Genomic DNA, 144,179 nt, shown 5'->3' on the forward strand with positions numbered 1-144,179 from the left:
CAAGAGTTTTCCCAAAAAGCACTGCTTAACGTTAAAAGAATTTCAGCTGAGACAGTGGTTAAAGAGGCTCTGAGTTTTTGTTTGTTTGAAGAAATGCCACTAATATCGTTCCTGAAACACTAAACAAGTGCCTGCTTGAGTTCATCTCTCATCTTTATCAGTCTCAGTAGTTCGCCTTTGGCTTTTTTTCATTTCACATTTTCATTTCCAAGCCTAAGCCAGACCCAGCCAACTGCTTTACCTACTCATGGCCCAACTAGCATTATTTTAACTTATCCGAAACTATGTATCTCAGGCCTTCTTATCTTTTGGTCCTTACTTCACTTCCTCTTTAAGCTAAGTTGTTTTGATGCAACTTTACCCTTGGAGTTCAAGCTCGAAAGAATTATTGAACCAAGGAAGGAAGTTGCATCACCCACAGAGTCAGAAGAGAAATGGAAATGTACCAAGGCTCCCAGGGTAAGAGGAGGGCAGACTGGGAGGACTTGCATGTAGGCTGCAAAGCTTCTTAATTTCTGCAGTATTGGACTTAGTGCATCTCACATTACCTACAGATTTATAAAATCATCTCGGAGGACTGCCAAGCTCCTGTCACTGCCTTCCCAGGAAAACTGACTCCTGACTGATAAAAGATCTACATCCCATAAATGTGTAAATGAGTGATGATCTCACTCAAAATATGGATACTCTTTCCTGAAGTAAACATCTGAAGTATTTAACATGCTACTGACACCTGCATTGATGGCATTAAAACACAGCACTCTGTGGTGCTAATGCAATAATCTCTTCAAATGTTGAACTGAAAAGCAATACTTGAATCAGCGACAATAGTGCAATTGCATTAGCAACCCACAGCAAAGAAGGATTTAATATATATATACATACATACATACATACATATATATATATATTTACACCACGTGGCACCTCTTAGAAGTTTTCTATTTGATCTGGAACACTGACTCTCTTTAACACCCACAACACAATAATCCATTACAAGTTACACATCTATTTGGTTACTAGGCTAGGAAATATTGAACAGCTCTTTCATACCCACTGACAAATTAATCTTTAAATTCCAGGAAAACATTCATTACTGGAATGGCTCTGGACAAGATTTGGTTTCCTTTAGCAATTTTTAGCATGTTTTGATTGTATGTGGTCACGCATGTGTACTAAAGTAAAGTGATTATTTTTCATTTTGATGGGAGCAACTAGTAGGCACCCAAGAGGCTTTTTTTTGCCTCGTATCAGCTAAAAGTATGTGGTGAAAGGGAAAAAACGTATATACACACATATAGACTGGGTCCCTGAAATCTTATCAAAGCATAATGTAACACACAACCACTTTTTTTTTTTTTTTTTTACTCTTCATGCTTAAACACTCTTAACACTCTTAAAACACTGTATACAAAATTCTGGATCTACTCTTACGTAGTAAGTTTGACATTCACTCTTTATGAAATGTGATCCTATTTCTATTAAATTGTGTATTTCATTAGTCAATAGTAAATTGTAACAGACATGAATGGAAACAAACTCCTATTTTTGAAGTTACCACAAGCAAAGCTTGTATACATACTGCATAACAGATAACAGAAGTTATGGCTTTAAAAAAATATGCAGTTGTCTAGTATTTCCTGTTCACATTTAATTTCAGACTTTACTTGGAATCCACAATCCGTTCTAAGTAATCCATGTGAAAGCAATACAGGCAATATGAAAAGTAAAACCAAAAATGAAGAAAAAAAATTGTACTTCTCTGTTTCCAGTTGAGCTTTTTCTGCCTGAGTCCTGGCGTTTTGACATTCTTGTCTCAGTCTTTCTATTGTTTCCTTCAGCTTCTGATTAGAATCCAACAAATCATTTTCTGACTGAGAAAGTGAAGCAACTTGGAGTTGCATGTCTTGAATTTGCTATAAAAATGAAATTTTTCCATTTGAGAAGATATGCAAATAACTAACAATTAATTTTGAGATACTGAGAACAAAATGCAGACACCAACTGGCTGCATTAACTTGCATAAACCTATCTCATTTGTTCCCTTTCTCCTTACTTAATGGCTTCTCCAGAAGTTTTACAATAAATTACTATTAGACAAGGAAGAAATTTTCTATTGTGGTTGAAATAAGAAAGAGAAAGGAAGACAGGAATCTTCAGTCTTTCAGTCTGAGAAGTCCAATCTCTGCAGTCAGCACACAGAAAGGCTGATTGTTCCCCTTTCCTTTTCCTCTCCCCACTCACAGATACCCCAGTTTCTAGAGTGGAAAAGAAAATATTGCATTGACCTTCAGGTGCACGCAGGTTCCAGATGACTTCAATGCACACCCATATTGTTACCTACTAGGTAACAGTATGGGTGAGCAGGAGTTAAAAGAATTAGGTTTTATTTCCAACACTGCCATCAATTCACTTTGTGATAGAAATATACCACTTTGCACCAGTTTATTCATTTATCAAACATCTGTTAAGCACTTGAAGAACCTCAGATGAGAGATGCAGTATAAATGCAGAGCATTACCTAGAAACAATTTATAAGTTTCCATGGAAACTGAATCTCCAGTTAAATAGTGCATAACCGTTTTCAATATACCAGTCCATAAACATTCAGCTTTGAAATCCTTGATACCTAAAAACTGCATGGAGAGAAAAGCTGTAATCCATTTATGAAGGTCCATAAAAGCATGACTGATTCGTGTACACTTTTTTTTTTTTTTTTAAATAAAAATATATATATGTCTGTTGAATACATTTTGTCCCTTGGGGGAAAAAAAGCCTTAAAAATTCAATTTGATCTTCAAATGCTGGACATGATCACTGCAGGAAAGACTGTATTTCTCTATAAAATATGACAATGCAATAAACTCTTACCTGTTTTAGATCGCCACTTTCACGTTTCTTCTCTTCTAGCTCCTCTGCCTGCATAGCTTGCTGTTGAATTTTTAATCTAAAAATTGTATAAAATACAATTATTTTAATCTAATTAAAATACTGATGTTAGAAGTCAGTAAAAATCAGCCTGTCAACAAAATATATGGTATAAATATTTAGCAGCCTTTCAAATTAAGTGATTAAAAATCTATTTTTATTGATTATTAGGCTTCATATAGGATTAAGAAATAGGTTATTTGTTTGTTTTTTGTAGTATGACTTTTATTCGTTTCCTCATACTGATCTTCATATAAATACTGTAGCAAACCAACTTCAATGAGAATTCTAATAACCATCTCAGAAAGATATCGTATTAGGATTCCAGTTTGCCAGTTGATGATATGGTGCTATCGTGGAAAGACAGACAGTTCATTTTAACACTGTGTTTTTCCGAGCAGCCAACACGGACCAAGTTTTAACAAAGGTAATGCAAATTTACTTCTTTAAAATGTTCATTAAAATTGTAATTTTTGTTAAGGTTTGGATGAAAAATGTTAACTCTTTACAAACAGCATATTTTTTTCTACTGCCATCTTTTTACACACTGCGCATGGTCATTTGTTTTATTTACCATAATGAACAATTATGCACCTGTAAATAGTTAACTTTTATACTGACTACTGTAAAGAAATTATGGAAAAAATTGAGAAATTTGTTTTAAGGTTAGAAAAAACACTACCGCAGACGTTGAAGTTCCTTTTTGCTAGATTCTTCTGCCAGCTGTACAACACGTAGCTTCTCTTCATACTGATCCTTTTCAGTTTGTCTCCAAGTATCTTGTTCCAGTTTCATCTTCTCTAGATCAGCTAATCTGTTCTCAAGTTCTAACCTGAGATATTAAACAATATTTACCAAAGATCATGACAAAGTGCCAAGAGTTTATTACTAGGAATGACATTTAAATAAGTTACTCAAAACATTCTTCCCAGCCCTTTTAGAAGTTGAGCAATTAATCAACAAACATACTTTTCATCTTGTAAGGCTGCAATTTTTTCAAAAACTTCCTCTTTAGCAGCTTGCACTTTACGAATTAGCTCTCGATCCTTTTCTACTAAAAGCACTTTATGACGCTCAACAGCTGCCTTAAGAATTTCATTGTCTGACAGCAATCCTACAGTATACATTAAAAAAAAAAAAAAGTTAAAATGTCATTATTGATATCAACTTGATGAAATCCATTAATAGCATAACTATAAATTGCAAAAAGGGAACTAAAAATCAGAATTCACATCATTGAATGTAAATGAATGAAGGAAATTAAATGACAGATAAAAGAGAGAAGACATTTCGTGTAACAGCAACATTTCAGAAAACTTTTGAAGAGTGACCATTGCACTGGAATCCTTATACAAATGTAATAGGTGGTATTATCATAGATTTAAGTTCGAAAGTTATTTCTAGTACACAGTTGTGTATGGCTAAAAAAGAGCCCCACAATAGCTAAGAAAAGGTCAAGCAAGATGTGTTATTTTCACAGAGGACATTACATTTACAGAAACCAGTAGCAGGTTACCATTGAAATTAATAACCCAGCTACAGCAAATCTCCCATTTTAATCCAGTCATATTACCAAATTCTTCACTTCTACAATTGTGACTCCACACAAAGGAACAATGGATGCACATGGTAAAAGGCATCTGGGTTCCACAGGCAAATAGGTAGACAAGTTATAACAATAACTCCTGGTTATTTAGCTAATTCGGTGATACGAGTCGGATTCCACAGGCAGCTTCAGGTTGGTTCTAATCTTGTCTGTACTTCACATTTCATAGGGTCCAACATTTTTAGTTTGCAATAATTGCATTGTTGATACAGAAATCAGCACTTAGTTGCTCTTGGGATACTTAACAGTAAAACAAACCAACAGAAATAACTGTTCCAGGAAGAAGAAGGTACCATTTTGAGATTATGGTAAATCAGGGAGGACAGTCCACTTAAAAGCTGTAGAGTGATTTAAATTAGCAGCAACTGGTACTAGAAAGCTTTGTTCTTCTCACTACAGAAGAATATTACACATTGCCTACAGGCTCAGATATATTAGGTAGTTTAGACCATTGCCTATTTTATTTAAAGAACAAACTAGAAATTAGATTTTGTTTCACATGACAGCCTAACCCATTTTTTTTTTCCATTCCATGGATTCAGAAGCAGAAAACAAAACACTGAAGCCTTATAATACATTAAGGTTTCAAGCAGAGTGCAAAAGGCTGTAGAATTAGACAATAGAGGAAAAAAATGCCCTAGAAGGGACATGATTTGAAACAGATTACGTGCAATTTGTATCACAAATCCATTAATTTACATAAATGCAAGTTGTTCTGTAACTGTCCTTCAAAACCTGTGTGACAGATCAAGTGATAGGACACAGTTCAGATAACAAAATTCATTTTTTGATCTATCACCTAGACCAGAAGCAGAAGGTAAAGATTGCCAGGGAATGTTTAGAGGAAAAATAATTGAAGTATTCTAACTGAAAGTTATAAAAGAAACCACCAGAAATTAATTGCACATTTTACCATCCATTTCACTTTGAATCTTGTTTCTCTCTCTTTCTGCTTCGCTTTTTGTTCTTGCTGCCTCCAGTTTGACATTTGTTACTTCTAATTTGTGTGAATGTTTAAGTTCCTCTACCTAAGAATTAGAAAAATAAAAAATCCACTGAAAATAAATACGTATGTATTTGCAGCTCAAAGTTTGTCAGGCGATACTTTGCTAACAAGAAAATCTGTGAAATAAGGGTAATTACGCTTATTTTAAATACACCTTTGTAAATATTTTTCCATCTACTCCTTTTCTGAAAGCCATTCTAGAATATCCAGCCTTGCAGATAATTTTTAAATGGTGCTTATATGGATACTGCAGCACTGCATCTATTGACATGATCTGTTTCCCCAAATGATGATTGGTATTATTACAGGCTAATGGATGTATTATCAGTTATCTTGAAACACAAGGTTTGCATATTCCCTGACGAAGACATTAAAGTGCCCAAATACACTATCCATTCCGGGAAACAAGCTTTCTGACTACAGGCACGTATTTCATCTTTAACCAGCCAGTTATTACAAGCCAGTTTATTACAAGTTACTACAAGTCTAAAAGATACTCTTTACAAAGATTTGCACAGAAACGTGCAGGATTGCCTACAAAAACTCAGTTTCTGAGCAAATACTAGACATAGACATGAACACAGACATAGACATAGCTCCAAGCTAGCCTGTGACCATTGGCATATTTTTGACAAGACTACTCATTTGAACTCTCTTGCTATGACACTGAACCAATATTGCATAAGACCCTGATGCCTCACTAACTCAGGCATTAGCATGTCAGTTTGCTCATACCTCACTTCCGACTAAAAATCTCTGAGTCAAACTAAAATAAAGTTAAATGTAATCTCCCTGGAGTAAAACAAAGCAGGGATATGCAAAACCAGGGTATCCATTGCTTCCCCTAAGTCATTTCAATTTGATAACCACTTATCCCTTAATCACCCTTGACCTCCTGGAGTGCTACACTACTTTCAAAGTCAAAGTCTTCATAGATTTAAAGTGCATTTTAAATCAAATACTTCTCTGCAGCTAAGACATGCACATCAAACAGCCTCATAAAAGCAGTCTTAAGAATATCAAATCAAAGACAATTACTGCTTGCACAAAAACTTTTTTTTTTTATAGTTTAGGCATTCATACACAGTAATTACACGGTCAATGAGAATTAAATACCTAGAGGAAAGCACTTATATTGAAAATCCATTCACAGTGACAAACGTAATTACAACCTGCTAGCACATGCAAGTGGCAAAAGGTTAAGAATGACATAGTAGCTTATTAAGTAACTACATGGTGGATTTGGTTGCTTATATATGATGTTGAGAACATCTGAGGGCAACTTGGAAAGATTTAAGGTGGCTTTTTTAAGGCACAGATTCGCAACACAAATGCATGCAATTGTTCAGCAATGAGTATGAGTGGGTACAGAAGTGTTTGGGGGGACAGGGATGTTAGTATATAGAAATTATTTCCTACTTTCATCCCTTCAAGAAACATAATTTTCTCCTACTTCTGCAGGTGTGCAGAGCTGTAAAACTGAGAACACCAGATGATACAAAAAGACTGGTGATGATTAGATATTCTGATAGGCTATTGATTTTAAAATGTTTAACAAAGAAGTTTCTTCCTCCAGTTTATTTTTCATTTAGACAAGCTTGAGACACTAAAATACCAGCAGATCCTATTCTTACGGGAAATCTGAACTTTTTAGGACAAAGGATCAAAATGAAATACTTCACATTCATAAATGTGTACTGTGAAACACGTCTTAAATGAAATCCGAGGTTGCTGAAGAACAACTATGGAAGAAAGTGAAGGGTTTTTTTTCCTGTATGGTATCTTTTTTTTGAGAAATATTATGCCAATGTTGTCTGTCATACCCATACAATGCACATGTCAGTGTTAATTTGGAGAATATTTAGAAATACAGGATAGCTTTGAGTCAACACAGAACTTAAAATAGTTCTGCATTCAACTATATATACGAGACCAAAACTACTGGCTTTACAGTTAGTTCAGAAATAACTAAAGCCTTTCTAGTAGACTGAGAAAACACAGGACATTAAGTTTGCTAGCAAAAACTGACAAATGTGTTAAAAATGATCATCCAATATTTTCTGCAGAAAGGGCAGAATGAGAAATAGCAGAATGCTAACATTTATCCAGGTACCTGTTTCATTAGGAATGAAATATGAGTGTGCTGACTCAGATTTACATAAAGCAATAAAACTATTCTGCAACATTTGAAGGTAAAACAATTTACCAATGCTTCAATTTTGCTTATTCATTCAAATAACCACATACAAAATTACATAAAGGTCTGTCTTTTGTACATTATGTAGCTGAGGAGTAGATGCAACCAGATAAAACTCTGAATCTGGCATCCATAACAATCTAATTATTCTGAATTACTAAATAGCGATGCCAAGTTTCTTATTAAGCACTTTCAGGTTTTCCCTATAGTAGAAGTCTTTTGATTATTTTTTTTTTCACCTAAGTATTTTTCTAAAAATTTCTCTAAGGTGTTGAGAAAAGGCATAGAAACAAAACAAAATCCCTTAGATACGGTGCTGATCCAACTGCTAAGACACTCAAACTTTGTAAAACAATAATCTACTTGAAATGATACAATGCAGCGTTGTACAGAAACATTTCTGTACAAGCTATGCTGACATCAGCCCAAGGGGAGGGCTACACAACTGTCCCACTTCTAGCACAACCTAGATCTCAGCAGTGATTCTGATGCGGATTGCTGCCTCTAGCTAACATAGCCTGCTCCAAGGATACTTAAAAAATAATTAATTAATTAAATAAATCAACAAGCCATACCTCGACTTAAAGAAAGGAAAATAGTATCTATTTAGAGCTCCATTGCACTTTACACAGGTTATTAAAAAAAATAAAAATAAAAATATTCATGGGTTAGAAATGCTTTTTTGCAGTCAAAGAAGTCTGGCTATGTTCATGAGTATTAAAAACCTGAAGACACCTCTTTGAGCACTGTTATGTTTAGAGAAAAGACCTAGAATATAAAGTTAAAAAAGCATAACCTCAATCTTTAGAGATGTTCCTAGAGATGAAGTTTTTCCTGTGAAGTCACATTCTATATTTTCCAAGTGAAATTGGGGAAAAAAATTCCAAGCCTACTTTAAGTCACTAAAGAAAAATGTTGTTATTTTATTCTTAATGTAAAATATGAACAGAAACTTAAACATGATATGAAAAATGTATATTTAGAATATCATAATAGCACTTACTTTAGCAGTTAAGGAATTGACTTCTCTTTCAGATTTGTGAAGTTTGCTAGTTAAAAGAATGTTTTGTTCATGACTCATCTGCAATTCCTTCTCAACTCGATCAATCTGTTGTTCAGCTGACTTCTTTTCTGCCTTGAATAAAGGAGGTGTTTGTTACATTTTTGGAGCAAGGCTGTTTCTAGCTACTCACCTGCCTGTTTCCGTTGATCTGGGCTTCAAGATATTGATGACCTTTCATAATAATTATACCTAAAAATATTTAACTTCTGGTCAACAGCACGTGGTTTTGTACTTTACTCAGAAGTAACAAAAGCTTTTATTAACACTGCATGCACAGAATCACACACATTGTCAATCCTACTTGAAAAGGCAGAGCTTAGTTAGGAGGCAGTGCATATTCCTACCCATGAATTCCTGCTCGGCTCTAAACACCGGTATCACCGGTGTGTAAGTATTATAGGCTCAAGACCGTGAGATTTACTAAAGTATCAAAAAGGCAGTATAACCTAGGATTTCACCTTACTTTTTCCAAGCTAAATTTCCTATTTCTGGCAGGGTCTTTTAAAGTTTTCTAAATGAAGAATATCGTGACACTTTTTAAGTTGGAATCAGAGTACTTGACAGAGATTCACTGCATTTTGTTACAAGTGTATATAGCACTTATAAAGTAAAAAGGAAAATGAACCATGCATCTGTATGTTGCAGCTGTCCAAGAAGTCTATACAGAAAGACTCACTACCTAGACAGGTAGCAAGACCTGAAGACCACAGACGAGGAATGCAGAGGAATCCCAGCAAATATAACTGTTCAGAAATACCAAAGGTTCTTCAAAGGGTAAGCAAAAGCTGAGAACCAAATAATTATGGTAATATGTTGGAGAACGGAGAGACACAGGTAGATTGATTAAAAACAAAAGGAATTTTTAAAAATTGAAAATTTACTGTAGCAGATTATTAACACCTTGTCACCAGTTTCTAACTCCAACTAAATGACAAGTGCTGACTTGAACACCTTTTTGGCTGCGTATATGGTATTACTCAAATGTTGAGAAGGAAGATCAATTAAAATCTCTCAGGTAAGGTCTCCACCTTCCCAAAGCTAAATTGATAGTAAGACTGCAATGTACTTGCACCTTACTTTTAAATCTGAAATTTACAAATTCAAATTGTGGATTCAATAGCAAAATTATCAGTGACCTCAGTGACAGTTCTATTAGGTTAAGTGTTATTCTCACTCCTCTCTACAAGGAGACAAAATTAAAAAATAAAAAAAAATAATAATCTTACCTCTAGAGACCTTGTCAGAGTCTGCATCTCAGCTAACTGTCGGACTTGTATTCTTTGAACACTTTCTGCTTGTGCACCACAATTGTCTCTTTCAGCTCTTAGTTCTGCTACTTCTGCCTCTAAGCCTTTTAATTTCTGATACAGTTGTGCCTTTTCTCTGGAGAGTACCTCCACACGCTTACTGTCCCTCGTGGGATCAACACTCAGCAGCTGATTACGGAGTTCTTCTTTATCTTTCTCCAGCCTTGCAATCTGATCGTTGTTAATTGGAAAAAGAACAGCCTTTATATTGATTACGTGTCAGACAGCAACAAATACAGTGATTGACAATTCAGGAAAGTGCAGCAGTGCACATTTAAAAATTATGAAATTATATTTGCATTTGTATTCTCTCAAAATAGGACAATCAACAGCCCCAGTAGTCAGCACCTTTTTTGGCTTTAATTTTCACTGATAAGGCTTGTCCTCAGATGTCCGTGAACCACCTAGCAATCTGTGGAAGTAAAGCAGTACTCAGAGTAGAGGAAAAAAAAAGTTAGGGATCATTAATGCACTGGACACACATTAGTCGTTGGAATGCCCCCAAGCATTTTGAAGGAACTTGCTCATATCATCACAAGGCCATTCTCTATCATCTTTGAGAGGTCATGGCAACCCAAGTAGGCTCCGGAAGACTGGGAAGAGGCAGATGGCACACCCAGCATCAAGGGCAAAAGGGTCAAGAGGGAGGACCCAGGTAACTACAGGACAATCAACTTCACATCAGCCTCTGGGGCGGCTGTGGCACAAATCCTCTTAACATTGATTTTTAAACACATGAAAGACAAGACAATGGGAAGCAGGGTTTATCAAGGTCAAAATTTGCTCAGCTTAGTTCTCTCCTTTCTAGGACTGGCATTGCAGAAAAGGAGAGCGAAGCAGATCTTGTAAAAAATTGGTTTTAGCAAGGCTTTTCATGCAATCTCCCATAATCTTCCCTCTCTCACCAAATTGGTGAGATATGGGCTGAATAAACACGACGCACTGGGTGGAAAATTGGATGGCTTAAGGTGTGGTGATTAGTGATGCAAAGTTCAGCTGACTACCTGTAACTGATGGAACCTTTCTGGGGTCAGTATAGGCTCCCATACTGATTGATGTCCCTATCAACGACCTGGATGACAGGAGTGCACGTTCAGCGAGCTTGTGGGTGACACTGAACTCAGGGGAATGGTCAATATGCTTGAAAGAAGAACTGCTCCTCTGACTGAAGGAATGTGCTGACTGGAACCTCAAGTTCTACAAGAGCAAGTACACAGCAACATATCTGGGGTGGAGTAACCCACCACAGCTGTACAGGCTGGGGGCAGCTACCTGGGAAGCAGCTCCACAGGAAGGCAGCTGGGTGTCCTTGTGGACAGTTGCAGCATTAGGCAGCAGAGCACCCCTGCAGCAAAGACAACCAACTGACTCCTGGAGACTAACAAAATCACCATTCCTGGGGGTGTTCAAGGTTGGACGTGGTGCTTAGGGACATGGTTTAGTGGGTGACACTGGTGGTAAGGGGATGGTTGGACCAGATGATCTGGGAGGTCTTTTCCAACCTTAATGATTCCATGAAAAGAATAGCCAGCAGGTCCCCAAAAGTGATCTTCTGCACCCTTCCAGCAGTTTTAAGGCCACAGCTGGTGTACTGTGCCAAGAATTCAACATAGTCAATGTGAACCATCCCTGTCAGACAGAAAACAAAGCAAGTTCCCAAGGCAGCGTGATAGGTATGAACTAATCTTGAGACTCTAACTAGCAAACACTATAAATATATAGATCCCAGAGTTTCAAACTAAGTTACAGTGGCAGAACGTTCTGTGCAGACCGGGGGCAAATGAGTAAGAAAGTAAGGTGGAAAAAGGTTCTCTCCATACTTGGAGACCACTTTCCCAACTCTGATCTGCAGCACTGTATTTATGAATTTAATCAGTGCTTTCTATGGAGCAATGCCAAATTCTGCAGCATATACCCACACAATCCCTTTTATGAACAGATCGAAGAGTTACTGCATGACATGTCCAAGCCAGCATTTAGGAATTAAGATGTTTTTGTAGTACCCTTGCATTAAATGGCAGGGGAGGTTAAAAGGATTCTAAATAAGTGAAACTAGATTATATTGTGCCCTGGGCTCCATCCAGGTAATTCCATGTTCTCTAAGCATGCTGGTTTGCAGCAGGACTAGCACAAAGCCAGCAAGCCCACAAGAGAGGCAGGCTGTAAAGCAGCACGGTGGGTTAGCTCTGTGAAGGACAAGTGTTCTGGTTTTGATGCACCACACTTGTGAATTTGGACTGATTTGAAAGCAATGATTGCCCTTGATTTGTACCTCATGTTGGGACTAATACATTCAAATCTAGCATCTTGTGATATACTCCCAGACAAATACTTAAATGAATATGCAAATCACATATGCAACACTCATTTACACAGCTGCATATATTTAAAACACATAAACTGGCAATTTATTTAGCTACTCATTTCAAAGTTCAGTTCTGAAACAAAAAACTTATGGATTGTTTATTCAAGAGTTAACACAACTGAAATAAAGATACCAAAGTTTTTAGTATCCTTTCAACGATCATTGTCCTGATCCCACATAGTTTCAAATTGTATCCTTGTCCTGTCAACAGTATATTCTCTTCTTTTGTGATCAGTTGCCATGGATATAGTCATAGAATGCTTTGGGTTGGAAAGGACCTTAAAGATAATCAGGGACACCTCCCACCAGCCCAGGCTACCCAAACCCCCATCCAGCCCGGCCTTGAGCACCTCCAGGGATGGGGCAGCCACAGCTTCTCTGGGCAGCCTGTGCCAGGGCCTCACTACCCTCTGTGGGAAGACTTTCTTCCTTAGATCTAATCTAAATCTCCCCTCTTTTAGTTTAAAGCCATTACTCCTTGTCCCATAACCACACTCCCTGACACAGAGTCCCTCTCCAGCTCTCCTGTAGGCCCCTTTAGGCACTGGCAGGCCACTGTCAGGTCTCCCCGGAGCCTTCTCAACAACCCCAGACCCCTCAGCCTGTCCCCACAGGAGAGGTGCTCCAGCCCTCTGATCAGCCTCGTGGCCCTCCTCTGGACTTTTTCTAACAGCTCCATGCCCTTGTGCTGGGGGCCCAGAGCTGAACACAACACTGCAGGTGGGGTCTCAGGAGAGTGAGGTAGAAGGGGACAATCACCTCCCTTGTCCTGCTGGCCATGCTGCTTTTGATGCAGCCCAGGGTACAGTTGGCTTTCTGGCCTGCAGGAGCACGTTGCTGGCTTGTGTTGAGCTTCTCCATCAACCAACACCCTCAGCTCCTCCTCCTCAGGGATGCTCTCAATCCATTCTCCACCCAGCCTCTTCCTGTGCTTGGGATTGTCCCAACCCAGATGCAGGACCCTTGCACTTGGCCTTGTTGAACCTCATGAGGTTTGCACAGCCCCACCTCTCAAGCCTGTCCAGCTCCCTCAGGATGGCGTCCCTTCCCTCCAGAGTGTCCCAGCACACAGCTTGGTGTCATAAGCAAGCTTGCTGAGGGTGCACTCCGTCCCACTGTTCATGCCACTGAGAAAAACATGAAGCAGCCCTGCTGCCAACACCAGCCCCTGAGGAACACCATTCATCATTCATCTCCATTTGGACACTGAACTGTTGACCACAATTCTTTGAGTGTGACCATCCAGCCAATTCCTTACCCACAGAGCGGTCCACACATCCAATCCACGTCTCTCCAATTTAGAGACAAGGATATCATAGGGGAGCACATCAAATGCTTTGCACAAGCCCAGGTAGTTGGTCTTCCTCATCAGTTGCTCTTCCCCTATCCACCAGTGCTGTAACCCCATCTTAGAAGGCCACCAAATCTGTCAGGCATGATCTGCCCTTGGGGAAGCCGTGTTGGCTGTCACCAGTCACCTCCTTCTTTTCCATGTGCCTTAACATAGTTTCCTGGAGGATCTGCTCCATGATCTTGCTAAGCACAGAGGCAAGACTGAATGGCTTGTTGTTCCCTGGGTCCTCCTTCCTTTTTCGCTTTTTAAAAATGGGGGTTATGTTTCCCCTCTCCCAGCCAGTGGGAACTTCAGACTGCCACAACTTCTCAAATATGATGGACAGTGGCTTAGCAACTTCATCCGCCAGTTCCCTCAGGACTTGGGGATTCATCTCATCAGGTCCCATGGACTATTGCACCTTCAGGTTCCTTAGATGGTCCCAAACCTGAGCTTCTCCTACAGTGAGAGGTTCTTCATTCTTCCAGTTCCTTCCTTTGCCTTCTGGGACTTCAGCTATGTGCCTAGAGCTCTTGCCAGTGAAGACAGAGGCAGAAGAGTCATTGTGTACCTCAGCCTTCTCCATATTCTGGGTAACCAGGTCTCCCATTTTCTGCTTTAGTTTGGCCAGAAGCTCCTTTGTTCAACCATGCAGGCCTCCTGGTGTTTTTGCCTAACTTCCTCAATTTAAAAATTTAAGTTTCTATCACTTGCTCATAACTTATTAATTTAATGTCTCAAATTCTATCAAAAATATGATTTTAAAAAAGCATTTAAATGACAGCCAGTAGCTTTACTTATCAGAAGGCAAGTCTACTCTAACTTATAATAGCACAAATGATATTGCAACACATCACCAAACAAACCTACAGAGACAGCCTTAGGGTTAAGTCATTAAAGCGTTTTGAGAATTACAAGATCAGAAACAAATATTACATTATGAAATTATGTCAAACTGATAACCCCTCAAGTGGTTTTGTCATCAGATACAATTTAAACTAACATAATCCATGTACCTCTGCCTCATACTTTATTTTCTTCTCTTCTAAAACACGTGCGTGTTCTTCCTTTTGATGTTCAAATTCTGACTTCAGAAAAGTATGTTCATAACGAAGTTTGTTATATTCTGTTCTGTATTTTTCCACTTCCTGAGTGAGACAAAAAATAAATCAGTCCAAAGTTTTCAGTTTTATTTCTCTCAAACATCCATGCGATGCTCCTGTCACTTCGTAAGTTTCATTTGTAGACATGAATCCCTCCCTCTCCCTTTTCCAGGGTTTCAACCTCCACTGCCTCAGGCAACAGTAGCAAACAGTACCAGCCAGCCAAAGGAAAGTCCTATTTTGCTCCCCCTTCAGTTTTAATTTCCTAAGGTTTTTAGAAACAATTAAAAACTGGTCATCACTACTCTAAATGAAATAAAATACTACTAAATACTCTATACTTACATTTTCTAGTTTCCGATAACGTTCTGTCATAGGAGATTCCAATTCCTGCTGTATTTGTGCTTTTAACAGCTCTAACTTCTGAGGAGTTAGGACCTTAGGACAGAAAGGTATCATAAATAACCAGTCTTATTCATTTATTTACATTGTGGCAGGCCAAATATCCAGGAATAAAGTATTTCAAGCATGGCTTTAAGAATTTCGTTTTATTTTCTGTTTTTCTAAAGAATTTTCCAATGGTAGCTACAGAAGAAATGTGATATTAATGATCTAAAAATATTCTGGGAAGATAATAATGTTGACATTTAAAATGTCAGCATTCACTGGTAGAAGTAATACAAATGTCAATCAGTGTCTGGGGATCCTTTGTTAGATGCTGTGTTTGTTTCCTAAGAACTACGTCCTGCATTAGTTTAGGGAAACAAGCAATTATAGAAAATGTCATCCAAATGATCTTAAATGTTTTTGGTAGTTTTTTTGTTTGTTTGTTTGTTTCCTTTTTAGGATGAAGAAAGTTGCCACCGTGAAGAGAAACAAACACCTACTTCTGTAACCACTTATGCTACAAGGCATCTAAGTTATCCAACAGGGCAGACGATTTTCCCCATAGCAGGAACAGAACATGCATGGACAGAGACTGAGGATCTTACTATTAACATAGTACCTAACAGAATTTAGAATATTTAATTATACAAAAACAATTTCATCCTATAGTCAGTCACTCTAAGGAAGAAACATTCCTCAGATCGGGCAGGTTTCAAGATAGCTGAAATAGATTCAAGACAAATGTATGCCTGTTACAGAAACATAAACATGGTCCTGTTCCAGGACTGAAATACACATTAAACTCTACTAGTAAATTGCCTCACCTGCATCTTCAGTCTTTCCAACTCTTGTGTTTTACCCAACAACTCCTCTCTGTATTCAGCAAGGAGAAACTGGAATTTTTCATGTACAGTCTGCTTTTCAACCAACAACCGCTTCAGTTCATCTTGTAATTTTGTATATTCCTCCTGTAACCTGTAAGTTAAAATATTAATTTGGAGAGTAAATCTAAAATAAATTTAAGCTCAGAAACCTCATCTTCAGATGCAAAAATAAGAATATCAAGTTAGAACTAAGAAGTTAATACCCTCATCCTGTAACATATTGAAAACTTATTCCATATTTACAAACATATAATGTACTACAGAAACCTCACCTACAATATCTTAAGGTATTTTGAATTGTGTTTTTCTGAAGTGAACAATACTGAAATATGTCCTTAAATACACAAACAGCTAACACACACAAACTCCCTTCTACCTAAGATTTTGCTTCATCTTTTAACAGCTCTAATGAAGAAACCTGTTTAAAATACTGTACCTTATGTGTTCTGCCTTTAGAGTTTGATAATTTGCTTTATGGTGCTCACATCGCATTTTTTCATCAATCAGAAGTTTTTGTAATTCTTGTGAATTAGCCACATCACCACTCCCAGCCATGGGAGGAAGGAGACTGCCCAAAGCATCCATTTTACAGTGACTCTTCACGATGGGTATTGAGAGGACAAAAAAATGAACTTATTACAAATCTACATCGCCGTGCACCTTTTCAGCTGACATCCCAGGAGATCAGGTCACCTGACAGAAATACAAACCCATGTAGTTAGCAATCAAGTACATTCACACTTCAAAGACTTCACATGCTACTTTTGCTTTCAATACAGAAGAATCCTAGCTCGGCTGTAACTCACGTTAGAAATCCCCTACTGAAAGGGCCACTCTTCTCTGCTCCTTCTACCTGCCCTGAGGTGTAGTAGCTGTCCTAGGGACACAGCATAAAGTTAAATCTGGAGATTATTTGAGCCAATACAAAACAAGCATCTTTAGCCACCAGGCCACACAAAATGTTATTTTTACTTGCGCTGCACACTAAGAATCAAACCATGATGTTAATTATGCCCTGTTAACTAGGATTCAAGCAGGGGTCACAGACATCAGATACGAAGTAGTAAAAGCTGTTTGTATCACAGTCTGTCGCACTATCCTAACACACTGCACTGCTCCACACACCATCGCATCACCCCGAACAGGAGATAATGCTCACTGGTGAGCTCCCATCAGGCCACTTCTGGAAGAGTTACGACTTAACAGGCTGGTATCTTCCAGATTGTCCAAAGTTCACCTCCGAAACACATCATTGATACATGTCACTTCTAGTTTTTGAAGTTTTTCTGGTGGTTTTGTGTGACCTTTCCAGCAAGAGTTTTGCTAAATGTGATAATCTCAGATGGGTGTGAGAAAGCTGCAGATTGCCAGATGCTGAGAAATGAGGAAGTATTATAACATGCGCCCCATCGGCTCTTCTCGATATTAGAAACCAGGCACTGCCTGAGACTGGTTATTGCTGGTGCTTCTAAAGGATCTGGGGGAGGGAGGACTGCAACTGAATTTTAGGGAAGTTATAAAGCTTTGAAACCAGCTACCCTGACATTTTGGGCTTTCGGCAGTACTGGACTGGTGCCTAAGAACTCCGTATTTGCAGTGGTATGCAAAAAAAAAAGTCAAATCTCCAGCATCACTGCAACTAGCTAGCCTCCTTCTGGAACACAGCTGAATACATAACGCTTTCTAGTATTCCACTCTTAACATCTCTCATGGGCCTACCTTAAGCACTCACCATTTGATTCTATAAACCCTGAGCTACAAGCGAGATGAAAATTATCTTCCATACAGATAAATAAGCACGGCACATTTAGTGCCCATTTTCTTCCTCCACTACTAGGATGGGGAAAGGTGAGAGGAAAGTGTCCCAATACCAGCACAGGCAAGGTGGCAACAGCCATTTCTTTTATCCTGCTTTACTCACATTTGCTGAGAGGATAAGGAGGAGGAGATGCTTCTGAAGCAGCATTATAGATACAAAGACTCCAGAAAACATGGTTGATTAGTTCTCAGAAAACTCCAAAAAAAAAAAAAAAAAAAAAAAAAGAATGGAAATGCAACCGTTTGTAATTTCAGCCCCAAGCTGCTGAAGGTGGGAAATACATCCACTCCTCACAGCTTTGGCTACTATCAGAAAGTCCAAAGATTATAAAGCAAAACACATATCCAGTTGTGTGCGCATCTGTGGCTTACAAATCCGTTTCACACATTCAAAAACCTAAGCACTATGTAGTTAAGGAAGCAAAACTATTTGGGCTTGCAGGGACATCTAGTGGCAAGCTTCAGGATTTACATTCCCAGTGATGAGAGAATCTACAGTACCAGAAATTTCATTACTTTGTAAGACCTCTTTCCTTGAAATCATTGAAGCAACTTGTGATATTTAGCCTACACACTTTCTTACAATAAAATTAAATAAAATACCTTTCTTTTTTTTCTTCAAAAACAAAACGAGTCCTCACAGAGCTGCAAACACTCACCATTGTCTTGGCCCTATAGAGTAAGTACCCTACTAACATGAATCTCTTCTGTTCTAGTGGCACCTTCTCATAGTCAATGATTAGACCTAAAATATTCTTCAAAAAAAAAAAAAAAAGTGTAGTCTTGCATAATTAAGTAATACTTTACAGGAACACTAGTTAAAACTCCTTCCCTTGTACACCTGTTCAAAAAGGTAGAGAACCATAAAACACGCTTGAAAGAAACTAAAACCCCAGCATATCTAAAATTAATTCTCCACCTATAACATAACATAAAACTTGGTAAATTTACAAAACTGCAAACTTGTATCAACTGCCCCGAATCCATACTATGCAATCTTAACATTATTTTGTGCAGGTACACAAGGGAAGGTATTGGTACAGAGTCCTGAAGCTCATGTTTTGCACACTTAATACCTGAAATTACATAATATACATATATCTATATATTGATATTGGTTAATATTTTTGGTAGAATATCCAGTCAAGTGAAGTAACTCGACTACATTTCCAAGAGTCACCTTTGTTCTGCCTTTCTCCTCCAAAGAGCTATTTTCATACACAAAGAAACACTTTTTAAAGACGTACTTTACATCTCTCTCCTTTATATCCACACATCATGAAAGGACTTTTCTTCCACAAGATTTTTCAGCTACATTATTTTAAATTTTGTTTTCTACAAGCACTTAAAATTGTGAGAAAACTTGCATTTAGAGAAAAACATGAAGACGTTGCTATAATTTCTGACCACCGCAGCCTCCTTCTCGCTTCCCTGGCATAGCCCAACTCCAGGACTCCAGCATGCACCAGCCTGGGTGACACAACTCACTCACGGCTCTTCTTTGTGTCCTCTGACCATGCTAACACGCATAAATTTACCATGGTCGAACATTAAACAGTTAAATTAGATGGTACTCTGAATGTAATTTTGCAACGACTGCTGCCACATCTCATGGAACAATAAGCTATTTGTCTGGAAGAATAAGCGAGACACTCAAAGGAAGAGCAGAGCCTCACCAAGTGATTCCAGACACTACTGCTCTGCTTAAGGGTCTGTGGAGTCGGAGCAGATAAGGAGCTAACAAGAAACCGTAACCCACTTGACAGCTCCCTGTCACCAGGAATGAGAGGTTGCCTTCGTCCTCCCTCCTTCATCCTTATTCCTGGAACTGCCATTCATCAGACCCTTCTATGAGCTGCTTTAACTCAAGAAGCCAATAGTTAAACGAGCAGAAAACACTCAATAGTTTCTTTTTCTGGTGAGGCCAGTGAGTCATTCCAGCATAAGGAAAAACCCAACAAGCCACAGAATCAGTGAAAGTAGGCAGCTGGTACTGGCTTGCACAAAGAAACGAGGAGACAAATAAGGTGGCGGAAGGAGGAGCACGCCTCTCTCCTTTCAGGAGCAGAGAACTGTCACATCAGGAGTTCAGACCTTCATGTGGTCACAGCCTTGGGCTAGACACTCGGCTTTTCAACAAAGTTAGGTTAAATTAGCCCTACCTTAAATGACTATGCAACACACCCAAGGTCAAACTTCCCATGAACACCGAGAAAAAAAAAAAAAAAAAAAAAAAAAAAAAAAAAAAGCAAAGTTATCTATCATTTGAGAAATTAGATTGTATACTGCTCTAACAGTTTATATTTTACATTTTGCAATAGCCAAAGTAACCACATTTAAGAAATAAGAAATAAAATAAATAATAATAAAATACAAAATAAACTGGAAAAAAAATCAGCAAAAGGTGAAAACCTTTATCATAGGAATCTCTATAATCTGGGTAACTGCTCAAACATCACTGTTGAGAATCCAGTGAAAATAAACACTGTTTGAGCATGTCTAAGTGCAGAAATAGGAGAACACCTCTATGATTTATAACTTATAAAAGACAGTCTAGTTTCAACTGTCACTGCTCTCACAACGCTGTTTAACGTACATGTGCCAACAGCCAGGCATATCAGGGTACACCTGGTCTGGGGGGAGGTGTCCCTGCCCCTGGCAGGGGGTTGGAGCTGGGTGATCCTTCAGGGCCCCTCCCAACCCAACCCAACCCACCCTGTGACACGGGATTTTGCAGTGTTATCTTCATGCATGGCAAACGGAGTTACTCTTGCCATTTCTGCCTTATGCTAGAAATAGGGTTATTTTTGTTAGATAAAGAAAACAAACAGGGTTATAAACTAATCCAGGATTAAAGGTTTTGCTTTAAAAACATAGTAAGCCAAGCTGCTAGCACAAGCCACTGATCAAACTGAAATTTGTCACAGGAGTTACATCTGGTAAGTCTCCTAGATGCAGTCCACAACAATTTGTCTGCATACACCAGGTAGGGTTTGTTTGTTTTTCCCATGACAAGAGACCCTTAGATACAGACAAGAAACTTCTCACTAAAGCCTCATTCAACATTGCAGCTGGGGTTAGAGATGCAACAGCTCGCAGCCTGCCGCACACAGCTGTACAGCCCACAGCACTTCCCCTGCTGCTGACAAGACTTCACACTGACTCCAAACCGGCGGCGTTCAGGCAGGACTTACTCCTCACCTCAGCCTGCGTGCCCTACACGGCTCCTACAGGCGAACACGGCAGCATTCACCCCGCCGTGCCCATGCAGGCAAAGCCCGTGTGAGGAAGCGGAGCCCGCGGCCGTTGCGTTGCCGTTGCGTTACCGTTACCTTCCCCGCCGCCCCCGCGGGGATCCCCCTGCGCCCGGCGGCCCCCGGCCGGGAGCCGTTTAAAAATGGCGCCGCCGGCCCGAGGGGCGCGGGGCGGCCTGGGAGCAGCGCGCGGGGCGCGCGGGGCGGTGTCGCCCGGGGAACGGCCGCGCGCGTGCGCGGAGGCGGGAGGGGAGCGGAGGGAAGGGGAGGAGAGCAGGAGCCGGCCCGGCCCGGCCCCGCTGCAGCCCGGGGCCGTGTCCCCCTGTGAAATCCCCTAAAAGGGGACGTGGGCACCCAGGCCAGCACAGGCACACTCCTGAGGAGATGAGCAGTCCTCTAATAAGGATTAAAAACGGCTTCCGTGCTGTTGTGGAGTGCGGGTGTTAGCGATGACCCCCGCAGGAAAAAGAGAGAGGAGAAAAAATGAAATGAAATGAAATAAAATAAAGTAAAATAAAATATCATAAAATAATATAAAATAAAATAGCAGTGTATTAAGGCAGACGGTATTGTGCATGGACCCGGAGCCCTGGTTCCCCCGTCACAGCGGCTGTAAGCTGCAGGGCGAGGATTGCACATCGGGATCACACTGCCGCCATCCACAGCAAAGTACCATGAGAAATGTCGTCAGGAATCAGCATGAGCTCAGGGGAGTTTGGTGGGAGGACACATGGGAGAAAAATTTTAAAATATAAAATTATCTAGGTAACTAAAATCAGCAGACAGGGTTGGGTGTTTATTGCCAGCAAAGCTGCTCAACAGCCTTACAGTTACCATCTCCCTCCCCATCTCACAGCTGTGCAAGAAGCAGTACGGAAAACCTGCTCCTACCTCTGATTGCTTTTACTATAATGCTGCTGTAGGGACTCAGATGGGCCTGGCCTGGGAATCCTGCAGAGTGCAGGGGAGGAGGAGTGAAAGCAAGGGACGAAGGGCACAAGGAGGAGATGGCTGGGGGAAGAACTGGCAAGCATGGGACTCGGGAACACAGCAGAGAGGCAAAAGGGTCAGACAAGAGATGAGCCTAGAGAACAAGAGGGAGAAGCAGCTAGAAAATGAAAATTATATAGTACAAGGCAAATGAGAAATGTAAAGAGCAATAAGTAAATATGAAAGGGAAACAAACTGTTGGGGAAAAAGGGGGACACATTGGTGTGCGTTTGTTCGTTTTCTCTTTGTGTCAGTCTGACTCTGCTAATGAAGTCAGTGCCTAAAGGAAGCAGGAATAATAAACACCCTTATAACATATTGAATTCAGGCAGTAGCACGTTCACCTCTTGGCAACATCACCCAACACTAAGGTTTTTCATAGGAATAGAAATGTATGCGGCTACAGATGTCAATAGCTTATTTTACAAAAAAAAATAAAAAAATATTCTCTTTAACATACACAAATTAAATGCACTGTGGGGCTCAAGTAAAAGTACAGATTTCATTTAGAGACTGTCAAGGTACTTGGTTGATACGGTTAGAGGTTATTTGTGTTTCTTTGCATGTCATCTCAAATTAGTTCTGGATAGATCGGCATTTCACACAGCAGCAAGGTTCATCCTCACACAAAGAAAACAACACACAAAGAGCTGTTAAATCAGTGGGGAACCCCAGGAAAATATTTAGAAGTGGTTTGCAGATACACTCTTTGGAGAAAGATAGATAATATTTAGGTATGGTCAGAAAATGTCTTGATGAATTTATAGGCTTGTTTAGACTTCCTTTCTGGTTTACTTGAGCAAGCTGAAAATAATTGCTAGATTAGATAAATCCTCATCTTCTGTCACACAGTGGCATATCTTTAGAAAAGGATATTGCTGTTATGCACATATGCTGCTGTTCATACCTGTAGTTTAATCCATGCTTAGTTTCTGTCACCTTGACCTGAATCCAACCTATCAGGACAGAGGCCAAATGGGGGATTAGTGCTAGGAGTGCAAGCCCCGTCGGCCTCTGAGTCAGCAGAGCCTGAAAGCATGTAAATGCTATCATCATCCCATACAATTGTGTCAGAGACATCTGTGTCCAAGTAGCATGCTGTTTGTGTTGGAGAGCTAAAACTGTACGTAGTTGTGTGGAGATTGCCTGACAAAAATAATACTTTGGCATTGCAAAATCAGAAGATGAAATTGCTTTTAAATGCAGTAGTGATTGCACAGAGGTGTTCTCTACTTTTCTGTTCAGCATGTACATAGACTCTTGTTTATACAACACTGACCGTCTGCCTCCTTCCCCTCTAACCGCTTGTCTACACATGTAGCTATGGTAAAAAAGGATGTTTCCCAGATGAGTACCAAGTTATTAAAATGGTATTCTAAAAAAATAAATAAAAATAAAAAAATAAAAAATGCAGATGGAATTTATTGGTCTGCTAAGAGATATCGCATTTAAGTACATTGTACTCATATTACGGGCTTCAGTTCTGACTGAGCTTTCCTTTCCATTAGATTGGCTCCATTCTAGCCACAACTAAAGAGTTTTTCCAAATTTTACACATACATTGTGGGTGAATAGAACCTCTCACTCATCAGCTGAAGCCACCATGACTGCATCAAATGTAAGCTCAGCTCGCAGAGTTCTTGTCCAAAGAGTATCGATGCTTCTTTCAGCAACTGGGCACCGGCCAGCTTCAAGCTTGTTCTGAGGCAAAGGAGCGTGGATCCTCCGCCTCGTAGGCTGCACATGAAAAGTAACACAACATTGCTCCACTGAGTAACTTTGTAAAACTATTGAGTTTTCACCTACATCAACAGTCCAGATACAAATTCAGGAGGGCACAATGTGAATATTCCTCTTTTCAGTGATAACAACTCTATGCTAGTTGTCATAGCAGGCAAAACCCACCTTTTGATTGCTGTACACAGTACACTGTAGCACAAGTACAGTGATGGCATGCATGCATTCGGGAAACATTTATCTCTAAGTTTTAGCTGCACTGCTAGCAGCGGGTACATTGGTAGTTCAGCGCATTTTTGGTGTGTCTAAATGAGCTGCAGTTACTGTTCAGTGTAACAGCAGATGGAGTCCTGGGTGCCTTCAGCTGGTTTCTGGTTCATTTGTAAAATTTTGCTTCTTGGAGTTACTTGCGGGCACCACCATGAAGTGTTTTTGGTGTACCATGATGGTAAGGGTCATCTGTCAAATGTCTCATCCAGCGATTGTCAGCGCTGTATGGAAACCACTGCTTGGCTATGCATGACACTTCTCCTCCTATGCTAAGTTACGACATTACCATTGTATTTTCCTCTCTGCCTTTCTGTTTTCTGGGTGCTAAAACACTCAGCCCTGGCAGCCAAAAGGGCCAACCCTACCCTGGGGTGCATCGGGCCCAGCACTGCCAGCCGGTTGAGGGAAGGGATTGTCCCGCTGTGCTCTGCGCTGGGCGGCCTCACCTCAAGCACTGTGTGCGGTTTGGAGTGCCCAGTATAAGAAGGCCATAAACTATTAGAGAGTGTCCAAAGGAGGTCAATGAAGATGGTAAAGGGTCTGGAGGACAAGATGAATGAGGAGGGGCTGAGGTCCCTTGGTTTGTTCAGCCCAGAGCAGAGCAGGCTGAGGGGAGGCCTCATGGCGGCCTGCAGCTCCCTCACGAGGGGAGCGGAGGGGCAGGCGCTGAGCTCTGCTCTCTGGGGACAGCGACAGTACCCGAGGGGACGGCATGGAGCTGGGACAGGGGAGGGTCAGGCTGGGGGCTAGGGAAAGGGTCTGCACCCAGAGGGTGCTTGGGCACTGGGACAGGCTCCCCAAGGCAATGTTCCCAGCACCGAGCCTGCTGGAGTTCAAAAGAGTTTGGGCAACGCTCTCAGACATCTGGTCTGATTCTTGGGTGGCCCTGTGTGAAGCCAGGAGTTGGACTCGATGGTCCTTGTGGGTCCCTTCCAACTGGGGATATTCAACAGTGCTATGAAAACACCTGTTGGGGTGCATTACGCACTCTTCAAAACCAGTTACAAGCAGCTCAGAAGCAACGATGAGTCAGATGCCTTTTCAATGTCTGGTTAGTCAGTGTGTTAGCAGGGGTTATGCAGCCCATGTCAGAAACGGGCAAATGTTGTTAGCAGCTAGGGGGAGCCTGCTGTTTGTCGAATTGAGTTAACTTAATACAGAAGTTGAGTTCCAGGCATCTGCGTGAAACTCAGCATGACGAGACCTGTCTGCAGGTGACACGGGACCTGCTGTGTGCTTCCGTAGGAGGAAATCAGAAAAGCAGCATGACTGCAAAGCAAAACACAGTTACTGCACTGTGTCTATTCTGTTCTTGGTATAAAAATAAGATCATTTCTAATGGCTGCCGGTGCCAGCTGACAAGAGCTCTGTTTTGTGAAAAATAAATGCAAATGTTTTGTGTTATGTCAGCTATGTTAGCTATTATGCATGCCTATATTCAATTTTTTGGCACATGACCAGGATCTCTGACAATCATGTAAAAAAAAAAAAAAATCAGCTTTGGTTTCTAATTCAATTTTCCCCAAAAGTAATCCAAAGCGAGTCCAACTGCTTGGCACACTAACATAATGTTTGCATAGCATGTTCACACAAGCTCTGGAGGAGAGCAGTGATGATACTTCATTTAATGTTTGCAGTTCTGCTATGTCATAGCTGTAAATAAAACCCACATGACTGATTTTGGTCAAAACTGCAACAGAGCAGAATCCTGTTTTACCAGTATTTTAAAGCTGGGGTTTTCTCTTGGTTGTACAACTCTGTTACTGACAAAGAGAAACTGATGTGGGACAGAGCGATAAGAAAAAGTTTAAGAAACAACTTACATCATCAAATAAATATAAGTATTTTTATTTAAAAAAAAAAAAATGTTAATGACACCTTAAAGGCAGTCATGACTACAGAAAAAAATATACAAAAATTACTTGTTTGTATTTGCATCTTTCCACAGTGCTGCACAAAATGGCTATGCTATGAGAAACACTGTAGATTACACACTGAGACTATCAACTTTAGTCAATTAAAACAGACAGTTTGGGGTACAGTTTAATACTACACCAGGCCCAAATTCTCTGGGGGAAAAAAAAGGAAAGATGACTGTGCAAAACTTTCCAACAACAGTGTAACTTCATATGCTAAACATACAGCAAATTAGTCATACAAGACAGTTTGACTAGTCCTCATGCAGTCTTTATATACAACATCAACTCGGTTTGCTTTTTCAGGGATAATATACAAGTCCATTAACTCAAATTATTTTTTTCCTAGTCTTTCATTGCTGTAATGTGAAACTGATTCTTTTTCCTGCGTTCTACCCAGCATCAAAGAGACCATTCGAACTTTGTTTGAAAACAAATCTATTGCTTTCTAAAAGGGAGCAATATAATTAATTAAAGGACGTGTTTTGGCATGCTGGTAAATGGAAACAAACAGACAATTGATAGATATTTGCTTGATTAATAAAGAGGAGAGCAAACTTGTCTGATTGCTATTCCTAGCTGGACTTGCAGAAGTGATTAAATTCTGTTATCCAAATTAAAGTGTTTAATTACATTAATCTGTGTTTACCTTCTGCTGCACCACTGAATCCAGAAATAAAATGTCTATATCACGATGGAAATGGGCTTGGCTTTCAAAATTCCAAGCCAATTAAATTAACCACAATCATACAACACCCCCACCCCAAAAAAAAGTTTCTTGTTCATTGAATGCAACTCCAGAAAGCACTGCCTGTGATTATACAACTGATTTTGGATCAAGCATAAGCCTGGACTGATTCCTCTTTGAAAAACACCGCTCAACTTTAGCCTAAAATTTTCAAGTCCTTGTTTATTCTGTAGCTAATAATATGCTCACAGCCCTTATGATTACTAAACTGAAGCTTGTACTTGCATTAGATTTGTCTAGCTTCAACTTCTAGTCACTGGATCTTGTATCTTTGCTAGAGCAAGTTGTCTTCATCTATTGATTTTCTAGTCCCCAGATAAGCATTCACAATTGTGTTTGAAGAAAAACATTGGCTTTTAAATATCCTTTATAGAGCACAGACAGCAGGTCTACACGTGATGTTCCTGCGCAGAGACACTGCATAACACAGGCATTTTGGTGTTAAAGCAGAAAATAGTCAGATTTGACAGGGCTCTTTTAAGAACTCAGAACAAGGAGACACCCTAGGACTGCAGTAAAATGGGAAGCTGTACAAATGCACATAAGGCAAACCAGAAGTGAGAAGGAATTTAAACTGGGTCTCATTCAGTGTTGACAATGACTAATTCCCTCATTGTTGTACATCGAATTAGAGTTAAAGCTAGTGGAGGGAGCCATTACACAGCTTTCAGAGGAACCCCTGTTTAGACCTTTATGCCTAAATAGGAGAGGGGAAATTTGTGCCAACCTTCACGAGAAACTAAGTCTCCAGAAGCTTCTGAGCAAAAAAAGCTGCCAAATGCCAATGGGGCAGGTATTAATATTAACTGAAGGACTTTTTAGTTAGAGAACAAAGAGAAGCGAAATAATTCATTACCAGGCAGTATCAAACAGAGAAGACGCTGGTCACCATTTGGTTGGGTGGGAGTGTTTTAGAGGCTCACAATGAGTTAAGTGCAACAGGCATACTAAGAACGACACCTGATGTGTTGTAGGAGACCATAAAAGCAAACACTATCCCAACCAGACATGGTTAATTGCTTGAGAAGTTGAAGTTCTCATTAATAGAGGTTGTGCTACTGTTCAGAATGGCCTTGGCATATGTTCACAGCAAGCAGAGTTCTGTCCGCAGCCCAAGCAGTGGAAGTGACGCTGATACTGAAGTCATCGGCCTGGCCATCAGCCTGCTCTTGATGCTGGGTACAGAGACAGCAGTGAGCCTCTGCTACCCAGTCTTGCTGCTGTTTGTGTCTGTTCCACGCAGGCAAGAGGTAGGAAGAGCCTTCGGTGCTGCAGCTGTGCCATCATTCCACTAGGGAAGCTGCCTAGAGCACAGTTTCAGGGGTTCAGATTCACTGAAGCAAAAAGGAAAGCAGCTCATCTTCTTGTTTCCACTTCCTCTGCCAGTGCTGGCACACCTGAGACCTTTCCCTCAGCCCCTTCAAGTCTCTGGTCTGGTGGACCTGCTCTTCTGCTGGTTCAGTTTTCTGCCAGCCCCGTGAGCCAACACGACACAGGGAAGGCTGCAACACACCAGTGTAAGGTGAGAAAGGAGTGAAGCCAGGAGGGGAGATCTCCCTCCCCTTCAGGTGGGAAGGAGCTTGGCAGAGCTCGCAGCACTGCTGCGTGTGCACAGCTACAGCAGTTTCACCCAAAGGCTGCCTGTTGCCCTTCACATCTTCCTTAATTCCTCGATGCATGTCACAACACCCAGAGAGTTAAATACAGCACAGAAAATAACCTAGAGAAGTGCTGTGCCCATTTACCAGTCAAGGTTTAATTTGCATAAATAACATTACTCAGAGTTTACAGCTTTCTCTGTGTCCTCTGCCAGATAAAATCCAACAGAGAAACACAAGGCCTTTCTGCTTCCAATTTGGACCCAGTCAGATTTTATCAGGGTAGAGAGCAGTCTTTCAGAGGCCCATTGATTTTATGTTCTACCTTCATTTCGCCCTGAGGACATCTCTCAGCACTGTAACAGGATAACCTTGGAGCAGAAGCCTTCGCACTCCCAGGCTGTACCACACCAACTTCCTGTGATATACGACAACTGACGACTACCTGACATTACACGTTTAACTATGTACACTAGCACGGTGAGGATTCTCCCTTTATCGTGCAATAGGCAAAGGAGTTTTTCCTTAAGTAAAATTACCATACCTTTCTTGCCCACTTACCCTTCTGAACCCATGTAACAAAATGCCAGACAAACTGCGTGTTCTTGAGTGGCCAAACCAGAAGGGGGCTGTGCAAACAAAGTAGAACAAGGACTATAATAAAGATGGCAAGAGAGCACTACAGAGGCACAGATTTCTGAGGATCACTCTCACTGTTTGTTTTTGTTTGTTTGTTTGTTTAAAAAAACATCTTGTGGCCTCAGGAAATGAGGAAAAAAATCACAGTCATAGGGATTATTAGTGAAATGCCTGGTGGAATTCAGCAAGACGACTTTGGACTCTGAATTTGAATAGAAGCACATTCATTAGCTAAAGAAATTGGAAGTACAAACTAAAAAGATATTACATGCCTCTTGTGGGAACAAATTATATTAAAACAGTCGAAAAGACCAAGAGGATCTCAGGTTACTTAAAGGGCATATAAAGAAACCAAGGGCAATCCTTCCTTGTGATGTGAAGAACAAACAAACAAACAAACAAACAAAAAAGTATTTTTTTCCTTTCAATCTCTTCAGCATTCTGGAACAGAGTTTCCTGTGAGGGTAGGTTTGTCAGTTGTATCCAGGGAAGCAATCTCAGTTTATCAGCTGGCTAGTAAAGGAGGTGAAGTGCAGATAGTGGGAAGGTGGGGGTGCAGGCCTGGTGCTAGGCACGCACATGGTGCCAAAATGGGCTAAGCACACGGGAAGAAAGGTCTTCCTGAATCAAGCAGCAGCAGGAGCACATGCAAGAGGTAAGACAGAGAAGGTTAAGCACAACACAATAGCTATTGTCATCTTCAAGGGATAGTAGGAATACAGAGGGTAAAAACAGAGGGAAAAAAAAAAAAAAAGATTAAGGAGAATAAGAACCTGTCTGTACAATAATTCTTCCTGACACAGCCACGGAAAAGGCTACTGGTGAGTTTGGGCTTTATGCCGTGACACCACTTGTGGCAGGACTTTTGCCTTCACCTCCACCTTCCTCCGAGGATGGGGCAGTGCAGGGTCAGGACAACAAGGGTGTGCCTGAGCTGATCCCCTTCCGCTGCCTGCAGGCCAGGCACAATCCTTCCTGATCTCTGTGTTCAAAGCTGCAGCGCACACAAATAATTCTTTAATGACCTTTACAGTGTTTTAATTTAATTTTCTAACTGCTGAGTCATATAATTATTTACGCAGTTAATTCTGTCCTTTCTTCAGTCCCTGAAGCCACAGAAGGTAACTGTAGTCACTGTTAATTCAATAGCAGTAAAAGGTCAAAAGTTCTTCCCTTGCCTCCCCTCCCCATTCCCCTTCCTCAGTATAAGGATTTCTGAATCCCTACACCAAGTATTACAATTCATAAAAAAAAAGGCAAACCCAACACATCAAGTAATCTCCTTTCCCCCTTCTTGTAAAACCAGCGTAACAAATACTACAAAGAAAAAAAAAATCGATCATGACAGTTAATTTAAAAGTAACCTTGAACCCCAAATAACGAGAGAGACTTTTTTTTTTTTTTTTTCCATTTAATACAGAGTGGAGGAGAATTCTGATTTTTTTTTCCTTTTTATTAAAGACTGTTTCACATCATGACTGAGAGCCAAGCAGAGGACTTCAGGGATTTTTTTTCTGCGGTTCTTAAAATAAGTTCTAGTAGGAAAACAAAACCACCCGTCTCCTAGTAGTGGTAGTGTATGCTAATACATTATTTCAGGAATGTTTGTCAAGAGAGTCTGCACAGTGTTTGTATATTTACAGAAGTTTAACTCCCTGCTCCCCTAAGGACGTGTTCCCTCATACTTTTTCTGCATGCTTTAATCTGACATAAGAAAAAATTCCACCGTACCCAGAGTCCCACCGCCTCTCTGCTTTCCATTCAGTTAGAGAATCCCAACAATTCAGTGCTAACAAAGGTTAACCTGAGTGCTGCCTTTCTGTTTACCTCCTTCTCCTTGCAGGTTGCAGTGCTTGAAGCAAGCGAGCACTTTGGTCTGCATGACAACACACCCACCAGTTACTTGCTCCTTTGCTCCCTTACGAAGTGGCCTGGAGATCTTGTCATTTAATTCAGTTCTTCATCGTTGGAAGCTTTATGCCGCATTTATGTTTTTCTTGAGTGTGATAAGGAACAGTGCCAGGATAGAACAACTGCTAACTGTGGTCACTAGTCATCAGTGGTCTAATTTTTGAACAGTAAACTCTTCTTGCAAAGGGTTACTAGCAGAAGCATCAAGTTTTGCTGGTGCTGAAAACCCCATATACAGTTACTCATTAATTTAGTATCTGAGACTACTAATAAATATGACTATATAATTTAGCTTATCATCCTAGCTGGACTCACAAGAGATAATTTGCCTAACACAGGTGATACACATCATGATGTACTCCCTCCTGACCACGCTCTTTACACTCCGGTCCAGTAAAAAGCACACCTTACACTTACAGTTCCTCAGATCCCTCCCAAAGCATCCTACCTTCTTTTGTTAGGTTTGCAAAGTGGAAAAACAGTGGGATTAAGGCAGAAAACTGACATAAGCAAGCAGTTCATCACAGACATACCCAATTAGACACAATCTGACTGCACAGTCTACCGACTGCCAACTAGTATACATTTATGTATTTACACCCCCTTGAAGTCCAAGAGTCTTTGTAGCCTTCTTCATTCAGTCTGCACATTTAAACTGACAAAAACTTGTATATACACAGCACTTGAAAATGGGGAGGAAAAGAAAACAAAAACAGAACAGCCAGACCAGCAGCTTCATCTTGGTATAATCATCCTTTCTATGGCGCAAATGATATGATCCCAGTTTTTACAAAATATTGCCAGCAGTGTCACTGCGAAAAAAGTGCAGATGATATGAAAACGGCTCTTCATCATAGGAGCAATGAACTTTGCAATAGTAGAAACGCACACTAAGATGACAGTCATGAAGGCCAAGATAACATTTATACATTTCCCCAGGAGCACTTTGGCATTAACCGTTTCGGATTGCTGTGCCTGCTGTTCTTGCTGATGGAGCTCCAGCTTCGAAACACGGGTCTGGCATGATTCCAAGGCTTCCTGGAGATAGAAAACAAGAATCAGAGCAGCTGTATATCCACACAACACTTCCTGTCTTAGCAGCAGGACCATCCATCATTAAGATTAGAAAGTGTAATTTATTTTGGACTCCTCAAACTTCAATGAACCACCAACTCTTTTAAAAATAAAGGCATGTATTTATCTACTTCTATGTATCACTGCCTGCCCAGGCATAATTAAGTCTGACAACACTGTCCAAAATGCACTATTTCCATTTTTCATGCTTCAAAAAAAAGTATCATAGCTGTAATGTTCACAGTAGATAATGTTTCCTGCATATACTGATGAGATAAAATACTGAGAAAGCTGTTGCCATGGCAGCTTCCCTCGCATTAAAACAGCAAAGTTAGTTTCTTTGTATACACCACAGAAATCATTACAGTAGTAACGACTCACTGTGATACTAATTAAATCTACCGTGCAACACGTACCATTTGGTTTACACCACCTCTCTGGCCTCCAGTACTTTTATTTTCAAAGCCACAGCGCGGGGCCTGAGCTCTCAGTGTCCTGCTGATGCCCTGCTCTGTCAGCATGCAGGCTCATTCACCCGCACCCCACGAAGACAACGTGCAGTGCAGGCACCTGTGGCGATGCTGCATGGCATTCCCTCTCACGATACGTTCCACTTCACCATTTGTTCAAAGCAAGTAGGCCTCCCTCTTCTGCTTGTGTGACCAGCAGGGCTAGGGAGGTGATCGTCCCCCTGTACTCAGCTCTGGTGAGGCCGCACCTTGAGTACTGTGTTCAGTTTTGGGCCCCTCGCTACAAGAAGGACATCGAGGTGCTTGAGCGGGTGCAGAGAAGGGCGACGAAGCTGGTGAGGGGCCTGGAGAACAAGTCCTACGAGGAGCGGCTGAGGGAGCTGGGCTTGTTCAGCCTGGAGAAGAGGAGGCTCAGGGGCGACCTTATCGCTCTCTATAGGTACCTCAAGGGAGGCTGTAGCGAGGTGGGGGTTGGCCTGTTCTCCCACATGCCTGGTGACAGGACGAGGGGGAATGGGCTTAAGTTGAGCCAGGGGAGTTTTAGGTTAGATGTTAGGAAGAACTTCTTCACTGAAAGGGTTGTGAGGCATTGGAACAGGCTGCCCAGGGAAGTGGTGGAGTCACCATCCCTGGAAGTCTTCAAAAGACGTTTAGATGTAGAGCTTAGGGATATGGTTTAGTGGGGACTGTTAGCGTTAGGTCAGAGGTTGGACTCGATGACCTTGAGGTCTCTTCCAACCTAGAAAATTCTGTGATTCTGTGATTGAGGGCGAACTAAAAGCAGTCTTTGTAAAATGGTGGCTGAATCACTAACCCCACACTCTGAACCTTCGCATGGAAAGGTGAATTCATTAACCACCAAATTCTGAATAGCTGCTGAATTCACCAACTTGCCAAAATGCCCCTTTTTGCTCGAGTTGTGACTTGGGCACCATTGGGTGACACCACGTAAGGCTAGTTTCAGGAGATGGATCACTGTTTTTCATTGAACCATTTTCCTTGGATTCTCTCCTGATCACCCAGCAAACTCCTTTAATACAGTGTTCTGTGTAAAAACAGAAACACTGCACAAAGAGTTATTATCTTTCTTTGGCTGGGCCAGTTCTCTCTGGTTTTTGGTTTACCACACGACCAGCCAGTGTTTTAAAACTCATCTGCCCAACCCCTAAGGTCAGAGTGCTCCAAAGGTCGGTTGTTACATGAAATATCCACAACTTGAATGCTTTTCCTTTATCTTAGCTTATTTGCCAAACCCCAAATTAGATAAGATTAAACAGGCCCAACCGTAGGGAGATAACAGAAGCAAGCCTGTATCAACTGAGAGACTTTTAAAACAAACTGAAGTGCTGACTGTCCCCTCAGGGTTCAGCTAATGAGCTAACAAACATTTCACAGCCCATCTACTGGAAAGCTCTGGTCTCATTCTTTATTTACATCCTCAGGATGCCTACACAGAAAGGAGTCCTGTACTTGAGACCTCTTTAAACCTACAAAGGAACCTCTGATACGCTCAGACTCAATATCATCTGTTTCTCACTATTCCCAGGGGTTTCCTAACTCTCATACCAGCCAGGAAAGAGCCTCATCTTCCTGCTGCTGACCTGCTGCCTCTGCTCTCTACGGTTAGAAACGTGAGCTCAAGGATGTACTGGATGGAAGGTTTTTATTTACTATCTGAGCCAGTAAGATGGCAGTCATTGAGCATCCCCCAGTCATTACTGAACGTAAACCCAAAGGTAACGCAAAACAATGTTTTTACCACTTCCTCAGATTTTGGGTAGAAACATTACAGATTATACTGATGCTTATGTTGCACATAAATGTTGAAGTACATAACTACATGCTGTTCAGGACAAACTCGTAGACATTACTGGCTTTTGCCTGAAGACAGATGAGACTTCAAACAGGTGGTTTATAGTCAATCTCACACTTTTTTTTTTTAAAAAACCTTAAACACAATTTACAGTAAGCCTTGTCATGTGATACAACTACACACTAGGGAAAGTCTGAGCAAGGGGATTCTGTTAGGACACTGTTAATAGACTCAAATCCTTCCTCCTCTGGTGCAAGAGATTATAACAGTCCATTCTTCATCCACAAATCTGCCTAGATTTTATCATCAATTGCAGCAGATAAAATTCTGGGTCTACTGAAACAAATGGAGGCTGTCACTGATTTAAAGGTGCTGGAGTTTCACAGTAAAAAGCAGAAAACATGGGCTTACGTGTCTCTCCACATTTTTTCTATACGAAGATGTGGGAAGATGCAAGTACTTTACAGTACAATATTTTTACAGTACACGATTTATAACAAGTGTTAGAAGTTGGATAAGCATAAGAAAGTACCTGAACATCTCGTGATCGCTCGTATGCCTGATACGCCACTTTTTCCTCTATGCTGGCTAGCTCTTGTTTCAAGTTTGCTGTCTCGTGTTGATGAAGATCGGTGAGGTCATTTAACTGGTCTTCCAATCTTTCATATCTTTTCAGGAAAAAAGGTCTAAATTTAGTGCTTTCTATTTCAGTAATGCTAGGTCACGAAAACAATTACACACTTAAAAAGGCAACTTCTCAGCGTACTATGGATTCATCTGACTGGCATTACCAAGCAGTAGAGAAATCATTAGAAATACTGGAAACATTCCATAAGCATTTATTCAACAAACTCAAATCCTTTTCTGAACGTCCCTTCCTGGCAGTGGGTTTTAAAGAGCAAATATTTGCGTATCATTGGTGAATCATATGAACTATAAACCAATGGTTAAAAGGTCTCCAATTCACATTTTTCCATTTCTCACTCTTCACTCAGTCAAGAAAATATGGTTTCATGAGCAAACTTGATGCAGTTAACAACTCACAGTAGTGAAAGGAAATGAACATTTCCCTGGATCCCCTCTCGCTCACAACGGCAATGTCCTGCCATTCTGGCACATCTCTACATGGTTAACCAGTTCAACTAAACCATCAGAAAGCTGGTTTTTCTTTCCCCTTTTTTGGGGGGTCAGTTTTTAACTTGGTTTAGCAGGCAAAGAGGGAAATGCTGAAGTTGGCACAGAAATGATAGAGGCAAGGTCGTCTAGCTGTAGAAATGATGGCAGGAGGCCTGACACCTTAGAAAGTGAGCTGTCAGAAAAGGCCACTCTCTTTTCACAGAACCAAATCTTCAGAGCAATAGGACAATTGCTCTTTTCTTTCCTCCCTCACGTTACCATCTGACATCCAGCCTTTCCTGTGTTTCAACATCTGTAAGCAAGGACAACATTAAATATTGTTTCATACTGAGGTTTTGCCCATTAGTGTTGAATCAATGCTTGCTTTAACAAGTGATAGGACAAATGGCATGTAGGTACAGCAGGTGCAAAACCCCTACGTAACATCTCACTTTCTACAGTGGATGGTAAAGGAATTAATTACAAGTAGGAAATGCAAGAGAAAGTTGTGCTACAGCAACTGAAAATTATACTACACCACGGTACGCTGTGACATGGCATCCACTAGATAGCAACGTGTCTAAGAAGTATTTGCACAAGGTACTTGAAACTAGGGATGTATTTATCAGCTGTAAGGCAGCTGTTACACCACAGACTGATTGCCATTTTCCAGTCGTTACAGATCAGACTCCTTCCATCACCTACAAAACAACTGGCACCACCTATACGCAGTATTCACAGTACGCCACTACAGTATCAAATGACCAAGTGTTTCTGACAGGCCTTAGTCTGAAGGCAAAAATAATGTTTCTTATCGAGTGATGTGACAGTGTTATGCATAGATGTTCAGTTATTGGAAGGAATAACGTTTTGGTACCAGATACCCATTGGAATTATTTTTTCCTTTTGCTTCTAAGTTATCTCTTTCTTTCTTTCTCTCTCACACACACTTTACATTTCCAAATGTTCACATGCCCATACAAGTCATTTCAAGAGAACAGTTAAAAGAATATACCTATATCTTTCCTCCTGCAACATTTGAGAAATAAAGCCATAGTCTCTTTTAAATTGTGTTTTTAAATTCTCGATATCATCAGCTAATTGGGACTGCGTTTCCTTGATTTCCCTTAGTTCCTCCAAAATCATGGAGAGCTTTCCTTGGCTGTCCAGGGAGCCTGCTGCAGCAGGCCCAAATGAAGTGTTCCCGTTACTGTCTGCTGAGCCAGAGGTCCCACTCGAGCACTCATCATCACTAACGTATTTGGGTTTGGCAACAATGGTGGCACTGCCCCCATAGGTTCTAGAACTTGATTCTGGCCGAAATTCATCGAGGGTGTTTTTGAGATGAGCGATGTTGTCTGCGCTACCAAATTTGTTTCGGATCAGATTTGCAAACTCTCTTGACTTGCTGAAAACAAAGACCGGTGGTGTCAAGGATACACCCGGCACACCCGACTTGCTGCTCTCTGCTCCGTGCCCGGCGGTACGAGGCTTTCCATGCTGAATATCCTTCAAGCTATCTTTGGAAGTATCCTTAGTGCTTTTGGAAGATCCATTTTGTTCAATATCCTTCAATTTTTTGTGATACTGCTCTAATTTCTTCTGCAGCTGAGCAATGGAGTGGGCGGATTTCTGGTTCTTTTTCTCAAAGACTTGTTTGATGCGCCCAGCCTGTTGCTTGTCCGCACTGTTTACCAGTTTCAAATACTCAGCCACATTTCCATCTCGAGCTGTTTGTTCAACTTTGATTTGTTCTGTAACCTTGAGGATCTTCTGTTTCAAGCTATCTGCACTCAGTTTGACTTTGTGAAACTCTAGGACCCCATCTGGTACATCAAAGTTGAGATTCGTGTCAGAGCCTCCGCGGCGAATGTTAAGGGGCAAACTGAGAGTATTCATGTCATGTCTTTCCACCTGAGGAGACAAAAGAGAAACAGAAATTGAGTTTTATTTTAGAAATCCAACTTTCAACTTCCATCACGGCACACAATTATAAAAACACAGAACATAAGGGAGTTTATTGTAGCAAAATAAAATGAGCCTTTCTTTAAAAAGAAGGAGCATTTTTCTTAACTTCCCTGGGTTGATAAACAGATAAGGGAACTACCTGCCTCTCTCAAAAAAAAGCAAGACTAATTATGGTGAAAATTATGCAGGTAATCATAGTCCCTTACATTTACGAAATCAGATCAATGCCTAGTTAGCAAGCATTCCTATGTATTTTTCCATTACTATTAAGAGTTTCAAAGAGTTCACAGCTAATAATCATTATTGTTTTCTTAGAAACGGTCAAATACTGACAGAGCTGCAAAAAGATTTTTCACTCAGTGACAGTAATTGTACAGTGTATTTTACCAGATTCAAGCCTGGTTTTGATACATGCTCCTAGCTTGAGATGTAGACCCATGCGAATCTAAGGATGTTCAACAAGGCCAAGTGCAAGGCGCTGCACCTGAGCCAGGGCAATCCCAGACAAGAGTACAGACTGGGAGAAGAACTCACTGGGAGCAGCCCTGCAGAGAAGGATTTGGGGGGTCTGGTGGCTGAAAGGTCAGTGTGTGCTTGCAGGCCAGAAGGCCAACTGCACCCTGGGCTGCATCAACAGACGTGTGGCCAGCAGGTGGAGGGAGGTGATCGTCCCCCTCTGCTCTGCCCTTGTGAGGCCCCACTTGGAGTGCTGTGTCCAGGTCTGGGGCCCCCAGCACAAGGACATGGAGCTGTTAGAGTGGGTCCAGAGGAGGGCCATGAAGATGATCAGAGGGCTGGAGCACCTCTCCTACAAAGAAAGGCTGAGAGAGATGGGGCTGTTTGGCCTGGAGGAGAAAAGGCTCCAGGGAAACCTCACTGCAGCTTTTCAATACTTAAAGGGGGCTGAAAAAAAAGTGAGAGCAACTTTTTGCTCAGTCAAATAACGACAGCACAAGGGGGAACGATTTTAAACTAAAACAGTAGGTTTAGATTAGGTATTTGGAAGGAATTCTTCCCACAGAGGGTGGTGAGGCCCTGGCACAGGCTGCCCAGAGCAGCTGTGGCTGCCCCATCCCTGCAGGTGCTCAAGGCCAGGCTGGATGGGGCTTTGGGCAGCCTGGGCTGGTGGGAGGTGTCCCTGCCCACGGCAGGGGGTTGGAACTGGGTGGGCTTTAATGGCCCTGCCAACCCAAAACGCTCAGTGATCCAAATTCATCACATTTTGCACACCTAGCTGAATGATCCTGAAAATTACTGTACACTTCAGCAGGAAGCAGCTGCTACTTTTTAGTGCAGAGAGCACAGGGGAAGAACTGGCCCATATTTGACTTTCCACACTTGATGAAGGTGCCTAACAACTCAATCTGCTGTGACTAAGTCTGTTTTAATACCAAATTAATTGAGTGGGTTTTGCTGAAAGGAACTCAGGGGAAAAAAATGCATTCACTTAAGTGTAGGATGCATACACCTTAATAATGTTCTTAGCAAAAGAGAGCTAGCAAAAACAATCAGGCAACCTGGACACAGCACCAGCACAGATTATTCACCTTTCTCAGAAGACAGACAAGATGATCTGATACAAAACATACAGAGTATTTCCTCCGATAAAGCCAGAGCCACAGAGGATCCATGAGACGAGAATGACCTAACCAGAATAGCTTCATCTCTACCATCCCATGCCAGTCTCCATGACAAAGAAGGTTCATTTCATTATTTCATTAAAGCTGCTGCAACATCGCATTTAGAGAGACTGCTTAACACGCTTCTGGTCACGATGGGTTTTCACAGCTTTAACACCAGGGGGATCAAATAAAATTGCTTGAGCAATCCTGTTGCAGAAACAGGACAGACGCTTTATTAAAGCACATCTTTTAAAGATGCATTTGTGAAATGCTGTTCAAATGTGTAGCTACTCATTGCTGCAGAAGGCCTGACACACTGCATTCAAAGGTCGACCTCCAACCAGTGTTTGCTATTGTCTGTAGTACTGCAGATGTCCTTGCAAGCAAGACCTGCGTGCACATACCTGTCCAGTCATCACCATTCTTTTTTTTTTCTTGATGAAGAATGTAAAGACATCATTAAACATTGCTATAAGATTTGTTTTTCCAATCTTACACAGTTTTGGTGGTCCTCCTGGGAATTCTTGCCAGCATTCTTCCATCTCTCTTAAAATCCAGCCTCAGGAGCCAGACGTGGCATCCTACTGTTAACGGCATGCATCATGCACAGGCTGATCACGAGAACCATTGAGATGGGTTACAAACAGCCACAAACTGGATCTCTACCTAAACATTTCAGAGGCAACATCATCTCTGTTCCGACTGTATATTCTTATCCTTGTATCACTGAGGATTATAGAGGATTACAGGGGTTCTTTTTGGTTTTTTAGTTTTTTTGGTTTTGGTTGGTTGTTTTTGTTGCTACTGCACTCATTAAAGCAGCAGCTTACAACTGCCTGGAAGTCTGCAGGTCTCCTTTTTCTTCTGTTCCCTTTTTCACAAATTTACCTGTGAGGACAGGCAGCAGGACACCAAACTGGCCCCAGCCAGCGATACCTGCTTCAGAAATAAAGGCATTTCACCAAGCCTTGCACAAGCAGCTAGTGAAAAAACGCAAGACACCAAAACCACAATACCAATTTATTGTGGTATCATAATCAATTATTCAAGGTCTAACCCCCAAACCTCCCTGGCTAACCCTTTTCTATATAAATCTACGAAGCCAAAACAGTCTGCCTCTTCCTTCCCAACCATGGCATCATTGCTGGGAAAGGGTCCTTGGCAGAGCCAGGATTCTGGCAGTGGAAAAAAGCAGGTAACATAAAAGTTCACATTCACTGACCTCTGAGATGAATGGACACTTGAAAAATGCAAACTGAACAGCTCCAGATTTGACAATTTCTTCTAGAGAATATTGGTTTAATGGTGACATTTAAGACGAGGAGTCTATTCCAAGGATTAAGCCAGTGCTGTAGCCTTAGCTCTGCACTTCACCAGTTTGATTAAAAGGATTAATATTGAACCACATGCTTATTGAAAAGGGATACAAGTAGCACATATATATATATATATATATATATATATATGAGATTTAAATGATATCATATCCAAGGTCATATGCATTTCATATGAAAGACACCTCATTAATGGGATCTCATTTTTGTACGTAGCACAGATGAGACACGGATGGCATTCTATATTTACTACATCTAATTTGAAGAGTGACAAAAATTACAGGTGGCTCAAAATTATATATTTATTTAGAACAAGTCTTAAAAATGTAACTCACGGCAAAAAAAAATAGCTTTTGCAGATCACTTTTTAAAGTGAGAACACTCCTAATACTGCTAGGACAGCTAAAATTTGCAAAAACAGCTTCACATGGGATACTTGGACCTTTCAATAGACTCACACAGGTAAGAAAAGCAACCAAGGCAATCCTTGAAGAGCTTAGATGCTAGATCTGTACACCGTATTGCAGGTATTTCTTTAAATGTATCTACTAGGCCTGGACAAATTCAGTAAAGAGAAAAAACTGAGTGTAAACCAATAGTTTCCTGAAACAACCAAAGACATTTTTGAATAAGCTTTTTGGCCCCAAAGCGTACTCTAATAAATCACTGAATCACATATACACACGAGACAGCTCCATTGCTGGTGTTACTCAGGACAAGCTGTACATACTTCCAGGAATGGGTGGCTCCGTCTGTAACCTTTGCACAGCATTAAATGTTTACTTCCTTAGTACAAAATACTCTAAAAATATATTGTAATAGTTGGATACAAGCCCAAAGCAGATCCCTTCTCCCTTATGTCCTCTCCTTCTCTGGAGTCTCCAGCGGTTGGCAAGGTCTGTCACCTTCGTGCACCCTGTGCCTTCCTGGAACACCAAGGTCACAGCAGCAACAGGGGAAAGAGGAACAATACTGACAAAGGATTACATCAGCTGAAAGCTTCATTGCTTTTGCAGGCAGGGATAAGGAGAGCTGAGAAAATCAATTAGCACGCGGTGAGTCTACTTCCGAAATGAGTAAAAACAATTGTAGGCTCATCAATTGTAGGTTCGGTTTAAATTCAGCAAAGTTTAGAAAAAGAATTATCTGGATTCCCAAAACACTGCTAGGAGTAGTGTTTTACCTTACGGGATTGAGAGCTCTGCGAGGGTACAGAAGAAGTATAACCAAGGCACTCCCCTGAGTGTGTTTGGCTGCAGCAGCAGTATTGCTCTTCCCATCATTTTGCCAGGTTATTCTAACAACAAAAGCTCTCAAAATATTCTGTTGATGTAAAACGTTCCCCCTCCCCCTCTTTTAAACCTGAAGCAAGCAGACACTGGAGGGAGGACAAGTGCCCTACCACCTTCTACCCCAACGAAGGGGTTGACCAGCTCAGCAAAGATCCTTTTGTGGCTGTTCTGTAGCTCAACTTCCACGTTACCCCAGGGGTCCAATTGCAAATTATATCCTAAATCCTGCTTGCTGCAGCATTCTTGTTTGGAGTTGAGAAGAATTACCCCGTGTTAGTGAGAAGCACGAAGGAAAAGAGAATGCAATCACCATCCACCTCTCCTATCGCAATAGGATTTGTATTGTATTGTATCACAATAACAATCGTCAGGAGCTGGGGATTGGCAGCAGAGGAGAGGAAGCAGCCCTGAGGTAAGTGGTAACGAGAAAAGCTCAGAAATTTCCAAGGAAATACAAGAGACGTGTCCAGAGCCTGGCTTCTAGGAAAAGCAGGAAAAAACAATTTGATCATGGTTACTGGGACTGCCATATCTAACACTAGCTTAAAAGAAGCCTGGAGCTTAGAGACTGCTGGATTTTATGGAGCAGGTCACAAATGTTAGCAGCCTTCAGCCCAGCAGAGAGCTCCTTGTAACGCTTGTGCTCCTTAGGGAGCAGGGACTGAGGAGGAGAGCAGTGCAGGCTCCCTGCCTGCATCAGGGCCAGGCACAACAGGGGACACCGGGGGCACCTCTTGGGGGTAAACCAACTTCTTCCTGCCCCAGTCTCTCCTCCGAGGGCCGAGCTGCCAAACGTTTTGTTTTCCTTTTGCCAAACAGTCATAGCTGTGAAATCTAAACAAATGTTTACGATGACAACTTACATCTATTACAACCTTCAGAGGGGCATCTGATCAGTGCTTAGCAAAAAAGCCCGTAAGAAACATAAAATAGCATAAAAGCAGCTCTAAAGCTTTTCAGGGCTTAGCAAAGCAGCAGAAATAATCAGGGCTAATTCTTTTTTTCCTGTCAGACAGTGTATGTACACAAGAAGTACAGGGGTCCCAAGGGGTAAGACGGCACACACAGGAGTTTCTGACTTCTGCAGCATGTTATCAAAGCAGAACTGTGCTTGGGAGGGGAGGTTCAGCACTGCTCACGAATTCGCTGCTGCTTTTAAAATCCACAGATGAGCCCTTCACAGAAGGCTCAAAACAGGGTTAGTGAGCATAAAAGGTTTTAAGGCATATAAAACCAGCCCACAAAATTATTGTTGTACAGTGTGTCACAGCAAAACCCCTTCGCTAATGTTTTCGTTCTTTTTTTTTTTTTTTTTTTCTTTTAAAGAGCTACTTCACAGTAATACCGCGAAGTGCCTACGCTCAGCACGTCAAATAGCACCAAGGATGGCTCCTTTACCACCAGCAATCCCCCTGCTGCCTGTCAAGAAGATGAACACCGAAGCTGTAAGGATCTCTCACCCAAACACAAGGGGTTTATCCCAGGTGGCTGTCCAAGAGCGGATCCTGCTCCACAGCCCCGGTCCCACCAAGGCCTCAACCCGAAGCACGGCTCTGCCCAGGCTGTGTACAACTCGTCTCTTTAAAGGATTAAATCCACCTGGAGAGATGCTGAGGCAATGACACCCTTTGGCAGACGCCTGTACTTCAGCATTCAGAGGCTGGGGAGCTCCAAGGCCACTCCACGAGCAAGGCACCAGACAGAGGGAGCCCAGCCAGGTGCTTCGGTACTTTCAAAGGTTTTGCTCAGCACAAAATATCCATTTTTCTAATTCCTAATTAAAGGAATGAACTTTAAAGGAATGAACTGAAGCCAAATTAGCTAGGTCACTGCTTGCCTGTAGGTAAGTCCCTAAATACAGCACTACTTCAGATTAAACCAACAACGTGGAAGGGACCAAAGGAGGGAAGAGGCAGCTTTCTGCTTAATCACTAACACCAAATCCTGCAAAACACAACAGCATCCACTGAGAAACCTCCTGTTTCGTGACCCACGACGAGTCCTGTTCCAGGCTGCTCTGCAGCATAGAACTGCCACGAGCAAAGCAGCGCCAACACAAACCACCTCCGTGCCCAGGCACTGCGAGCTCACCAGCCCCTAATAAAAGCAAGGGAGCCGCTCTCCGCTCGCTGCCCAGCAGCTGCCTGAAGTCACTGTCCTGCCTAGGGCAAAGACCACGGTGCTGAGCTACCACTCACACTTACTGCACTTATAAAGTTTCCTAACAGGGCAAGAGGTAGGCTCCACACCCCGTAATTACTTACTTCGCTTCGGGTCAGTCCCGCTCTTTAGGTAAGCACCGTTAATAAAGAAATAGTCATTAAAATGCTCTCTCCTGATTTCTTAAATTACAATAAGTGATACTTCTGTGTTCCTTTCCTCTCAGGTTTCCGTAGCAATGTAAGGAATCACCTGGGGGTCCCACCGCCTCGGGGTGCCATCCCACAGCCCTGCTCCCGCTGGAGGGAGGTGCCTTGCACCCTACACACGTCCCTCTTGTTACAGCCAGCACGAACCAGCAGGGGTGGCAGACTCCTGAAGACTGATGCATGTAATACACTCTGCATCTCTTCTTGTAAACTGATTATTCAACTCAGTTTCAGTGTTTCTAACAAGCGCCTCCCCCCACCCACTAGCTCTTACAGATTTTCTTCCCTTCCCATTCAATAGTTACTTCCCTTTTCTAACAGTGTTTAAATAGGCGGCAAGAATGAGATTTCCCCTGAATATTGTGAAATACTCAGTGAAAAGCCAGCCCCTATACATGTCCAATTAGTAAATCCTTCCCTGTGAAGGAGAATTTGATAAAAAGGCAGGCGCACCCCTGTATGACTGCCCCCTAAGCACATCCTTCTGACTTCCCACCTCCAGGGACTTAAAGCACATCTTCCTTGGCACCACAGCTCATCTGTGCTGTGTGGAGGAAGCGCCAGCAGGCCACCTGCTCCCCCTACCTGGGTCTTTCTGCTGACCATCAATTCTTTTGATTTACCTGCTAGTCACACAGCCTCGGCACCTCCTGAAATCCTGGCTCCTGGAAGTGTGCAATCATACGAGATACTCTCAGGGAATATTACTAAAAGTTTCTTGTTATCAGAGAGAAATAACTTCCACATCTAACTTAATGGTCAACAACCAACAAAGTCCTCCTTCCCCCAAAACACAGACAACGTTATGGATTATTTTCTTTTTAAATTGATTTACAGATGCACAAAAATCTAAAGCTCAATCCAACATTCATGATTTTTTATTGCTCTTAGATGACGACACTTGTATAAAACCAATTTTGTCACGGGACCATCAAGACTGAACGGTAGCAGGGAATTTGGCAGTACCAGCATTCAGAGACGAGGCACTTCAAACCCAGGCAGAATGAGCGTGGTGTGCAGAAGACCCGAGCCGTGGGTATTTTGTTTGTTTTAACCACGGCGAAGCTTCCAGTTCTAAACAATAGAACAATGGCTCCAGCACGCAGGAGAGCTCTTCGTTTGCGTTAATGTTGCAGCAGCACATCCTGAGCACATAAACAACCACATCTTGTCCTGTACGTGAACCGAGCCACTCAGTTAAAGAAAGGAGCCTGCTTTTTCTTCATTTTTTCCCTCCTTTCTGTCTCAGCACACTGGGCTGATGAAGTAAAACCTCAGAAAAACATTTGTTCCACGTGAAGGTGTCATCCCCAGACTCAGTCTGCGTCACTACGCTGCATGACTGACAGCCACGGGCTGCCTGAACAGCTTCGATGTCAATTTTCAGTGTTATGGGAGCTCCTGGAAAGCTTACAGATGGGGCTTTACTCCCACTTTAAGAAGAGTTTGCACATATCTGATATTTTTCTGACTTTCAGGCATTAGGGGCTGTAAGCAGCGCTTGTCCACTAAGCCCCACAGCTGGCAGCCCTCCTCCCACGTAGCAGCAGCAGCAGCCAGCTAAACCTCTCTGAGCCCGTCAGGCCTCTCCTTCCACCCCTGCCCTCACGCATCAGGCTGCCCTGGTTTGAAGGGCACACTGTTTACCTCTCCAGAATAATTAGCACGTATCTCAAAGCTTACTTACCTACATACACAGGCAAGCTGTGGCTGTCACATTACACACCCACGAAGAACATTTATTTTTTTCAGTTGTGTTCCCATCCCTGCTATCAAAGGCTTGTATTTGCACCCAGTACCGTAAGGGAGGCCAAAGGCTTTGAGGCCTCAAAACTGCAGGGGGATTGAACCACCAAAATTCAAGAGCCTGGGCCACATTTCATGATCCACCTGTGCTGAAAGAAGGAAAGGGGGAAAAAAAAAAGGTGTGTGGGGGGGAGACAACCCCAAAAAAGAGGCACAAGGCTTTATTTGAAAGCCTACATAAAAGTTGTTTTAAACTCTTTTTAATTATCAAAAATGTATGTCATTATCGTGTGTAATGAAAACTAAAACTGGAATCATAGAGACTCATTATTATTACATGGGTCATTTGTTACTCAAACACACTGCTGCAATAAATGGCATTTTAAGCTACCACACGGAGCTGTTTAACAGGGCTCTGAATAAACTCTGGAGAAAACATCTGAATCGCAGCGCTGTAAGCGCCAACGTTCTCCGCAGAATTTAACCTTCTGTCTCCTGAAGACCACAACAGAACTTCAAGGCATTTTCTTGTTCACATTTCTTTTTTAAAGTGCCAAAATCTTGTCCTTTATTTTTACTGATGGGGCAGTATAAAACATCAGGCAACACGGCAACAGTTCCTCCCCTGGGCAGTGCTTATTGCACATCTCCTTCCTGGAGGGGTATGAAACGTTCCCCAAGTTAACATAAACAATGTGGTGGGTTTTGTATTTAAAAGTAAAAATATGATGGAACAAGGTTTTCTGATGCTGTGACTCTGCTACTAAACAGGGTCACGAGCGATGATTAGTTCTCCTCATAAATGGAAATCATCAGACTTTGAGAGCGGCTTCAACTGTTGTTGAGCAAGTATCTTCAAATGCTATTTGTATGCTTACACATCTTATTTATATAAATGGATATTTATGCATAAGTATGCACTCATAAATATTTTATAAATATGCATAGTATAGACAAAATTATTATTATAAGCAAGTACTAGTCTGCAGAAAATCCCACAGAAATTAAAACCGCATTTCAGCTGATGTGCACCTTCTAGAGAACCTGCCCTTGGCACGGTATTTTAAGTTTACACCTTAACAGTCAACTGAAGTGGTCAGAACTAAACATGATTTCACAAAAAAGATAACTCCTTCCAGAAAATAAAAGACACAGCACACATTTTAAAGGTAAGTGTGCCCCTGCAAGTAGCTCTTCCTGAATCCCTCTTTTTGAAGGGGCTTAATAAGCTCACAACAGCACCACAGAGCAAATGATCTCCTCAGCTAGAGTTAGTGCATCCTCCAGGAGCATTTCACTTGGGCTTGCATCCCCCAGTGCTGCAGAATGCCCTGAGTTTGGCCCACTCTGCAACTGCTTTGCTTCCTCGATGCCTGTAGGCAGCACCTTCTACCTTCCTGTTTCTGTAGATTTGAATCTCTTCTCCTGGACTAAGATATTCAGGAAGTTTTACTTGAACTGATAAATAGCTCTAAAGTGATGAAGATGACAATTACCAGCCAATAAACAACCCTGTTTCAGGGAACCATGATGGAAAATGATGGAAATCATCCTGCTCACTTCATATGAACTGCCAAGAGGGCAACACAATGACAGCAGCCTTCTGATTCCACACCCAGGCCATGACCGGCAACGTGTCAATCAGTACACTCTGCACCAATTGCCCACTTGGTACTTGCAGTGGAAGAAAACCCTTGCAGAAGCCTACAACAAGTTTTAAACTCTTAGGTTACGTGTCTGGGAAGAACCACCACACGTTAAAACACTGTTTATGGCTTATGATTTTGACAGATTCTCACAGTGTTTCAAAATGCTTATCGGCTTGTACTGGCTTGAATCATGTCCAAGTTTTTTGTTTTTTGTTTTTTTTTTTTTTGTAAAGAAAAAAAAGCTTTCCTGTCAGTCTTTTCTCCCAAAACCAAGTTCAGCTAAGACTGAATATCCAATAAAATTGATATAACAATCTCATGAACTAAAATAACCCACTATTAGTGCTAAGTGGTGGGTGGTCATCTCCGTACTCCTTTCTTCATTTTCTTTTTCTTTTCTGTATACACCATACACTGCAAATACTAACGTACATTACAGAAGATATCACAACCTGTAAGAAAAACTGGATGGCAGAAGTTCTACAAGGCAGTAGATAACATCAATTAATTAAAAAAAAAGAAATTGAAATGCAGAAGGTCTGTTCGACTGAAAGGGAAATCAAAGAGATTCACCCAATTAGAGAGGAATAAAGCCCTACAGTAAAGTGTTTATCTAGTTGTGAAAATATTCATATCCTGAGAGGACACATCCCCAATTAGCCAGATTTACTGAACTGAATTAATTTGAGATAGCAAGTCAGACAATTTCAGAAGATAAACTTGGATTAATTATACTTATGCCACCGTGTTGTTTCTAACAAAAAGAGACAATCACAGCTTTTAAAGTTTCAGGGATAAAGGAAGAAGCTATTGTTTAAGCAACTGGGATCCATAAAACTTCGTGAGCACGGTACAAAGCCTCCTGTGCTCGAGCAGTGACTGCTACACGCAGCCCGGGCAGGAGAGGCAAACCCTGTCTCACTGAGATGCTCATGAGCTGAACACACATCTCGCTCTGCTCGGCCAGATCTCAAATGCTTGGGGGAAGGAGCTCCCAAGGATACCCAAGGCCCATTACAAAGCTCACTGCCTTCCTCCCTGACTGCAAGGCACGTTTCCTGAACAACTCTTTTCGCAGTATACACACACAGAGTGTATATTCCACACAAAATGTGTGCACAAACGCAGTGCTCAGCAATTCTGTACAACCAAACAGACAAAACCACCCTGCCCTGCCCTCCCCCTGCTCCCCAGCACAGGGCTGTGAGATCGGGGTCAGGGCACGTAACAGAAGCGACTTTGTTTAAACCGACTGCTGGAAAGGGCTCAGAAACCACTCGCTTGCACAGCACATGAAGTTGCACAGAGCAGGATATAAAATAGATGCAGTGGGAAAACGGTGTCCAAATGGGTCGGTCCTAATCTGCTAAAGCCATGCTGCTAATCGAGAAGTCAGTTAATACAGGGAAATTAAAAACACTTATCATAGATACTGAAATTAAGAAGGTCGATAAGATATTATAGACTAATTTGATGGCGCTTCCTTGCTACATTAATATAGTTAAGTGAAATTGTGCTCAATGCAGCACAGATTTAGTCAAGACATACCACAGTGGGCAGCAGGGCTAAGAAAACAGCAGCAACAACCCGCTGTCAAGAGTCACAGAAAGAAACGATGAGCTGTGGCAGCTTTGCAGCCTGTGCTGCTTTCCCTGTCCTCTCTTGCCTTTGGGTGAGTGCTGCAGGACCCCGCCATATCCAAGGCCTTTCAGGTTTTTGTATTTTTGTTAAAAACTGTCCAGGAGGACAGAGGGGATTAAGGCCTGTTCAATGTTTTTAATTTGGATCTCAGCATCGTGACGGATATCGTGGCTGGTTCACCCGAGCCCTCCAGAGGACACAGTGGTGTCAGAGGACTTCATTCAATCCAGCAGGGCAATGCTGCACAACGGGCAATTGTTCTGGGATAATGTCTCTGAGGTAGTGATAAGATTTCTGCAAATGATATTTGATAAAACATAATTAAAGTTCGGAGAGGGTGACTTCACCGAGATGTTCATGCAGCCAGGCGCCATACTAACTCTAATTTAGAGTCTAAAGACAAAACTGGCAAACTTGCCAATTTGTATTAGCAAGGACCACGAGCTGACCAAAGAGATTTGCTGGAAGAGAAACCCCCAGTACTTGCTGACTGTACTGCGTGCTATTCTAATGACTTTACAGAAACAAAAATAAATACAGCTTGCAGGAGAAATAGTATCTACATCGGCAGTGACATGCTTATTCATGCTCTGAGTTTGTGCATTTTTCTTTTATCTTTCCACTTCCTATCTTGCTTGTGCCCTAATGTTCACAATTTCCTTTTTTTTTCTGAATTAAGTTTAATCGTGCTTTTTATCTGGAATATAATTTACCTGGCACAGGATTTGCCAGAAGTTACAAAAACTGCTAAACTACGTATTATTGTTTCTTAAGAGTTCCATGGACGGAGATAGAGGAAATTAAGCCTATCACAGAACTATCTGTCTTTTTAACGAGGATGGGATAGGGATAATTTACGCTACGCTACACAGATATCAAGTGTTTATTCTGGATACTACTAAATCAAAGCACACGACTTCATGCAATCCGTACATTTCAAGTTGAATGGATACTTGACACAACTGATAGCGTCACTTATAACAAAATGCAATCCTAAGAGAAGAGGCTTTGTTACATCCTCAGTAGCATCTATTAGTGAAGCCAGTGATTGTTAAGTCAAGTGGTAAAAATGCATACGAATTTTCAAGTTTGTCATTAGCGTAGACCTGTGTTTTACCGGAGTATCTTCCAGCATTGGAAGTAGCCTTCATTTGCTAGTAAGAAACTGAAAGCTACCTGTATTGTCCAAGCAGAAATGGTAATAATAGGTGTTATTCGTACTATAACACAAAAAGATATCACAGATTCTCGTAGAGCCACAACCTTTCTTAGCTAGGCCAGTCCAGCACGTACTTCTGAAACGAGAGCGGATCAGGCTGGTCAACTTGTCGCACCGACGCTCACCACCTGGGACTTGGACCTTCCAGGAACTGAGTCACAGAGCGCCGCGGTCAAGCTCTTTGTGAGATGGATGAAAGCGACAGAAGACACAGGGTTTTCTTAATGGTTAACTTTCAGGTCAATGAAAGTCACCACTTCCCCAGCCTAACCAGAGAGGATCAGGAGAGCATCTTTCAAGCTCCTGCCACGGCTTAGCATAACAGTTGCACTCATCTCATTGCAACACGTCAGGACAAAGCCCCAGCCTGCCCAACTCCAAGTTTGTTGCCTGTGTTGTTGGTCATTACAGCCCAACAGAACCACAGTGCTTTCAGCAGGACAGAGCAGTTCAGTCAGACAATTCGGTACCACCTTCCCGAAATGTTGTTATTAAGCCATTAACCACCCCAATAAGCCCGATGGTCTCTTTACACCAGAGTGCAATCTTAATTCAGTGTCCAACACACATTAGCAATGGCAAATTGCGTGTGTTCAGCATCCATTCAAGGTAAACACAGAGCGTTTCTCAATGCTCTATAGACATAAACACCAGTTTCCAAAACGCTGGCTCCTACACATTAAACTTGCATTAGGTTTTTCTATTTTTAGCGCTGTGGAGATGTTTACAGCCTATTCACCAATACGATTTGGTTAGGAAGGGAATATTGGTCGCGGCTTCATTTCTAATCCGCCTGCCTCCCTCTCCTTCGAGCTTTCTGAACAGATTCATTATTTTCTTCCTCCTCTCAAGTTTCTATTCAGGCAGTCTAAAGGGATACGGCTTTATCACACGGCTGGCTTTGGTGTAAAAGATTCATAAACATATTACCATATTCAGTCACAGCAACGGCACAGGAAAAAAAAAAAAAAAGGGAACAAAGCGGAGCGCAGAGGGGAAGGAAGCAGACAAGAGCCCTGCTGCCCTTGGAGGCCGAGCAGAGGCAGCAGCGGGGCGCTGGGGTATGGGAGAGGGGAGCTCAGCTCCGCTGGGCACCCGGAGGGAGCGGCTGGATGCTCGGCACAGGAGACCTCACGCCGCTGGAGGTGGAGAAGCGCCAACCCAACACACCCCGCTGATCCTCAAAGAGCAAGGCGGTGGGAAGTTGGCTGGATGTTGTTTTCTCTTCATCGCTCGTTTGGTTGTGTCCGTGGAGTAATTTAAGCAGCATGAACTACGGGCTGTAAATGAAGCATGCAGTGCTCTCGACAGGCAGGAGAAGCTCTGCACGCACCACACACCCTGAGAAATGCCCCTCCTGCCAGATCAGCCAGACAACCCTAAGCTAATTACAACTTCCACGGAGTCAGTTAATGCCCTACACTGTTACACATGGAGGAAACATTCTCCAGACACTCTTCCTAGAGAAACAGACTGATAAATACGCTCACTTTCTGTAGTCAGTTACTCGGCACATTTGGGAAACATAAATCACACCACAGCTCCTTCGCAAGCCCACGGTGCCAACAGTTCCTCAAGCAAATCCCACTCTTTTCTTCAACTATTGCTCCTTGCTCAGCCAGGAGTCCATCACACCTTGATTTCAGTTTCTTTTTTTAGATTTTTTTTTTTTTTTTTTTTTTTTACTATTTTCCAAAGCTGAGAAAAGTACTTGCTATTGGCATTAAATTTATACAGAAGTATACTTTAAAAAGTTAGGTCCTGCAGGCTTAAATTAGCATTGCTTATAATAAACAAGGTTTGAAAGAGAAGTAGGTGGTAAACTAAAGCCAAGAATACCTGATGTTTAAGCTACTCAGAGGGTACCGGATGCCTTATATTCCACGTCAGCTAGCAGGGAAGCCTGCAGATTTGCAAACAATCATGAAATGCTTTGGGAACCTGTAATGAGTTGTAATGACTTGCACAGGCCCAAACCTTTCACGCAACAGAACACAAACACAAGGAGCAACCCCACTCCTGAAAAAAAAAAAAAAACAAAACACAACGACAAAAATATACTACACATGAAAAACAAAAACAAAAAAACACACAACAAAAGAGCAAATGACGAGTCCCTTAGTGACTTGACCTACTCTCCAAATTTAGACTTTAAAAGCCCGTCAGTACATACGATGCTGGGACTACCCAGGCAACACTGCATCATTTTAGCTTCATGGAAAGGCTGAAGCACTTAATTACTTGTCCCCTTTGCTCTGTAGGCTTTTTACTTGCTTTTGGTTATCTTTCTTGTTCATTTACTGTTCTAACACGGGTGTTATAAAAACAAAGGTCAGTACAGAATTAAATACGCCAGGTGTTGTGTTCCTCCGAGTAATTAAAAGCTATTTAGACAACAGCCATACAGCCTGAAAGCAAGAAGATACCTTAAAAATTATTGAAAAAGCTTGTTAAACCTTTCTGCCAGCTGAAAGCCAAAGATTTCTCAGAGTAAACAAAAAAACAAAACAAAACAAAAAAAGCTGTATGTTCAAATGGTTTCAGATTTGCTTAGTTCATTGTGGGTCCACCACAACGCAGAACACCCATGTAGCAACTCTTAAGCACATTTAAAGCTGGTTAAAATAGACCAGTAAAACAGCTATTTCCGAATCATTTAGCTGTTTACCTGAAAAGCAGTTTCACTGCTCTTCCTGTGAGGTAGGTCATGTTTAGTTACTGGTTTTGACTTCACAGTACAGGTTTTAAAAGATTTGTGCACAACGCATGAATTTTTATTTAGCACGCAGGGCTGGGGCCGCGGGTCAGCGGAGTGTAAATAAATTAAGAGCCTTATGATGTGGAGTAATACAAATTTTATAGCACTTTACCTCTGTTTCTTGAAATCTCTAGATGGTTTCTGGGTCAAACGAAGTGAATAGATAAGAGGAAAAGGTCTCACCATGTTTACAACACATTATGATATTTGGTTATCTAATGTACTGGGGTTGAAAGTCTTATGTCAGAACCGATTTGAAGTTTTCTTGCAGTTTTACCATTATTTGTAGGGAAAGGAAAGGAATCTTCCTAGAAATACCTCCTGGGAAGAGCTTTGCTCCAGGAAGTCAGTAATTTCATTATACGTACCAAAAACGCTGCAGGCACTATGTAAATTTTAACCCAACCAGAGAAATTCTGTTACAGGCCGGATTGCTGAGCCCCAGCTCTCGCTGTCAGACAACATCTGACGGTGCCGCTAACGGAGGACCTCGTGCCTTCAGCAGACACCCTGCCACAGAGCGGCTGCGTGAGGAGCTCTGTGAGCGCACACAGTGCTGCTGACAGACTTGGCAGCCTGCCGGCATCGCTTAGAGTGAGCAAACCTAGCCCAGTCAAAACATTTTCAGAGGAGAATTATCAGAGCTGGAGTACTATGTCTTTCTGATCACCTTCTTAACAGTTCTCATAGGGATACTGAAAGTTAGAAGTTGGAGCTGGCAGCCCCAGATAGCTGTCTCCGCAGTGACCTGCTGGAACGGTTTGGGAAGTACTTCTGACCTGCAGAAAGGCCAACCCTGGGACAACTCCACCAGACGCAAGAGAAGTTCCAGTGGGAAGTTATTTCTCAAAGCTTGCCCTGAGATAGTCGTGCCAGATATACTCACTGATCTGTTCCATAGGAATTTGTCTTTCCCCCTCCCCTCAAAGCGCACAGGGTGTGGAATCGGAGCCCGAGATGAAACGAACAAAATCTCATCACCGCATTGTTCCTTCGTGCCAGTCACAGGTTCTGAGGATTAAGACACATTCTATTTATTCCCCTTTTTGTCAGCGTTGCCCCCTGAACCTGCTCAGCATAAATTCAGAAGATGAAAAATTTGTGATCTCCTGCCCACAGATCAAGTGTCACAACTGCTTTCACTGTTGAAACATTCAAGGACTCCCATTCGGCCAAAATTAAACAAAGCGTGGCTTTGACAACCAGAGACACTTGACCCATGCTCAGATTTAGATGCCACATGGCTCCTGCAGCCACCTCAGATGAAATTTCATTCTCAATCTGATACCGCAGGCATCTGACACCTTGCAAATAGTGATTCTGCTACCTGCAAATCCGAGCCTAGACTCTTCTGCCCTCACTTTATCTCAGCCCTGGCATGGATGGCATCCACCGGTGATGATGGTACCCACCTTGGCAGGGGGAGGCTGAATTGGTCACTATTCTGGGTGAGGCAGGAAGGCCTGGAACTTCTCAGTGTTAAGCTTGGGGAAGACACTGCAGGGCCTGTTCTGTTCCCTCCTGGCACACAGGAGGATGCCGCACACAAGGACTTTGCTTCAAATCACAACTTACCAGGTAAGTGTAAGTTCTCTTCAGCAATTCGAAGAGAATCCCCCTTTGTCCAAGCGTGATCTTTCTAATGGGTCATTCCCGGTCTCTCCAAAGATGCCTTACCAAGTGTGCAGATAGGCTTTAACTGCGTAGCTTTACAAGGAAGCAGCAGCAGCAATACAATGCAGCTGCAGAACTAAGAAAAATGAACGCGGAGCTACGAGCTTCATAAGCCATGTAACAAGCTCTGACACTCAGGCAGCCTTCCCCATCAGCCTGCCACTACCTGGAAGAAACTCTCCTCTCCCGTGTCCGCACCTTCAGTTATTAGAAGTGCAAAGACATATCAGAGGGATCGTATATTTTAAAAACAAATAAACCCAAACCTGGAAGAATACATACAACACAGGGCAATACTGAAAGTTTAAGTGGGAGTCAAGCAAAATAACATCTGCCTTAAAACCTACCATTGTGCTGTCCTGCAGACACTGCATGAGGTAGGAACAATTTTAGTTGTGCTCTAAAACATACTTTTCATCTTTTTTAGCTACTCTTTTTTTTTTTTTTTTTTTTAATGCTTGCAGCAGCAATTACGAGAACAATTCTTTTTATTATACAGATACAACGGGACATAATTTAACATCATTTTTCTCCCTCCACGACACTCAGAGAACAAAGACTGGAAGGATGCTACATTACATTTCAACAGCAGCTCCGGCTAACTGGAACAGCAGCAGTTATCAACGACCTACAAGAACTAACCCAGGTAGTCTGAAGGCTTTGTACTAAGGCAAATGTCACTGTTTCAAACAAGATGCACTTAGCCAGTCATTTCCCAAATTCTTTTTCTATTATTTCACATACTGAAAAAAGTATTTTCCTGAGGAGTTTGTTCTCTCCCTTTTGAAGGATTTCTTTGCAGTGACTTCACACCCATCTACTAGCTGAAGCACTGATATCACAATCCATTGCCAGGATAATCAGTTCAGATGCACAAAGTAACATGACATCACTGCAGAAAGCAAGGGGGAAGAAATATCCCATCAAAGATGAATCACATGTTTAGTCATATATATATATATATATATATATATATATACACACGTGTGTGTCTTCAGCAACAGGCACAGGGGAGAAAAATAACCGGCAGACTTCCTTCTCAGTTAAGATTACTCATCGAGGAAGTAAGAGTTGGGTTCTAGGTGCTCCTCAGCTTCAGACGTGTTCAAACTCAGCTTTGGGGAAGGAAGCCCCCGAAGCACCACGCTGCTAGCTAAGGTGATGGCATTCCTCTCCCTCTCCTGAGGAACCAAGCCCACAGCACCCTGAGGCCTGTGGAGAGGTTACCCAAGGGAGCGGGGCAGTAGCTCGGCAGGGAGGACATGCCCTGGGAGAACACGCACACTGTGCTCACATCACAGATGTGCTGGGAAGAAATATGCTGCTGTTGAAAGAGGGCAGCTTGAACGAGACGTCAGGGAGCACACAAGGTGCCCAGCAGACTCCTTTCCTTGTATCGGCAGCAGCTTGCTCGAGCTGCAGAACTTCCATGAAACATTTGAGTCTGATTTTTATCCTATACCTGTAACACTGTATTTTGGACCAATTTTTCAGTACTTTACTAATCAGGAGTGCTTGAGCCACACATCTCTCCAATTAAGAAAGCATCGTGCTGTAATGCTTCCCACCGTGAGCAGAACGGAGTGTACCAAACCCCACATCCATCACTACCTGATATTGACAGGAAGAGCTTGAAAATAGGGATTGTATGCGAGCCAGAGCGCTTAAACGGACTGCAGGCAGAACCTGATCTCCATACGCTGTTTTTACCTCTCCACTAAATGCACAACACAAGTAATGCCATCCAATTACCTCTCAAATCATGGTAGGCTCGAATTGACTTATACACCTAAATAATTCACCACCGAAGCGCGGTGATTGCACTCCAGTTTGAAGCAAGCACCAAGGGCCTGTCTCTGTTGAGATTCCTCTGCGTGCATCTCCTGACTCAAGAACCCCAGGCTGTTAGTTGAAAAAAAAATCAACTGTTAAGACTGCACAGTCTGTGCTGTTTTAAAACACTGTTTGTTTTATTTTTTTTCCACCAAATATATTCATGAATGATTTTCATCAGTTACTCAAAGAACAGCAAATACCTGCACAAAACAGCTTACGTCCTTTCTCACACTCTCCTGGGCAATCCTGCTTTATATGCCAGGTATTAGAAAAGGTAGTAGACAGATTCGGAAAACAAGATTTCTGAATCAACTTCAGCATTAGTTCTCAGACTATGGATATTAACACAGATGCCTAAAATTTGGCAAGAAAACAAAACAAAAAAAAGAACCTGAGCTAGAGTTACCTGCAATAGCCAACCTTGTACGCAGCAAAACACTTCTAAAAAGCAAGAGGTTATTTTTTAATGAAAGCACACTACATGTAGGCAAGCCATTAAACGCTGAACACTTGGCAAGACATTGTGCAACAACCCATTGCCCAAAAAGGCAACTTTTTTTTTTTTTTAATGAAGGTCATGATTTTCTTGCTTCAGTGCTCATGAAAGTGAAATATTTGTGCCATGCACAGCAATGAAGCATAGTCAGAAACTCTAGAGCTCTGTCAAGGACCCCTAGATGTGGAGTTTGAGAAGCAGCAACCAGAGGTCCTTCAACACAGACTGCTAACCCATGTTATGTGGCAGCTACACAGTGCAGAAAGGAATATCTGACTAACCAATGACTTCTTGGGTTTTCAAGCATGGATGAAACCAAATTCCCAAAAAATGATCAGGAACATCACTATATCATGCAGCTGCAGAGAGTTAAACAGTCAAAAATAATTAAGTGCACCTAATGAATGAAAACAAACAAAAGACCCAACACACTAAACAGCAGCGAATGCACCATGCTCCTGGAAACAATTCCGAATACGGATTGACAGCTTTCATAAAGAAAATATGCCCTGCCACACACAGCACATGCCCAAACGTAGTTACACTGGTTTTCTGTGACTCTTAAATTAACTCACGAAACGTGCATGATAATAAACAAGACCAATGACCAATTGAAACCAAACCTAAAATTTCTGTTTCCAATAGCAAGTGTAACCACGAGAAAGGTCAAAGAGAACAGAAAAGGGAACTTGCCCCTTTCTAACATTTCAGTGATGGGTCCTATCTTTCCAGTCTGTCCCATCCTATCTGTTGCAGCACATCCACCCAAGCCTTCAGAGCAGATCACTGCCAGAGCTTCCACCATTAACTCTGTCACCTTTTCGTTACTGGCTGATGTAACAGCCTCATCCCAGTCAGCGTGTACAGCTGCCTTTCGTGAGAGCACCATGGTATGGGCACAGGCACTGGCAGAGGTCACAGCCAAGGCCTGACCTGGGCCTGAACAAGCACCAGTGCTTCGTGCGCTCACCAGCAGGTGGGTAACTCCGTGCTCCTTCTGAAGAGAGCCATCACTGTTAGCCACACAATGCAAATAACACCACGGATAATTAACTATTCATTTCTGCAGAGAGATGAAAGAGCCCTTCTGCAGGGCTGCTTACGGGCAAACCGACAGGCAGCAACACCAGGCTGTGCTTGGGACCAGGCATCTACCTCTGGAGGTACCAAAGGGGCTAAATAGGAAATCTCGTGCCTAAGCACAGCCTTATATTACTCAAGCTGTCTACAGGTCTACAGTTTGAAGGCAAACATCAGTAACTGCTTTAAAGATGAGAGCAACGCAGCTCTCTTGCACCTGAGAAGTGACAGAGGAACAAGTTCCCGTGACACACTGTGTGCGGCTTCCCATAAGCATCCCTAAATCACGGCTACAAACCACATATGCCCACAAGTCTAGCTTTTTTCTTCGTTAAATAATAGATTGGATGCCCTGGAACATAAATCTTCTGTTACACTGTGACTTAATTCCTGAACTGGCGAGCACTGCGGGCAGGCCCATCTTTCTGTTAACACAGCGTTACTGCTTAAAAGCAGTGATTTGTGGTTGGCTTCAGTGACCCGGGCTGCAGCCTCCAGCAGCAAACTGCCCATCTCCCCACACGCCTTCTTCCAGCACAGCTGGAAGGTACCAGGACCAGCAGCTGACAGACAGTGCTGCAGCAAACGCACCGTAGTTCAACACTTGAGGAAATGAAGGCTTTCCTATCACTGAATGGAGTGGATGGCTAATTGAGCAGCTTAACACAGGCATTTCGTTGTAACTGGCCAATGTGTGCGTGGATGAGCATGCGAGGTGGGGGACCAAGGACGTGTGGTACCACGTGGCCCTTAGGCTCATTTCCTACAGCAACAGCATCTGCAGCATCTTCCCAGACCCCCTACCCAGACCACAACACCTTCAAGAGCCTCTTATGTCCCTAAATGTTTAGAGAGTGTTTTCTGCTTTCTCCTGTGTCCTTAGTAGCCATTTATAACAGCCCCTACTTTGTTAGTGTCCCTGCCATAAACTTTCTGGCCTGGCAGGTGGGCAAGAGGGCATGTTCTGTGGAGAATCTTCAATTTATCTACCTACTGACCAGACAGCATGTCAGCAAGTGGATAATGGGCAAATTATCTCCAGCTTTCATGCCCTAAAAGGACAGATAAGTACCTGGTGAGGAGATGGAAAAATTACTTTCACAAAATGTCTGTGCTCACTACCTTTGAAGCCTCTGTTCTCCTGTCAAATTTGGCTGAAGCCAGGCCAAATCCAATGGGCAGAATACACTCACTTCAAAGGATCTGAATAATGCAGAAGCCTCAGGAAACAAGTAAAATTATTTCCAGCGCAGAAACAAAGGACTTAAAGGAATTTCCTGGCTCCTAACATTGAAAAGTTACGTTCATAAACTTATCAGGCTTCCTTTCAAAAGGAGTTATGTATTTTTCCTGCTACTCAAGTTAGGAAAGCAATTTCAGAACACCATCACTCCCAGGGATAAGTTTATCTTGATTCCTAGCCTGGCTTTAATCACGGCTAGGTCTGTCTCTTCTACACCCAACCTGATTTCAATCATTCCTCCTTGGTACCGGTGCACAGGTGCAGGCTGACACACAGTAAGTGACAGCTCGTTTAATAGCACAAACTTCTCTGTGCTTAAAGGGGAATTATACCAGATGCTCTGCGAGACTATGAACCACCTCGACCTCCATCTCTCTGCTGTTCCCCCCTCCCTTGTGAAATCTCCAGCTTCCCTCACTGTTTATCCTGTGACACTATAACAACTGACTCAGTGCTGCATATTCTCGTATCCTAAGCAAAGGGAACTCTGCAGACTTGGTATTCACCTTTGCCAAGATAACAGACCACTTCAACTGGGAGAATCCATCACCAGCTAACCCAAAAGTTAAGTTTATTTCATCTTCAGTTCACATCCAAGCCTTCAACTAAGCACTTAATTACTCTCTCCTTGAAAATTTGCCCAGGGATCCATTTGTTTTCAACCCCCCCATATCACTTGAGTGATGCCAAGGGTTTTACTTACTTGGAACATCCTCTTTTCTTCCCCACAGAGGTCCCAGGCTGGCCGTTCTCCTGGAAGAGGTCAGCCCCACTGACTCTCCAGCACCAAGACCAAAGCTGAAGGTCTCTGTGTCTTCCTTTCACCTGGATTGCAAGTACCTCTCCTTTCCACACACCCTGATTAGCCAGTCTGCCTCCACTCTTCCACTGGTCTTGCTGAATACCCACGTCCAAGTTAACCATTTAGGAATCTATGCAGATAGCTAAACAGGCTAATCTCATTCCCAGTTAATCTCCCCTGGGGGATTTACCTACCCTCTTTATTTACAGGGTGGAACATACTGCTTCTAGTTCCAAGGGATTAAGTAAAATGCCTTTGAAACAAGTGCCTGAGTGTCTTAATAAACAATTTAAATGTATCCAAGAGAGATGAAGCCTAATGAGACCAAAGAGCATTAAACGTATTACTGCAAGATGAGATGGATGCAGAGGGAAGAGAAGAGAAAGGTTAGTATAGGAGGAGATTGGAAATCTGCGCTCCTCAGAGTGGAAAAAAAAAAGCTTAAAACATCTGAAGAGAGTTGCATTAAATTCATAGATCTCTGGACAGGATTTAGAGCTGTAACACGAGGATCTTTTGGAGCTGTTTAAAAGGTTTCTGGGTTTTCTTTAATGTTGTGAAAAACCCATGTGGATGCAATAGCACAGGCTCTGTGTTACCAAACACAAGTATTGGCGGCACTACAACCACCACGGGCAACACAGCTCAAGATTTGTGGCTGAAGTCACGGTGTCACACGCAGGAGGAGGCACAGTTTAGCCACGGAAATACGAACATTTTACAAATAATTAATATGCACTGCTATTATAATTCACACTGGCCATTAAAACCCAAAAGAGGATATGCCCTGAGCCAACAACAATAAAATTGCTCTGCTTGTGGTGGCTTGGAGATCGATAACGCTCAACAGCAGCTTCCCAATCTTCACGGCCATCACACCCCTCTTCTCCCAGCTTCTTTTCAGAACAAAGTCGATAAGCCAGAATTTTGACGCAAGCTCTCAGAGATGGAAAACTACAGGAACTGGTAGGAGCTACAGCTCCAGCTTCCACTAGTACCTTAGTCATTTTTAATTAGCATCTAGCAATTTGGAAGCTCCACTTGGCAGCTGCAAGAGTATCCTAAGTACATGGGGTGTACCTGGTAAACCAGTATAGTAAGGATATGGAGTTGTGAGTCCAGGTAAATAATAACTTTAAGAAGTTTTCTTGCGAGTGCTCCGTTGCACAAACAGCACACACCTTGCCAGAGAAGAGCTCTATAGAGCAAAGAGTCAGCCCGTTACTTTGGTGGGGACGGGGGATGACTTGGCATAACCGGGAATAAGGAAGTTAAAAATAGAAGTGCATCTTCTGGGATGTTCAAACATCAGAACGCTGCAATTTTCCCATTGTCAAATTTGTTCACTCATGGAAAAAAGCTACGCAGGAATGTTGCAGAATACATAACATATACTTCCAATTTCAAATAATGCACGGACATCATCTTTAGTCATTGTTCCTTTTTAAAATGAGAAAAGGGCTGAATAAACAATACAAAACTTATTCAGGCAGAAGAAAGCTGAGCATAGTGTTAGCCTAAGGATTACTTCTGAGCATTCAACTTTCAGAAAAGCAAGCACATTTGCTGTGACAATGCTGAGTTTTTGTGTTTGGAAATGAGCTGCTGAACCGAGGACACTTTGTACCTTTGTTAACATGACTGTCTCCTAAATCTTATTGCTATTGCAAAGATAATGACAACAGATAGACCTGTCTGCCCCAGGAGGAAAAAACATTTCAGAGAGTGACGCAACTTACTTACAGGAGTCTTGGAGCAGCTCGAACCGAATCCTCCCAGTATGTTAATCACAGCACTGGATGACACCAGGTGCTACCCTTCTAAAATTAAAGCTTCCCCACATTTGGCAAAGACGAATTACTCCAGAAGATAAAGGTAATGTTTTGTGTTTGCTAGCAAAACATACGTCAAGTTCACCACCAAGATGGAAATTTCAAGAACTCGGTTCAAACGCGGTACCTTCATGCCAGTTCTAACTCCGGCATTAAAACACACTGGTGCGATGACGCCGTTTATTAAGACATGAAACCATTCAAAATCATCTCAGAATGAGAATTTCATCCCATTCCACTACCCCTACTTTAATAAAAGCATATATTTATCACTCAGCCTGTTAGTCATCAAAACAGCAACAGCACAAGCAACATGTTTGGCCCCACACAGAGACAGTGACAAATTTTAACCAAGCGTTCAGACACAGCTATTTAAACTTCGTCTCACTCAATCATGAGCAGTTCACAACCCTAAAATTAGCTACACCCAGCGAGCTACACTGGATGTAATCAGAGACAAAAGTTTCTTCTTTAAAATAGACATAAAGAGTCTACTGCAATTTGCAAGGGATAGTAATAAACGAATTAAACGGTGTGACTTTGTAAAGTCAGCTTCTTGGGCAGCCCTTTCTTTAATTAAACCAACTGTTACTCTTTATTTTTCTAAAATCAGTCACAAATACATTAGAAAGAAACCAAGCAGTATGATAGTTCTGTTTTAGGCACGTAACTTCTTTCTCTACTTTTAAAAATGCATCTGCTAACCCAAGTTAGCAAGTAAGAATTCAGTGTGCGTATTAACAACTTCAGCATCCATAGAAACAATACATGCATGAACCACTTTTGCCTTCTCATTGCTAGAGAAAGAAAAAAGCAAGGCAAAAGGACAAGTCAGGTGTATGTCTGCAGGAACAGGGACTGGTGCTGCAACTCCTACGTACCATCGGTCACAGTGACATGCCAGTGATCATCTACACGGTTACACTTGAAGAGTGATGAGCATCCAACCCAAATTTCCCTAACACCCACTTGAGCCACAGCGCTGTAGATGAAGCACAGAAAGGTGTCCCCATCTCCCTCCTTTACCCCATTTTCCTCAGGATGGGAAGGGCTACTCCACAGCAGCAAGAGCAGTTACATACTGAAGATCGTGGGGCATGTTCTGAAAAGACGACACAGCAGTTTGGGGGATTCATGGACAGATCGTGCTGAAGAAGCACTTACGCAGGGAGCGACTGTATTCTTCCTCTGAGGATTGGAACAGAAGCAATTAGAAGATCATCATAAAAACTAAGTCTCAAAGGAATTAAGACACAGCATCATATTTCCTCTGAAGGCCAGGGTTTGTGCAAGTGAAGTTACATATTTTATCAGGCAGCCTCTATTTTGGACCTCCGACAGAGCAATTGATTACAAATCCCATACGTCCTTCGGTGTAACAGCAGAGCTCAGAGTTCAGCCTTGCGTGCCCTTCTGCCCTGCCACTGTGCTGCACGGGCTCCTCCTTCAGCCGGAGAAATTTTGTGGAACAAAAGCACAAAAATTTGCCATGGATCTGGCATGCAGCAGCCTCACGTGAGCAATGACACTGCAAACTTGCTTCTCGCCGCGTGGGGAAGACTTGCTGCATGTGCTCAACTGCTAGACATCTTTGTATCCTAGGAAAGCTGAGGGATGCTCCTCTGGGAGGATCCATTTTAACTTGGCACAACCTGCCCCAAAGTTTACAGGAGACTGAGGTCTGTTTGGCAGCCAGATGAGGGCTAACCACCCTACCCTACCGCCACATCTTTAGCCGCAGGTTAGGCAAGGCTGAGCTGAATTCCTTAAGCCAACAGAATTTCTACTGGAAAAAATAGTAATAATTTCCAACCCAAAGTAGTCCTGCATATACACAAAGACACCCTGTTCACCCAGAAGAAGCAGGAGACGATCCATCGAAGGCAGTCCCCATCTGATTCCAATTTAACACACCACCAACAAAATGCCAAGCATTGCCAGAAGAAAGGAGAGCCCTACACACTTACAGAAGCCATCGTTCACTTTCTCGCAGTAACAAGTTAAACCAGCATTCCTCTCCCTCCTTCCAAGTCACACGTTGGTATTCCTTCACCTGCCCTCCTCAGGGGAAAAAAAAAAAGAACAGAAAAAAGCAATCCATCCACAATTTAATTCTGGCTTAACTACAGAGAGGAAAATTGTGCATTTCTGTACAGCACTCACAACAGGAGCACTCTGTAATAACCATAATTGAGCCAAAACAGAGAGAGGAGGGGAAAAGGAAAGGTAACATCCTGTACTGCCAAGTGTCTGAGCGACCCGAGAGCAATAGTTTCTACGCATAATGGCAAAGCTGGCAAAATACAGAGATCGCGGAGGAGAAGTTCTATAAAACAGTATAATTAAGCATATGTGAAGTGAACATTCAGAATTATTAAGAAAGCACCTTGCAAGAGGGAGAGCCAGAAAAACGTTTTGCTTGTCGGCCTGACGAGAAGAACCTTAAGGACTCTCCCACTCAGGAGTCAAGGTGACTTGGCACAGATGCTGGGTATTCACCACGTCCAGCTAGTTCTGTAATACTTGGAAAGTGGTGAAATTTGCACCTTTCCTGCAGTGTCCACTGCCACACAGCTGTTTCAGGTGGATTTAATCTAAATCAGCTTCAGATGCCCAGCTTCACGTGAGTTAGCTCAGGCTTCTACCAAATCTGCAGAGATCAGACAGGGCACCCGCAGGAGCTGGGCCCCTCTCGGCTACACAAGTGCCCCACACTACTGCCTTAGGAGCAGGTGGACAACCCTAAAGTTACACAAGGCTCACACTACTTCTGGGGAAGAGCCACCTACAACAGGTAGCGTCCTTAAAATCTGCCTTACGTGGAAAGCAGGAGGGTGCTATGTATCCTTGGAGCACCAAAAAAAAAATTGTTTTGTTTGGTTTCATTCAGTTTTGTTGTTTCATTGTCCCCTTCTCCCTCCCTCCCCTTTAAAAAGAAAAGGGAATAGCCATCCAGACGACTAGGGTCTGTGAAGTGCTGAACTACAGACCCTGCACAGCAGTTACACTCTGTGCACGCTGGGTGAAATCCCATCATCTTGGGAGGGGCGAAGCGACGCCACCATTGCCCAAGGGCCGAGCACTGCCACAGTCTGCTGAACCCGTGTCTGCAGGGCCTTTGGCTGCCGTTGTCACCGCTGCTCCAGCCTTTGTTTCAGAACAGAGATTATCTCAAGCAAACCACTGAGCTTCGACCTTCTCTGACATGAACTGCCACGCCGCATAATGGCACAAAGCACACGCAGATCGGTCTGGTTGACGCTCTCAAGTCCAAACAAGAATAACCGAAGCAAGGGCTTGGCTGTTTGTTTCTAAACACCACGGGTAGGTGTAACCTCACTGCTAGAGTACTTCTTCAAAACTATACAGCAGTTTATACATTATATATATGCTTCAGTGAAATGCACACATTCATTAGTGAATGAGAAATCCACCCAAGGTGCACGTGAAAAGTGGCAACACAGGTCAAAACATTTTCTGAAAACACAATTTGTAAACTACTGCACTCGATGCTCAAAGCCCTTTCCTAAATCTAGAAGAATGCGGATATCACAGCTTCTTGCATCGATACATCACAAACCAAGCTAGATACCAAGTTCTATAAATAAGGCGCCACTAGAGATGCCACTTGATCACTTTCAGATCAAGCTTTGTCAGTACATTTCTTATTCATCCTCCTGAATATTTACCTGCAATCCAACACCTTCCAGTTCCTTGGTATACGTAAAAACTAAATTTAAAAGAAATCTTGTAGGCAAATAAATAAACAAACAAACTAAGCACAAAGGAAGATGCATCTTTTTTTCTACATTAAGTTACATTCCTAGAGACAGTGATGCCTCTCAGGTGTAAAACCACGGGAAGCTGGTTTCACAACTATCAGAAACAGATTTGCTTAGTGGGATCTGTCTGTGCTCTAAAGACAGAGAAGACCACGGGAGCCAGCTCTGGGAAGCCAGCAGGATAACCTGACAGTGGCACACATCCTTTAGTAGCGGCAGCGTGTCTAGCTCTGAAAGACAGCAATGCTCCCTGGTACTCTTCCCAACAAATGACATGGACTACGTCCATACAGTTTCTGGGAACAAAATGTGCAGGCGTCAACGAGGACGGTCTCAGAGTTTCTTGGATACACCGACTGGCAAACAGCGAGGAAACTCTCACCGACTGTCAGAGTTCTCCTTGTCTTCACCCTTCTCCTTTTCTTAAGGCTTGCTCAGACCTCATTAAGAGCTGCTTTCACTCCCTCATCCCCCAGGCACCCCATGCCTCTGGCTCACGTCTGCCAGGCACCATCTTCTTGCACAGGACAGGAGGAGCACACGCAGGTCGCAGGCTCTCATCGGGGCCAGCCGCACTTGCTGGTGACAACGCTTATTTCGGAAGGGCCTGAGGGTCACCTGTGTTATGGATTCGTGGGTAAGGAAAGGGCAGCGCTGCTGAAGGTCTTTACCTTCCCAAAAAACTGTGGAGAAAGGCAACTCAGGAGTATGGCAAACTCCCCGTGAACCTTCTGGGCCCATTTTAGCACAGCAGGAGCCTGGCAGCAACCCAGTCAGTCTGCTGCCATTCACTGCCTGGCTCTAAAGAGACTCCTAAGATAAGAGTTAAGAGAGATACTCTGAGGAGCAGGCTGTCACTCTTCCTTTGATCATCAAAACTGATATCACGGAATTTACTCAAAAAAAAAAGGGGACTGGTTACAGGTGATAAAATGTGGCCAGATTTTTTTAAGAAATGGAGAAAAATTGAACAGAGATAGCCCATTTCTATGGACACAGCAGGAAAAAGAAATCAGAAACTTGATGAGGAGGTAGAGAGGTACTTTGCAGATTTGGCAATAAATATCAGGGACAACCATGCCACAGAATCATGTTATTCCTGCCAAAACCTCTTGTAAAACAGATTCCTAACATACTAAGAGCCACGTACCCATACTATGCACATACATTGATAAGTGGAGCAATAACAAGTACCAAAGCATTTTATTTTATAAACGTGTGGTGTCAAGAAAGGAAACAAGAAAATTACATCTGACCTTTGGAAAAAGTTCTTAGTCTGATTCTAGCCAAATCCACATTTGTCACAGTTTCTCCAACACACTGCATATTCTCCTGAGTGATTTAAGTACAAAAAATAATAATAAAAAAAGCCAGATACATAATTCAAGAAGTGCTGTCAAGCTTATTTTACCACGCCAAAGAGAATCCAAAGGCATGTGATGTGATGCAGGATGCATCTTCTTCATAAGACAATGTGTCAGAACGCTACTGGGAAGCAGTCGAACTGGTGCAGGCAAGAGAAGAAAGGGTTGCAAAAGCTGACATTTAACAAAGCTTCCATGTAACAAAATGCCTGACAAAAGATGGATCTCAGGAGAAATGCATGTTTCTTATCTGTTGGATTTAGTCACTCTCACACATTTTATTACCTTTTCCTCCTCTGCTTGTGCATGCCCCGCCCCCAACACCAAGAAGCATTTCTTCTGTCCTTTCCTGTTTCCCATCATTTTCAGACGGGAATTCATGCACTCACATAAAAGGCTGGTGATTCAGTGACCAGGGTGCACCTACAGCACATAGACAGTCCCCAAAAGGAAGAAAAAAAAAAAAAAAAAAAGTGAAGGAGGAGAGAAAATGGGGGCGGCTACACTCTGGGCATAGCACACAAAGTCCCACCTGGATCCCCCTTTCCACCACCCATCTACCCCCCAGCCTCCCAATTTGGGGCCAGCTGCTGACCCCCCAAGGGAAGCCCTGGGACAGGGCGCGAGTTTAGGGTAAGGGGTGCTGGTACTGGATTTGGGATGAGCCTTCCTGGGAAGCAAAGGCGTGGAGCTGAGGCACGGTTTGCTCCCAGGCGGTACCGCACTGGGTCGCGCCACGCGAGGGGTCAGCGCTAACCGCTCTGCTGGCCCCAGCTTTGGGAGGCACTCCCAAAAGTCCGGGCACGCTGGCACAGAGCAGCAGGTTTTCTGCATATTCATGACATTCTGCATTTGAATAGTAAGTACCAGATTAATTGCAATGTCTGGATTAAATGCACTGGAATAACTCAGGAGAAAAGGAGAAGCACATGCTGTAAAACCAGAGAGACTTGCTGCATCCACTTACCCTAGCTGGGCTTCCCTTCCTGTCACAGTAGGCTTCAAGTACAGCACGGGAAGCCCGCTTACATTTGAAAACTGCTGGTCTGCAGACCCCAGAGCACTGACTCGTCACGTTTCCTCCAAGCTGAATTACTTACCTGAACTGGAGGGCTTTTTTGGTGGTGGTAGGAAGCTTTTTTATTGTGAGAAAGGAGGATGTACACTTCTCCCAGCTCTGCTCTAAGGATTGTATCACCCTTGAAAATCAACACCATTTGCTCACATAAACTGATTTTGGAATCACAGAATCACAGAATTTCTAGGTTGGAAGAGACCTCAAGGTCATCGAGTCCAACCTCTGACCTAACACTAACAGTCCCCACTAAACCATATCCCTAAGCTCTACATCTAAACGTCTTTTGAAGACTTCCAGGGATGGTGACTCCACCACTTCCCTGGGCAGCCTGTTCCAGTGCCTCACAACCCTTTCAGTGAAGAAGTTCTTCCTAACATCTAACCTAAAACTCCCCTGGCTCAACTTAAACCCATTCCCCCTCGTCCTGTCACCAGGCACGTGGGAGAACAGGCCAACCCCCACCTCGCTACAGCCTCCCTTGAGGTACCTATAGAGAGCGATAAGGTCGCCCCTGAGCCTCCTCTTCTCCAGGCTGAACAAGCCCAGCTCCCTCAGCCGCTCCTTGTAGGACTTGTTCTCCAGGCCCCTCACCAGCTTCGTTGCCCTTCTCTGCACCTGCTCAAGCACCTCGATGTCCTTCTTGTAGCGAGGGGCCCAAAACTGAACACAGTACTCGAGGTGCGGCCTCACCAGAGCTGAGTACAGGGGGACGATCACCTCCCCAGCCCTGCTGGTCACACTGTTCCTGATACAAGCCAGGATGCCGTTGGCCTTCTTGGCCACCTGAGCACACTGCTGGCTCATATTCAGCTGACTATCCACCATCACTCCCAGGTCCTTCTCTGCCTGGCAGCTCTCCAACCATTCCTCTCCCAGTCTGTAGCTCTGCTTGGGGTTATTGCGCCCCAGGTGCAGGACCCGGCACTTGGCCTTGTTGAACTTCATGCAGTTGACCTCAGCCCATCGGTGCAGCCTATCCAGATCCTCCTGCAGAGCCTTCCTACCCTCAAGCAGATCGACACACGCACCTAACTTGGTGTCATCTGCGAACTTACTGAGGGTGCACTCGATGCCCTCGTCCAGATCATCGATGAAGATATTAAAGAGGACCGGCCCCAGCACCGAGCCCTGGGGGACGCCACTAGTGACTGGCCTCCAACTGGACAGCAGTTGGAGCACTGCAGTCTTCCCAGTCCTTAAAACACCAGCTTCCATCACAGTGTTCTGTCTTCAGATACAAACCATTGCTTTAAACACAGCATTAGCAGGTCAATAAAAAAGAAATAATCTTATTTAATGCTTAAGGAGCCAGTGGTGTAGTATCTTGTAGATGTGAGTAGCCTTTTTTTAAGGCACAGCCTGATTATTCCAATGAAATCACACGACCCAGAGCATTACTTAATGTTTAGTTGTTGCAATCCTCAGTGTATCTATATAAGTAAGTTAAAACAAACACACACACAGGGGCTGCTCTTTTCCTCACAACCTCTGCCAGAAAGCACACATGCTTCCACACGTTTGTAGCCAAGCCTGCTACAAGGTGGTTTATTTACAAAACAAAACCAAAGACTAAAACCCGCCGAAACCATCCTGACTACAGCCAGATGAGACTGGCATCCGAACAGACAGGAGCACCTGCTGTCCTGCAAAGAGCGCTTGCTTAACGCGCAGAAAATCTTCCATCAGGCTGCTCTAATTCATCTGGGACGAGTTCCATAGGTTACTGCTGGCAGCGACAGGGTCCAACTGGAGCTCAGGACCGCGTGCGTCACGCTTTGATTGCGATTCAATAGCACAGCATTAGTGCTTCGCATCCCCTGCAACCTCTACGGGCAGGGCTACTGAACCGAAACGTATGAGGGAAGGGAGCTGTTAACAAACCACTACAAATAAATAAAACAAGTAAGAGGTGCCTACTGCACTAACAGTTAATCAAGATGCCAAATATTTTACATCAAAGGTCCACTAAAGCACTCCACAGTCTGAGTATCCACTATAATGTAAGTAACTAAGAAAATACCAGGGAAACCACTGCTACTACCTTCTATCCTCTCCAATTTTATGCTTTTGCAACATTAAATAAAGTGGGACAAGTCTCACTATTATTCTTTTCTTTCCTTTTTTTTTTTTTTATTTTAAGGGAAAAGAAAAACAGAACAAAAAGCCTCGTTCCAGCTTTCTACAGTACCAGCACCGCAGCTTGCCATTTGCAGATATTCTTTACAGCTCAGCTAGCAGGGACAACCCTCCTCTTCCATTCTTGTCCCTAAATTAAAGCTTAGATTACGTAGGACGATACAAAAAGTGCCTGAGCAGAGTTGTCGCTTGCTGAGCGAGCGTGCAGAAGGCGAGCTGCACAGGCACACGCACCCCAGTTGCATACCAGCCCCCATATGTCAAGGCTTTAGAGCAGCAGGGGTATTTCTGGCTTTGCATATTAATACTCCGTTCCTCCTTTGGACTAAGGGAAGATAGGCAGAAAATGCCTATAGTAAAAATAATGCGACCTTCCTTGCTAATGAGGATTTGCACTGTTGCTAAAGCAGCGCCCTCTGAAACATATAAAAGAGAAATGGGAATTGTCCCACCCCACCCCAACACTGCATGGTCTCCTCTCCCACCCACACCACGCTCGGCTCCAGGGGCGAAGAGGAAAGCCGCGCACTTGCTCGTGGTGCCGAGACCACTACAAGCAGACAAGGGGCAGCGGCAATCTTTTCAGCCTGGGCACTGACAGCAGGCCAGCGAGGCCAGGAGCTCCCAGGCTTTGCCTCACTGCTGACCCCGTGCCAGGGGGCACACAGCTGAAGCCTCACCTGCGGAGACGATGCCAAGAGGCAAGCCAGGAGCTGGAGCTGTTTGCAGCCCCTGCAGCACCGGCACCCTGATTTCCCACCAGGAGCTAAGTCGGTGGGGCTGTTTGTTTGACTGAAACAGACCTAACATCTGAAGAGCTGCAGGAGATGCCCCAGCCCTGCAAGCAAGGCCAGCCACGGCAGGAGGGAGGGATCAAAAGCACAGCAGAGGGAAGGAGACAAAATCTTCAGAGACGCTACATTTTCAGGCAGAGACCAAACGCTATGAAAGGTCTAAGTACCTTTCCAAAACTTCCAAACCTAGAAGTCACCTTAAACCCCGCAAAGAACACGAATGCCCACCTTCACTTGCTGTTTACATCTTGGATTGGAAGGAAGAAGATGGACTGGGTGAAAATAAAATACTTATGGCTCGTGACTCTACCATGTAGGTTCACTCCGCAGGACCAGGGGGAGCACGGCAACGCCATGCTAAGCTGTACAGCAGCATTTGCCCCCCTTTATTTCATTTGGCAACAACAAATTACACCTCACACTGACCTTTAGCATTTAGATGTATTTAATCCCAAAACTCAAAGTACACAAAGGAAAAAGAAAAAAAAAAAAAGAGAAGGATAGCTGCTTTGTAAACTTCCCAACAGTCCTTTCTAGTGCTAGAAAAAAAAAAAGTTACAGTTTTCCAAACAGCTCTACAGCGACAAAGTATTAAAAACAGGGTAGTTGTTTTAAATGAACGGGCTTGTCTTCTGTTTTATGCAGCTGATCGGTTTTATGGGGTTAATCCCACAATCGAGGCTTCCCTCCCTTGTTCCCCGTACCCCTGCACCATGGAGCCTACTCTTTGACAGGCTTCGCACATCTCTAGACACACTGTGGGTTTACAGCTGATATTTCAGAATATTCTGTCTCATCACATTATCCTCATCTTATGTCAAAAAAAAATGAAACAGCGACAAAACCATTCATAAGTTCTTCAGGCACAAAGTATCTGGAGGTTTGGTTAGAAGCCACAAAAGCCCAGACCAAACATTTCTTCAACGTAAGTGACCCTTGTATTTAGAGAACACCAGAAATACAGATTAAATCTCAATTTCTCCTGAAACTGTGGTGGATTTTGTTGTTTTGACTGTTTTTAAATAATAGTAATAATCTTCCTCCATCTCTTTATGCTACTTCCTCTAAATAGACTGAAGATTACAAGAAATAAAGGGAATCCTCGGCAGATGATGAAAGTGATTAGAGGCTTAGGAAAGCTTCCATATGAGGAGAGATTATTAAAAAGACTGCCTCGTGTACAGAGGAGATGAATGGGAGGGATCATAAAAGAGACATGGAAAATTAGAAGAGACAGGCCAGAGGACATTTTTCATCACTAGAATACAAGAAAAGCAGCAGACTTCTGTATTTTTTTTTAATGTAAGCCTTTTTTTGGTTGTGTTGAGATAAGAATCGGCTCATCCACAGCACACTGGTTCTATTGCGAGTCTCACTAAGGCTGAGTGCCCAACAAGATTGAAAATAGGAATCCCCATTTGTTGATTAAAAATAAATAGCACATCCACATCTGTTCCAGGTGAGATTTTTCTTGATCCATAAAGAAATAATTGTTACTATTTCGGGCGAGATACTAACGAAAAGTTCTGCATATGCTCCAGCGTGAGAGGAATCCTGTAGCTAGGACTTCCTGCATCTCTGTCTCAAGCACCTGGTGTTGGTTAAAAGCAGGCTGTGTCACTGCAGGGACTTATCATGGGGTGCAGTAAGGGACTCGTGGTTTAGTTGTGCTAGAAGAGGGCTTTCCTTCTACAAGGCCACGCGCATAAATTCATAACCCTGATGAATTGTGGAGGACTCTTGTTCTCTAAGGGTTAAAAGATCAAGGGTGAAGAGCAATGCCATGATCAGCAGCAAAAAAAAATCAGCACCCAGGCTTCTCAGGTCTAAATAGGACAAGCTGGTGAGCTCTGAGAGGTGAGAGCTTTAATATGGCCTTGCCGGGTGGTCCTGAAGCACAGGTTAACACAATGAGGCAAAAATTAGCACAGTCAAGCTAGTCTGAGCATCAGGAGCATTGCTACTGTGATAGCACAGCCCTCTGCACGGACTTGCCCCATAAGGAGCCTGGTGTGGACAGAACCTGAGCACCTCTGGTCTCATTTTACAGTACCTGCTGCAAAAAATGAGTCCCTGAGAAAGCACCAAGACACTCCTTAGCTGTCCGGCAAGCTACATTCAAGTGAGAGCAGCACTTGGTACACAACAGCTGAAAACGCAGCCGTTGCTCCCATATCTCGTTCTACTTCCTGGCTTAGGTTGCTTTTGAGAGATTTGGGTTAGTCTTCTGAGTGCTGCAGGAACTGACCAGTGGTGGACACGAAGCGCAGGGAAGCTGCTTTCCGCGGCAGCTGCTATTAGCAGAGGTGAGCTGAACCACCCTGCACAGCTCCCACCTGTGCCCCAGACAGAGCGAGCTGCAGCAGCCCCTCTGGTGCTGGGGAGGGGGCGAGGCAGGAATAGCACCCCAGAAGGGCACCCTGACAGCTGGGGGTGGCTGGATGACTTTCCAGAACCAAGGTAACAAGCCTAGCCCAAACACACCCCCGCCACGAAATACCACAGCAGGAAGGCACCTGCACCATTGGGCTGCAGAGGTTTTATGCCCTGCCCCGTGCTGCCACGCTCCTGGGACTCGGCCAGGGAAGGGAACAGGCGCCTGACCTCTCCCTCCGAGTACTTGACCTCCTTAGGCAGCAGTAAATCCCCCCACGTTAAGAACGGCTTGGCTGCCCCTCATTAAAGTATTTTCTTTCTTTCAGGCGCTGGGATCTTTGCACAAAACGTGACGTGGTTCATCAGAAAGTTGTTAGCACAGCCCAGGAAGCCATACTCCAAGTGGCCTCAAACAGGAAGGTACCGAAGAGACCCGTTGCATTGTGCCGAAGGTGGTTTTTAACTGCAACACAAATTGTAAAACCTTTTCCCCTCAGATACTAATATTTACAAACTCAGAAGGCTACATTCACAGTAAGTTGCTCTAGCACTTCTGCAAACTGAATCTGGTGATGCCTTCCTACAGCTGTGGCACAGTCTTCTTCCCCATCCACAAAAGGCTTTACTTTCTCACGAGAAAAATCCTTAGAGGGGCATAAAGGACACAGGCAGCAAGCCACAGGGCCGGGGAAGTCCTTCAGAACCTTCCCACCCCAAAACTAGACTTGGTAGCCTGTTTTATGCAGACTATGAGGCCCAGCAACTACTTTGCCGCTCCCTCCCCCAAGCTGTATTAAATGTACCTCTCCCTATTTACTGTACGCTGTCCCCATCACGCCGATATAACCAGCTCCAAGACCTTCTTCACCCTGGCAGGTCCCCCAGGTGTGCTGGGTTCCCTGAGCATCCTCCCACCAACCCTGTCCTGCTGTGTTTGTCCTCTGTGTTGCTTTTTGCCATGAATGTTTCAGAACAGGAGGTTTATCTCCAGCTGCTCAGCTGCTTTTTATTCGGTCTGTAAGAGAGAAACAGCATCCTGCTTTCTTGCTTCTTTCCTGCGCAATACCACCGATTGTAGCCGCTCCGGAGCCTGGCCATTTCTATTCCTCTGGTTAAGGCATTAAGAGGAATGTAGAAGTTACCCAGGAAAAAATCCTATTTGTCCCTAATAAGCACAAATGGATTTAGTGCAAGCTCTTGCCATCATCTGGAATATACAACCTGCTGCTACCACCCCTGCCAATTATACTGCAGGTTGCATGAGATCTGGCACAACCTGTAAAGCCTAGACCCTGGAGCAACGCAATTATACGCGACTCTAGGAACTCTTTAGTGAGTTACATTTCCGACTCCCATGGCTGCAGAAACAGAAGGAGAGGCTAAACCTGATGAAAATAAACTCAGAGCCAGACAGAAGCCCAGTGCCTTCATGAAGCTGTCTTAAGAGCGCGATTTGTTTTTCCATACACAGGCACTACGCTGAATGTTAATCACGGTACCTCACGCTTTTAAGCAGATCAACTAGACTATAGGACGGAGGCTTCTGTTTCAACTCCTAAGCATGTTCAAAATCAGCCTCGAAGGCAAGCAACTTTCTTCCACGGCCACATTAAGTTAGAGAGCAAACTACTCTTTCAGCAAAAGCAATGGGGGAAAACCAACTGGCTCGACTCGTTACGAGCAACACCAAGGCAACACACAAAACCCCGTACTGCGTTGTGGCTGTTGCACCCGGCTTGCAGGATGAGGAGCACCCTACAAGTCGGTCGTGAAGAAGCAGAAAGCCGAACCAACACCTTTTTCTTCACACACAGAGCTAATCCCCACGCTTCAAACTGGAAAAAGCTCGCTTAGCAGCGCACCCGGGCTCTCACCTGGGCACCGAGGACAGCGGGGGGGTCCTGCTGACCCCAAGCGGGCTGAGCAGCTCCCCCAGCCCCACAGCCCGCAGCAGGAGCCGCCTGCCCTACAGCCCCGCACCTGTGGCAGCCGAGCCCGGGAGCTGTGCGCTGCCTGCCCCCCTCATCCCCTCGCCTTACCCGCGTCTTGCGGCGCCGGTGCCGCTCGGGGTCCGAGTACGTCCTGTCCACGGCCAGCGCCGTGTCGCTGCCCGGCATGGCGGCGGGGGGGGTCCCGCTACCCGCAGCCCCGCTCCCGGCCGCGCTACTGAGGGCTCGGGGCCGGCGCGGCGCGGCGCGGGAGGGCCGGGCACGCCCGGGGGGAGGCGGCATGGCTCGGCGGCGCCTCAGCCGCCACACCCGCCTTAACCCCTCCGCACCGGGACGGGGAGAGCTGAGCTGGTAGCCACAGCCCCCATAGTCACAGCCCCCATAGTCATAGCCCTCACAGTCGCAGCCCCCGTCCTCCTGCCGCTTTGGTTGGGGCTCTTCAGGAAATCTCCGGCTCCTCACCCTCCAGATGGACCCCAGCGGCCACCTCGGGTTCCCCTCCTGTGGTAGATTTGCACTAACCGAGGTGCCTTGGCCGCAGGGAAGCCCCACAAAGCACAACCAAACCGTAAAGGTTCAGAAATCCGACATGAGGCACCACAAGCCCCAATGGTGCCGTTCAGGGCGGTATCAGCGCAAGGTTTTGACAATTTGGGATGGGGTGAGGCGCCCTGGGCACGGCTGGGTGCTGCACCTGGGGAGTCCCCCACACGCAGGGCTTTCCACAAAGTACACAAATTCCGTCAAAGCCCCTAAATAATCAGTGCTCACAGTTTCCAAAGCGGTGGAGCATGACAACCGATGACATTTCAGTCCCTGTTACACATACGAGATAAACCCTTCAGTGTGCTAGCATACGGGAGCTCCAAAACATGCTCGTGAACACATCTTGCAGCGCATCACCCTCTACTTAAATTGCTAAGAGCTGAGCAGAATTCTTTTTGCATTTATTTTCAGAATACCTATGCCAAGAAGCACATTTAAATCAGTAACGCTGAACACATGTTAAACTCTTGAAAAGTAAAAGCTGAATAGTCTTTCTATAGTCACTCAGCAAATTGTACCTGAGAAGTACTTTTCCCTTTCCTGGAATGAGTATAATAGTTGTCACCACTTCTTCTTTGTGACACAAAGTGAACGTGGAGTTCCTTCCAAAGTGAATGAGGGCTTCACCTTTTAGGCAGCTGCTGCGATGCGCGTGCATGAGTCACGCCGCCTTTCTTCTCTAGTGAGAGACAGCAAGAGTCCCAGGGCATACGCATGTATAAACATATATACATGTCAACACAGTGAACTGCCCTGGAGGGGATTACAGCAGAAAAAATAAATAAATCCCTGCCACTATTTACATTTTTATTGGAATCTCATGTACTGAGATAACACCGCTATCAGAGGGAATTATCTGACACAAGGGCCTCCTTGTTTTCATCAAGTGAGGTTTTCAGAAATGAAAGAACTGACATTCCAAAGGGAAAAAATAAATCCTAGAACTAACCTTCTTGGCAGGTGTTTCTTCTTCAACTCTAACATCAGTCTTTTACAAAGTTATCCCAAATTCAAAGATCACTATTTGCCCTGTGCAGTATTGGTGTAACCCAAGCCACACAGGCTGCCTGCACACAAGTGATGCCTTGCCATTCTTCCTATACTCATGTAGCTGGACAAGACAGCTGAAACTGGAAGGCTGTCGGGAAAAAGCTTTAAAATGGGAACTGGATTTCTTCAGTCCCTCAGCTCAGACATGAAAGTTAATTCATGACTCAAAATGTGCCCGACGGAGGGAAACTCTGGAGGTAAAGGTCAGTAAGAATAATTAAATAGGCAAATGTTGTGGGTTTGGGGTTTTCACTGAAGTGATAATTGCACATTTCCAAAGAGGACCGTGCAATTTCCAGCACCTAGGATGAAACGTCCTCACTTCCTCAGAAACTTTCAGGATTTTTTTTTAAGCCTTGCCAGATGTAGTTGATCAAAGCATAGAGAGGATAGGTAGATGGAAAAAGGGCACATAAAAGGCTTCAGTTGGTTGGCTTTTGAGTAATAGAAGGCTTACTATAAATCATAGTTGATTCAAAAATGTAGAGTTTTATTTAAATAATATCAGCTTTATTTAAATAATACCAGAGGCTAGCAGGAAGATCATGAAATTTCTCTTCCAAGACGGGGGTGTGTACTATATATTTAGAAGGAAGTTGTGTGCAGTTGGTCAAAGTGGTATTAACACATATACCAATCCATAAACGAAGAAAGCACTCTCTTATGCCACAGCTTCTAGGAAGAAAAGACGACACAGTCAGTCTCACAAGACCCAGGTGTGGCATTAGGTGTGCCTTCCAGTCAGGTTTGTTTGCTCGGGCACCGCTATCGGCGGTGGCAGTCCCTGCCATGCATACCAGCTCCAGCAGCATCCGAGTGCTGTGCACTGATGGCTTCCCGGAGGAGCTGTGAGCACGGGGCAGCCGGCTGAGCAGCTGGGAACACCTGCTGGGCATGGCAGCAAGCTACTGTGGAGCAGAAACAGCAGCTTGGGCAGAAGCACCCATCCCACAGGTGAGGAGAGCCCGTCCCACAAGCTGAATTAGAAGCTGTTGCCATCTCAGCAGCCTCTGCAGGTGCCGCTCTTTGCAAGCATCTCCAGTAAAGGGCTCCTTGCTTATGCTAGATAGATCACCTGTGTCTTCAGAATGCAATCAAGTGTACACCAAACTGTGGTGCCACTCAGTCATCTGTCCAGCTGAAGGCTGCTCCTTTCCCCTCTACTCTTCCCCCTCACCCTTGTGCAGGTCTGTAGAAGGAGCAGGAAGACCGCTATCTTACAGCACATTTGCTGAATGTGTTTCATTTTGTTTTGCTGAGCACAGACAAATCCCCTCCTCACACACACACAGCTGGTTTGAACAGTTCTCTTTCCCCACTACGAAAGGCAGGACTGCCCGAACACGGCACAACACTGCGCAGCACAGTGCTTCTGGCAGCCTCACCAGATATTTCCTCTCACTGTTATTTTCAGAAGCCCACAGACCTGGAATAAATGCTCTTCCCACACGCTGCACCCATTCCCAACTGAACTTTCCATTCACTAAAGCAAAGACTTCCAAATATTGGCAGGAACTTGAGGCTGAGCTCAAAGTGACATGGGTAGAAGTGGTAGCCCCTAGATGAATTCTCTCATCCCTTGTTCTTCTGACAAGGTAATTTTTAAATTCATTTCTATGGTTTAAGTTAATGATAGAACTGTTATATCACCCCAGCCATCCACTGTGTCATTTTGAAGTTCAGATTTCTCAAAATCATTCATCAACTTCCCAGCCGTCCTTAGAGGCACAGAGGAACTTCATCCTTTTCCAATGCCTTTCCTCACTTCAGGACACTGGCACCACCCACAGTGATTAACTCCTGATGTTTACATCATTTTGTTGTCCTTTTCTAAGAAGTGACCTTTTAAAAAACGTTGCAAATTATTGAAGATCCGATTAAGCTTAGGATCACTGAACAAGGGCATACACCAGTGTATGCAGCTCCCCGTGGGACAGACGTCAGTGCAGGTTTGCCTGCATTGTCCTGTTTTGGGAAAGTAAGATCCCTGGAGGGGCAGCAGAGGCAGTGACCACGTGAGATTTCTATGGATGAGTCCCATCTCACGACCCTGCATGGGCTGCATCGCTGTCATCCATTTGATGATGACATCAAATGACCCTCCTCTCCAGACGCAGCCATCCCATCTGGGAGCACGCATTTATAAGAAGAGAACCACATCACCTTTCTTCCGTGGAGAACCTTGAGCTTTCCAGAATTAAAAGTGCTATTATTAAATGCTGTGTTCTGAAGTTGTTGGGACAACTGATACATACAGTGCTAAGTATATATTGGCCAAGGCACACTCAGGAAGAAGGCGAAGGTCCCTTTTTCCACAGCGGTAACATCTGTACGCTAAACAGGATACTGGGGCTTTTTATGAGAGACTTTTTAACGTGCCCTCCAAACCTTTTTCCAAAAGCTTGTCATGACCGGTCTCCAGGGAAAAGTCCTACGTGATGAGAGACTGTCGGCACCGTTTCTAAATCTGACAGCAAATGGGACAGTGCTGAGTGACACTGGCCTTGCAGTCATCCACGAGCACGCGGTCACCGTTCTCAGTGTTTCTGCCAAAGCATGAGCCTTTCACACCCACAGGAAAGGAGATACTCCGTCTGCACCAACACAAAGTGCCAAGGGATCACTCTGAGATCTACAGGCTGCATTGCCAGGCTGTGACGTTCGTTCAGAAGATCTGATGTTGACAAACATTCAGGTATCTAATTAAAATTTTAAATCAGCTTCTCTCCTCTCTGTCCTCTCCTCATCAAGAGTTTTTTTTTTTTTTTTTTTTTTTTTTATGAGCTTTCAGGATGTAACAGCCATGTACACTGTGAGTACCCATTCTGTACACCAGAAAAAGCTCCCAGCCCAGGACTGTCTTGGCCCATCAGTGCAGTGTACTGACAGAGGGTGAAGGACAGAGAAGCAAGTGAAAAATTCCAGTTGGGGGTAGCAGAAGTCTTTCCTCTTCTTTCCTTCCCCTGCTTACTATTTACTGTCCCTTGCTCCTTCAGGTCCCTTTCTTGTTCTTCTACAGACAAGGAAATTATGCTGCAAAGTTCCCCTCTGCTGCTGCTGGCAGTGACAGCACTAGTGCAAACTACCTGCAGGATGGCGGCAGTGTTTTGCATTTTAAGTGCTATGAGTAAGAGCCACCTTTCCAGCAGACGTAAATAACAGCCGTGCCGAGAGCCTGCCTGGAACCCGGCTATTTACAGTAAAGATAACCCGTGTTGCAGAGGCAAGTACAGAAGCCTCCCTTGGGCAATGGGAATGGCTGCTGCTCACCAGCATACAATGTTTATTCTGCTTCACAGTATGCAATTCGGGGCCCACGGGGAATGGCTGGATATGAGCATATCCAACCTGTCTGTCCCAGATCAGCCTCCTTGCTGCTGCTGTGAGGTTTGCAGAACCCAGGCTGCAGCTGGCTGGCACGTAAAGCTGTGCCCCCTTCCAAAATGTGAGTGTGAACTTGCATCCAAACCATTCAGACTGCAGCCAGAAGGTACATAGCCTAAATCTGCATACCCTGATGGTTATATCGGTGAGATCATCTGTCCCAAATTAAAATAAACAAGGCAAAAGCATAGACTAGATATAGCCCATGAGCAGAAGGATTGCTCTCAGGGCATGCCACCTCTACCCACCATTCAGAGAAGCGCTCGCAGTTGTGTGCAGCTGGGTAGCTGACACCTGGGCTCCTAAAGGCACTGTAAGTGAATACAAGAGCACCACAGCTTTCACCCTACTGCTTTTTGGCTGTAGCTCCACAGACACCTCAGCCCAATTTGTGGCTTCTGCTTGCACGCAGAGATTGTGCTGGGTAGGAACCTGTCAATTCTCTTTGCCTGTGAAGCACAGTGCACGGCTGTGACTCTATGCGTTATGTCACACTAAATGTGTGGCATTGATGATTTCCATACCAACAGACAATGTCAAATGCTGGAGCAGGACTTCTTTGCCAGTCAGCCAGAAAATACAGACGGGTTATCAGAGGACAGAAAAATTAATGATTATACAAGTAAGACTACACCTCTTCCTGGTGAGTGTTGTTGTACAGCCCTGAAACTTGCTGCAGCCCTTCGGGTTTCACTACAGTCACTCTCTGTTTACAGACACCAGAATGAAGCTTGAGTTTCCTCACCACTATCAGGCGAGCACCTATGACTCATCTAACTGTGGTTCTGCTAAATCTTTTTGCACTGCAACATGAAAGCTCTCCTTTACAATTACCTGTGCGGGGAACTGCGTTACGTATGTTGTCTGATGGGTTATCACGCATTAATACAACACGGTTAAGCACAGTACAAACAGAAAGCTCCTTCCAGTTTACTTCTCAATGTGTCAGATCTAAACATATGATGTTCATCTCTGATTTGGGTGACAGGGATGTGAAGTAACCTCAACTAAGCAGAAAAGCCAAAATGCCTTTCTGCTTAATTGGAATAAATTTTCCAGGAGTATTTATTCTTCACAACACCAAACTGTAGCACCTGTTTACATACTTTTCTGGATCAGAACTATATAACTTTGACTATTGAAATAATGATTTAGATCACAATGTAACATTATTTCTATTTTTAAATCTGTGAGATAATACAGATACTAAGAAAAAAATACCTGAACTTTTAACGTCAACTCATGCCCTCTTGGACCTTTCAAAACCGTAAATTCATAAGCTATCATTTGTTATGAAATCTGGCGACGATTTTTGAAAGATTGAATTCTTCTGCTTTGTTCTTTTACAACAAATAAAATGTATGAGATATCATACGGTTTTGTGGTTTATTTTTAATCCCTGAGACCTTAGTTTAGCAGGACTATATAAACAGCAGCATACTTTGCAATGTTGTTGGAAACTGCAGCAACACGAGCTACAGTCCTAGTGTTTCAGGGGAGTTCTCCCCTGAAGTTCCGTGAAAGCAAAATGTATACGTGAGATCACCTGAATGTGGAATGGTGGGGATACAACATTTGTCAGTGAGAATTCCCGTTCTGCCATATAGGAACATAATTTTCTGGAACAAAACTAGTAACCTTTTTCTTTTTTTTTTTTTTTTTTCGCCCAGCGTAACTTTGCTAATTGAGCTTTTCTTACTCAAGTTACATGAAGAGTGGGCCTTTTTCTTTACCTTTTTACCCACTAGAGCCATGTCAATCAAGCACTTTTATGCGAAGCAATGCCAAGGGACAGAAGCTCAGCCAGCCCCTGTGCCCGCCGAAGCCTGGCCCCGCTGCAGAGCTCAGCAGAGACACGCAGCAGCCGGGCAGCTCCGTGCCTGGAAGAGCCGAACGCCCTCTGCCCTCCCGCTGCCCAGAGCTGCTGCCCCATCCAACACCAGCTAGCCTCAAGCGCTTCTGAAAGATGAAGCTGTCTGTCCTCCTGCCTTAAATAAATAAATAAAACAAAATTTTAAATACATGTCAGCAGGGTTGGGGTTGGTCTGATCCAGAACGATGGCATGGAACTGCCTCTGCTCGAGCTACGAGCTCCCCACTTCTGTGTAACCACCTCAGGCCAATGATTTTCCAGACGTCAGATAGATTTTTCAAGCCCAATATAAAGGCGTGACCTTATCAACAGGAAGCTAACAGGCACATGCTTACAAATCAAAACACGGAAGAAAACTGAAAATTATTAAAAATAACTAGAGACTTATTATTGAAACTGTTCTTTTACAATGTTCCCTTGAATTTATTTCTGTTTGTGTGCCTCACATGCACAACCTTATAAACAATTCTATTTAAATTATTATGAGCGGAGAAATTGAATACTCCAACTTTCCTATTATGCTAATAAAGATTAATTATTACATGTAGACTTTGAAACGTTTGTAATCACAAGTCTTAGTAGAAATCATTGAAGCAATATGTAAACTCTAATAGCAACACAAAATGTCTAATAGCAACACGGTATATATCATAAGTAATTCAGAGCTCTGGTGACCAGGCGTATAAAAGTCATGACAGAGTAAGACAGCTCGTTGTCCAGCAGTTTTAGCTGAGGAGAAGTCATATTACAACAATAAACACAAACTATTCAGAAGCAACTGGCATTGCAAAGACCTACTGTATGAATGGAAAGTGTGCGTACCTCGCCACCTGCTCTGACACTCAACAAATCCAACAAGTTTCAGCATCTCAGACAAACAGGTCTGCTACAGTCATGAAATGGTGGAACATAATTTCATTAACACTCACCAAAATCTTGCATTTCTTACAATGAGAGGTTGTTTTTTTCCTAAACAAAGTATTTTCTCATGTTTTCAATTAAAAAAAAAAAAAAAAAGTAGTACAAACTTTTCACCATTGGAAATCTCAGCAGATAAAATAGTCCTGTGCTGGTTTTTTTTCTTAAGAGAAAAAAAAATATTTTTCATTGCAGTCACAAGTTTTCACAAAAAAAAAAAAAAAAAAACTACCATTTTCCTTCTGTTCTGTTCTGCACTGTTGAAACTCTAGGCATGGCTTGAGGATTTGCTTAGGCTGAAAGGAACTGTTCTGCCTTGGCTGGGAAGCAGAGCAGTTCTGGGAAACATACCTGCAGCGCTGCTGGAACTGCACGGAGAGTAATAACACGCAGCTGTAAAAGGGCTCGCTATATATATGCCACCGCCGCGTAGATAAAGACTGCCTACACAAGAATGATCAGAGCTCCAGGTAGGTGCTCCCAGCAGGATGACATCAGTGGCCCTGAAATCACCGGCACGGGATGGTATCAGAGGCCCCAGGGCCATAAACTCAAATGGCCCATTACTGATACAGACATGGCATAAAAGCGTGCAGGCTGCCCTCGGGCAGTAACACAGGCGGAGGTGGATTTATATCACACTCTTAAGCTGCAACAAAAAACAGAGACTGCTTGGGTGACCCTGCTTCGGAGTTAGCATGCAGAAATGATCGTTTCAGTACCCTGTAATGCTACATACACATGTATTGTCATGGTAGTGGGATGTGCACCTATAATGCTTGTGTTGGGTCTAGTATCTTACCCTTGAGGCTGGGTTGTAATTTGGATACAACAATGTAGAGCAGGTCAGAGAGCTGGTCCAGGTGACAACCACCTCTGTCAAAACAAAGTAAATTATTAGATTACAATATAGAGATAAATTAGTTCGATTAGCATCTGGCTGGCTGCACAGCTCCTCAAGCAGCGGGGCTGACTTAGGCAAGTGGGCAGCCTGAAGGCAGGATGCAGAGTCCAGTAGAGTCAGAAGTGAGGATTTAAGTTGGTCATGAAATCACATTCCTAGCTGCCATGCTTTTTGTTGTGTTGCAGCACGTTGAGTACGTTTGCATCCAGACCCTTACCACCAGTATACTGTGGATCTTTATAGAGATTTAAGATCCTTGTAAAAGATAAGGAATGGGGATACAGACAAGTGTGAAGCCATCTAACATTTATGTATGGAGAGCTGTATGAGCATGAGCACCCCAAAATGGACTGCTTCCCCCTTTTCTAACAGAACTTCAAAAATAGTGTAGTGCATTCAGGCCTTGGAAATACCACAAGCCGCTTCATCCAAGCAAAAACCTTGCAGGAAGCTTCAGAATGACTCTTCTGGTGAACCTGAGATCAGCAATCATATCTGGAAAAGTCATCTCTCTGGGTATCACAATACCAGCTGCTGAAGTTTTGACGAGGGAGAGATGAAAACTAACAGGACTGCCCGAAGGACTGCAGAAAATGCAAATGTGGCATTAGAACATCTGTGGAGATAAAACATCTAAGGTAATAGTTCAAACAATTATCTGATCTAGGAAAGGGAAAGACTCTCTATATAACCAAAATAAATGACCCAGCAGGAAACCTATGCCCTTGTGTCATCTGTAAGAATGTGTCATCTTCTGGGGATGCTTCACTAAATCTGTTTAAAATTTACTCTTGCTACTGATATGGAAATTTCCTCTAGTTATCTGGACTTTGCCTGGTCAGCCCCCCAGACCATAATGTATTTATTTTTCTAAGGCATCCAAAACAAGGGCACATCTGTACACAACTCACCTTCACTGATGCAGAAAAAAAGCAGATAAACTCAATGAAATCAACAGAGATTTCTTGCATTCCTCTGTAGTGAATGTGGACAGGCAGCAGAGTAAACATCTGAAAGTTAAACAATGTCCCTGAGCATTTAAAATCCTTAAAGTGAGTTCTCTTCTTAAGACGAGAATAAAAACAAACAAATGCTTAGTAACTGTACTCAGCAAGATATCTTCAACCCATCTATAAAAATCATGATTTAAAAACAGAAGAGATTAACAGACCCTAAACTATCAGGTTCCCCCCCCAGAAGGCATGTTCTCTAATTATGGAAAGCTTTTTCTTATTGCATGCACAGAGCTAAATCCTCAGCACCTTGTTTGCGTTGGGACAAACCTCATTTTGACTTGACACCTCTTCCCCCAAAACTTCTAGATACAGCCCTCTTGTTTCCTTCTGTACCATCCGATCTACACACAGCAGATAAACACCTGCATGTGAGCATTTCCCCCTCCTCTGGTTTTTCGGTGTTCCTCAGCAGTCGTGAAGGATGCTTAAAGTGGCACGTGAACACCCACTATTTTCAACAGGTCCTTATTCTGCACTGTAGAAATAAAAATACTAGACAAAAAAATTGACGAGGTTAAAAATACGTTGTGCGAGCTATCTTTTCTTTGCTCATTAGCCGTTCCACAGACACGCGCATCTATAAACACACATTATTTAGTTATGCCTCCCCCGGACTTCCCGCACTTCACAGGCAGAGCAGTTTAGCTGTGGCACAGGGCAGCGTGCCGGGGAACACACACATTGTGCCTTCCTCATCGTCTGCCACAAGTCTGAGCAGCTGTCAAGGGGGCACTGCGTTAGATGAAGAGTAAATAGTAAAACGGGGCAGGGGGGAGAAAGTTAGCTGTTTCAGGAGGGGTGTAGCAGACTCAAAGAGAGCATTTACCCCAAGAAAAAGAATAAATGGACTTGTTCTGCATGGCATGGCTTGACTGTAGGGGTTCCTGAGCAACAGATTTTTGTAAATGTCAAGAAATTGGGACAAACTTGTTGAAGTCTGAAACCATTACCAATTTACAACAGCTAAGGATCCTTCCAAATCTCTTCTGCTACCACTAATGGGTTTTAGTTCAGCAAAGTGTGGACAGCCAATAAACCACAGAAGAAATCAGTCCTGTAACTGGAACAAATTCTTCTCATGGTCTGCAGAACCACTCAAATAAGATGCAGCACCAGAGTCTGTGGCTAATTACAGCCCTACTGGAGACATGCAATAAAATGTTGCTTTTTAGTAAACTTGAAAGTAATTTTCACCACAAATTCTGTGACATATGGATACCTTTGAATGTTGGATACAGAGCCCTCAGTCACACTTCCTTGTGCAGATCTAGATATCTCAAGTAAATATAAACATAAATACATGTATTTGTATATATAAATACTCATTAAAAAGAGAATATGCAATAACTTGTAAGATCACAGCATCATTTCTTGAATCACAAGTATGAGACACTCTATGAGAACTTGATTTTTAACACTGAGCAGCTACAGTGTTTTGTTATGTCAGTGAGGAAAGCCAGCTTTATAGGTGGGCCTGCAAGCTGGCAGGATCACTGCCAGCAGGACAGTCAGTTACTAGGGTTGAACTGAAGGAGTGCAGAAAAGCTACCTGAAGGCCATCTACATGACAGCAGTTTGTTGCTCATAAGAAATTTCAAAAATATATCCTAGGTTTCTGCATGTATGTTACCTCTGTTTCAAGTCTAATGACAGTAATTAAAGTGATTTTGATTGTCAAGGATTTGATCAGCATACTAGTGCTGCTGCTGCTTAGACATGCAGGGATTCGTATGCATGAGAGGCCACAATTTCGTTCGACCTTGTAGATCATGCTGTCAGCACCGATCAGCGTCGGTCCCTGGAGCAGCCGTGGCAGGATTTACCAGGTAGGTGAGGCACTGACTGCAATGGATGCTCAGGAGGCATTCTGTGTACTCTGAATTTCACATAGTTTTGCAAGGACACTGATGTACTTATGCAAGTACTTCGAAGAATATGCTGACCTTGTCAGATCATGTGGTACCTGAGAGAGATCATGAAAGCTCTGTTTTCCAGGTAATAAAAATGGGCACATACAAGTTGTTGACTTCATTTACGGTCAATGCCTCTTCCATGAGGTTTATTTCAAAGGCAAACTGGTATTTTACTGAATTAATCAGGGTTATAGTATATGAATCACTTATTAAAACTAAACTTTCCCTGAATAATTTACTCGGTCTTTTTACTTAATTACTAATCTCTCTTTCCTGAAGATCTGGAGGTGAGGCACTGACACACACACACACAAGGGGAAAAAAACATGGCATTAACTTTCAGACATAGCCACAGCACTAACACCACTACCCAGGGAGTCTGAAAGCCCTCCTGCTGCAACCCTTGATTAATATTCAACCTTGATCTTTCTGCATCCTTTGATTTTGTGGCTTTCTTGAAAGACTTGACACATACAGGGATCCTTCAAATACCAGTCTGAAGGGTATTTTAATTTATATATATGTATGTATAAAATTTCCTTCGATCAGTTGTGCTTAGCACAGCACAGACAGCTATACCCAAGTGGTATGTAGATGACACCGTTCCAGGAGCAGAATCCCTCTGCAGCTATCTCTGCAGCGGGCTCCATGCTCTGTGTCAGCGCAGGATGAATTTCACCCCTCAGATGGTTTCCAACTAATCTCATTTCTGTCAGCCTCTCTGAGAGATGGAAGGCAGTGGATGGATGCCTCAGACGGATGAATTTGAAATAAATTGTAAGGGAGATGGATGCCGTTAGCTGGGTCTCTTCTGCTGCTGAAGGCTGACGCCTCAGCTGTGTACGGGTGGAACATTCTTGTCAGCACAGATGGCTTGTTTTGACCGTGCTATGTCATTTAAATGTTAGAATAATAACAGAAATTGGGTTATTTTGTGGCAGCAGCCACTTTTCAAGGGAAGTTAAAAGCACGTGGGCACCGAGAAAGTTACAGCTAATACACAGCGTGGCAACACCACCCAGCAATCGGCTGTGTAGGGTGACACTGCAGGATGCACGAAAGCTTGCCTGAGACAACCCACCGCATCTGTAGTGCAATGGTACCGGGATTCAAACTCGCCCCGAGGTGAGAGAACTCAACGTAAACAATCTGCTTATATTTGTCAACACTGATATTGGAGACTGGAAGCCTACAAAAACACAAAACCAGCCTGCCGTGCAGGCGTTTTAGCCCCAGCTTTGCCTATTGCAGAGCACCCTGAGGCAGTGCACGACTCCTTTCACTGGGGCCAGGCCTGCCCTGAGGCGCAGGGCCCGTGGAGCAGCTGCCGCTCGCCCTGCCCTGAGGAGCAGCGTGCAGGAATATCCTGCTCCCACACGTCCTCCACGTGGCCTGGTGAATCCTCAGGCTGGGCTCTGCCATATGAAACCCGCCCCCGGCCTTATCTACAGAGATGGTTCCTCCAGATGAATGCGGGGACAAGTGCAGCGTCAGCAGCTCTGGCTTTATGGCGGTGGTTGTGGCCTTCCTATTTGGGAGGGCAGCGCTGGCAGTGATGGGGGCAACATGGCTTGGTGACCATTCTCCAGGTGCATCTCTACAAGAGTGGGATGGTGGCGAGGGCAGCGGAACAGGACCAGCTGCTGAAGTTTACTCTGGAGGCCTAAAAATAAGAGACGAGTCCCGAGCAAGGAGCTGACAGACAGGAGAGCAGGCAGCGTCTGGCGTCTGCCGTGCACAGGATCGGGGATACCTGAAACACTTGGACAAAACCTTCCTGCTCCACAGATAGCCTATTGAACAACCTGCTACCTCTGCCTCCATCCATACAACACAAGATTCAAAATAAAATGCACAGAAAAAGCAAGCAAACAAACAAAACACTAAAATCTGAAGTAACCCTTTAATCCCCAGGAGCATGCACGAGCACTTGACCATGCCTTAACATTTTTATGTAACTTGAAATGTCTGTGTAACCTGCCATGGGTCATCTACCTCACAAAAATCTTAAATCAGTTTAAAGTTGAAAACATCAATGAAACTGTGAACCATAAAACCACTTCTATTGATATTTGTTTCCTGTGTTGTTGCTGTAAATACGTTTTTCATTCAAGAAGTCTTGCATTTAACCCATGTGTTGCACCATTATCTTGGATGCACGGAGAGGAGAAAGCAGGAAGACATGGGCCAAGAGAGGAGACCAGGAAAGCTTGAGCAGTGGCTGTATGCTTGCATTCTTCAGAGGAACAAGCATTTTTTTGTGTTTCTTTTAAAATACCTCACCATCACCCTCATGTGAAGCTCTCCAGGGAAGACACAACTGCTGAGAGAAGCCAGACAGACACAGTGGCACCATTTCACAGGAAACTTGAACTCTGTGACTTGCTGGAGGGTTGTTTGGTGTCCTGCATGAACCCAGCAGCATGTGCGTAGGCTCTGCCCATGTTGTAAAACTGAGAAGCTGCCCTATTCTTAGAACATTACAGCTGGTCTGTAAACCATTGATCTATATTGTCTAGCATAATCATCATGGTTTGGGTGGCCCCCATGTTCCTCAGCAGTTAAATAACCTGTGTAACCAAGTCAAGTTTTAAATTCTCTCACAATCTTTTTAAAACACCGTATGAAAAAAGAAAACACATGCACAGATTTGAAGCATGCACGTACACACAAAAAACCTCAACCCATGACTCCTTGCCCAGCACTTACACGAGAACAGCAAAGGAAGTGTTTCTAAGCCTCTCCCCTTTTTTATGACCATTATACAACAAGATAATTAAGTTCAGCTGAGGTCATCATCCTTTCACTGAATTCCCAGTCCCGACAATAGAAACCTGTGTCTGATATGTGGCTCACAGAAAAATTTTAAACCTTGTTTCTACCAACCACTACTGTTATAAAACTCCTCTAATCTGCGTTGGCTGCTCATTTTTCTTGACCTTTGGAGGCTGTAACACTGTTCCTTGCAAGCTTGAATTCTGAGACTCCCAAGCAAGCAGACGTATGTTACTGTATAGTTCGAATAAGTTAGGATCAATAATTAAATGCAAGACAAGCTCTAACCACACCAGTTGCATGCTTAGTCTTAACTATATTTTCCCAGACATTACACTGCTGAGTTCTACCACCATAAAGGATTCCTTAAAGCTCTGGACTATTTGAAGTTGCAGAGCAAGAGGAATTGAAAAAGAGGGATAAAATACATAGAGGAGAAAAACACACCAACCTCCTATTTAGAAGGACAAGTCGAGTCAGGTAGGGTGAATTACAGAGAGCTAAATCACCGCTGTGCTTAAAACTGCCATCACAGACTTCCCCTTACCAGCATGTGGGCAGCGATATCATCAGATGTGGAATTCTGGTTCTCAGCTACCGGAAGGATTAATGCCAACAAACCTGCCCTGCAAAGTAGGTCACGGAGTCATCACCTCACCTGCTGCTCCCACAGCCACACCAGGCATGCTCTCAGTGGCTTTGATTTCATGTTAGTTTGGCACTTGCAACTATTTCATTATTTTAAATAACTCTCCAAAATTCTACACAGAGCTTACTTCTCCATCGTGTTCATTTTAGTCTGTGAATTCAGGTGCACAACAAATGGCCCCCAGTTTTGAGCTGATTAGCAGAAGAGCCTTAATTAAAATGCCAGTTAAAATGATAGTGCAATTACAGGAACATAAGCATCAACAATTTTCACTGAGTAATGGGGATTTACAGCTAAAGATAATGATTACATTTCTGCAAAAAATATTCTTTATTTTGAACTACTGTCACCCAGCAAAGCATTTGGAATGCATAAATTAGAGTCTCCCAGAAAACAATATTCTGGACAAATAGTTATTCTACTGGCATATACAGTTCTGAGTGGATATGTTGCTTCCCCATTTTGAGAAATTTAAGAAAAATACCTCCACAGACAGTGGGCCATAAATAGCATTTAGATTTTTCTGTTCCATTAACATTGCCTCCTTTAATGCATTCTATTTTTGTCAAGATAGGATCTTATTTAATTTTCAGTAGGCATTTAAATAGCCCACCAAGTAATAATAATGATACAGAAGAAACACTGATGCAGACTGCAAATTAAGAACTCTGTATTGCTTCCTATCTGTGCAGTTGTTTGCAATACTTCCATAACCTTAGTTGGTCTTTAACCAACACTAATATTTCCAATGCATCACCGTGCAATGACCAGCTGAGTTAGTGACTCCTGACACTTCAGATGCACTGCTGTTCAAGCAGTGAGTTGCAAAAGGCATTGCACAACCGGCGTGAAACCCAGAGCACACCAGCCCTTCGACTGCTGGCCCTGGCAGGGTGCCCCGCACCACTGCTCATGCTCCCAGCAGCCCTTCTCCCTCGGCTGCCCTCTCAAAGCTGCACAGGTGTTGCTATGCTCCCCAAATGCTGCCGGTACCCATCTGCACGACAAATTCATCTTGAAAGGGCATCCACAGGCTAGAACACAGGCCCACCAACATCATCTTTTAATGTCAGGTGCGCACTGAGAGAATGCTTTCATTTCATTTCATTGCAGCTTTTCATACTGCGCACTGCAGTAATGCTAATGATAGAAGTGACAACATCTCTCTCAGCACCGGCATTAAAAAATTGTGTCAGTGCCCCCAGGTTGAAAATAAATGAACAAATAAATATTGAAACAAATTTTCTAAAGCCATCCATGAATTTGCTTAAGCTCAGCAGTGCTGGGAGAACAGAGAACATGGTGCATTTTGGAATCCAACATTTGGGCCAGTCTCCAGTACCAGTAGTGCTACTTATTGAATTGGGATTGCAGAAAGCTAACTTGATGCTAACCTACTAATTTAAAAAAAAAAAAGGTACGATGTGGCTACAGCTACTGCGCTATTGCCACCTACAGGTATTCTCTTCCTTAATTATGAAAAATAATGCAGGGAAACTTGCTGTCCTTGCACTTTATCCTGATAAACTCACTTGTTACCATGTAATTCACTGATGATGCATCATCAACTCTCCCGCTACAAGCTACAATTGAACATCTACTGTAAGATTCAGTAAATTGCTGCTCACCCAAATGAGGAAAAATGTTCAAAAATTCAGTGGAAGAATGGCTAAAATTAAAACTGATGTTAGAGGGAAAAAAAAAAAAAGCCTCGCTCTATACTTGCAATGATCAGATACCATCTCTATTCAGGTAACTTCTGCAGGCAGGCAGGAGAAACGTGGAGAGGACACGGGCTGCAGCACCCCTCTTGCAGCAACGCATGGCAAGGGGCAGGGCAGGCCGGGGCTGCAGAAGTCCTAAAAGTGAAGCTAGCTGGTGGCTCTGCCGAATGAGGAATCGGTGGTTTGGTTATCTTCATGCCACAGCTCTGAACACAAAGTTGCACAGCAAGGATGTGGTTGCTGTTCTGCCTTTCTTTGCTGCCCAGTCTAAGAGGAGGAACAACAACCTGCCTCAGTCCATGAGAACATACACTTGCAGGTGGCGAGCAACCTCTGTCAACTTGGAACTTTCTCCTCTTCAGCTGGAAATCGTTTTCCTTTTTCTTTAAAAAAAGGAGTTTAATCATAGTTAAATATAGTGGTGACTATAGTACTTGTTGCTCAGACCAATCATTGTCTATGAGTAAGTCAATCAGAAAGATCTCCTAACAAAGTACTTCAGCATATTTGAATTCCTATTTCTGTTACCTGCACTGTCATTTCCAGATATGCCTGGTATTTGTAAATACCACTGGAAAAATAAAAGAAGTTGTGAGTGCTAGCTATTCTGAGAAAGGCTGAGGAAACCAGAATATCAGCAAAACAATATAGTCAGAGTAATAGAGTAAAATGCTTCTGGCACATACTGGTCTTATCGTTAAGCACAGTACAGAATGTGTTGAGAGCACAGAGACACCAGGGCACGTGAGGATGGGCACAACAACAGGTACAGAACGGCTTGGAAAACTGAAGGATATAGCTGTCTTTTTTTAGAAAGCCACTTTAAAAAATGTTTTTCCCTCAACATAAGGATCTGCTTTTAACAGGGTTTCCCAGTTTGACACCAAGGGATGGGTGCCAGTACTGACCGACAGATGCGTGTTGCTGTTTGGAAAGGTGGACACTCAGCACAGCTACAGATTCCTCTTCCCTACAGCTGCCCCACACCATATTAATATTCTGTATATTCACAACATTACCAGCAGAGCTAAAACACTGTGACTAACACCTCAGCCATTGCTGAGGCTTGTAATTATTTCAGAGTCAGAGAGCCATGACATACCTCTTCTGAAAACAAAATTAGTTAACATATGCATGGATACAGCATACAAATGATGTTGATATCTCTCCATCTTTTGTGTTAATGAATCATTCTGATCCAAATGCAGATATTTTGGCATGCCTTTTGTCATGTTTGAGTGCATAAAAAGAATTATGAGCTGATGAATGAAACACAACCACCACTTAAATACAACATGCTGGATAATCTGAATTGGATGTGAAGCTCCATGCAACAGGGTACAAAATAGATACTACAGTGGACATCTGCAAAGCACTACCTGTTCAGCAGAGAAGTAGGCTTACACTACACAAATTACAGAAATTCCCTGATACAAGCGCATGTTTCTCAGTGCTCCATTCAGGTTAAATGGCCAAGTTTTAAATTCACCAGTATAAAGCCCCGTTTACTGGATTTCAAAGAGGTAGGGGAAAAACTATTTCCTTTTCCTAATTTTCTCATTCCTTCATTCAACACCATTTTGTGCAAAACTGAATTCTAGCTGTACCTCTTCTCTGTGTAGTGTCTTTCCACAGCAAAATAGAAAACAGGTTATTTTTAAATAATAGAATGAGGAAATAAAAACAGGAAAAAATGATACATGCAAGCATCATCCTTGAAACAATTACCTCTGCTTTTGTAATTGACTGGATTTCAACCTGATGAAACTTTTTTTTTTTATTTTGTTGTTGTATATACTTATGAGATTCTGGTGTTTTATTAGAAGGGAAAGAACAATAAGTTTTATAACGAACTAGGAATGTATACTAGGAAAATTCTGATTTCACTCAAGTAAAATGAGGGTTTTGCCTCTGACTTAAACTGTGCTTTTACCCACATTCTCTAGTACTGTAGTGGGGATGTTTCTTATCATTTAGTCAGATAAAATCTTAACAACATGGCTTTTGTCAACATGAAAGGAAAGTAGAAGTGCTATTAAAATTTACATTAACCTGAAACAGTTTCACTTCCATGTTTGTTCAAAAATAAAAGACATTTAGCCTTTAAAATAAAACCCTTTTAATTTTAACTGTGAACCAGAAACAGTACGTGTTCTTGGAGCATGCAGCTTTTTTGATCAAGAACTTTTTTGGGGAGATTGTATTACAGCTGTGTGAATTATTACAAGGAATTACAGTCTTTTACAGACAACACTGGACAAGTCTAAGTGATTTAGGAGCTTCAGTCCTACCATCGAAATATCTCAGGAATTTAAGGACGGGATTCATAAAGATTCTCAAGTACAAAGCCCTCTGGAAAGATCTGTTTAATTCATTGGGCATTAAGGCTCTGGGTCATTAGCAGATAGAGCTCAGCTTAGGGAAGCTTAGAAGAATTTTCTGCCCTAACCATCTGCCCATTTTATATGCCTCCCTCCCTCCTGGCAAAACTAGCTCAGCGTCTGGTGAGGGAGATGCCCTATGGGTCTGGTGTATTCATGCAGACTGATGACAGTCTGGGTCTTTCCCAGTGCATCCACTACGATTTAAGCAGATCAATGAATGCTGTATGATTAGGCGAGCAATCCTCGCAGCAGGGACAGGAAACCTTTGAAACAGGGCAGAGAGAAATGTTCGGGGCCAGGGGCGGTACCGCAGCCTTAGCATAAGCTGCCCCTTTGGAGGGCAAAGGCCTCAGGGGCGCTCAGATGGGAGCCAGAGTTAACTGCAGTTAACAGGGACCTACTCTCCCTAGTATCTAAGTAATCGTTAAAGATGAGAATTAATAACAGCTGAAGAAAAGTTCTTTATCTCGTTGGACCATGCAGACTGTACAGGCCTGTACTTCTACTTCACAGATGTTTGTTTTACAGCAGGCCATTTTTCTCTCTGCTTGCTAAGCTGCTGGCAGATTCCTTGACATTTTGGAGGAGAGATCAATCTGGATTTAATAAAGTGATCAAGAGGAAAGAGGGTAGAATTCTTTATCTAAAAAGTCTGCCAAATCAACGGCATTGTGCAGACTGACATCGTGATGGGCAGTAGCTTATTGATTCAGCAGCCATCTGCTAATCGGGGTGACACAGAGCAGCTCCTGTCTGGCATGCCACAGAATTACACCGTGTGCGCATGGCCAAATGGTACTGCAGATCCAGCAGTGTCCTTTCCTGATTCCTCCCAGTTAGAAGCTCAAGGTTGGAAAACTTTAAAGTGATGTTTAACTAAGGGGTGAAGGGACTTACACAGATTTATTTTCAACTGTGGACACAGAAAATCTTGTTTTACATGTACAGCTGGCAGGACTACCAACAACACAAAGATACTTAGGTTTGGGAGTTTTTAGGTTTCCATTCAGAACTACTGAATTTGACTAGTATCAGATCTAAATGTATGAGTACAGATCTAAATGTAAATGTACAGATTTTTGACTTCTTGTTTTCCAGTTACTGTGAATCACAGAATCATAGCGTCGCAGAACATTCTGAGTTGGAAGGGACCCACAAGGACCATCGAGTCCAACTCCTGGCTCCACACAGGACCACCCAAGAATCAGACCACGTGTCTGAGAGCATTGCCCAAATGCTTCTTGAACTCTGTCAGCCTCGGTGCCATGAGCAGTGCCCCGGGGAGCCTGTCCCAGCACCCAACCACCTTCCCAGTGAAGAGCCTTTCCCTAACCCCCAGCCTGACCCACCCCTGTCCCAGCTCCATGCCGTGAGGGCGCTGCAGGCCGCCATGAGGCCTCCCCTCAGCCTCCCGTTCTCCAGGCTGAACAAACCGAAGTTTTGAAGTGAAGCTGTCCTTCCTTTGTCTCGCTCACTCTCTGACACACATGTACCATTCCCATTTCCCCACTAGGACAAACTTCGTACTGCTGAGTAATTATACATTTTTCCTCTCCCCACAGGTAATTTACCTTGGAGAAATTAAAACAACCCCTGGGTACTGTAAAAACACATGTCCTGTGGCAGAAACTTCAGCCAGCAGGCACTCAGGCTGAAAGGAAGAAAACCAACAGCAGGATGACAGAGATGAAGACAAGCTGCCCTCTGCCTGCCTTCAGGAGACCCAGGCCGAGGGCTGCGCTGCTGCCGCAGCTGGCCGGAGGGTGCTGGTAACCCAGGGCTCCATGAGAAGCCCGGTAAGCACAAATGGAAAACCCAATTTCAAAGCGCTCTGGGTCAAGCTCTCTGGTTTAGAAGGCAAACTCAGCCACAGCACCTGGATGGGTATGAGTGAGATTACACCACACACCCAGAGCAAGAACCAGGCTGGTAGAGACACGATTCCAGCACAGCATAACCAGTGCTGAAACAACTCCCAGGTACATGTAAGGAGGAGAAAATGGGAAACTGATGAAAACTGTTTCTAAGATAATGTGTTCCCTCTGTGACCCCTCGAAAATGAACTTGTGCTGAACAAGTAATTGGGTTCACCAGACTGCGGGATCAGCAATCACACATTGCTCTAAGTAACTGAATACTTACAGGGAACAAAATTTAAAATAAAACACGAGTGTTCTATAGTTTCCAGAGCCTAATGACACTCACAGTGAAGTATACTGAGAATTTTTACATTTAGGAACTGAAAATGATTTTGTGGAAATGCCTTCTAAAACTGTGTGTTTGAATCACAGAGCTATAGAAGTATAGAATCAATTAGGTTGGAAAAGACCTCTAAGATCATCTGGTCCAACCTTTAACCTAGCACTGCCAAGTCCACCATTAAACTACATGTCTGAGCTCTACATATACAATTTTTAAAGACTACCAGGAATGGTGACTCAACTGCTTCCCTGGGCAGCCAGTTCCAATACTTCATGATGTTTTCAGTGAATAAAGTTTTCCTAATATTCAATCCAAATCTCTCTTCCTGCAACTTAAGGCCATTTCCTCTTGTCTTATCACTTAATGCCTGGGAGAAGAGATGATTACCACCTTGCCATAGCCTCCTTAAGGTAATTATAGAGAGCGATAAGGTCTGCCCTGAGCCTCCTCTTCTCCAGACTAAACAACCCCGGCTCCCTCAGTTACTCCTCAAGACTTGTTCTCTAGACACTTCACCACCTTCATAGCCCTGCTCTGGACACATTCCAAGGCCTCCATGTCCTTGTAGTGAGGGGCCCAAAACCAAACACAGTACTCAAGGTGCAGCCTCACCAGAGTCAAGTACAGAGAGACAATCACTTCCTTAGCCCTGCTTGCCACACTATTTCTGATACAAGCCAGGATGCTCTTGGCCTTCTTGGCCACCTGAGCACACTGCTGGCTCATATTCAGCTGGCCATCAAACAGTACCCCTAGGTCCCTTTCTGCCAGGCAGCTTTCCAGCCATTCTTCCATCAGCCTGTGGCACTGCACGTGCTTGTTGTGCCCCAGGTGCAGGACCTGGCACTTGGCCTTGCTGAACCTCATACAGTCGGCCTTGACCCATCGGTCTGCCCTATCCAGATCCCTCTGCAGAGCCCTCCTGCCCTCATGCAGATCAGCACTCGTGCCTATCTTGGCATCAGCTGCAAACCTACTGAGGGTGCACTCAATCACCTGCCTTCTGGAAGTCCCATTCTGCTAACCCCCCTCCTTACTTCCCCAAGAATCAAAAACTCTGTTAATTCATGATTTCTATGCCCAAGACAGCCTCCAGCCTTCATTCACATCATCCACAAGTCTTTCTCTGTCAACAAGCAAAAGGTCCAGCAGGGTACCATCCCGACTTGGCTCACTCACCAGCTGTGTCAGGAAGTTACCTTCCACACAATCCAGAAATCTCCTAGACTTTCCTCTCTACTGTGTTGTATTTTTAGCAGATATCTGGTATGTTGAAGTCAAAACACTCCCTAACATATAGGGCTACCCTCCCACCTCTCCTTCCTAACCTATCCCTTCTGAAGAATTTGTAGCCATCCACTGCAGCACTCCAGTTGTGGAAGGTAGCAGCAAGATGCATTAGGACATAGTAAGGCATGAAATTGCCTCATAAAGACAATCATTTTTGAAAAACATAGTAATAAGCATCACAGCGAAATTACAGATAATGATTGGTATTCTTGTGCTACTTCACACAGCCTGCTCTGACACTTGTGTTGAGAAAATGAGTAATGAACTTGATTCCAGCTACTGAAACAAAGAAAAAAGAAAATATTGTGTTATCCTAGTTTGTTTTTCTCTGGTACATGCAGAGATGAAGCATGTGCCATTTTTGGATACACCTGAACTGACCAAGCTGGTGCCTCCTTTGGAGAAGGGCTCTCTGCATCCTGCAGATTTGCGATCCTCCTGACTGATCATCGCGTCTTGTTTCTACCAGTCCCAAAAGCACCCTGCTGAGTTTGGCACATAGTGATTTTTTTAACTTGCAACCCTACTTTCTGAATAGGACACTCACCCCTCAACTGCTTGAAATGGGACAATCATCCCATTAAATAAAATGGGGATTTAATGCACACCAGTGTGCAAAGATGCTCTGGAAGAGGTCCGGGAACACCTGAGCTACTTCCTCAACTGAGTCAGATGAGGCTGAACTCAAGTTGCTGTAGAGCTCGTAAGTGGATCAGATGGGAGCAAATGGCAAGTTACACACAGTTAGGGCTGGAAAAAATATTCTCTATGTACAGGTTAGAATAAAAGCTTGATTTGGTTTAATTTGGGACAGTGGGGTTTTAATGGCAGGAAGTACAGTTAAATAATGTTAACTAGCCATTAACAAGCACTCTAAACATGCAAAGAGCTCTTCAGTAGTTAGATACAGGGAATCATTCTACACAATATCCTTGTGTCATATGCATTAGTCCCATTTTTGGTGGTGGAGATTGAGGTCTTCAGATGAGATACCCCAAATTACAGTCAATTATCTTATTGGCAGATGGCTTACCATTAAGCATGGGATGATCCAATGAAAAAAATCAGGTGCAATTCTTTGAGTTCATGACCTGGGCTCATCTTGTAAAAAAAAAAAAAAAATCCCACCCATGGGTTAGGAAAGACACAAATAAAGAAAATAAATAAAGAAAAAAATAAATATACATATATATATACATTTTAACTGAGACTCAGAAGGCTGGAAGCGTATTAGAAGCCAGCAAAGCATCCTTTTGCAAACAGAGCACCTGTAAGACTCCTCACCATATGTCAAAGCTCCCACATAATCAAAGGGGTTTCCTTTAGCTGAACTGCCACAGAAGATGCAAATATAGATGTAAAGCTGTGGGGAGCTGCAAGGTTATCTCAACCAGCCCTATGTGATCCACTGTTCACAAGTCAAATGGCTGCTGCAGGGTGGCCGACAGCAGCTAAGCTTGCCTTCAGACTCTCTAGATAGTTTCCCCTGGGATGTCAAATGCACGGGCCCACTCGCCATCTCCGGCTACTTTTGTGCTATGCCTGTGGGCCCTCAGCACAAGAAGCAGACCTGCCACCCGCGCTGTCCAGTCTCGTCTATGAAAGAATGCTCTGAGCCATATCTAGCACTCATCTGGCTTGGATCACCATGGGAAACACAGAGATAAATTATTCTAGTTGTAAGTGTAATCTGAATTGCTAAATTATCCGTTCTCACCAGCTTGCCAATCGTCAGGATTCTTTGAGTTAGGTATGGGGACAGGGAGGAACACAGTCCTTCACCTGCACACAGTTAACAAAGCTTCTTCCCCAATCCTTCATTTGATGAAGATCATAGAGGAGCACCTGCTATTCTACCAAAATAATCAGCTTCCAGAAAGGTTGTTTGCACTTTACATAAGCAAATCAAATACAAAAGGAAAAATGACTAATCACTGTTCCATTAAAAAAGAAAAAAAAGAAAAAAGAAAAGAAAAAAAAAAACAGCTACACAAATGTCATCAGTTATACTTGATTTTAAGTAAAACTTAGAAAATAAAATTTTTGCCAACTAAAGCTCAGAAAAGTCAAAGACCTGTCTCATAACCAGTGCACCTCGGAATGCAGAATGCTAATGCATTCAAGACAGTTTGGCATATATAAAGCAATCCAATAATAAATAAATAAATAAATAAAATGGGGGGTTCTTCAATACTTCAAAATACCCAGAAAAGTCAGGTCCTGTTCTTACCAGCCTTAGCAGCCAGTGACTACTGAGTTCCACTGAGTTTTGAGAACAAAGATAAGTTTGCCAGCCACTTTCAAAAAAATTCATGTCAGATATAATATCAAAAATAATGTTACCTGTAGCAGGTTTGGTTCCTGATTTTATCTAAATGTATCTCATTTTCTGAGAAGAAGCTGGCTTCCTTCAGCCCAACAGACCTCCCAATGTTTTGCCCAATTCTCCCATTTTTGCTCAGAATTTTCACTAGTCTTCTGAGATCAGATTGTCTTCTCCAGGATTCATATGGGGTCAGTGAGAAATATATATAATTTACCACTTAGATATTCCTCTAGGCATATACCAAATATGATACCTACTGCAAATCTCAGCACAGGTCCAGATCTTCTCAGTTCCTTCATTACATTAAAGTTGTCATTGACTTAGCCTTCTAAGTCTTGAAAAAAAAAAAAAAAAAAAAGGCAATTTCTTGCATGTCTGATCAGACACATCTGGTGGAACTGAAGCAGGAGAGCTCAATGAGCTGCCTCTTCCTCTCACGTCCTCTTTGCATGCTGAGTGTGGTTCGTGCCTCCTGCCCTGGGCATCCTTCCATCCAGCCTACCACTTCCATAAGAGCCACGCAGAGCCTGGCTGTGAGCACACAGACTGCCAGCAGAGAGCCATAGGAGCAGCACATACACAGTGTACAAGCAAGAGGGCTGATACGAAGCGAAAGTGTCATCGGGGGTGGGGAAATCGACCGTTCTGTACGGTCAACACATCTTGCTCTAAATATTCATGTCTCAACTTCCCCCAGTTCCAGAAGAGAGGCTGTGGACTCCACAGGGCTGGCTGGATCAAAGAGCATGTGTACATCATAACCAAAAGACTACGCTACAGGACATTTGGTTGCTTTTTTCTTCGTATGGTTGGCTTTTTAAATATGTATCACCATCTTTTAGACTGGTTGATTAAAAAGAGTATATCTGAGTCCTGCGTGCAAAGCTGACACCTTTCACTTGCTCACATCCAGAAAAAGGATGTGAGACTAATACAAATACTGAAAGGAAATGGTTTGATCACAGACGTGTTATTTTGGCCACTGCCTTCAGATTTCCCACAGGGTGGGAACACACCACGCAGCGTAAGACTACAGAGCAGAGTTTCAGCAATGAGTCAGGCTAAGTAACTCGACAAGGTAATGCTGTCTGGATCCTCTAGGACTAGATCTAGACTGCAGTTTATCAACAAAGGCTGTAACAGAGTTCTTGCACATAATTACACCGCTGCGTTTCTAATATCTCCCATTCCTCATCCTTAGTATAATGACTTCTCAGCAGAACGCAGGCAGCTCCCAAAACGTGCGTCACAAAACGATGCAAAAGTCTTCCTTAGGATAAAATAACCAGCTTTTGGGATCAGAGGAATACATTAACATCTTATTTAAATCATGACAGGAGAAAACAATTTAAACTCTGATGCCAACAGGTAGAAATTTAGAGAGATAATCACTTTTTACTTAATTTCTGTAAAATACAAGAGTAATTTCTGTCTCGACATTTTCTCTAATCATTCTCCCATTTGGCTACCGCATAAGGATTACCCAGGGTTAACAGAACCCTTCTGTTTTGAGTTCCTTACTGGAGGCAGCTACAAAGTCTTAGGGGATCAGCACGGACAACTCCAAATCCCTATGGCTAATTTTAGGATTTATTCCTGTGCCCTTGTAGCACAGGCTGCAGTCACTTTGACAAACAGCTGGAAAGCAGAATGCAGTAAGGAGCTCTGTCTTGTAAACACTGTTTTTCTTCCATTGCACAGTTGTCTAAGAAGACCAAGTAAATCCCTGCACTCACTACCAAAGAGTAAATTCAAGTATTACTTCCTTTTCTTCAAGGGTAGATTAACACTGCACTGTTGTCACAGACACAGATTCAGACATAGGTTTGACCATGACCTTCCCTACACCAAGAGTAGGATTTCTCATGGCACGTAACTCAAAAGAAGCAGCTAAAGAGTGTTTCTCTCTACAGTACTGCTGCACATGGGCCAAGTAATCAATTTTTGACAGGGACTGAGTACAGCTGAGGAAGAGGTAGTTTCCTCAGCAGCTCATCCATATACAGCTAACAATTTGGAGGACGAGGGCAAGCAGTGGCTAGGATCCTGCACAACCCTTCAAAGGAGACCACGCTCCTGCTCCATGGTTCCTTGTTGTCATTTACTCATCAACCGCTCCTGGATTGTGTCCTGCCACAATAACAGGCCTCAGCCTCATGGGGAAAAGAAAACACGGGCTTCGGAAAAGCAATATACTGTAACTTTGGTCTCCTCCTGTCCCAGAGGGTTCTTGGGTCAGCAGGCACTGACCCCTTGATGTCCCTGGGAGAGGTGTGCACATCCTCAGCAGGCTCATAAGCAGGTCCTGATGAGGGCTCTATTGTCCTGTGGCAGCCCTGTCTACATCCATGATTTTAGCCAAATTTCCTGACATCTAGAGTTTCCCAAAGCTCCCAATCCCAGAATGATAAAACTCAGTGAGATTCTCAGCTTTCCTATTTTTTAATAGTGCAAATTTGTGATTACAAAGAGAAGCTAAAAATCTGTCAGGAGCGTCACCTGACAACTCATAAAACAGATGGCAATGAAAAAAGTCACTGCCTGTAATCTCATTGCTCTGACTCAGGCTGCTCAGTGCTAGAGCTGGCAGGGGAGATGCAGTACATCTAAACACCGCCACAAACAGCTGTGGATCCTGCCCCCAAAATCTGATGTAGCAAAAAAATTGATTAATATCGCAGAGCATCTTGGCTGAAACAATTCACCGAAGTTACTACAAGTGCAGCTAAGTCAGGAGCTGGGCTCCTTCTGCAGCAGCCCAAGGAGATCGTTGTCTCAGCACTCACTGACGAGCAACAGATGAGGCCTTTCAAAAGCAAAACTTCTTGATTGCTTTCTTATTCTCTGACTCTGGTTCTGTGAAAAGAAATCACTGCAGTTGAAAAACCCAGCAATTTGGCAAGGCCAAGCCCTAAGATGCAATTAGTCACAGACATTGTTGCAACTGCTTGCAGGGCTCCCCAGCACTCCCTCGCCTCCAGCAATTGGATAGTAACAACTTGCATAAAAATGGATTTAGAAAATTCATTAGTAACAGTGCAAGTTAATTATGGCATTAGTACAGTTCAACATTACCCTTCCTATTAAAGATGCCCAGTCTAACTAGGTCCTTGAAATAGCTTTAAATAATACACGAGTGTTTTGGGTATATGTTAGAGGCACACTGTTCTGGTTTTGTTGCTGTTCAGCTGTAATACAACTGCCTCATTTAAGGTTATTTAAATGGTCCTGTTTTTTTCCAGTAATACCAAAATAGTCACTAGAAAACATCTTAATCAAAGATAGACTCTGTTTATTGCATATTTATGAAAGGAAGGGATTTTAGGGATTCATTCACAAGATGCCCCTGTCTGGGAAATAGCATGCAACTATTCCATTGCTCTGTGAAAAGAAAAATGGCAAAACATGTGGCATGCCCGCCTCATTTAAGCTTTCAGTGAGTAGTCCTAAATTTCCTAATGAGTGACCGCTTCACAAATCTGTTTTACCTGATGATACTCAGCCTTTCTAATCAAACCGGAGCTCTGACAGATGCACGTATTTCCCCTGTTTCCAGAGTAGTGTCCCCATGATGAAGTGGAAACTGATAACAGGACAAAGGAAACATGCTTATTTTATCACAGCATAGCTGGGTTTGACGTACTGTAAGCAGGACAGTAGACTACTGTGAAAGACTGAGTCAGGATGGTAACAAAAAGTTTACTTGTAGAAAAAACAGTGCAGATTCAGTTCACCTGGGAAAAGACGCAATCAGCCAGTATTCACTGAAAAGTTTTGGCTGAAATTAATTAGGTAAGTTATTTGTAAAACAGTTAATGTATTTATGTCCATGAGTATTCATTCTTCCAGCTAAATTCACAAGAAGGTTACACACTTTCCACAACACTAATGAGGGGGTGGTGGTATCACATCCCCTTACTGGCAAGTACTTGGTTACTCTCCTAAAGAGATTAAAAGAAAATCCAGAAAATGCACAATTCACAGAAACAAAAAAAAAAAAGGAAAGAGTTGAAAAGAGACAGAGCTGGTCCTGCCTTGGGGACCAGCCAGCTGCACAGTCCTTGGCAGGACTGATGGCTGCTGACAGAAATCCACACACCCCTCCCAAACCAGGGAAAGGCCAAAGGCTGCTGGACTCTGGGCAGCGAAGCTCTGCTGAGAATGAAAGCTTCAGTCAGAAACGCCCGTGTGAGTGACAGCTGAGTACGAGAAGCCCAGAGAGACAGTTTGTACCAGAAGAAACCTCCGGCATGCCAGCACAAGTGCAGCGGGGGTGACTGATGAAGACTCCAGAGAGCCTGCGGGAGCTGCTGGCTGGCCCCAGCGCTGCGATGGGAGCAGGGACCCTGCCCTGAGTCACCGGCTCCTAGGGCCTGCAGGGCAGAGGGATGTGGATGCCATTCTGTTTATTTACAAGAATGGACAAAAATACCCAATTCCAGTGCAGTTTTAGTTTGTCTGTTTTTTCCCTCCTAGCTGGAAAGGCTGACACGTACAGCCTCGGCAGCACAGCCAGCCTCACGCCTTGTACAGGTGCCTCCTGCAGCAGCACGGCTTTCAGTGCTCTGCTCTCACCTGCCGATAAATGCACAAACCAATACCCCACTGATGCAGGAAACAAAGTTCACAGCCTTTAAGCTTAACTGTCCGATGGTCTGTGTGAGATCAAGCCCAGGAGTGGCAAACACAAGCAGGCAGTCGAACGGTTGCTGGAGGCTGGTGGCCTTCCAGAGGAACATCAGGCAGAAAAGCTATTTCCTCGCAGCCCGCGACACATCCCATGGCCGTCTGACAGAATCATGTTCTGAGAATACAACAGCTCACAAAGAAGTTTCCATCCCGCCCAGTTTGATGCTTGGTGGTGCTGCTGTTCAAGGTTATTTCCTGATCTGCTTCTTCCTCGGCTCCCCCGCAGGGTCTCTTTCTGTCCCCACCCTCACAGATCTCACTCAGACATCGTGTGAGCGCCGGGGCTCCCAGGGGACCGGCTGCCACCTGAATCAGCACAGACACCCAGGGCCTAATCTTCATGGTTAGGAAATCGCTTCAGAGAGGGGAACAAACAGGACTCGTGTGCCCAACGATTCTCTATCTGAACAGTCCATGAAGAATAGTGTGGGTAACAAACAGTAAAAAAAATGGAAATAATGTTCGAAAGTAGGTCTTCACAGCTGGGGGAGGGAAAGGGAGCAGACAAGAGGTTGAGAAGGTCGTTTTTGTGGAGACAAGTTATGAAGTACAGTGGATGCTACATTTCATTGTGCTTCCCTTTGATGCACTTGGTTGTGATCACAACTAGAGCTGGTGACCTGCCACGGTGATCCAGAGTGGAAATCCAAAGTTAAGCATGAATAAATGCTCCAAGTCCAACACGCTGCAAAAGCTAAGTTCAGCAGCAGGTTTTGCTCCTGCCAGTTTGTGTTAAGACAGAGAACGCTAACTCTCCATTTCTGTACAGACAGTCCTGTTGCTTCCCATGTGCCGCTGTGCCCAGTCAAAACCAACCTCCTAAAAGCAACCTTCCCGTGTCTGGGAGTCTAACCGAGGCCACCAGTGGCAGATGTGTGTTAACGCTGCCTCTGGGTAAAGAGGACTGGTATTTTTCAGGGTATTTTTCCCAAGCCAGTTTTATCTGCTCTGAGAATGAGCCAGCTCACTCTCCTGTTTTCCAGTCTTGACATGATACTGAAAAACTCGCTCGGCTGCACAGTAGCCATAAGCAATAGTAAGAAGATAAGTGTGGCACACCTTTTAATGAAGAAATCAAGAAGAAAAGAAAACCCATCTAGGGAGGACGGCAGACACTCGTCTATCACCTAACACTATACGGGAAGGGAAACTTCCCAGTTCCCCCTTCGGGATCTCTTCACAGACCAGAGGAGAGGCTGCTCGCAGGAGTCCCCCCCATTTCTCACACTCCACAGGAACGCCGATAACCCCCCCAGGAGAGATGGTCTGAAAGGCACATAGACACGCTGGAGGCGACATATGGGTAATTGATCCCTGTGCATCGCTAGGAAAAGAGCGTGAGTCAATGCACCTAGCAGTACGGCTCTGCCACAACCTGGCAGCTAGACAGCTGGGCTCCCAGTGAGGAAATCAGAAGCAGCTGGAGATGTCTCTCTGCACCACCTTAATCCCCAAGCGATACTGTGTCTCCAGACAAAGGTAGATGGATTTGTCAGTGCTCAGCGTTCAACTCGAGAGCCTGCAGCACCCCAGCAGGAGTCAGCAGCCTTCCCTTCTTCTAGGAGGCTCCGAGACTCTTGTTTTTCCCCAGATTTAGCAACTTCCTGAGGGTCTCCGACAGCCAGGAAAGGCAAGAATCCAAAATGCAAGAGGAAGCACATGTGATCCCTGTGAAGCCATCCCAATCCTCCTGCCCTCCCAAACACAACCATGGAAGGAGATGAAGGGGAAGAGAGGCACCAAGCAAAGGCCCTAAGGAGCTGCAATTCAGCCTGGGGGTCAGGCAGCACAAGGTACAGGAACACCCTGCTGGGGTACACAACCTCCCGAAGCTTGGCAAGAACCTGCTGCAGTCAGCTCATAAAACAAGCAGGGTGTGCACCGGGGCAGAGTGAGGAGATACATTCAGCACCGAGACAGCTCAGTCAGGCCGAGAAATTTCACATGTGTGCATTTAGATGTGACATGCTAAAAGGAGCTGATGATCTTTGGCAGCATTTCCTGGTAGGGTTAATAAAGATATGTTTATTTCCCCAAAGATAGAACTTCAGATCTAAAAAAAAAAAAAAAAAAAAAAAAGGAAATAAACAAAAAGGACAAAAAATAGACTTCAATTTAGTAGCCAAATTTAAACTTTTAAGAGGGTTTCTCTTCTGCTTTCCTGTGGAGAGCAGATTGCTCAGTAATCAGACAGGAAAATTGGCTTGAGAAATATTGCTGTCCTGTCAGTGGCAGCCTCTTGCTTAAGTGAAGGGTTTTTTCCTTCTGGTGAACAGCCACGTTAGCATTTCATGGCTGTGCATATGTGTCTACAAGATAGTTTAATCAGTGCTATTAATTCCCCATGTTTACCTACAGAAGAGGCTCATGTCTGCACTTGGAGGAATGAGGCCATGACCGCTGCCACTGGAGGTGCTCAAGACTGTCCTCACCCCAGTTTCTCCAGACTGCTTAAACCCCCTTGGGTTTTGTGACTGAACATCACAACATTCAGCCACTCCAGTCGTGAGGTCTCCTCTGCCCTGATATCTGGATACGGAGCCCCTACAGAAGGGCTGACACGTCCTGACTCCATCCACACCTTCCACAGTGAACACCGCCAGCAGTCCTCTAGGCCGCGGGGTCATGGACATGTTGTCACACTTGCTGTCTGCTCATGATACAAAGTGGTCTCAGCTCTGGTCAGCTGTATCTCAGGATGTATTTTCCTCACTTGAAATGTAAGTAAGGTTTACAATGCCACCGTGTAGAAACTTGATTTCTATAACTATCACTAAATTTTGTTCTGAAACACAGTGTAAAAGACAAGAGCAGAGTATCATCCAGATCTGAAACTGAGAAGACGTACGTTTTCATAACATACATTGGAACACGCTAGAGCAATTAGTCAGCTATAAAAATCCAGAAATGATACTAAAATGTAAGTGCTAAATTATGATTTTTACATTGATGCCATATTTTAGCGCAGAGCATCGAAGCTCTTTAAACACATTAATGAATTAAGCTTCGTCACACTGAGATTTAAACAATAATTAGCCAGTCAGTATAGGTCAAACAATGAGAAATATGTAGAAAAAAAACTAATGCTGATTTAGTTGTGATATCGCTGAATGCTATCAAATTATAAGGAATAACTCGTACTAATTGCAATGTCATACATAATTAATTGCACACTCTCAATCCGGAGATTTTTTTCAAAATTAATCCTTTCAGGTGTTTCTCTTTCTATGAAGATTTCCCCCCCAGATCTACATTTTTAAGACTGACTCTCACTCTGTTTTCTGACCCCGTTTGTGTGTTTCTCTGTGTTGATTTGCTCAGTACGCATGGAAAGTGAACGACTGTGTTGGAGGTAGGCTCCTGATTTCTATTTTTCTGATTCTGTGCTCTGATGCCTTCCTTTCTAATGTAAATATTTTCTAGGATTCCCAAATCACAGATGGAAGCTGCCTGCTTCTCATTTAGCTTTAATTACCCCTCGCTCAGTCTGCGCCTTTATGCAGAGTGGCCTTGCCCTCTGGAGGATTGCAGCCTTAAACGTTTCTGCTGCAGAACCAGTGACTGGATCTCCAACACCGCACGGCTCCTCTCCTGAGCCAGGCTCAGTGGGCTTCACACCGAGTATCTCCTGGTCGTGCTTTAGAAGCGTAACGGGAAGCAAGTGCTCTAACAACAGAGCTGAGAAAGAAAATGAGAATGCAGACTATTTGTGAATAAATCCTAAGGGCATTCAAGGAAGATTTCTGAAATATGAAGCTGCCGCTCGTTTAGCAAAGCTACCCAACCTCTGATTAATGCTCGGAGATACTCCAGCCACTGGAGGGCTAGCACGTTACTATTCAGAGAGAAGGTACAAGCTGAGAGACCTCAGACATTAGCTACAGGGTTCAAACACAGTACTTGTCCCAGTGTTTACCCAAACTTTCATGAAATCAGGGTTCCTGTTATCAGCCCTCCATAAGGCATGGGCCTGGCTGTTTCCCAGTAAGACATCAGCAGCATTTTGCTTCTCAAAACCCAGTCCACATTTTCAGTTGTGGTAAATACTGCCTACATGACCCGTGTGCATACCGAGTGTCTGATCTCCGTGAAACTAAATGCAAATCCAGCCAACTACCTGGCCCGCAGGCAAGGCAGAGACTCAGCAACCAAGCCACCAGAAGGGAATATTGACCCCAGCCCCCTCAGCCTGGGACCGGACCGTGGTCTCCATCTAAAGCCGCGTTTGTGTAACTGCTGGCCAGCAGCTATCCACGCAGGTCTGCACAACTTCTTCTACACAGCAGCGCTCGGGTCTACTCGGAGGCCTGCTGATTCATGATGAGAGAAACAAGCTATGCAACAAAAACCTGAGCAACGTCATAGCCAAAAATAGCCAGCCGTTCAGACCAACGCAGCAATAGCATTGTAATACTGGTACTAATTACAGGCCAACGATTGCAGACCTTAGAGCTAAGAGCCGATTTCTGAAACAAGCCAGAACAAGATGTACTCATAAAGACAAAACGCTGTGGGATGCTATCACGAAGATGGCTGCATCAGATCAGCCTCATACCGAGATGCAGGGAGAATCTCTTAAATCATTAGCAAAGCTGCAGCATCTCATTATTTTTAATAGCTCTTGAAATGAACACCAGTGCCAAAGAACCTACAAATATCCCCGCTCAGTAATCTCCAGGGTCCAGCCCTGGGCTCCACCACGCCAGGCTTCACTGAGGGGATTAGGCAGCCTAAAGCGAGCGCACAATTAGTAACTCGCAGCACACCTTCCCCAGCTCTGCCTGCCCCATCTGGAGCAATGCTCCCACCTCTCCTCCAGGTGATGTTGCCAGCTCTTCATCTGGCATTCGAGCTGTGTTTTCCTTCTTTTCAAATGTCACCACTCGATCCCTGAACCCAGCACCTCTCTGAGGGCATGACTGCACGAGACTCCCTGAGTGCTCAAACTTCCCTGGAGTTATCTCAAATGCATTAGAAAGTAACAGGGTACGATTTTACTGGAGGGAAAACGAGACACAAACATCAGTGCCATAATATCCACCAATTTCGGTTTCATTTTGTACAGAACTTTGCACTTTGCAGCACTTAATACATTGTAAAGTGCACCTCTAATTGGTACGGTTTGCAGTAGGCTCCCTCAGTTATTCTGCAGATCTTCTAAGGAGACAGAAAGTTCTCTGAGGAGCAGGACTGCAGTCTGGCTTCCTGAACTCTGGTGTGTTTGTGAACCCTGATTTAAGCTTTTCCCAGAACTGGCTTCCACCTGTCTGCTTTTTGGGGCCAAAATTGGTGTTCTGGAGCTATCTGCCTGCACAAAAAAGGAAACGTCCTCATCCTCCTCCTTCCAGGCCAGACACACCAGCATGCTGCAGAGCATCCCACGACCCTTTTGGGAGCTGCCCCCAGGGGAAGATAAACTCATCAGCACAACCCAAGGACTGTCTGAACCCTTGGGTCAGCAAGGGATATGGGATGAGCAGGATATCTGCGTTTCTGTGCTTGTGTTTTGAAGCAAAGCGTCTCAAAGACCAGCAAGCAGGCAATACCAAACTATTTTCCTTAATCTTGCCCTCAAAACAGATGAACTGATGCTCTTTTTCTCAAATTCTTGATGAAGGTTTCATCCCAAGTCAGCCATTCAGCATTATCATATCTGCTCAAACACTCAAAGGACTGCAAAGCCACTAGCACAGGAACATGAGCCTTACAGTGCACGGTTCCAACACCCGTGGTTTTGTGATGAATCCCACACCAGTGCTAAAGGACCCGGCTCCTGCATCCCTGTCATCAGATGAATACAGCAGCATGAATAAAACAATGCAGCACTTCAAAGATTTTAGCTCTCCTAGAGAAAATGAGAAATGTGATCTCGGTACGTCTGAAGGCTCAGAACTCAAAAGACAAACAAAGAAAGCCTGTTTTGTTTAGCTGGGTTTTCCTGGTCAGTCTTCTGGTCTGGCAAAGATCGCTGCCCTGGGATTTTTTTTTTAACACTCGACGTTAGCAGTTCAGTTATTTGCCCCAAAATATCACCTCTTCAGATTCTAACTATAGCGGCACTCTGAAAAGTAAAAAAAGAAATAGATTACAAGTAGAGCTAGTCCTTAATATAAAAAATAAGATTAAAAAAAATGAATAAATGCTAATTTTACCTCCCTCCTTATAGCCCCTACAATTTGAATATGAAAAAAGGTCTCTTCTTTATCGTATTTAATAGACTTTTTTCCACTACATGAGTTTGTAACGGCACATTTGAATCCTGCTCATGGAAAGTTTTTGTCCCATCACCGCTCACAAAGGCATACATTGAAAACAAAACCAGAAGTTGCCAGTGCAGGTCACACTTCAATTAAAGCCTTTTTGGTTACAAAGTAGGGTATTTTCAGCTTAGAAATGGTGTCAGAACCATTTTCTCTCTGAGAACTGTCCTGCAAGCGTTCTTGCACCTGTGTAACTTTATTTGCATGAACGCACTGTGGTGTTTCTTGCAAGAAGCTACTTACTTGCTGAGCCAGATGTGAAATCTGTTTCTTGGACAGTGAATAAGCACAGCATCTGCATTTAGGCAACAAAAAGAAACTGCCACATCATTACTTTTGGCACTGGAGGCTTTCTGGAAGCATTCACTCCAAAAGGAGCGGGGATCCTTTATCCCTTCTGCCTGCCTGGCGAGGACAGCTTCATCAGTGGCTGAGCTGGGCATCAGGGGGCTGGAGTCCCAGTTCTAGGTGGGGAATTAACTTTCTTCTTACCCTTAGGGTTAGCCTTTCTGGAAAAGTGGCTTCCTGCTCTTTAAACGTATTGCCTCCCTACATGGAAAGGCAGAATTCCTTGCTTCTGAAGCAGTCGGTATTAAGCCATGATAAAGACCATACAATATATATATAAAGTCTGGAAAACAAAACTTATGCACTCTCTTTTTGATCAGTCTTTATTCTATCAAAGACAGACGGTTTAAAAAGTGGGATGCCATTTACTTTCCTAAGGGTTTTTCTTGTTGACAGATTTCTTAAAAATGAACTGTTCATAAAATGCTTGGCTTATGGCAAATCTTGATTTGAGAAGAGAATGGGAATGCTCAGCCTATGCAGTTCTGACATTTACTGCAATCTTTAACATCTCTGCATTTCAGAATTTGAGCTAGCTTATGCTATGAGATTAGGAAAGCAAAAGAAGAGGTCAAAGCAAAAAGACATTTTTTATCAGTCTGATCTGAACTTCTCCCTTCCTTCCAAGACAATTGATTTACTGGCATTTAAATATTTTAAAATGCAGCTTAAAGTTAGCATTTTTAAAACTGGTATTTCAGTTCATTTTGTGATTTCTGGCTCAACTGGAGTTCAGGGGAGACTGAACCATATGGTAAAACAGGTTCCGGTCCAAAGAAAAATGTGGATCTATTTGATCCTAATAACTCTCTTTATTTTCTCTCTCCAAGTGCTGTCCTTTTTTTAGCATGGTTTGAGCAGTCTCACTGGTAGCATCTGAGCACAAGAAAACCGGGCACTAGACCGGAGCTCTGCTTGGCACCGCGGGAAGGTGGAAGATATGCAAGGAGGTTTGGGAGCTTTCCAGCTCCCAGGTCCTTAGGGCCCTGGTGTCCCTCAGCACAACCCCCAGAGGTAACCCTGCTCTGGCTGATCCGGGCACCCCAACAGCACCCAAACGCTGGTGCTGCCACCTGGGCGTTTGTAGGGGAAGGGAAGGCTCGGCCAAGCCTTCTCAGCCCAGGTTAAGGCTGCTCGAGTTAGTACAAAGCAGAGTGCCCACAGCATGGCCATGAGCTGGGAAGTGACCAACCTGCAGCTCACTGGGTTGTCGTACATCAGCTGTGCTATCACGACTGGCTGCGTGCACGCTCCCTGCACAGCCCAGGGCACAGCACCGAACCTCAGCGTGCCCCACACAAAGGCAGGGTCTGCTGGTTTAAGCCACAAGATTGGTGCCTCGAGCAGGCACACACAGAGCTGCCAGGGCTCAGCTGCCAGGTAGGGATGAATCTGGAGAAAAAAAAAATCAATCAATTCTGGTTTTGTGTTCATATCCCAACACAGGTAACTTTCCTATGTGTTACTAGGGTGAAATCAGAGCTACGAATGTCGTGGCGATGCTGCCAAAATGACAGGAAGAAAATGAATGCCGTGTTTTTTCTCCTGTACACCACAACCCATGCCAGGACTGTCCCTTAGGTGGGGACAGGGCTTGGCCATGCCCTGTCTGCACACAGAAGTGCCCGCAGAAACCACCTTCTAGAGACACGAGCAGAGCCACAGCTGGCAGAGTGAGAAATGCGAGCTAAGGAGAGTGAGCACCATATGGCACAATTTCCTCTCGTTTCAATCCACTCCACATCTTGTAGTTGCAAAAAAAAAAAAAAAAAAATCATCCAGTTTACGGGAGGAGAATCAGGTTACAGTAAGAGCAGAGCCTAACGCAGCAGCTCAGCACTCATGCGCTGCGATTAATAAATGTGGAGAGACACCAATCTGTGACTGGCACGAAAGATGAAAACGTACTGGAAAACATCGTGGAGAAACGCGGCATTCCTCTGTCAAACGAGGAGTTATTCATAACGCAGAAAAACAATTTGCAAGCTGTTCAGAATCACCTGTGCAGTACGAAATTAATACAGCAGTGTCGGCAGGCGAGCCCTGCCCAGGCAGGACTGCTGCCCCTCCTTTGGTGGCACCGAGCTCTGGAGCAGGGCAGAGCAGCACTGCAGGGACAGCAGAACCTGCCACATCGGTCAGAGGGCACTGCTGTGGGTTCAGTGCCATTTCACAGAGGCTAAGCAAACATCTTTTAATCAGTAAACGTCCCTAACTCCCTGAAAACAACATTTGCGGGAGGAAACAGGGCAAGGTGCAAGGAAATTAGTATTTCCATGGTTCTTTGGAAATTAGGAGATAAGCAACGCACTGCAGGCATCACCAGAAGCCTGTGGCAGAATGAGGAGGGGAATTTCCAATTTCGGATCAGCATCAGGCCTCTGCTTAGCCCTACACCTAGGCTGCCCCTTGGTGCTCTGGAGCTGGCCCTGGGGCACGGGGCTGCGAGCAGGGCAGCAAGGCTGGCACACAACAGGGACGGGGATGGGGATGGCCGGGCCACCCTGCCTCCTGTCACCCCAGGCACCAGCCACAAGCAGCACAGAGCACTTGGGAGAACCCTAGAGCAGGCCATTAAGCACTGAATTTCAATGTATTTGCCTAATTTCTTGTTTGTTTTTTTTTAATACTATGAATGACTTCAAGTCTCCATCGCAGAACAAAGCCACAGAAGAGCCTGGCGTGGTCTCCCTAATGGAAAGGCAGAGCCGAACAACATGTTTGTCAGCGAGCAAATCCCCCGGTGAAGGGTCTGACTCACAGAGTAATGAAACAATTACTGTTAGACGCTGTTATTTATTACTTATAACACAGTGGCACTTCCAGCCTAGGACAAGCTCCCACTGTGCCTGGCACAATACAAACACGAAGCAGAATACATAATTCAGGGGGCTTTGTTCGGAGAGACACAGCCTTATGCCCGATCCTAGTCTTTAAAGAAACGCAAACAAAAGTGATATTTATAACAAAATTAGCTACAGCAGCAGCTATCTGTGCTGTAGGAAGGGACACGGGTCATTCAGTTTGGGAGAGCCATCCCTCCCCAAAGCGCTGTGAGCAGTCCACGGGGCAGCACAGGTGGGGAGCCCTGGGGCTGGCACACCGCCTTCTGCCTCTGGCAGAAGTGGCTGCAAAAGCAAATTAAAAGGCAAAGGCAGCCCCTGACCTTTGCTAGCCTGAGAGAGCAGGGAGAGGATAATACTTTGAAACAAACCAGGCTGAGAGGCAGCAAGCCCTTGTTCTCAAGGGGTTCCTTGCAGCTGAGGGAGGGAGAACGGGTGCCGAGCGCCGGGAAGTCAGCGCTGTCACGCTGAGGACTGCTCTCCTCCGGCAGCTGGGAGAAGCTTCATTACTGAAGTGATTTGCTATCATGTGAAAAGAACCACATAAATACCACAGGGAAATTCATCGAGGAGTCACGGTAATGAAGAATATGATACAAGGGGCTTTCTCTCGCTCGTAATTTACTGCTCCCATTATTATTTTGCCTCTTAACATGTGTCCCCTGAAGATGAATACTTTCCTTTTAAAATATCAGCACGATCCAAAGCCTGCTGAAGTCTCCAGAAACGCACAATTCATCTGGACTTCAAATGAGGCCATAAATTTGAGGGAAGGGGCTCAGTTGTGTTTTTTTTTTTTAATTATTTTTGCAACCATTTACACACTTCGCCATAAATCCTAGCGTATTCTAAAAGCCAGGTGCTGGAAAGCTTTTCTCTCTTCTTCTGAAGATTTTGGACATATTTATATACAGGCTTAGCAGTGCCAGTTAATGTGTCAGCTGCAGAAAGATAACCGTCCTTACTTTTTTCCCATGACACAACTAAACCATACAGTAACTTTGCTGGAAGACATCACAGTCTCAGTTCACAAGGACAGAACTAACAGAGAGTGGAATCTGATCCAGAAACCGTATAAAAAATAAAGTAACCAAAGCACTTTGCCCATTAATAATGCAATCACACTGCAATATCCCAGTTTTGGAAAAAAAAAAAAAAAGACATTTTTCTCAAAGCATGTATGTTCTCATTCTCCATTTGAAGTAAATGTGTGCAATGTTCAGCTCAGCTGTGCATGAGCGGAAGGGTGTGAGACAGAGGTCTCTTGTTCGAGGTAATGAAATCCAACTCAGGTCACTACACAGAGACATGGCTATAAAAGCAGCAGTCATAAAACTGAGGAGAACGAAAAAAAATACAGGAAAAATCACTGTACACCATCTGTATTTTAAAGTAGAAGAACCAACCAATGCTTTTGAAGGTTTTGGGTGCACAGCCATGAATAATCCAGAAATGGGAGGTTTAGAATGAAGCGGGACAGGTTCGGAGTGAAAGCGTTCAGAGGGGTAATTTGGAGTGCATGCAGTTAGCGCTGCTCTCTGGAACTTACCTACCTAGAAGACACAAAGAGTCAGCGGACCTTGAGGATGACCTGAAAGGAGCAGAAGTAACCAGAATTTTTGTTTCCATTCTGTTCACTGATGAAAACTTTGCCAGTGACACGGAGTGCAATACCTCAGTTATGAGCAACGTCAGCTAAATCCTACAGCTCCAGAAAGTACAAACCATTCTTTCTTCTCCATTTCCCCCCTTACAAACTTCCCTTTTTCTGCCTCCTGTTTAGTAAGGACCCAGATCAGTTGGCCAAGTCATCCTGACTGGAAGTAACGCAGCCAAGAGCCAGAAAGCAAGAGGAAAGCAGTGCTTTTTACAGCTCAGGACTGGTGAAAATCTGCAAGGCTTGAGTGGCTGACACTTTGGGGGATGTTTTGTGTTACGCTTTTAATTTTCCAGAAGAGGGCTACAAGTGCACATGGGTGTCACGTAGAAAATTCATCGGTTCAGACATCTTTATCTGCCTTTTACCAGTCCTAATGGAAAAAAAGGTCCAACTTTGACAGAGGTGCAAAAGCACCTGAACTGATTGTCTCAGGAAGACAGGCACCAGCTTAGGTCACCCAGGGACGTTTTCCTGTGAACGCTCCAGACAGCCAAAATCAAAAGCAGTACGAAAACCTGCTGAAGGGAAAGCCATATTTAAGTCTTGGGTATCTGCTAGAGAATTCCTTCCTTTTTCCTTGGCCTTTTCTCACAAGGCTAAAAATACTCTAACAGTGAAAGCCATTAATAATGGAGATAACTTGCCACCAAATCCTGCAACACAAATAACTGTTTAAAGGAGTAACAGCAACACAAAGGTCTGGATAACATCGTATCCCTTGCTGAACTCAAAATAGCATCCAATTAACAAGACACAGGACAAAATAAGGGCTTGCGTTAAACCCAGTGCCAATGCAGTCTCTTGGCTTTTCTTACACACAACTGCACCACGTTTCGCTGGTTCCTGATTCACAGAAGCAGAGACATTTTAGAAGGCCACAACCTGCAACTCGGGTCTGCTGCATCACATGGGACACAGAAATCACCCAGGAATCCCCCGGTGGAGAGGCGACTTCTCCTGAGCCTCGTGACTGAACGCTGACCTCAGCTCACTTGTCCCAGGCCTGACTCTGATTCACGCGAAGGCTGGCCCACACCCACTCCAGGCGTTTTTACCCTGCTTGGACAGACTGGAGGTGCCACGGAGAAAACAAGAGTGAAGCCCTGTGCTTCTTGGGAAGGCATCTTACACTTCATGTCTCGACCTCTTCTTCTCTTAAACATAATTCCTTCCTTAGCACAGGCTCACTGAGGCGCATAATTTGGAGGAGAAGGTCATTATCCCAGTGTGTTGCTATTCCTGACTTAAATGGCTATGTGAATCTCAGACTGGAGCAGTAGAAGGCTGGAGAACAGCACACCTCTCGCCCCAGGAATTACATCAGTTCATGCACAGTTTTATGGACACGGCTCCAAAGCCAGAGGGGAGCTGCTGCCTTTCAGGCAGCATGACTGGCAAAAACTGGGCTGAAATGGATGCAAATACTACAGCACCCGTCTTCCCCAGAGGAACCACATTAGGTCAGGGGAAGCCAAGGGCAACTGCTCGCTGATATTTGCAATGATCACACCATTACATTACGTTTAAGAGGTTCAAAATCCAAGCACAAGTCAGGCCAGTTTTTCCCCAGGGATTTAATGGTCTCCCTTTACCTATATGCTTTTAACACGCATGCTGCATTACCAGTCACTATGGATAATCATCCCTTCCAGGGAGGCTGGGATCCCATTTCTTAAATCTCCTCCTACTACGAGAACTATTGGAGGACTTAAAAAAGAACCGAGACCTTGCAGTTTTCCTTCTTACAGTAAGGTAACCCTGCTGCTGTTCTCCTTCTTCCACCCACAGCTGGAGACCATCCACCCCCCCGGGGCTGCAGCAACCTCGCCTGACTGCTGCATGTGTCCCCCATGAAACTTTACTTGTGTTCGCCCAGGCTGCTCTGGCAAACTCCAGGCAAACACACGTGCCCCACAGAAACAAAGAGCGATCACTGGAGCTGACCCAGCAGTGGGGCTCTCTGACCAGGCTGGGAGCACAGCAGCTTTGCCACATCCCATCTGCACCGCGGGCAGCAGCCGGGGAAGAGGCAGAGCGAGGAGAGGCCTAGCACGAGGTAACACCTGCTGTTCTCCTCACTCTGTTACACACACACGCTACAGAAGCTCCTGAGCAGGAGGAGATGTTCCCTGGGGCTGCCTCTCCCTGGGGCCGCCACGTGGAGCAGGGAGGAGCGGGCACAGCTCGGCCCTAGGTGAAGCAGCAGCCAGGGGCCTCCGTGAGCACATCCCTGAGGTGCTCTGGGCTTTCACCGACCGCTCTGCAGCCTGGCACCTGAGCTCTGGCAGAGGGAAAGGGCTCCTGCAGTGCCAGGAGTCAGTCTGTCACCTACATCCACCTCACCTGATCGTTTGAACTACCCTGCGCATGCTCACCGACGCAACCCAGAGGCTGCAAACTGCCTTATTTTTCAAACAGATTGGAAGTTGTCTTATTTATAACACTGCAAGGTGGCTGTAGTTAAAATTCCCTTGATTACCAGTGGCCACGAGTGGTCTGACCTGGGCTGTCCCTGTCTCAGACCCCGCTATGGAGAGGTAGGCCAGGTGCACCCCAGCTGACACCGTGATGGAGCAGGAATCCCCACGGGGCTTCCCAGCCCCCAGCGCTTTCCTGCTCAGCATTTAAAAAATAATAATAAAATATTTTTCAAAATCGATTTTGCTTGCCTGTGTGTTTTCTACTTCTGGTTTTCTTTCCCTGAACTGGGAAAAAAAAAAAAAAAAAAAGAATTGTTTTCCCAGCCCTTACTCATTTAACATCTGCTGCTTTCTGTCCTCTGCATGCATTTGTTGCTCACATAAACTACTCCCATTCTTCTTTGGGTTTGCTTGTAGAAAACCAGCCTTTTCCCACCCACAAAATGCATTTACTTCATGTGACCATGCTGTCAGGGGATCCTGTAAAATAACTTGTTCCACTTTCGGTTAGTGTCCTCCCTCCGTCTCGCAGAACAACACCCCCACCCCCGAAGCACCAGGTTACTGTACTGTCAATTGCTAGTCAGGAATTAAAGTAGCCCTTAAATCCCAACTATGTTCTCTTTCTGAAGTACGAAATGCCATGTTGTCTTCTCGTATCATCAATACAATAAAAATGGAGTATCTTGACTATTGTAGCAGGTATCATAACAAAAAAGAAATTACATTAAAAGGAAGGAATCAATAACTCTCAATGATTTTAACCAGCTTTAAAAATTAGTACTAGATAAAACAGGCCAAAACCCACTCTGATAAATTTGTTGCTCATTTATAACACTGTGTTCTGTATCTGGGCACTCAAGTCAGTGCCAGTGGAACTGGTCTCCTGGGCCAATTTTTCCAAAAAAATATGATAATAGATTCAGAAGCTGAGTCAACTGCTAACTCGAGCAATGAATGCTCAAGACGAGCCCTTGCAAAACAAGAGATGAGTGAGGAACATGACAAATACATACAGAACGTCGTAAATGCAATCTTTCTCTGCTTTTCCAAATGGAAGGCAAATTGTGAGGTACCTGAAGCCAAACTACTGCATTTGCCAGTAAGTGCTGCAAACAAGGACTAAAGCAATGCTGATTGACCTATTTTCTGATCTTGCATGAACTTCAAAAGTACAGCAACTCCCATAAATACTGGTATTATCACATACAGCTCGTGTCATACCATTAATCACTGGTAGCTATTACTGCCAAATGCCTGACAGTCGGGATGCAAACACAATCCGTCCTACGTAAGAGCCACCTCTGCAGGCTGACTGCTGCTTGTTTAGCACACACGGCACGGCTCACTGGTGAAGGCAAGGAGTAAGGCTGCTCAAAGAGGGCAGAAGGCACGGTCAGACTACAAGCTGTTGGAGGATCTGCACAACATCTTGATTCTCAGACCACCACCGCAGCAGACCACCTAGTCGTGGCTGGAAAAGCAGATAAAAGCAGTATCTAATAGAGAAAAGTTGTATTCCGAAAGCCAACAGCATTACCTAAGCAGTCCAGAAGGACACTGCTCCTCCACCACGGCGAACTGCTGGAGAGGTGGATGTTTTCAGCCTGGATGTAATGCTTGCATGAGTTATTCCCTGGAGAGAAATGAAAGCGTGAGCTGAGACAGTAGGGCTGCTTTGGTTTCTGGAAGTGCAACCCAGCCGTGGTCAGTCTGCTAAAGATAGCCCGAGAGTCTTCCTCAAAGCCAGACTCCTCTGCACACGCAGAGAAGGCGTGAAGGCAAAGCCTCTCGCGCTGCTGGAGTACATCCTGCCCAGCACCGAGCTGACACCAGCTATCAGCCTACTCGCCCCGGCTGTCCAGGACGTGCAGAAGGTGCAGGAGGGCGTGCAGTGCCTCCACTTTTTCTGAAGACTGCTCTTTCAGAGCACAGGTGTGTGAGCAACCTTTCCTGTCTGAGTTTTGGTAGGTGAGTGACAAGGCTGGGGTCCCAGCAGGAGAACACCAGAGGCAGAAACTGCAAGAAGGAGCTGACTTTACTTCCAGTTGTGCATTTTTTCTTCATAAACATCACTAAAAAGCCTGCAAAAATATGTAGACTGGTTTGAATTTCCACTGCAAGATTTCTAAGGCCAATGAGAGGAAGAAAAGCCCCTTGCTCCTCCTCCTCCCTACCCAGCCACAGCCACTCGCTTGAGGACAAGCCCAGCGGACAGACAGAGTGCTCGCAGCCTGCAGATGCCCCGAGCTCTCGCAGGGGCAGGCCAGCTGTGTCTCACTCTCAGGCTATTACTCAGTTTATTCTTTTGTTCTTATAATTTGACTAATTCACTTCTAGATCAAACAAAAGAGTAAGGCAATTGTCAGTGTGCTGCACTGAGGAGCAAGCTTCTCTGGAGCAGTACAACCAGCAACTTGTCTTTTTTTTTTTCCTTTTTTATCAGACTATTTTTCTCCAAAACATTAATTTGTCCCTGCCTACTCTCTCCTTACTTAAACCATAATCTGGAGAGGTTCAGAGGAGCCTGTTGAGCAAGCCAGGGGTTCATACACCAGCAGGACAAGCAGGAGGGAGCTCCTGTTCCCCTCGAGCAGAGCCTCCGCTTCCACCAAAGCAAGAGCACATGTAGATGGGGGGAGAGATCCAGGCTGCCCCACAGAGACCAGGGAGAAGTTTCTTCTGCGGTCACATCACAGGTATTAAAAATCCCTGTCCCTCCTGAGGTTACTGGAAACACCATAAATTTCACTCTTGATATTCAGTGTTTGGATCTTATCCTGCTTAATGAGGGTCAACAGGCTATTAGATACATCACTCTTTTCAAACACAAAATGGAAATCCAGGAGCACACATGAGAAAAAAAAAAAAATAATAAAATAAATAATTAAAAAAAAAGGCTTTTTATTTAAATAGTCTCTAACATTCAAAAGGAATTAGATAACAGCTCTAATGGACCCACCTACTCTTGATCCTTTCTGCTGCCAGAATGTTTTGTGTAATAAATCATGAGAGCACTACATTACTCTGCGGCTAAAAATGGAGCAGAGGCAGGAGGCGGCACAGAGCGCCGCACACAGGGTACAGGACCGTGCTCAACAACATCTGCACTTGGTCTGATTTTAAGCATCCTCAGGTGGGATGAGGAGCCCAAATGAGGGGGGAAAGGTTCATGGGGTGATTACTGCACAGGCTGGCTTTTAAGCCTTTTTCCTTTCAACCTCACTCTCGTCACATTTTGATTTACGCTGGACTCACCCCTGGAAAGGTCCTGCTTAGCAGAACAGGGCGGAAATCATTTACATTTCCCCAAAGCCAAGACAGCTGTTGAAGGGCAGAGAGAGAGCAGCTGAATTACAGGATGCAGTATAACCCCCCCTCAGTTCAGAGGGGTTAAGATCAAACATGTTCCTCCAGACCTGGAGAGGAAGCTTGTGAAAAACTGGCCCTGCTAAAATCATGATTTACCAGGGATAACAAACACCAGGCAGTGAACGCAGCCATGGACTCGCTGGGGCATCTCCTTCCTGCCGAGGGCTGACACATTATTCCAGCCGCAGCCCTGCTGCGGTTTAACCCGGCCGGCAGCTCAGCACCTCCCCGCCCTCCCTGCACTCAGTGGGGTGGGGGAGAGAATCGGAAAAAGCGAAAGCTTGTGGGCTGAGATAAAGGCAGTTTATTAGGACAGAAAAGAAAGGGAAAACAGTAGCGATAACAGTACTACTAATAATGTGTACAAACAAGTGATGCACAGTGCACTTGCTCACCACCCGCTGACCGATGCCCATCCCATCCCTGACCAGCAGTCCCTCCACCCCTGCCAGCCCCCCATATTAATTTTTCATCACGACTCCATAAGGTACGGGACATCCCTTTGACCATTTTGGATCAGCTGTCCTGGCTCTGTCCCCTCCCAGCTCCTGCTGCACCCCCAACCTCCCGCCGGCAGGGCAGAGCGAGAAGCTGAGAAGTCCTTGGCTTGGTGTAAGCACTGCTCTGCAACAATTAAACCATCAGCGTGTTATCAACATTATTCTCATCCTAAATCCCAAACACAGCACCCTACCAGCTACCAGGAGGAAAACTAACTCTATCCTAGCCAAAACCAAGACAATCCCAACGCCCAGCCCCAGGCACCCTAGACACAAATAACGCCTACTTGCACTGAGCAATGTGGCCACACGTGATGGCAGGCTTCCTCTGGGCTGCTGGACACAGAAACCAGGCTGCCTTGGCCATGTTAACCCAATGGGTCGGCTGAGCTTCTGCTAGGTGAAGGGCTGAATCAAACCATCTCAAGGGGAAGTTTGTAACAAGAATAAGAAGTTTTAGTGTCTGCCAGACACCAGTCTGGAGAATGGGCATGAACAGCTTTGTGAGTCTTTGTCTAGTTCTTCTGAACTTTGTTTAGTTCTTCTGGACGGTTTTAGTTAAGAAGCTGAATTTTGTAGGTGGCCAGGCAATCATCCCGGAACCCCAGCACGCGCTTAAACTTGGATAAAGCAGGGTGTTTCAGCTCCTGTCAGGGAAAAAGCTTCTGGGACAGATTCATACCAGGGAACCAAAAATAATAACAAATAGAAGTCTCGTTGGATTTAAGTAGTCCTACTGTCTAGGAACTGAACTTCAGTGAGAACTGAAACTCATGAGGAGCAAACAAAAGCGAAACTGGAGGCTGTTAGTGCTGGGAGTTGTAACAGCCACAGCTGCTGGTAAGCGCACGGACCTGCTATCAGATCTCTGGCAGGCTCTGCTGCAGCACATTAACCACGTAAATAACCCCGTGCGATGCAAAGACATCTTCAGAGCTGTCTCCATGTCCAGATGGCATTGCTCTTTCGAGTCCAGTCTGCTGGATGTCAGATCTTAAGGCAGCCTACTTAGATCTTCCACTCAGATGTCTCCACACTTTCTCCTGTGACTGATTTACTGGAACAGGAAGAAATGAAAAGCAAAACTCAAAACTGCTTCTTGCAGATGTGCACAAATTGCAATTACTCAAAGGAATCAGACAGAGCCACCTCATTAAGAACAGATCAAAAATGTGAGTACCTCTTCTAAAAAAAGAAGAGGAAAAAGATGAACAGTTAATAAGTGACATGATCTGAATTAATATATACTAATGCCAGGAAGACTATTATGCTCACCAGCCAGCCTGAACTGCATAAACCCAGCCACAGAAAGCCTCAGGACTCTTCTGGTTCCCCTGAATTATATTTAAGTCTACACAGAGGATTTCGTTAAGCACATACTGCATTATAAATGGAAACATTTATAAAACTACAAATGGACTTCAAGTTTAGATCCCAAGTTCCTCATTTTAAACCATAAAAACACTTCTAACATTCTTCAAGTCTGAGAACAAATAAGAACTCCAGGATCCCAAGACCCACACCCAGCTTGTCAATAAAGCTGATGCTAATTTCCAGCAAGGATATTGCTCAGATTTAGGAAAATACACAAGTGCAGTAGAGAACCAGAAAGCACAGCTGGGTGGTGGCTCCCTCTCGCTTCTTCCCTGCTCCCTTCCTCCACTGGTTGTCACCAGAGCCCCAAATACAGCAGAGGGTCTTTCCCCTACCCTGCACCCTTGCAGCTTTATTAGTTACGGACACAACCTAGGTGGTTTCATTGCCTACAGCTGCTATTTCTGCACCCTTCCCTGCGCTCTGCAAAACCAGCAGATTTAGAGAAGACCTGATCTGCTTTCTATCAAACTGCGTGGCATTCCAGCCACAAAGCAGCACCAAAACACAGTCCCTACTGAGGAGACTCTGAGTGACAGCTAAAGCATACCAACGGGACTTAGCTCACTAGCACTTTCACTCTGTTTCCTACTCAGCTACATTTCCCTTTTTAGAAGTACTTTTAACTCAATTTCCTGTAAATACATTCCCTGGGCCGCTTTCTGTCGGGTATCCTAATCAGATTTTAACTCCAGGGTGACATAATGACTTAAGTGCCGCATTTACTCTCCAGCTAGGGACCACCTTGCTAACTGCTTCAGTCCAAAGCGCATCAACATTGCAGAGCACTCCCTTGCTTGAACTCTTAACACGTAACTCCTGACGAATGCTAACGCACGGATTGTGGATGAAGCATCACGGTCCACTTTGATTTACTTGCACAGAGTTCGTGTTGACGCGTCCATCCATTTCCAGCAGGTATCGGTAACAAAAGGGACAAGGGGACTTCCAGGCACAGGCATTGCCCTGGCTGTGAGGGTGGAAGCAGGAGATGCAAAGCCAAACTGAGGCTCCTCGGACTGATAGTTTCTTCTTAGCTCAGTCCCAGGCTGCTGTGCAACCCAATGGTATTTCTCCTAAAGACCATGGGACTACAGAAATCCCTGGAGGTGCTATGATCTCCACACAGAGGCTAGAGTGGCTCCACAGCTTTCAAACCACAACGGGATGACCTGAGAACACAAACTCAGTTGTCAGGGTGAAAAATCTACAGAAATGGTTAAGTTCTTGAGACAGACTCCAAAGACTGCCAAACAAATTTAGAGTGCAATTCTTTTACAGATGCAGAGGAACAAGAGAGAAAAGAGCTGAAAGCCAGAGCTGAGGGAGGGAGGCAGGAGCTCTGTAAGGCTGAGGTCTTTGTAGGCACAAAAAGAAAGTTCATTAACTGAGTTCTGGTGCAGGAGGAACATGCTGAGTCCATAATGCAGTCTCTGCTCAAAGGGAATAGTTGCTCCTAACTTTTTTCCTGTCACAAAGTATTTGTTTTTTCTGTTATTTTGTTTTTCATAATAGGACTTTTAGCTCCTTAAGGCATTGCTCTAATTAAGAGTTGTGTTCTGCAACCTAAGGACATTGTATCAAGCATAACCACTGTCTTAGTGCTGGAGCATGAACTCAGTCAGGTACCTAAAATCCAGAAGCAACAGTGGGATTAAATACTGTCTCCATTGAGACAGTATTTTTTTACAAAATATCTTTTACTGAGGATGTATTTTGATTAAAATAAGACTGTTACCTCCATGCTATGGACATCTGGTCTATTATTCTAAAAATAATTGAACTATTTTTCTTCAGTTCAGGAAGTTTAATTTTATTAAGTGACTGCAAAGCAATGTAAAATATTCATAAGCAACTCAAGAAGACTGCAGGCTAATATTGGCACTGCCAACTTGCACAATAAAAGGAGAGATTAAGCTTGTTGTCTTAATTGCACTTGTGTAATCAATTTATTTGGATACTGAAGAACAGAATAAAATGGTGCTGTCATTTAATTTAAACACTAACAAAAATTAACATTTGGAGTTCTAGCTAAGCAGCCATAAATTACTTGCACTGCTCACAGTACAACGTTCGTACTGCTGCTAGAAATAAGTAGCTTAATGACATCCAAACAAACCAGTCAAAACAGGGAAACAAAATGAAAACCTATTTTAATACTCTTGCCATTTTAACACGCCAAAAGTTAATTAGCAATATTAACATTTGAGTCTTGAGGCCCAAGCCAAGGTTGGTTTCAACTGCTTTAGACAGCGTGAAGCTGCACAGCAAGGGCACTCAAGGCAGAATATCAGCATTTTGAGAAATGGCTGAGGGCAGTCCCTGAGATTCAAGACATTGTTTTAAGAAAACATTTGGGATATTTTGGATTATATTATTTAGATATTATTTAGATTATTTAATTATCTATTACTTAGATATTTAGATATTATTTAGATTATTATTTCCAATGTTTTTGTCTTTTGGTTTATAGGTCTCTTAATTCTTATTCTCCCAGCTTTTTTCTATATCTTCAGAAACTACAAACAGTATGCAAAGGTGAGAACTGAGTATAATCACCCCAAAAAGAAGTCAGTCTAGAGCCAGCACAGTGCAGTGGGTGTCCCTGGAGGTGCACGCTGCTAGTGATACAGCCATTCTGCTCAACCGATATATTTAATCTTCATGATGTTCAGTGAGTAAAAAAAAAATGGATCTTGTAATAAAGTTATTGCATTTAATATTTCCCATAACATGATGCATATGATTTACTGACGCATCTCCGGGAGGCTGCAAGGGAAAAAAGCAGCCTCTGTCCCTCTAAATGCCAACAGCAGCCTTACAGACAGAGCTTCACAGGACAGGGAGGGAAGGGGGCAGCTGCCTGCAGTCCCTCTAGGCAAAGTGGGGCCCAGCCTCAAGAAGTGAGGAAGCTAAATCTTGAAAGAGGCAAGTTCTGCAGTCTCCTGGCCTGGGTTGGCACAAAAGAGGAGTCATCATTAATTCTACAACTGGGTCTTACTGTTCCTCTGGTCTTTCTGATCCCCTCAAACTGATTTCTGCAGCTGCCAGGGATGAAGGCTATCACCCCAGCAGGGATGGAGGCTAGCATCACGGCAGACTTCAGTTCAAGTGTCTGCTGAAAGGCTGTCAGAGCTGATGTTCTCCCTCCTGTTGGCATGCAGACAGGCTTTCAACTAAAGCAATGCCAAATATGCACAGAGAAAGCACCACAGTGACTGGATCAAGGCAAAGAACTCAGAAGCCAGCTCAGACAGCTCCATCAATCATCAATCCAAATGAACAACCCTAAAATGCAGCCTCTGCAGCAGCCAACAAAGATAACAAAGAAATACAACCCGAAAAATTAATGGTAAATAAAGTGACCAAGTTAAGACTGGGTTTTCTCCTCCTCTGGAAAAACTCCAACAAGATCACAGACCGTATACACTAGTCAGATCCCAACTGAGGCTGTGTTAGGATGGAGCACATGGAGATCACAGCAAAGCCTGTCAGAGTTCTGTTTTGGATGGCATCTGCTCAACAGAGCTCTGTTTTGGCCAAACCGTGGGACAGGTGGTCCAGAAAGTCTGTGCAAGCTTAATCCTTGGAGGTACTCAAAATTCAGCTGCAAAGAACCTGAGCAAGCTGCTCTGTCTGCTTTGAGCAAAGGAGGGAATAGCGACATCCAGCAGTCATGCTCAACCTACCTGATTTGGATTCATCTCTCTTCTAAAACCAGCGAGCTGAATCTCTGCAAGATATTAATGTAAAAAAATAACCAAGGTAACAGTTGAAGGAGGTTATGTTTGCTAGGGTAACTGATAATTTGCTAACTGAAAATTCAGAGGACAGACAAGAACAGACTGAGGTTTCATTAACTCCTGCTCTACTGCAAACCAGACCAGTCATTTACAGTTCACCTTAGGCAAATGCTATTTTAAGAAAGAGGCTCCAAACTTTTAGACTAAGTATGACTTCTGAGCAGCAATAAAAACATTCTGAAGTGCCTCGTGCTTAGTGAATTCCTTTATCAATTAGAGCTCAATTTGGCTCTCATGAGGTCACAGTCCATCCATTAATTTTAGTGCAATTTGGATCACGACCTAAATTAGCTGGCTGACCAGCCTGTCTTCTTAGTCTCAGCATTCTGGATAGTCACAGTCATTATATTTTTGGCCCAAACTGATTACAGATAGAGACCCTGTCAGAGCATTCCAATTTTAGTGAGGTCTCCATGTTTTTTTCAGGAGGTTAAGTGATTGCATCAATGCACGCCGTATATCATTGACTTCCAAATGCATTTAGTTGCTCTCTGTTGCCTGAGTTCATCCCCCTAACTTGTTTTATTTTACTGTGGTACCTAAATTGCTGCCTGGGTGCTCTCTGTATTCTGTGCAAAGAGAAATGAGTTAGCATTTAAAACTTAAAGCTACACAGAACTAATTTGGGCTGATGTATCTAGAACTCCCTGTAATGACAACCACAGACAGATCAATCCTTTTGTGTCACGGGTAGGACTCTGCTTTTGGACTCCCACTATTTTGAAAAGTAGACTACCACATTTTTCACTGCCATCATAATTCACTAAATAAAGGACACTGTATTCACTAGTGGTTATTGAAAGAAAGCTTGCCAGGAATCTTCCTTCCATCAGAAGTATAGATGGAAAAGACAGTTTGTATAGAAATGCAGATCATTCTGGTTTTCTGCTGTAAAAATAGGAATGAAATAGATTGCTAGTTAACTCCACGTAAGAGATGTGGCAGACTGAGCCCTGGAATTTCCATTCAGCAGAAAACTTGCTGTCTTTCTGGGAACAACAAATATGTTGGCTGATTAGCAATTTCCTGACCCCGCTCAACTTCACTTCGCGGGAAACATGGAAACAGCGGAGGAAGCAAGCTGTCTTTGCAAGTACCCAGAAGGTTCTGCAGTGTTAAGAAAAAGATAATGTGGGTTTATCAGAGAGAGACCATGTCAGTCTTCCTCCAAGAGCAGGAAAAAGGCCCTCCTTGGTACAAGAGGACGAGGAGACTCTCTGCATGTTTGGTTAATGCACAGCTTTTCTGCACTTTGTCGCAAAAGACATCTCCAGCAAGAAAGCGCTTCTCGATGGTTCACTGCCAGACAGGAACTATGTGCCTTGTGATATTCTCCTAGGTCTCCAACGGGATAGCAACACAGAGAATATCCACTTCCTATACACAATACAGATAGCATCTGGAAGGGGCTGTAAGCACATGGGAGGGCAGAATTAGAATTTGAAAATATTTGAGAAATTGGTGGAATTTCCACCAATTCCAAATACCACGCTATACAGTATGAACAAGGGAAGAAGAGCACACTTGAAAAGAAGCTATCGGCTGCACAATACAATGTGCAGAGCAGGTACATACACAGCAGTTCCACCAGAAAGGATGTGCAGATAGATAGGGTCCTAAATATCCATCCATGTCATTCTGTTGCAAAACAGACAAGTGAAAGATGACCCTAAAATAAACTTTACACTGGAGTCTATAAACCTTCTGTTTTACTTGTAGGTGTTAATGCTTCAGCATGAGTGCTGCACTCCACGTGGGCGCCGCACCTCTCAGGAAGCATGGACTACCACAGAGTGGCCAAAGAAGGCCCAGGGTTCAATTCATCCCACTCAAAGCATCATGGCTTATCTCCTTCTTGCCTCCACCTTTCAGTACAGCCAGAGCAAAGAATGACCTCGAAGCTCTTCTCTCTGTCCCAGATGAACTGATTGATGCAGAAAGGACAGGGAGGCACAGCAGTGGTTCAGTGACATTACAGCTTCTATTGCAAAGCGACAGGGAGAAAAAAAAAAAAAAAAAGATGAAAAAGAGAAGGAGGAGTGAAAGTGGCATACTCAAAGAGATAAAGCAAGCAAGCCAGTGGACAGAGAGTTGCTGCTAATTGGAGAAAACCCTGCATCTGACAGTCCTCCAGAGTCCAAATGCACTCACCAGTGAGTCTAGCACCAAAAGCACTCTGAAAGAAATATAAAAGCATTCCTTTTAGTGTTAATTAGTATCAACCAGGCACACCGAAATCAAAAGCAGCAGATGTCTTAGAAGCAGAAAGGGACTTCACAGGGACCTGTGCTTCTTTGTTGTACTGCATAGGTGTGTGAAAAACAGAGAGATGGAAGAGATTAGCCTCGACATTTTCCTATTGCGAGACGCTGCAGTTAACCCGTGATTTCAGCTCACTAAACGCTTGGGAAACACTATACCTGAGGAGAAGGTAAGTAAGAGAGGTAAAGTGCTGGTTCAGAAACCTCAGCTCCTCAGGAGTTAAGTTATGGAAATGTCCGGAGAAGGTACGCTTACCTCTGACCAGAAAACACAAACCAGCCCTGTTTCAATGTCAATGCCTGTAGGAAGCTAAGGCTACCACACACTGCCTCTGAAAACGTTTCATGTTTGCTGTTTTCAGGAAAACATGAAGCCTCTTTGCCATGGGCCGGTTCTCCACAGCAGCAGCTGCCTGCTCTCTCCAGCCAGGGCCCAGCCGTGGGGCTGGCTGTGCTCCCTGACCCAGGGCAGGCACACGGCGAGGAAAAGCCCCACAGCAGCCCGAAGGAGACCTACCTCCTGGTCACAGGCCAGCCACCACTGCCACCCCTGATCTGTGTTCATGTCGGAGCTGCCCTGCCTGCTGCCACGGCTCCCCTGCGGGGTGAGGAGCCGGCTCCCTCCCTCCTCACCATCCTCCCCTCCCTTACATAAGCTAAGGTGATCCAGAGGCCACGGCAATTTCAGTATGAATACATGTCATACAAAATATCTGCTGGCTCGCAGGCCCTTTTTGTTTGCTTCAGATACTGCTGCCTGATAAGGAAAGCAGAACCGCTTTAGCCTTGAGAAAGGCCTGTGCTTACAAAGGCCTCTCCATCTCCCCGCGCCGCTGACGCACGCTCGGGCTGCAGGACAAACACGAGCCCTCCTGCAGGTCGCCGCGGGGCCAAAGAGAAGGGTTTCAACCTTCAGCATAAAGCAGTATATTTATTATGAACTTGCCATCACTACACTTCTGGTCAACTACACAAAACTAAATTTCCTTATGGGTTTTCTATTTGGACGAACATTTTAAAGACAAATGAGGGGTGTACCAAGAAATAAAAAGTAAGTGAACATTAGTAAATTTTAAAAACAATTCTCTTTCTCGTGGTGTTTACCAGCACAGCCATATGAAGCTTTTATGACTACAGGATGAATATTGTTCACAGGGCACAGGAGATGGGGGAGACCACAAGGCCTTTTGTCTCTTTCGCCCTGTCAGTCAGCTCTGCTGCCTCGTGCAGTAGCTGCATGGGTGACACAGGTTTGGGAAGGACGTCTGAAAAATTACAGGACAGAGAAACATGCAGAATCTGCTGGGATCAAAAGAAACCCAGTAATAACCTACCAAGAGCATGCAGATTCACTGAAATGAGATTATGTGCTGTCATTTTCCATTGGTCCTCGCAACTGATTGCAGCATTTGATATATGCAAGCAAGATCGTCAGACAGTGGCAGATGAACACAACTCATTTCTTCCAGCATTTGAAAGCCATTAGGATTAGAGCACTGCATGCACCAGAAGCATCAAATTAAACACCCTTCACCAGATCAGCCCCCACCATCCCCCAGGGTTTTGTGAATTAACACTGCAAATTAAGTATTTTAGCAAGAGAACTTTTGTCTTCTTGGTTACCAATGGTTTAATTATGCCTCCTTTTAAAACACAAGATGGTCACAAGTTCTTTCTCTTGAATAGCTAATGAAACTGTACCTCAGAAAGAAATATTTTTCTACTCCATTTTATGACTGCAAAATTAGGATGTGAATGGAGGCTACTGGTTAGTACAGCGTTAGGTCTCTGAGAGAATGCTAAGCCTCTTTTTTTTTTAAATGTAAAAAAAAAAAAAAAAATGTTAACAGATTCAGACAGAAGACAAACCAGCCTACAGAGTCCAGGTATTGGAGGCAATAAGTGAGTACAATACCTAAGGGTTGTTAGGTTTTGCATGAAGTTTTGTGGCATCACATTTAAGGAAACTAAATTAAAATTAAAATGTATACTTCTCTTCTTTGTTATTAAGTCTGTTAATAATACTTATATTACCAAGGATTAGTAGAAGCTGTAGGTAAGTACATCTGTTAAACAATCAGAAGTAGCAGGAAAGTAAAAAAATGTCACAGAACTGACTTTCAAATAATTGTATCCCCCTGAACTGTAGATCAAGAAATTCTCTAAAATCAGACTCCCAGCCTACCAAGCACTGCATATATTGCTAAATAAAAGCATTCAGAAGCACAACACGGTCTAAACAAACTTTTATGATATTTTGATTTGATGACAAAGACAGATAACCTAGAACACTGTGGCAGTAGAAGAACCAAGAAGCACAGGATAATCAGGACCTGTACGTTTGCCAATTCACTTGACAATCATCATCAACATAAATTGTAATATTCTGGCTTAGGCTTGCTGGACTTATTTACAAACTAAGGCAACTAACACCAGGAAAATAAATCCGGGGAATACGTCTCTTAGTTCAGTATGCCTCACAAAGACTATAAATCTTTTTGAAGTATTACCATGTACAGGAATATACACAGAATGATAAACAGAGGAAGTAGCAAAGCAGTCCACAGCGTATGATTTATGCAAATTGAAACTGAAGTCTGTGTAAGGAAAATGAGAACAAAATGTAACATTTATTGGATTCTATTCACTGGGAGCATAAAGCTAGAATGATAATAGTAGTTGTTCTCAGATACATTTGAATGCCAAGAAATTGCTCCAATATAATTTTTGTCTAATGCAAAGTACTTGTTAGCAATTTAGCTCAAAATTGTGTTAGCATTTCTAGATCCCCCACGTCTGCCTGTTGTTCCAGTCCAGTTTACCTTTTCCTCCCATTCCACGTACTGTGCATGCAGCATCTTTTACACAGTACGCCACAAAAAGCTGAAAACTGCAAATATAAATGGGTAAAAGCAAATCTGTTAAGACAGGGATTCTTTCCCCAGATGGTATTAAGGATTAACACCACATCCCTCAACACAAGTGGAAAAAGAGAGAAGATAGATAGACCTAAATGATTTCCACAAAGGATTATTCCCTCCCTGTGCAAAAAGTACACAAGCAGTACAGAAGCCAGAATTATGTATTATTAGCCCCCTCATATCCCATACTACGCAGGCCCCTTCAGAGCAACCAGTACCTCTTCTTTCACAGCTGTGGATGATCTCCAAAGCAGCTGGCTGTGCTGATCAGATTGAAACACCATTTGGGAAGTCCCATTTGAACCACCACTGTGTTTTGGAGAAGCTGCAGCCTTGATTCAACAAGATGCTCAAGTTCTCTCCCTGAGCACCACTGAAACAAGTGAGCCAGTACACTCACCTCATCTTTTAATGAGTTGGAAACTTAGGAGGAATTATTATTTCATACAATTGTACTGATCTGCTAAAGTCAACTCTCATGGCTCCTCTACAAACCATATAGGCTGCCCTAATTATTTCAAGGAACTAAATTCAGTTCTGTAATTCTGAGCCAATTAATGTTTTGTTCCTCTCTTTTAAGCAGGGCTTTGATGCAGCGTGTGCAGCTGTGCATACCCAAGCACATACATTTGTTTATGTATATGTTCATGCTTCATAAGCCTTCTGCTAAGGTTTAATTCTCATCGGACCATACATACGTTCTAACAAAGATTCAACTCAGAGGATTTTCACAGAGTAAACACTCTGAACCTTGGAATTGGATTTTATTTCCTGATGCTATGCAAGCAGTCTAAAGCAGTGAAATACACCCTGGAACTAACAAACGCAAGCCCCAGAACTTGACACATTTTGATTGATGTCTCTGCTTTCCAACATGATCGCAGATACCCATTTCAGCCAAGGACTCAATATACTTATCGTCTACCATTTTTTCCCAGTCTGTGGGCCAGACATGAATTACTTCCAATGTGAAATCAGACTTCTAGAGAAATGGCTTATTGTGAACCACTGTTCTCCAACAAAACACCTCCCTCAGGAAAGATTAGTCAATGTTTTAGCCTCCTCGTGTTCCCAGAGGAATGAGAACAGCTTCAGCTCTGCTTTGCAGTCCTTCAGAGCAAGCTGCTGAAAAGCTCTGATGGACACGCTCCAGTCTCACCTTTCTCCAGACAGGGCTGTCTCCCTCAGACAGCTCTAGCAGAGAAAATTTTCACCTTCCTGATTGAATCCTGAAAACCTGTGACAGGATTTACAACCAGCAAAAGTTGCTATAAATCCAGCGAACCTGTGATGAATTCAAGCCTGAATCCAGCTCTGCAATCATTACACCTCTGAAGTTGTAGGATCGCTTGCTAAAAGGATAAATTTCTACAACTATAAGAAAAAGTTGTATGACTAAGTCACCAGTTGAAGCTTGTTCCCTTCCAGAAGTATTTTCAGGAAGTTTGTGTCTGTTCATACACAGTCCCAAAGTCAAAACTCTGAAGCAAAAATACCAGAAGAAATATGTTCTTGTTTGGACTGCAAAAGAACAGCCAAATTCAATCCAAGCACAAAAGGAGGCTGAAAAGTAAAACAAGAATATAATTCCAGTGGAGAGTGGGTATCTTGACTCTGAGAAGTTTGAAAGCAAAAACATCTCAGATAAGAATCTTGTTTTAACTAAAATAGTCAATGGTACCTCCCCACACCGCCGTAAATCAGGACGCTGTGTATGCAACAGAGAGCAAAAGGCTCGTATATCAGCCAGCAAAACCAGCAAACAAAGGTTATTCCAGATGAACAAAAACTGGTGTTACCTCTACAAGCTGGTAGGGATATTTGCCCTCCATTTCACATACATCTGTGGGCCTGCATGCAGCTGAGCAAGCTCAGAGTGAAAAAGCCCAATGACTTGCTCCTCTGAAACACACTGGTGAAGACATCTTCAGAAAGGGAGCAAGTAGTCCTACATTCCTCATCTCTCCACTGCTGACACACCTTGGTGTCAGCCTCCGGTTTGGAAGGGAATGAAGCAGCTTGCAGGAGCCAGGGAGGACAACCAGCAGGGAGCACACACCCACACAACTTGATGCTTACATTCAAGACCTACAGCGGGCTGTGGCCACTATCAGAGACTTATAATTAATAAGGTTTCTTCTCATGGCTCCTGCTCTTGCAGCAGCAGGGGCCCCATACAAGCACAGCCAGCGGGGTCACAGAGGTGGGGCAGCTAATGGCTTGCCAGCTGCATGTGCAGATGCAGCAGAAATGTCCTGAGGTACGCTGCCACCTGGTTGTGGTCAGGGAGATGACAGCGAGCAGTCTTTCCACCTTCCACCTCATTCACCTCACAGCACGTGTGTGCTTTAGAGATCAGCAAGGTTACCTGGCAGGGAGACAAGTGTTGCTGTGGTTGTTGTTGCAGTGGAGATACAGGGCGATGAGGGAGCTGGCTATGTAGGGAGTCCTGCGGGACACCCTGGTTCTACTTGGGTGCACTGAAAAAAAAAAAAAAAAAACACTTCCCCCTTTTCAGCCCTGGTATTACCAACGTACTCAAAAAGCACGTATTACTGGATGCATTCTGGTTCTTCTAGAGCAATACGTGCTTGACTAAGTATGGGAACACTGTCTGGTAACACGCATGATAATGCAGACTGTCAGTAGGTTTAAGTCAACCTAAGGACTCTCTGGCTTTCTCAAAGCCTGTAGCTGGCAGCACATTTCACCACGAATTAGGTATTTTTGCTCACACCTACATGTACGTATTAAGTGCTGCCAGGGACTAAAGCAGGCTTTCATGCCGTCTTGGAATAAAGGATTAGGGAGTGAAAGTATGAGAAAGCAAGCCTTGCTCTTGCTCTTAACAGGCAGCACTGGCGATTTAAACAAAAAACAGAAGAGAAAGTTTAGTGGCCTTACAGCTCCTGCTTCAGATCTGTGCTGCCTGAGATATCCTGGTCCTTCTGGCCTACAGAGTGCTTGCTGCCTGAGCATGGTGGTGGGGTGGGAGGGGGTGGTGGTCCCTCTGCAGCAACACATGCTTTACATCCCTCCTCAAAGGCAGTACCTTAATCGAGCCTGGAAACTGAGCTGGGGAAACGGATGGGAAAAGTTACATTATATTCAAAAATGTGTCAGCACCAACAGTCATTTCTTACAAAAAAAAAAAAAAAAAAAAAAAAAAAGGAATCTGAGAGTGATCAAGATGAAAAGCAAGGATCTGGTCCTGTTCTTACATTCAGTGAAAATCAGGACTGGCTCCAGCAAATTCAGTCCAGTTACACTAGCAGAAAGACTCTATAAATAGGATCAGAATCTAGTCCGCAGCTCTGCATTTCATCTGATTGGTGATAGAAAAAGTAAAGCCTGAATGCACACACTGAAAATGAAGTGCAAGCTTGTTAAAAGATAAAGGACCAGGGTTGCAGGACTGGAGGCTTTGTGGACTGTGTGGATTCAGTAACACTGTCATTCTTCTCACACAGCTGTGAAAAGAAACATACAGCATGCAAAGGAAAGAGAGATCAGGTTCTCTGGGTGCACTGTAAGCCCCTGTTGACATATCTGTTTGTTTTGGACTTTATCTGCACACATCTGCTTGCCTACACACAAGTCTAATGAGTTCAGCTTAAAACAGCTATTTGAGGAGCTGACAGATGTTCTTCTTGATCTGATATTGGCTTTACTGCTTTAACTTGGAGCTGTATTTTTACCACATAATCCAGGTTAAAAGTGGTTTGAAAGTACACAGGCAGTCGCATAGCTCTATCACCACTGATAGAGAAACATTCCCTTCAATTGGCACAGCTCTCTCTCATGGTCAGTATTCACAGCTCTCCTCTCCAAATTACAGGTTTAAGGTGATTTTCTTTAATATTTCCTGCAAGCACTTGTAGAGCTTATACCAAGAATACCAATTGTCACAAGAGGGTAAGTTAATTAGTTGGCACAAAACTGAAATCAAACAACCTTGTTTCTGTGTGTCAGGAATGGGTTTTAGATGTTTTGTAAAAAAGAAAATGTAACAAAATAAAAGCCAGTAAGACCTCAGAAATAAATTTTAGCACTAATGACTTGAAAGCTTTATTTTCTGGAATCAAGAACAATACAATTTAAAAGTGAGGCATTTGAAAAAGGTCTAGAGAAAGAAAAGGTGAACTGATTTTTTTCAGCTTAATTCATTTAAAATACAGAGCTTGGAGAATATGTTTAATTAGACAAAAATGATCCGCTTCAGACCTTTCTCAGTCAGTATCTTTTATTTTCTGTCTGCCACCAAGAAGCAAATGCTACCTTATGTCATACAGTCTAGCACAGTGAGATGACAGTGGTGTTCATCCCATCCTTTCTTTCCTTCATCTTAATTAGAACTAGAGACTGCAAATTCATGGCTCCCAACAGCCAGGATATATGCACACTGCAAGGGAAACATAGCTGAGGCTGTGCCTGAGGGCGCTGCACAACACCTGCGGCTGTGCTCTTTCCTTCCCCTCTATTACAGCTCTTCTACCACAGCGTGTTGGGCTGTACCGAGCTGTACAGCACAGCAAAAGCTATTTATGAACTCTTACATCTGTGCACACACAGTGATAATAGAACAGGACGGTAGTAGCTAGGAACGTTTTGCTATGACATTTTTCTAAAGGAAACCTTATTCCCTTAATTTCTGCAGGAAGAAGGGGAGGAGCCTGCTGGAAACTCTTGAGACGTGCATTTAAAAAACTGATGGGAGACCAAAGCATGTATTCAAAACCACATTAAGCTTCATTTTTGAAGATGTAATACCATTTTGGACACATATTTAAAATTAGGTTTAATTGGTTCGGATGTTGCTTGCCTGAAATAGTAGCTTCTGAGCAAAATGCTCAGCAAAAGGAAACGGAACCATCACCACAAGGTGAAGAGCTCAAAATAAGCAACCATTGATGCAGCTAACTTGGTTAGCTCAGGGACAGTGTTGACTTGACTTTTTTAGATGGGCTCTGCCTGGAGATGTCAACCAAAGGCCCTCCAGAAACCAGGGGTCGTTCTTGAAAAATCCAGCCTTGTGTGCTGGTCCTGAGGGACAGGAGAGACCGTATCTGTCACTGAATCCCCTAAAATTTGACTGCTAGGTCACAGACAAGAGAAGCACGTCCCTGAGCTAGTTTCTGCCATTGGAACAAGTGAATAAATATTATTACTTACATAGCATTTAGTGGCATTTGTAAGTGACAAAAGGATTCTTATTGTTCCTTTTTTTCTTCCTTCTCAGAAGATTATTATTTTTTTACAGAGTGAAAATGAGCACTTTCTAAATTCCTAGCCAAAGAAAAATGTCAAAGTTTTCTCATGTTCAGCAAAATGATTATTGCTTAAAAACTGTAATTTTATTTAAAAATTTTAAATGGTGATTTTACAGAAAAGCAATGATTACTTTGCTTTTCAAAACAAAATCTCTGACTAATGTACCATACCCACGGAATGAGATAATGCCACAGAAACCACTTTTTCTCTTGGAAAAAAAAAATCTGTTTCATTTTATATCTTTAAAGATTTATTTTCTTTTTGTCCTGAAGGAATTATTGTAAGGTAAGGTGGAAGCAGATAGCACAGGCAGCACCAACCCTCAGCAATACTGCTTGGGCTGGTCTGCAGTCCTGGTCTCACAAGGAAGGAGCTGCCAGCCCACCACCCAGTCCGTTCCCTTCCCTTCCTTCCTTTTCCCCCAACATTATGTCTGCATTTGGCCCTGTGGTGAGGACAAATAACATTGTATATCTTGTAGAACTTGCTTCTGCACTTGCAAGCAACATGTAACATTTCATCTAGTATTAAAAACCATGCTGAGGTTCTTGCTGCAACTTCATTTTCTTCCTATTTTTTCTGATACTGGGCTGTATCTTCAGAGTTTTTAGCTGCTTCTTCTAGATCATTTAATACAACAAGCTTGATAAACAGACCCAAGATAAATACGAAATGGAAGCTAATATTACTACTAAAAAGGGTCTATTTAAGCCATACAGTAGAGAGGAAACAAAGCACTTCAGCCACTCTCAGCCACCATGTGGGAAGGAGCTACCTGATTGAAGGCACACAAATAGCACACTCATGATTTGAATTTTACTTGCTATAGTTGCAGCAACTTCTAAGTTCACTGGAGCAAAAGATGCTAACAAAGAATAGCATGGCCTGTCTGATTTTCAATTTACTTTGTGCCTTTGCTGCAATTGTTACACAGCACTTCCCCTTTCTCATTTGCCAAATCACTCTTAGAAATATCACAACAGGAACGAGCAAGGCCTTTCATCGACATGCTAAGAACATGATTATGAAACACATCTTCAAATAAATTGCTGTCCTCATAAAAATGAAACATTTGCTGTGAATTGTTCCAACAGGTAAGACAACAAATGGTATTTTGATTTCTATTGCATTTCATTGGGCTTTTCCAGCGCTAATGTGCATAGCCTCCCAGCCCTCCTCCAAGCTCAGAAGCTGCTCTTCCTCCTGCTTTGGCAGGCAGAGCCACTGGGAAACCTCGCCAGAGAGCAGGATGATGGAGGGGCCTTGGGACAAGGCTCACTCAGTTTGCAGCCCTCCCCCTTGGTGAGTCCACGTCCTCAGCCAAGCCCAACAACCACACCTCCTAGTGAGGACAGTTCGCTGTCGCTGATTGTAGCGAGAGTCTTCAGCCAAAAGATGGGAAGCGAGAAATTTTCTACACCTTTCTAGCCCTCTTGAATCCTGAATCCCTGATTATTGATGCAAAGAGATCGACCAAGCCCTCCCCGTCAAGCCAGCCGGTGGCTACCCAGTAGCGCCCAATTTGCTCTGCACATTTCATCACCTAGCTCTACTTTTGTGTTGCTGATGCAACCACAGAACACTTTAATTTGGCAGGATCCTCCTCTGCTCAGACCATGCAGAAACCTCACTAGCTATAGGAAATTAAAATCACTACCCACCTGCGACTCACCAAAAAATAAGAAGAAATCAAAGGGCTCAGGCCATGAGCTAAAACTGCTGTCCTGTAGTGCAGAAAAAAACATTTGGCAATGTTTGCTGAGTTGTTTGTTACTGAATCACATCAAATCCACACGTATCCCAAGCAATCTGTTGCTAGGTGCTTATTTTTTTTGATAACTTAGCAGACTTTGAACATTTTTCCAGAAAGGAGTGCTGTACCTGAAGGTTTTGTTGCTATTTTGTTCAAATGAAGCAACAACAGCTGAAAAAAACCTCACATGACTCCTCAGCAGAGGTAGGAAAAAAAAAAATAATAACTCCGTTCGCAAGCTGGCAGACCTTGAAATCAGATCAAACAGCAACTGTGAAGCAGCCTCTCTTGAACTCCACAAACAGGTGTAAAGAATTATTTAACGTTGTGCTTTTAAGGTGAGATTAGATCCAAAACTTAAAGAGACTGGTTAAGAATAAACCCTAGTCAACAACGGTTTCAGAAGATGTATACTGTTCAAAATACAACAACTCTCCTTCGAACTAGCTGATCTTGGGAGTTTTACTCTCTCATAACTTTTGGACCAGCAACAAAACACCAGCAATTCTGTATCGTAAATGAAACCTAAAAGACTGGTTAGGCTTTTGGCCGTAGCTAAATATAAACAGATCTTCTTTCATTTCTGCAGATCGTTTTACGTTTAAAGACACGGGAATAGGCTGCAAAGCCAATTAAATGACACTCATCTTCGCATGGGATGGGGAGCAGGCACTGCTCAGAAGACTGGAATGGCTTCCCGGAGAGCACAGAGTGGTGACATCCAGAAAAAAAACATTCCCAGCCCTGGGCCTCAGTGAGCAGGCTGCGGGCTGCCATGACCCTGGGGTGGCGGCCCCTCTTCGCAGGCTGAGGATGAGAGCTGGGCTGGGCGAGAGCTCAGCGGCCCCGTTGTGGCCCAGGCCATGGGGCATGGCGGTGACAAGGCCTTGCAGTGAGGCATGGCAAGCTGCGACCAGCGGGCCTCGGCACGCCGGCCTGCGCTGCTGCCGTGCTCACTGCACTCTGCATGGGCCTGAACAGACCAGAACTGAAATTGCCTTAAGAATGTAATAAAATCCCACTGCCAAAACCGCACAACAGCCCTGCATTTCCCCATACACCTTTGTTGTTTTTTTTCTGTGCTACCAGAGGAGTCTTTGAGAAAGAATGAAACAAATATTTGCTGCCTTACTGATCTCAGGACCCATGCAAAAAGACAGAGGAGGGGTGACAGCTCACTGACACGCCGATCTTCTGAAACAGAGAGATGATTGCAGTGAGAGGAGCTGCTTTATAGTGCCCCTTTACAACCACAACACATGGGTTTCTCAGCTGTATGTACTTATAGCTTTATCAAAGAAGTGCGATTCTGTTATTTTTACAAAATAAGTACTGTATGAATTTACAAGTTCGTAGCATTTTTAAACAGAACCCTGTATTCACACCTCTCTGAGGACGCAGCACCTGACTGAACTACCTGTGGCTGTGGGAGGCACAACCACGCGCTGGCCCCAAAGGTGGGCCAGGAGGACCCCTCTTCTCCTTCATCCCAGCCTCCAGCAGCCTTCTCCTGCCCCACAGTGCATCTGGAACTGTGCTCTCAGTTGCTGCAGCCTGGAGAAAGCCCAACCCACAACAGCCACTGCTTGTATTTTAGGGCTGAACATTTTCTGAGATCCCTTGAATTTCTCCTGCTACACAGGGATTTGCCAATGGGTGAATGGAAGTAATCCCCTCCTGTGAAGGTTGTGGATCTTTTCCTGGTGTTCCTGCTCTGGTGGCCACACATGGGCTTAGCCACACACCCCTGTTAACAAGGAACTCGCCCCTAGGACAACCATGAACTGTTGACCCTTTTAAAGAGTTGATCCAAAATCATGTTAGAGACTGCAGAAAAAAAAATTACTCCTTTTGACTTCAGTGGCTAAATGGGTAACCAAGGTCTTACTGCAACTGCATTTACACATTATGTATGCTATATATAACCATAGAGAAAGCAGAAAGTTGTATTACTTTCTCACACCACAAACTAGTTTTGGTATGAAAACACATCCCTTAATCTGAGGGGAGGCAGTAACTTTCAGAATAGGTGAAGATTGTGATTCACATGTTGTACCTTGCATAGAGATCCTGCTGATTCACCTACTTCAAAACTCTTTCTAATCTTTTGGCCCTCTGAAAGCCATCATTTAAGCTGGGATCCAGAGCTCACTGAAGTGACTGGGTACCTCATGTCTTTCTTGTAAACCCTGGATTTGGAGAGCAACGTATGCACAAAACCTAAACCTCTGAAAACTGAGTGTACAGGAACAAATGAGACTGACTGCATCAGCAGACACAGAGCTTGTGGCAGCTTAAAGTCATTTTGTACAAAAGGAATTCAGGATGCAGGAAAATACATATATATGCTTTGTTTCTGCAGGGAGATGGGGTTAACCATCTCTTGCAGGAAGCCTAGCTCCTAGTATGATCTCTCATAAATAATTCTTTTTCTCTTGCAGTGCTGTGTTAGAAGGACATAACAGAACTGGAGGCTGAAAGCTCAGCTACCGAAAGATCTCAGTTCTGATGCACTCCTGCTGAGCATGGCAGGGCCTCTAAGAAAGGAAATCAAGAGGAGAGTATTCAAGCAGTAGCATTTACTGCAGAGCTTGGAAAAACAAACTGAAAGACAAAGCTTTATATTGCATCTTAGACCCCTAAGCCTGCCACTTCCACTTCACAGGCTGAGCTTCTCATGCGAATTCACACCAACATCACACATTGATTCTGCAGCGGGATCCAGGCGAGCATGAAGTCCTACAGAACAGTAATAGCCCCATGCTCTTTAGCAGCACTGCTTTTTCCATAAAGTTTGTAGCATCTGTAATAATTTTCCAGGGGATACAGCAAACAGTGTAACAAAGAAAATGTACTCACAGGAGAAACAACTACAGTACATCATTCTGTGCACTGCATGCTTAATCACTGTGCACAAACTTTGTGTATTTGTGCATCTGTGAGGGAAAAAGGGAGAGAAAGGCATATTGATTCTTTTTATGACACAATTTAAAAAAAAAAAAAAAACAACAACAAAAATAACAACAATTTCTTTGCTAAAAATGTGAGAACAATACAAAGGCTTCAAATGCATTAAAAATAAACAATATAAAAGTATGCCAAGAATATTTAGCACTGGTGCAGTTAGGCTAGAAGCTGATCACAGTTTAGGTGTCACAAATAACAATGCTCTGACAGATGTAAAAAACACAGTATGGCTTTCAATCTTCTTATCTTGCACAAAGCTGGGAGGTTTTCTAATATAAAGAAATAAAACAATATTCAACTACATATGTAACAGTCAGATCTTGTATGTGAAATATAAGCAAACATTCATGATCTGAAAATAGTGTTGGAGGCAAAGGAAGATCAGCACATCTTTAAATCCAGCCATGAATACCAATGGCAGGGGTTGAAAACTAGTGTGTCACCACTTCACCACTTCACACCTGAAACCATACGCGCCAGAGAAAATTAAAACAAACAACAGTGACAAAAATACATACTGTTTTTGAGGTAAGAAAATTAGGGAGAGGAAGGGAAAGAAAGACGTAAGAAAACCAGAAGACTCTTTGTGGAAATGTACCACAGAGCTCTCACCAGTAATGACTTGCTGATGGCAGGAGTCTCACTAGACCTGTGAGCACTCATGAACCTGGCTAAGGCCAGCTGTACAGCCTCTGCAAGTTGTCTTCAGAAGCAAACCAAAAAACTCTTTCACTATTCATACAACCATTAGTCCTTTCTAAATGTCTTCTTCCATACCTAACATTAAAGAACCTGGAAGAATCTTTAAAAGTCTTGTTTCTTTGTTTCTCAAATTCAGCAACATAATATTGAAGATAAGAAAAACTGTATAAAACTGATCTTCTGTCTCGCCTTAAAATGTGTTTAGGGAAAAAGAAGTCAAACTAACAACTGAGGTTTCTAAAATATATAAAACAAAATGAATTTATACACTAAAAATGCTAAGCAGTCAAATGAGAACTCAAAACAAAGCTATAACAATTACTCCATTAATATCATTAATGAGAATATACTTATTTTTCCAAAGTCAGCTTTTTGCCTAAAACTTAAACCCCTTTCCATATAAAGAAAGGGGAGAACAAAACCATTCAATTTATTTAATATTGCAAAGAGTGAGAGTGCACAAATGCAACCATTCACATGCTGCTGAACACAATCAGCACTAGATACC

At 43.6% G+C, this 144,179-nt stretch overlaps 2 protein-coding genes across 4 annotated transcripts in view; both read right to left on the reverse strand.

The window, feature by feature from the left end:
- CEP83 (centrosomal protein 83) overlaps positions 1-16,811 on the reverse strand; it is a 20,756-nt gene extending 3,945 nt beyond the window's left edge. The window contains exons 1-11 of the mRNA XM_084281421.1: positions 16,616-16,811; positions 16,120-16,270; positions 15,254-15,346; positions 14,822-14,953; positions 10,027-10,278; positions 8,741-8,872; positions 5,448-5,562; positions 3,898-4,042; positions 3,611-3,760; positions 2,872-2,947; positions 1,759-1,916 (exon numbers count right to left, since the gene is read on the reverse strand). Coding sequence (XP_084137547.1) covers positions 1,759-1,916; positions 2,872-2,947; positions 3,611-3,760; positions 3,898-4,042; positions 5,448-5,562; positions 8,741-8,872; positions 10,027-10,278; positions 14,822-14,953; positions 15,254-15,346; positions 16,120-16,270; positions 16,616-16,764 — 1,553 coding nt within the window. The 5' untranslated portion in view covers positions 16,765-16,811. The remainder of the gene's footprint in view (positions 1-1,758; positions 1,917-2,871; positions 2,948-3,610; positions 3,761-3,897; positions 4,043-5,447; positions 5,563-8,740; positions 8,873-10,026; positions 10,279-14,821; positions 14,954-15,253; positions 15,347-16,119; positions 16,271-16,615) is intronic.
- A 13,770-nt stretch (positions 16,812-30,581) lies between these two features.
- On the reverse strand, positions 30,582-120,404 carry TMCC3 (transmembrane and coiled-coil domain family 3). 3 transcript variants are annotated; one of them, XM_084305666.1, is made up of 4 exons: positions 120,288-120,404; positions 36,549-37,447; positions 34,950-35,085; positions 30,582-32,098 (listed from the first exon to the last, which is right to left on the reverse strand). In XM_084305666.1, exons 2-4 carry the CDS (start codon positions 37,430-37,432, stop codon positions 31,796-31,798), a joined length of 1,323 nt encoding a protein of 440 aa, XP_084161792.1. In that variant the 5' UTR covers positions 37,433-37,447; positions 120,288-120,404; the 3' UTR covers positions 30,582-31,795. The 3 variants fall into 3 exon arrangements, with proteins under 3 accessions (XP_084161792.1, XP_084161793.1, XP_084161791.1); XM_084305667.1 differs by lacking the exon at positions 120,288-120,404 and adding an exon at positions 116,217-116,260; XM_084305665.1 differs by lacking the exon at positions 120,288-120,404 and adding an exon at positions 75,664-75,792.
- Between the last annotated feature and the right edge of the window lie 23,775 nt (positions 120,405-144,179).

Source organism: Netta rufina (genome assembly GCF_964035555.1).
Source record: "Netta rufina genome assembly, chromosome: 1".
Lineage (NCBI taxonomy): Eukaryota > Metazoa > Chordata > Aves > Anseriformes > Anatidae > Netta > Netta rufina.

Coding starts and splice junctions, on each gene's coding strand:
- TMCC3 (XM_084305665.1), bottom strand. CDS start 75,741: ATGCCGGGCAGCGACACGGCGCTGGCCGTGGACAGGACGTACTCGGAC. Junction 35,086..36,548: donor TTGCAGGAGGAAAGATATAG/GTATATTCTTTT, acceptor TTTCCTGAAAAG/ATATGAAAGATTGGAAGACC. Junction 32,099..34,949: donor AGCGATCACGAGATGTTCAG/GTACTTTCTTAT, acceptor TTCTATCTCCAG/GAAGCCTTGGAATCATGCCA.